Genomic DNA, 144,179 nt, shown 5'->3' with positions numbered 1-144,179 from the left:
GCTTCTTGTGCAACGTCCCTTCCTGACCTGGACAATCATGCCTGACTTACACAGGTTGCGGGTTTTCTTTTGACCCAATGAGGGATTATGTGGACCTGGGTTAGGTTTTTTGGGGCACTAGGGGCCATTCTGATGACTGGTCTGGGCTGGTCTCTGTGAGCCTTAAGCCCCTGACAAAAATTCTCCCATTAGAAATTATTTATTAAATTTTATTTATAAATTTATCTTCATTATATTATGAGATGATAAGAAAATCGATGATGAATAATATATATATTTTTTTAAGTTTACTTAACCTGAGATTTGAGCTAAAGACTAAAAGAAAAAAGGTTAACGAAAGCTTAAATAGCTAGCGATCTTGATTAATGAACTAATTACTGGGGAATTGAAGTTGAGGATCGTGAGGAGGGAGTGGTAAGTACAAAAAATAGACAAGAAGAATGGGACGAATATCTGAAACAAGAGTGGACAAGCGGAATGTCTTGGGTGAGCCGCCCTGCATGCAGCCTCACTTGTTGTAATGACTGGCTACTGAGATAGTATTATATAAATTAATTAGGAAACTAATAATAAGACGCTCCAATATCAATTGGATTGTGGAATCTCTTCTGAACTCTGCGAAGTTGTGTCAGTATGGCCCGAGTCTCTCTTTCTCTCTGCCACATTATTCCTTCTGAGACCAGCAGGGTTCCTTGGTTGTGGCCTTCTGTTTTTTAAGTGGTATGTACCTGCATGGTTTCAGGAATGGGTCACTGACCTTGATTAATCAAATTCAAAATCAAATTATTATTTTAACTATACTATATATTATTCTAACTATATTATATAAAATTAATCTCATAATATAATGTTATATAATTTATCAAATTATAAAATTATTTTTACTGTAAAATAAATTTAACGGATTACGTGAAATCTTGTCATTTAAAAAAATTATTTTTACGACTGTAATAATATTCAATATATATTTACAATTCTATTTATTTACTAATAAAAAATATCATTACCGTGCAAGATTATTACATCATATAGCATAAAAAAATTCCGATATTTAGACTATATGTTATCTTTACAAGTTTATAACCGTAAAGAGTTTCACAATAAATGATATATTTACACGCCAGTTTATAAGTAACGGGCCTCTCTACTCTTGACATACGCTTGTGCAACATGCTATGGTTGAAGTAGTACTACTAGTGGATATATATGTATATGAAGATGATCTTACAACGTTGCAGCAGCCGCACACTAGGAGATGAGCTTATTTATGTGCACAAGGGGGCCGGGAAACAGGCAGCTATATACCGTGGCTATGAGCGTGCCCCTCGCTAAAGCCATCGATCGGGTGCGCATGTTATTATAAAGGAAAATGAGTAAAGTTATATATGGTTATGAATTAAGCGTTACATTTTTTATTTTTAATAAAAAATAATAAGATTTATTATTAAAAAATTAATTTTTTTAAAAAGAGTGTGTAGTGCTTATGGATTGATCTATAAGACTATAACTGTAAATATAATTTCACACACATATTATATATATATATATATATATATATATATATATATTACATGTACTACCAAAAGCTCCCTTGAGGCTTGATCCCAGACGTTTTGCCAACTTGCGAATTGTAAAGTGAGTGCAAGTCCTCTTCTGAGACTTCCCTTTCCCTCTTTGTTCTGATCTTGTCGCATGTATCAACTTTTCTTGGAAAATGCGTAAATTATAAAGAGATTTATAAAAAAAATTTACATAATAATATGCTAAATTATAAAATTATTTTTATTATAAATTAGATCTAATATATCACATAAAATTAAATATTAATTTATAAATTTACTTTTATGAAACATCGACTATACAACTCACTTTTTCTTTATTGATTTTTCTTTCTAAGTATTGAATGGTCATGATATTTTTGAAACTCAATGAATAATATGATAGATGACATTTCCTTGCCAAATAAAATTAAAACGCCTTATAAAAATAATAAGATATGATTTATACTTAATAATATAAGTATAGCTTAATTTTAAAGTTCTTTATTTTTAAGAGGGAAGTGCTATTTGGCCCATAATAAATAAATAAAACAAAGCTACAGATCATATTCTTATTTCATTTTTGTCCGATTACACGCAAAATATAACATATTTTTTAATACCCTTGAATCATTTATTGTTTTTTTAATAAAAAATTCAGAAGTTCGTTAATAGATAATGACACGTAGAGTTAGGTAAATACGTAATTTGAAAGATTTTCCTAATAAATCCTTTCGCTGGGACATAAGTCTGGTCACCCATAAAATTACTTTCCAAATTTCCAATCAAAGAAAACGCGTGTTGACTGTTAAAGAAGCGTACAAAACGAAACACACTCGCTCTCGAATATGTTCAATCGCGCAAATTCGCTTTGAATAATTTGATCGGGAAGGAGGAGGAGGAGAAGGAGGAGGTTGAGAAATGTCGCAGGCAGATGAACCGGTCGTCGGAGTTCCGCTCTATGTCGGACATAATCCGTACCAAGACGGAACGGTCCCACCAAACGCCGTCTACGGCGATCCCAAAGGAATTCCGATTCAGCAGACCATTTTCCGCGACACTCCCGCTCCGATCAACTGCGTCTACTGCGGAGATTCCGGAATGACGACCGTCAGGTGAGAAAATGATTGGAAAAGATTTCTCATCTTGTTCTCGACCTCTAGGTTTTTCTAAGTTTTGTTGTAATTTTTTGGTTCTCTTTTGTATTATTATTTCGATGAATTCTATTTGGCCTACTATCTTGCTTGGAAGTTTCGTATATATTTGGCTAATGAGAAAGATAAGAAACCGTATAGCTGTTGTTAGATGATTAAGCATGCAATAGATAATTTGAAAATTTTTTATTGTTGAGTCCTCATTGGATCGTTCAACGGTGTCTCTCGGTCGATGCTTAGCTTGTTCAGATTAAGGGTGGGTGTGAGGGGGGAAGAAAAATAAATAAATTGAGAGCTTTGGCATTTAAAAATTTAGTTTAGTATGAGAAACATTTAGGATGGATTAGCGTAGGGCAGTTGTGCAAGAATAGTAGTTTTATTATGCAAGTTTGTGGTTTTGTTAAGGAAAGAATTCTCTTAAGAGTATATCTTGTTCCTTTAATGTTGCCTATGGTTTATTGCCAAATTTGCCTAGTCACAACTACATGATTTACGTTGCTTTGTATATATGTGTATGTACATATATACAGTCAAGAACTGGCCGTGGTCCTGAACGCCAAGGTTTGGTAACCAACACCGATATTGGGAGCAATCTTTTGTTACTGACTGCGTCCATATTGCAGTGGTTTCAGAAAAAATGATGAAAATAGTTTCAACAATGTTTGTCAGAGGAACATTATATTCATAGGCATTATCTAAATATTAAGAATGTAATAAGATTAGAGGAAGTTTTCTTATTAATACTGTATATTTAAATTCTTATGTGTATGATCAATGATATAAAGTCTAAAGATATTTACAAAAACACAAAGTTGGTTTGTCAAAATCTGCAGATGAAATTATAAGATATAATGTATATAATCTATGTTGTCAAAATTAAATAGCTTCTCAATAAGCTCGAACTTGTTCAATAAATAAATTAACCGTCCGTGAACAAAGCTATAGCTGGTTATAAGCCCACGCTGAATCGTTTCCAAATACAAATTAAACAAATAGAGCTTGACCACTTCTTACTCACTCAAACTTGACACATTTACACCTCTGTGTGAGAATTTTCTCAATGCCAAAATGAGTAGAAAGTAGTACCTAATAGAAGTGGAGGGGAATATGGTGTCTGTCAAAGTTAAGATTATTCTTAGTTGTTTCAAGAAAGATAGAAACTTTTAAGATGTTTTCCATTTGTAGAGAAGGTTGATCGATGGCCTATTAATAGACTTTAGAAATCACATAGAAACGAGTTTATTATTATATTTTGAACACTCAATTTGGCCTATTAGTACTATTTTTCCTTTGTTTGAAATCTTAATTTTTGGTGACTTAAAATCAGAAATGAAATCAATATAAAAAAACCCTCAACCTTCGCGTGTGTGTGCGCGTATATTTTTTAACTTTAGGAAAGATATGGTATCCTTTTGGTTTCTAATTAACACGAAGAAAAATGTGGAGTTTTATTATTCTTTGTGGTTAGAATGTTCTGAATGGTTATTTCTGAATAGAATCTGATATTATGTCTAGAGGTCATTTGAAACTTGAAGCAATATGATGCATGAAACTAAGATCCTAACCATAAGAACAGATTCCTCTGTTAACAAAAATGTCCAAATGAGAGGTGACAACTACTTGAATAAAAAGGAACTTATGGACAATAAACAACATCAACTCATGACAGAAACTGTCAGCCATTTTGTCAGATAGATGCTTATACAATCTGCTCTCAAAGAATCTTCCCGAATACATATAAGGGAATTGACATATGAGCTCAGCTATGGTTAATAACTATTCATGGCCATGCATCATATTGCTTCAAGTTTCAAATGACCTTTAGACATAATATCAGATTCTTTTCAGAAATAACCATTCAGAACTTTCTAACCACAAAGAATAATAAAACTCCACATTTTTCTTCTTGTTAATTAGAAACCAAAAGGATGCCATATCTTTCATAAAGTTAAAAAATACGTGCGCGTGCGCGCACGCACACGAAGGTTGAGGATTTTTTTTATATTGATTCATTTAAGTCACAAAAAATTACTTATAAAAAAGGATGACTTATGCTTTTGGATGCTCCATTTCAGATCTACGAGATCTGTAGATGACCCCTCCCTATCACTGCTCGTTAGCTCCCCCCCCCCACACTTCCATTTCAAATGGCATTGTGAATGTGGCTTTTGGGAACTTCTCTTTGCCAGTTGCGTTGATCTTTTCACCGGTGCTGCTTCACATTCGTTTGCCATGATATATGTGGACTTCAATAAATGGTCTTAATACCCATCTTTCCTTGGAGTGCAAAATTGAAGAATATTCAATGAATCAAAATTGACAATAGTGTTTTAAATTTTACTGGCTTTTTGTTATGTTACCTATAAAAAACAAATGTTACTAAACTTTAAATTTTGTTTATTTTTTTAATAATAGCAGGAAGTGGTATACTTTTTTGGTCGACCTCTCTCATTATGATATTTCATGTGGAATATAGATCTAAGCCGAGTTTGGCAGCTGTTGTCGGTTGCATGATGCCAATGATGCTTGGAGTTTGCTTTCTTTGTCCTTCAATGGATTGCCTCTGGCATAAATATCACTACTGCTCTAGCTGCAAGGAAAAGGTATCGGGTCATTCCTGTTCCCTTTCTTTCAATAATTGCATGCCCGTATGTACAAAAGTTTTTGAATGGTAATTTACATTGCCCTTGCTATGTTCAATGATTTTCAATGTAGGTTGGGGATTTTGAGAAATCAGACCCATGTGCTGTGATGGATCCTCCTCATTGGACACAGGAGAGCTTTGCATTTCCTGCATGATGTGATCTCAGATCATGACTGCTGGTTTCTTGTCTGTTTGTTTTTGACTCGTTTCTCTTTACATGAAGTGGTAAAGTAAGATTCCCGGTACATATATTTCTGAAAGTGAAATACTTTAGATAAAAATGGATTAAACAAAAGTAAACTCACAAACCGATATGGCTTGATGTGGTACGTCAAATTGTAAAGTTATTTTTATTATAAAATAGACCTAATGGATCCTATGAAACTACTTCAGTTTGTGGGTTTATTTTGTATAATCTTTGTATATGAATCAGTTCTCTTTCTGAAATGCAGCAATACAATGGTTGATCTCTATGACACTTAAATCATACAGCCAGTTACATGTTTTTTTGAATCTCTGACAGGCTTTATATAAAATGTTTTTGGCTAATGTCCACATATTCGTGTTTCCTTTACCTGCATCTCGGGTGGCTTTTTATTTTTATTTTATTTTTGTTCGTTCTTTTGACATCAGCATTATGAAGCTTGTTTACGACTAGTGATTCTCTATTGTATTTCCACACCTCATATAACACATTGGAGGGTAAAAATTGAACCAATAGATACTTTACGGCCACAAATAGAGAAATGCATAGGTAACATATAATGCTTTTTTGAAAGGAAAAAAAAAAAAAAAATCAGGAGCAAGATAAATCCAATGAGAAAAAACTACTAGTTACACGATCTTGGGGTTTGAAAATAAAGCTTGGGTTGAAAAGGTGAGGCTTTTCTAAGGTGTTTTAGAAAATATTATTAGTGCAAGTCCTTCAAGAAAAAAGTATTTTTTTACCATGAGTTTTACTCTCTTTCTATTTATTTATTTTTTATTATTATTATTTTTTATCAAAGTATTTGCAAGTCTTAAAACTTATATATAACATTACTTATTTTAGTGCAGCACGACTGAAACATTTCTAGCAGGCTTACACATAAGCGAGAAGGAAACCAAGCAACGAAGAAAGAAATGCCTTTTTTCTTCGAACGATGAATGGAGCTCCGGTTTTTACCGGCACTGGTGCTAGTCTAATTCCAGGGTCTCAAATGGGCCTATGGTTTTTAGTGGGCACTGTTTAACGGATTGGATTCAAATCTGCCTACCATACCTTGTTTTGAAAGCCCACTGATGAGTTTAGTTAGTTTTAGCATCCTGCTATGACAAAAAGCCCAAAGTGGTGTGATTTGATTATTTGATATATTAAGGGTAAAAAATAAATATTTTTTTTCATCCCAAAGTTATAACTCAAATTTTAAAAAACTGAAAACTCCATTCAAGTCTGATCGATAAGATATTTAAAAATGAAAAAAAATATCAAATTTAAGGCTTTCAATGAGAAAGATAAATATATGAAGTAAGGCGGCATCCATTATTGTCTCTGTATTTTTTGGATAGAATGAAATGTTCCATAAATATCATAGGGCCTATATCACGTGTCTATCTTTCTCCTACGCGAGACCTTCAGTTTCGAGTAAGAGTACAAGGGAATCTTGATCTACTAAAAAAAGAGTCAATGTCGGATCTTAATCAAAGATCTAATATATGGTGCAATCTGGGTTAGAAGGCTGACCCGTGTATGATTAGGTGCACATGTGAACTGGCATGAACTTCATAAATCCAGCAAAGAGAAAAACCATTGCTTGTAGCATGAATTAATATTTGAAAGAAACGTACCACTTTCATTTTGGGGAAAGTCAGGGTTAGAAGACACAGGAACAGGATTATAACCTCTAAAAATAATTATCATTTGCTGAAATTAATAGATCCCCTTTAATCTTAAAGAGAAGAAGGACAACTCCATTTTTTTTTTCTCTACTTCTTAGATTCTAACTACAAACAAACTATTGAGGTGCGGTTTGGATAATGAGGTGATATGAGATGGTTTTAGATGAAAGTTAAAAGTTGAATAAAATATTATTAAAATATTATTTTTTTAATATTATTATTATTTTAAGATTTGAAAATTTTAAATTATTTATTATATTTTATATAAAAATTTAAAAAAATTATAATTATAAGATAAAATAAAACATATTGATTCTCCAAACGGGATATACAAAGATCTGGATAGTCTGAGAATCAGGTTCTTAATTACCAATAAAGACCCAACTGAAGCGGCTTGACAGTTGACCTCATGCTCTGATCTAGCGATGGCTCCAGATGCTCCTAAATGTCCACTCAGATAACTAGGTACCACATGCAGTTGATGCAACATTGTAATTGAAGCGACTCATTTAATGCATTTTTTTTTTTTCGATGGATCATTTAATGCATTAATGCAGTGTGAACCCTTGATTTCTGTTTGCCGTTGAACAATTTGTTAGATAATATAATCCGAGTACGAAGTGCGAAATGAAGGAAGTACATGAAATCCACAGCCAAACCTTTAAAAAAAGCCTTAATTCATGAAAGGAAAACCCTGGAATCCACTATGAAGTAGTTGACAACTACCATAAGAGCCTTCGGTTAAGAAAAAATATATATAGATCAGACGTTCCTCGATCAATACAGCATTTTAGATTAGCCACTTTACACACCTCACTACTAAAAAATTAGACTTTTGTGACCAATTTATTGTAACTAAAAGATTATTTATAATTAATTTTAATTAAAAATAATTATTTCTCTGAAATTAACTGGTTGCAAATAAACAATTTTCTTGTAGTGGCTATATACGTATGTAATGTAATGCTCAGTAGGTCAATGCACAAAAGTTGCTCATTATATCCTAGTCTACAGATCGATCGACCTAGCTGAAAACTGAGAACCATGTATTCTTCTGCATGCGCAGCTTGCACAATCATATGGCCGCCTAGCTATGTAGACACTAGTAAGGGTTGTGCTCTTGTTATGAACCGAAATTGATTATAATATCGAGGGAAACAAATATTGAAAAGAGTAGTACTTCTACTAACCCTCCCTTTCTTTATTATAAAAAGGAAGGCATAGATATATTTATATGTATATATTTACCTTCCTTGCGTCTCGTTCATCAGAAGCCTATGGCTATCCATGCTTTCTAGGCACCATGAAGAAGATTAGGTCAATCATGAAAGATAAGAGCCCGTCTCGTTAGCCGAGGAGACTGCCTGTATACCACAGAAGGATCCTAACCATAGTGTGCGACGTCGGTTCCTTTGATGCACGGCTGCCGGCTGCCAAATCATGGTCCTCGTATAATTAGGCCCTTCGTGAAGCTGCAGGCAAGTCATCCTTGGCTACAAAACAAGGCTCTTTATCCTCATGGAAGACCTCTCTTCCTCTTAACTTTGTAAATAAATCGTCTTTCTCCATGGGGATGCTGGATACAATGCTACCTCTTGAATCATCTATTTATAGCTAGCTACTGAGAATTTTGCATTAGATTCAGATCCCACGTGTAAGATTAGGATGCCTTAGGCTTTCTTTTTTTTTTTCACATAAAAACATTTTGCAAAAGAAAAATTATATATATTGTACTACCATTTTACTTACATTCTACTAAGTAAGATGTGACACATTTACCACGTTTGAATAATCATTTATTACATGATTCTTTATCAAATAGTGATAAATATGTTACATCATATATAGTGTGATGCAAGTAAGATAATGGTGTGGTGTATAATATTACTTTACAAGTGAGAGGATAGTGTGGTGTATAGCATTACCATTAAATAATAATTTATTGAATACTTATTTATCATCAAATGATGATAAGTGCACCACACCGTATATAATGAAATGTAAATAAACTAATAACGTGGTATATAATATTAGTCTGAAATCACTTTTCAAGACGAAGCCTCAGCATCCCCCAGTATCAATCTTGAGCAGGATCAATCATCTAGGTTGCTGTCGTGGAATATATTCCGAGATTTGCATGGCCCAATGTTGACGCGCGCCCACATACAGTGATAGCTATTGATAAGGATGATAGAATTCCTAATTCCCAAAAATGCCTATCATCAACGAAACTAAAGCTTTTGCTCACATGTCACTCTACCGTGACCCGTTGCATGCTCAGAGGTCTAACCATTAGCCATTTCCAAAGGGCCCTGGGGAAATGGGGTTGCATGTCATTTTGTGCCCGCATCTTTTCTGCAAATTACTGCTCTTTGTTCATGGGTCATGGCTGCACTTTTTTGCGTCTCTGACCCTATCACAACAGTGGACAAGAAAAGGGTTTTGACCTTAATTACAATGGAAGGAGAATATATGGCTTCTCGATCAAGTTGGGATTAAGCTAGGGTTGACAAAAGCCCTATCGATACTGGATTAAGCCATCTCTAGCTTTTCCTTATTTGTGGTCTCATTATTCCACTCCAATATCAATCAATATTATTTATCCTAACCAAGAAAAAAAAAAGTTGCTAGTCAATGTCCTTACCACCAAGCAATGCTTCGTTGGAGTGTGTGGTGGTCCTTTTGAATCATGTTCATCTGATCATAGATACGGATTCTTGAAGTTTTAGCGGATTTCAACGCATAAAGCTGCAATATCCGGCCATGTCAAACATGATTATAACTTAAGAAGCTTCTTCTTAAAGGAAGAATAAAGTAGATACTTCCCAAAGCTTTAATGGAATAAGATGAAAGGTGCATTGCATGCAAGGGTGGCCGACGCATCAAGAATATATATCTTGCCGGGCAGTTTCCGTCCTACTTGATTGATTGCGTTTTCTATAGGTTGATATATACCATTTTTAGACTCAATGGTTGACAGTTGATTGGATGACACGTAATGCAGGTGTCGATGACGAAGATGTACATGAGCGCCCATGCATGAGTTGGAAAATAAAGAAATTGTAGAAAATAATAGAGACAAGAAGATTTTACGTACAGTTTACGCGGCTCATGGAAGATGGAAGATAAAATTCGCTATGAAAATCCTAGACAAGAAGTGGAGATAATAATAAAAAAGAAGTTGGGGAAAAAGAAAAAGACAAGCTCTCAATCTTCGTGTTTGACCTGTCCCAACAAAATTTTTGTAAGTTTTGTATAGTTGGTTTGGTGACGTAAAATTAAAATTTTATTTAATTATATAATTATTATAAATTTTAAAATTTTTATATAAAATATAATAAATAATTTAATTTTTTAAAATTTAAAAATAAAATTAATATTAAAAAAATTATATTATAATAATATTTTATTCAACTTCATTTTATTTCATTTAAATTATATAATTTAAGAATATCGAGCCCAGCCGCAAGTAGGTCAAGCTCCCGACATGATTAATACGTGATAGCTAGGCTACGATTTTAGATGCTATTTACATCTGACCTATCGATACAATTAAGAGATTCATGCAATTTCCGCAGAGATGAGCACTCACCGTTGACTCTACATAGAGGCATGGTTGCTCCTTCAAATTGTTCCACTATAATTGAAAGAATACGGTTCTGGTTATCTAGATGCCTTGATCGAGATGGGACTACTGCTTTATCCAAAGCTATGCAGTAGCAATTCAAATAGACTACTTGCTTGCTTTAGGTTGTGTTTTAATAATAAGGTAATCTCAAATATTTTATAAATAATAATAAAAATATAAAGATAAAATATTGAATAGTTGTAAAAAAAAATAAAGAAGTATATGAAAAATAAATATAAAATAATAAATAATAATGGAGTATTCTCAACTATTCAAATGGAGCCTTAATCATTTTACTACAAACTACTTCAGTCCAACCGCTTTTAATTCTTCCCCACTAGTAATGGTTAAGCCGGGAGTGCAATGCGGAAAGTGCAATGTGGTTGCTAACATTCTGGCTAAATCTGGTGTTAAAGGGAGTAATGTTACTTATTCTTTTGTGTTAGATCTTACACGGATGGCTAGATGTTTTTTAAGATAAGGATAGTTTGCCATATTTGAGAAGGGAGTAAGTGCAGGATATTTACACGGTTTGTTTTTTCTGTAGGTTTAGTCTTTTTTAGTAAGGTTTGTATTTGGATTTCTTTGGTTTATGTTTAGTTATTTTTGCATGCTTGGATTTGGATCTTTTTTCTTATTTGTAATCCCTAAGTATTAGGTTATAACTATAATATTCTTCTTTATTTGTAACTCCTAAGTATCAAGTTGTAACTATAGTATTCTTCTATAATAAGTGTGGGTTTATCAATAAAATTAAAGTACCATCTTATAAAATAAAATAAAAAAACTCGCTTGTAATATACCTCTGGAATTTTAGGTTTGTAACGACATCGTTTAACTGTTCTGTATTCATCGCGCGCTCTAGCACTCATTCCAATTTGTCGTTCCTTTTGAGATAGTTTTGTCTCGTTCGGTTGTTTTTTTGTTTTGTTTTTTTAAATTTTTTTGGGGGTCGCTTTTTTACTGTGAATTCACACACGAATTTTGCAAATAAAAAATAAAAAACTTAACCAAACAAGGTCTAGGAATCCAACTTTGACAGAGTGCAAGCCTAACTGGGCTGGGTCACGGTGGGTTGGCTTCCGCTCTCGCATGTTATGTCCGTACAATACGTTATCCAAATTGTTTGACCCCTCTAGAGGACTGATGCAATCTGCTTATGAATTAACTCGGGAAGCCCACGACAATGTTCCTCGTTCAAAAGATTCCACAAATTAATAGATGAGAAATGATATTTAAATGTTAGAATATATATATATATATATATATGATACAAGTCCTGCCGTATAAGTCTTAAAAAATATTTAAATAGTTTTAAAAACTTTTTAATAAAAAAAATTAGGTTATTTGAGTGTTATATATTTAAACATTTTTAATCTCAAATAAGTTAAAAAATAAGATTGAAAAAAATATCATTTCCTCAAATATGTTTTTCTATATAATACAAAATGTAATTCGAATTAAAAAAATATTAAAATATGAAAATATCCATATAATTTTCAAACTTTTAAATATATGATCATAATTTTTAAAAATTTAAATAATTGTCAATTCTATCTCAAAAATGTAACAAAAATGTTTTAATTTATTTATAAACAAATATAACATATTTGAGAGTGTTTTAAAAATATAATTACTAAATAATAAGTAATTTTTTAATAGTAAAATTTATTATTTAAGTTATTAGTTATAAATTCTAAAACTATAAATTTATATTTTTTTATCACAATCTTAAATATGAACTAGGTTCTGTTTGGCCCTAAGAAATTTTCATCTCAAACATAAAATTCTCATCTCATCATTACAACTTTCTCAAATCCCCATACAAAATATAATAAATAATTTAACTTTTTCTTAACTTTTTTAAATCCCAATACAATAATAATATTAAAATATAATATTTTAATATTTAATCTTAAAATTCAAAATTCTCATCTGAGAATTCTCAGTGGCCAAGCAGAACCTTTAGTCATGTGTCACATCGAATTTTTTCATTAATAAATTTATATAATGCCAAAATAATGCATCAATGACTCTAATCCAATGACTAACTTGGAACTTTTTTAAGTTGCATGTAAAAGGTTAAAACTTTAAAACCTAAACACTAAAATTTTTATGCTTGAATATTATATAGAAAAATTCTTGGTTGATAATGAGATGATATAAAGAGAAAGTTATAAATTGACATAATTTTACGTGATGTCATAAAAAAATGATTATAAAATAAATTTGATCTCTCATCACAAATTTAGTGACTTTGTAAATATAATTTCATTGAGATGCTTTTAATGTTAAATACATATTAATGAAAAATCAAGTCTATTATTAAAAGTATATTTTTTAAAAAAAATACTTTAGATTTGCATGCATTAAATTAATGAGAAATGATTTGTCCAAATTTTAAATAGAAAATTTCGCCTAATGTTTTCATAAAAAGTGAACTTCATCTTAAAAAATATAAGAAATATATTTTTTTTATAAAAAATTTAAATAAAATTTATTTTTTTAAAACTTGTATAAATAATTAATCACCCAACTATTATTGTACCCATCATTTTAATTTTTATAAGTATATCACTTCGCAGGATGGATGTCGTACGAATATGCTAAAGGGAAAATGATAATATAATTATTAAATATGTTTATTTATATATTTTTATTTATTTATTTGTTTTTAATAATTAAAGAAATGATTATTAATAAATATATATATATATTTTTTCTTAATAATAAAAGATATTTAAAAAGTTATTTAAAGAAAAAGGAAAAAAAAAACTCATTTATTCTATTGTTCACGTTTATAAATCACGTTCGATAGTTATCCTATGCTAAAAACTGGAACGTACGACGTACTCAATGACAGATATACACCAAATAAAACAGGGTAGGAGAAGACGTCATGGATGACGACTGGTGAACTTATCCTAGAGAGCCGCAAATCAAAACCCCCACCCCAAACTCCCAAGCCCATTATTGTTGTTACTCTTTCAAAAGGTTACTTTGCTCGACTCTGAATGCTCATTACCACGTGACTTTTTTGTTGTTGGGTCCCTCTCTTATTATTACTTTCCTATCTCTTACCCTCTCAATATCATAATCACACTCTCAATCGTTTGTCGCTCTTTACTTATTACTTATTCAATTAAATTTGAAATATGAAATTATGAATTACAAATTCAAATTGTAGTATATGAATTTTTCTTATAAATATAAGTCTCCATTAAATTCATTCACTATCCTCTCATTTTGACATATAATAATAATTAGATGATAAATAATTAATAATAAATAATTTAATATGAAATTGTAAACTAATTTTCAAGCCCTCAAAATCTTTGATTTATACATTTAAACTAGTCATTTTTTTTCTAAAAAGAAATGCTGTTCGGCTATATGAAATTTACGATGGTCTTATTGACGTGACACCATAATATTATAATAAGTGATTTATTAAAAAAATTTAAACACAAATACGAAATAGATTTAAAAAAAAAAGTCTGGAGTTGGAGTCTTTTGCATTTTTGAATACTTTTTTTTATTTAAATATATTTTTATATTTCTTTTAATAAATCATGCATGGTATCACGTTAAGACCTTTTAATATTGAATAATGAGATATCTACAATATTTTGTATAATTATATGCTTTGAACTGAATGTATTTTTGTAAAATATTATTAATTTTACCAATTATTTTATCAATATATATTTTTTATTTAAAATATACGAAATATAATTGTACGAGGCATTATAAATAAAAATTGTATCTATATTTTCCTTTAATATTTAATTATCTAATACTCGCCTCAAACTCAATTCTTTTTTCTTGAGCATTATTGATTCCAACTAACCAAATAAAAGCGATTTGCCCTTTTCTGGCGGATCAATCGAAGCGTACGGGTTTCTGATCTCTTACCGTCCAAAATCACAAAGATACGAACGGACGGTATAAATTTAGGCACACTGCCGAGCATGATGGAGTCTTGATGTACATTAGAAAAACTCTGCCTGGTGATGTTACATCAAGATGTGCTGAGAGAACACACCAGGTCAGCAAAAAGGTCAAAAAAGATATTTTTCCAGATGGGCTCAAACTTTCCCAATATATCCCTCTCATGCCTAATTATTTACTATTTACTATTTTGTTGTTTGAAGGGTAAAGAGTTCCTTCGGCATTTCTAGCTTAGCTTCAGGCTTCAAGATTCAAGCTTTTCAGCTTTCAGAGGAGAGGAGAGGAAAGGGTAGGCGGGCTTCGAACTTTTGAAAGGGTGTCCGAAGTTAGGGTTCTGCTGAGGAACAAAACGGAACTGAAATGGGGAGTCATGGAGAGAGCGTGCCGTGCGAATTCTGCAGTGAGCAGCTTGCGGTTCTTTACTGTAGGGCCGACTCCGCCAAGCTCTGCTTGTTCTGCGACCAGCACGTGCACTCGGCGAACCTGCTGTCCCGGAAACACATGCGCTCCCAGATCTGCGATAACTGCTGCTCGGAGCCGGTCTCTGTCCGGTGCGACACTGACAATCTGGTGCTGTGCCAGGAGTGCGATTGTGATGCCCACGGTAGCTGTTCGGTGTCGGCCTCTCACGATCGAAACCCGGTAGAAGGGTTCTCTGGTTGCCCCTCCGCACTCGAGCTCGCTTCCCTCTGGGGCATAGAACTCGACGAGAAGAAGATGAATCCGTCGGCGACGTCGATTCAGAACTGGACGATTAGTGCTTTGGACGACTCTCCGTCGTCGGTGTTTGATAAATCAAGCGCCGGAGTGGTGTGTTTTCAGGACTTAATTGTACCGAGCGAGAACGCCATTACCGGCGTGAATGGCTGTGGGATCTTGACGATGTCGAAGAAACAGGGTGGTCCGAGCTGTGGGAAGCGGAGGCAGGTAATGTATAAGCAGCTGGTGGAGATATTCAAGAGAGATTTGGCGGCGGAATCGCCGAGGGGGAATGGTGGTTGGCAGGGAATGAGTGTGGAGAGACTAGCAGATTTGGGAAATGCCAGGAATGGGGTTGATGAGGTTGATGAGTTTGTGGGTGAGAGTCGTGTTGCTCAACAGCAGCAGCAGCAGCAACAAAAACAACATCCACTACCACAAGCGCCCCTTACGGCTTTGCTTACGATGGATTTGAAGGAGAACAACCGTACTGTTGATGGGGATATGTTGTGGGACACTCGTCCCAGTGGTCATAGCACGCAGGTAATTAATGTTTTGAATCATTTAGTCTGCATCAGATGCTGTGTTTATGCTTTAGATTGTGTAAACAAGTTAAACTGAGATTTTCTTTTCGGCTGGCGAATCAATTTGTCTCTCGTACACTCGTAGTAATAACACTGCATCTTGAGGTGGGTTATTTATATAAATAATTTTTCTGTTTAAATTAAAAATTTCAGGAATGGGACCTTCAAATTCCTTTTCGAACTGACTTCTCAGAAAAATTATTTTTATGTTTACTTGTTTTGAGTTACGCATGAAAACAACGGTTGAATGTGGTTCCGAGTACTCGCAATGATTGAACTTCGTTGATGTTCCCTTGCAGATATGGGATTTTAAACTTGGACGATTGAGGGAACAGGAAGAAACGGGTACAATGGAAGTTGCATATGATGCAAATGATGCAGAATTTATGATAAAAAATTTTGGGGAACTAATGGAGGGAACATCTTGGAATAATACAAAATTGCTGGGAGATATGTACCGGATGAATTGTCCTGTTGGACGTGATGATATGGCCTTTAACGTAAGTCTTTTCTGACTGCATTAAAAAACTCGTTATATTTTTTAGTTGACTCTTCCACTGCATATGTAATTGTGTTTGAAACCTGATATTGCTATTATATATTTCGTATTGTGACCTGCATGTGCTCCTGTTTCAATCTTTCTTGACACCCTTCTACTCTGCGGTTTGGATTATGTATTTACTATCCCGGGTTGTGTATAAGAGGATGTGAATGAGTTCTCATATTGTTTAGGAATGACAAGTCTTGTCCTTCACGATGATTTCAAGGAGCTCAAATTGTAACTTTGACTAGTCTTTTGAGAGTATTAAGTCCATATTTGGCTTGGGCTTTCCTTGGGTTGTTTTAATGTTGGTTTTTGGAAAATGCCGTACCTGGTGATTTGTGGTGTGGATTGCGAAAATAAAAAAACGTAGCTCATGTCTGTCCAATCCAGAAAACTTCTTTTTGGTCTTTGGTAATTTTCTTTCATAACCTAATGATACTTTGACTAGTCTTTTGGGAGTATTAAGTCCATATTTGGCTTGGGCTTTCCTTGGGTTGTTTTAATGTTGGTTTTTGGAAAATGCCGTACCTGGTGATTTGTGGTGTGGATTGTGAAAATAAAAAATCGTAGCTCATGTCTGTCCAATCCAGAAAACTTCTTTTTGGTCTTTGCTAATTTTCTTTCATAACCTAATGATATCGATGGCCTTCTTATTGTTTGTTAATTTTCTGCAGACCTTAGGTTCGTTAATTGTATGTGAGTGATACCAAATCATTGTTTGTTTTGCCCCTTCAACTTTGGGGTAGATTGTCGGCCAGTCCCACTTTTCAGTAAAGAGAAGTGCATCGTCTATATGTAATACAGTATTCATGCAAGGACTATAATCCAGTTTCAAAGAAAAATGCAGGAGCTGGCGGACCAATTTTTGAATTGAATGGGTCAGATCATTTCCATGTTTTGATGTGAAGAAATTTTGTTTTGTGTATGAATAAAACCGGGAAACAAAAGTTATCATGTTGTTAGACTATGTAGATGATGTATTGATGGCATTATATATTTGGCACACTAAAGTTTGTGGAAAGAAAACTTTGAAGATTGATTGGAAAATCGTTGTTTACTTCTTCCACTGCAATGCTACATACCATCCTAGTAGAGTTGAGAGGATTGACAAAATCTTACTCGAATATACAGAATAACTCAAACAACCCATCAGCCAGCCAGGGGCCAGCAACATCTGATAGCAACAATAGACATATGGGAAGACCGTTGTCAGGTTCAGCATTTGGTAAAGCAGGAGGTTCTGGTGGCTTTAAAGATGTCCCGCTTCTGGAACAATCGTTTTTTATGAGAGGTGACAGCGTGGGAACAGCAGCAACAACCAAGGCCGACATGGAGCAACTGGCACAGAATAGAGGCAATGCCATGCAACGTTACAAGGAGAAGAAGAAAACTCGAAGGTGCGTTGTCATCTGGTTATTTTTCTCCTTATCTTTCACTACTATTCCGTTTAGTTTCTAAAGGTTAAAACTTTATCGTGGATAGATATGATAAGCACATAAGGTACGAGTCAAGGAAAGCAAGAGCTGACACTAGGAAGCGAGTCAAGGGTCGATTTGTGAAGGCTAGTGAAGCAACTGATGGTTAAATCCATGAAAAGATGAAGCTTCTCCTTGCGTACTGTCTGTAAATATCTCGCATTTTTCCCACAGTAAATGTATAATTCTGATCTCTCTCTCACTCTCTCTCTTAAACACAAGCACGAACCCACGGGATACACGTGCATGAATCTCTCCCCCACCCCAAACGTCAATGAACAGAGTACATGTTTTCTGTTGTTTTCATCTTCCACAGAAAATTTCATTACCAAGAACATTTTCTCAACATGTATGAAGATACATGGAAATACCATTGTTTATTAATATCCCACGACAAATCTTTTTTTTAAAGGGATTCCACGTATTAAATTTGTGTACATATTAGATTTTTTTTTTTTTTTAAGATCACTTTGGTTTCTGTTATATTTATTATTAATATTCACCGAAAACTCTTTCTCGAGAAGCGAAAACCATTTTTTAGCTCGTAATGTTTTCGTTTTCAAGAATAGTACGTAGGAAAGTAGGTTGAAGTTTAAACCTTTCACTCATGAGTCATGGCGCAAATTATTGGTGCAAAAAGGGATAAGCTTTGGAGGAAAATATTTTCCATAAGCAAGTGGTCACTGGTCGGACCATTAGCCTTTGCTCTGTCAAACAAGTGAAAAAGGCAAGAAACTGTTTCATTTTTCTTTTATTTTGTGTCTTTTCCTCTCTTTTTCCTGTCAATCAAACATAGACACCCTCTTCTTTTGGTAATCAAACTTTAAAGATAAGTCAAGGTGAAGAAGTATTAGAAAATTTAACGAGGGCCAAATTCAATAGGCAAAGAAGTAGTAACGGTAATGCTAATAATAATAATTCCTTCTTTAAGAAAGGAAGAAAGGGATCTTTTCTATTTTCATGATCATCCAAAAAGTGCCAATAAGTTTATCAGACTAGCTCCAATCGATGCACAATTTATAAGATATTATATATAAATCATTTTTATATAACCACCTCAATTTAAACAACACAATCGTATCAGTACAAAATGGGTATTTGACGATCCTGATTAGCTTAAACTCTATCATAATCAACTTTCTGGAAACATTCCAGCATCTTTTGAATACTTTATATTTTTCAAGATTTTTGTAGTACTTATCTAATTTTCTCATAAGTTCGAAGAGAAAAGACATAAAAGTTATATAAAAGATTAGAAGGTAATAATTAAGAGCAATTATGTCTCAAACCATGATTAGTGATGTCTACAGGAGATTGAACAGCAACAAGCTTAGTGGAATAATGGAACTATAGGTCCTCGACCCAACATGCTTCTTTATCTTATCATCAACATCATCATCATCATCATTAATCTCATACCTTATTGTAATGCTGCTGAATAATTACTAATCCATAGACTTCTATTTTCTTTCATTGGTTGCAGGATTTGCGGTAACTAAAATAATACAAGAACCAAGAGCACAGTAGTAAAGGAGGAAGGGTGAATAGTACCTGCTGCAGGCTGCCATCCATGTAGCTTTCAAGTTAAAAGTGCAATCTTTGAAGCCCAATGTTGATGTCATTAGAATCCTACATACATGAATTGCATTTGGAGCCCGTTCTTTATGCTCGAGTCATCTGCTTGATTCATCTACATTCTGCTTTGTAGCTCTTATATTGATGATGTCTATAACATATAGAGAAGTGTTAAGGTCTGCACAAGAATTCTGTAAAAGAAACTTACATGTTAATGTAACTTGATGTAAAACGTTATATCTACATTATAATAATAAAAAAAGGTTTTATAATATAATATTTCATATCAAATTAAGCCAGTTTAAAAGTTTATTTTTATAAGATTAACTAAGCAATTCTCAAACATACATGCTTGTGATTTCTTCTAAACTACCCTCGTGAACATGATGGCATGGGCTTATTCTATTAACTTTGACCTTGATGTGTGCAAAACCAGGCTAGGCCCAAAGATTATGGACTGGACGTTGGTTACCTGATATCTGAAAAGCCCTTCTCAGACTTTGGAGTAAACACAGATACGAGAGGGTGATTGGAGTTTGGTATTCTATGGTCAAGCTATAATTTGACCTGCCCAATAATTTATAAATAGAAATTAGAATCCAGTAAATATATAAATATAAAAAATGAGTATCTCTCCATACCATCTTGCAACTTATTGTTAAATTACTTATCATTTGAAAACTTTTTGTTTTAGTTTTTTATAAAAGAAGACAGAACTTCAATTTTATTGATAAACTTTTATTTATAACGGAGTAATATTGTGGTAACAACCAAACAGCTGGGGGTAACAATTATTCAATAAATCCATACCTAGGCATCAAAACTTGATATACTACTCAAACCACTATACAAATAAAACCATAAATCTGAAAAAAAAAAAAAAAAAAAAAAAACCTATCTTAAAAACAATATTACCTAACTTTCATAAGGTAAGGAAAACTCCCCTTATCCAGTCTAACTATTCCTTTCAATAACACAAGAATATCCGAAGAAGAAAACCACACACCATTCCGACCCTTAGCTCCCCTATGAGCCAAATCATCTGCATCTGCATTTGTTTCTCTGTAAGAATGATTAATAGAATATCTTAGCCCTTCTAGCCTTTTAAGTATCTCATCCCAATAATCTTCCAAGTACCACAATCCACACCTTTTAGCCTTCAACCATTGAATGACAAGCAATGAATCCATCTTAATTTCCACTTTTGTTAAATCCAAAGAACACACATGCCAAAGACCATAAAGCAACCTCATTACCTTCACCGCATTATTCAAGTTATAACTTGTATAATAAGCAAACCCACAAACCAAATCTCCTGTATCATTTCTAGCTACTCCACCAGCACCAGAAGTGCCCGGGTTTCCCATAGAACAACTGTCTACATTCAGTTTAAACTGCTCTGTTTTTAGTCAAGACCATGTGACTTGTTTAACCACCACATTTTTTGGTTGTTTTATTGGCATGTTTAAGCAACGAAGAATCTCCTCATCTTGTCGAGATAGTTCATTTGTTTCCTTGAATTTCAAAGCAATCCATGAAAGCTAGTGTTTGATGGAGCCCCACACTAGTCTCATAAATTCTAGCACTCTTTCCATCCGTGCTTTACATTGTCTCCACCATAACCTCTAGGTAATTACCAACAGGATAATACCAAGTAGCTGCCCATTATAAGACGAATTTAAATCATATTAATACACACACGTTATGTGTTTGTCAAACTTTCTTTAATAAGTGGATTCAACAAGTAGAATATTTAATCGATTAATAAATTTAATAAAGTTAATCAATTAAGTGGATCCAACACGTTATGCGTTTATCGATTATATTATGAAGTATCGATCATTACAAGCCTCTTTGCTTTTTTTAGGTTCTCTTTGCTTTTGTTTATGTATAATCAAGATAATGGTTGTTTGAGTTTATAGAGTTGAAAATGTCCATGGATTGAAGACATATATGTCTTTCAAAAGTTAATAAGAGGGTCTTGGACAACTAGCAAACCAAGTAAGAGAAATTATAGTTGCAGTCGTGAGTATACAAGTGCCGTACAATCACTTTGAAAAAAGTGAATAAATATAAGATTCACATAAAACAAAATTAATTTTTTAATAATAAAGCTTACTCTTTTTCAAAACGAATGCACGATATTTATGTATTCTACAACTATATATAACATTATTTGATCAAGTAAAACTACTTTGGGTGATTCTTTAAAAAATTGAAATTGTCAGAGGAGGGAAAGTCACTATGAAGTTGGCTGCCTTAATTGCAACATGGTGTCCAGTTTCATTATTTAAACTAAAAGGTCGTTTTGACCCTTGTTTTGTTCTTCTTTTTTTCAAACTTATTATTGCTATCTTGAGCCCACATTAATTAACCTTACCACTCAAATAATTCTTTTTTTTTTTTTTTTTTTTTTTTTGGGGCATGCTTTGTCCCCATTTAAATTCTCGTGTATAAAAAATTAAGCTGGCTCCCTTAATTTTTTTTTCTTTTTTAGTGGATTGTAGAATCACTAACTTTTGATAATTCATATATAATTACAAAAAAAAAATGTTATAAATAAATAATGAAAGCATGACTGTAGTTGAATTAAGTGGACAAAAAAATGTAAAAAATTTATAAATTCACGTGGATGGAATATTTAAGATATGATGGGTAGTACCTCTAGATTGATTCTCACTGTCTATTTATAATGCTTTGCATTAAGGATTATGTAAAAATAATCTCACAAACTGACATAACTTTACGTAATCTGTCAGATCTGCCTTATAATAAAACCAATTTTACAATTTGACAAACTATATTAAAACACATCAGTTTGTGAGATTAATTTTATATAATCATTTTGTAGCTATAGTATTTCTCTTAAATTAACATGACACATCAGAGTATATATATATATATGTATGTATAGTCAACCATCCACTCATTTTTTAAAGTTTTAATTTTTAGAATGGGGGTGGAATATTTGAAAAAATTCGACCTTGGTGGGGTAGTTATTTTACACTCAATGCTTCTTTTATTTATTTATTTATTTTTATTTAAATCTATTTCAACAGATAAGCAGAATAAGAAGCTGCCCTTTTAGTGCTTCTTCAACCCTCTTGTCCCTTTTTATCATCATCAATTGAAATGAATTGAAAAAAAAGCGGGAAAGTTGTACTGTTGATGCTTTGAGCTTTGTCAAATCACTCCTTTTAAGGAGATCGTGTATAGTTGATATGATCCTAATATCAATCTAATATGACAAATTAAGGTGATCTTTAGTGTCCCACTTCTCTTTCGAAAACCAAACATACACATTCACATGCACATCATATCTAAAAGAATTCAGTTTCTTATTCAAATTTAAAGACTTCTAATGAAAAAAGACAATATTATCTAAAGTCTATATTTATATAGACGATAATAAATATCGTAATATCTATTTCTTACCCTTAAATTTGAATAGAGATTCATATATAATTTAACCATGGACCCCAACAATTACGCATGCATACTGCATTAAAAGACGAGTATCTGATCACATGCAGCAATTAATTACTGCTCCTTTTGGTTTTATTCTTGGCCATGATCTAAGTTATGGTGGCTAGATTCTCCAATACTCGTTTTGTTTTCTTCTGTTTCTATCGTCTTCACTTTGACAAATTCATCGTTAATTACAGTAGAAATATTGTGTCCAGATTAACCAGCATAGATGATCTTCTTTCATTCTATTATTCGAGTAATAATATAAATAAAATATTTTTTTTTGAATAGAAAAATTTAAAATAAAATATTTTATTGCTTTTCATAAAGTAAAACTATCACAATAATTATTATTAATAATAAAATAATTGTATAAATATCATTAAATATTAGTGAAGGAATGAATATCATCATACTCATTGAAACTTATTATTATAAAGAGGTGGATAAGAGTGAATCCAAGCGATTTGATTTCATTTATAGAATTCGGTTGACTTGTAGTAGCTCCTTTAAAATGGAGCCTCTCAATGCCGAATCTGGGTATCAACAAATTTTTTAACATCAATAAGCAGTGCTGGAATATAATTTATTGAACATAATAAACAATATATGTCGGCCCGACCACCACAAATTCCCAAGTTACATTATTCCCTATTGCCTTGCACTCTTGTCTTTGTCCAACTCTTTTGATTCTCCAACCTTGAATGAAAAAAATAAAAAAGAAAAAAAGAAAGAATAAATATATATTATAAGTAATGTTACATATAATCTTAAAATGTATAATTATAGTATAATTATTTTAAAAAAAGAATAGAGTTCATTATTAAAAAATTAATTTTTTTCATATAAATTATATATTTATTTATATTTTTAATAAAATTATACAATATTTATACATTTTATAACTTTAAATATTATTTGACTTTCCGTATAGATATTATATTCTTAGTATTTTCAAAAAACATAATATATACAAACTGCAAAAGCAGGCAAGTGTGTCAGTTTACAGATGCCCGGATCTCAATTATTCTGGTCTATCTCTTTTGGCTCTTACAGTGTTCAAAAGATTTTTGGAGTTCATAGGATACATTGCTGGATTCTCCCACCCATTGCCCTTCTGATCTCATCTTTCAATGCTGACATGCATGCATGCAATCCAATATCCATCCTACTCTCTGTTTACCAAATTTAAATTTAAATTTAAATAAGCATCCATATGGGAAGGGAGATGGGGAAAAAAAAAAAAATTATATTTTTACTATTTAAATATATCAAAGTTTACTGTTTATAAATTCAGATTAAGGGCCACATGCCAAATAAGGATTATTTATTGCAAGGTTTGTAAAGGGTTATTTTATTTAGAAGTCGATGTGAATGAAACACATGAAAAATATTTGATTTGTAAAACAAGTTTAAATTAAATTTATATATATAAGAAAAAAATCTATTTATTATCGATTTTCTCATTATCCTATGACGTAACATTAGATGATAGATTTACAAGAAATAATGTTATATATATATATATATATGTATATATTAATATGTAAATTTACTTGTAAATGACAAAACTTTTATCAATACCACTGTCCTTTGAGTCCAGCAGAAATTTTGCCCCACCCAACATGACTTTACTAGTCAGCCATAACTGAAAGCTGTTCTCATTCTAAATTTAAAGTAACATCAATTAAAGGCAATTATGGCAAAGATGTATCTACGCATGTTATGAAAGGTATTCGTGACAGAGATGTTAACAAATTAATTAAATTTACCTACTACTTTACCATTTCATGAATGTACCATCATACACATCATCATGAATATCATGTGTTTTTTCATGAACTCCTGCCACTCTGATCCATCACATCAAAGAGTAGTGAAATGTTTTTTTTTTTTCCCTATAAAATAGCATGCTATTAAGACTTCTAATAGTAATATTAACAATAGTTCTGCTACATACAAATACAGTTACGCACTAATTTATGTATCAATATTGATTTATTCATACTTAAAATTTAAATTAACATTGTTTTTAATAAAATCTACTTTTTGACCAATCACATCACATTAATACACAGATTAGTACACAATTATACTTTCAACTATATTTTTCCTATTAACAATCACACCCACAAAGAAGTGTTCTACAGCATGCAATATCAACCCCCCAATTGAATTAAATGTATTCAACTTTACCCACATTTATTAGAAAACTTGAGAAAAAAGTTGGAATCATCGTTTTGGTTTGGCCAACACAACTAGCAGTTCCTTTTGATGGGCTCTATAAATTCTCCCAACAATGCTCAGATTCCTTGCTTGGTAGAAAAGAGCCAACTCTCTCTCTCTCTCTCTCTCTCTCTCTCTCTCTCTCTCAGTGTGTTCATAAGCATCTTGACTTTGAACTCCCTTTGAGGTTCTAGAGCTTTAACCACAGCTCCCAAGATTTGCTAATGAAGATCTGGGCCATGTTTCATCTTCTTCTTGCTTTTCTTCTTCTATCAACCCTTTCAGCAACTACAAATGCAAACTCAGAAGGTACAAAAAAGAATCTTAAATCTGTGTGTACTTGCATCATGATTTATATTATTATTTAACACAGTACTTCTTTTGACTATGCCTCCGGCGTAATATTCTTAAATACTGTTTTGGTGCTTTGATCAACAGGGGACGCTCTGTACGCAATGAGGAGAGCTGTGAAGGATCCGAATGGTGTTCTGGAGAGCTGGGATCCGACCTTAGTGGATCCCTGCACTTGGTTCCACGTTACTTGCGACGGTGATAATCGAGTTACTCGACTGTAAGTCACATATTCCCTTAGCTCTCTGCTGTTTTCCATGTCCTTTTTCTTTCTATCTTCTCAACGTCTAACTACTGTGGCTTGTGTTAATTTCATTCATCAGTTTCTCTGCCTATTTTGAGTTCTTTAAACTGTCAAAGCCTTCTTATTTGATTATCCTTTTTTTTATTTGCATATAAACAACATATTTTTGGTAAATATTATATTAATATATATAGAAATAGCTTAATTTATTTTTCTGGCTGTCTGACGTTGTTATTTCACCCGTGAAACTCTGAATTTTCTGTCTCCCATGGTGATTGGTTTCCAGTCCAAACTTAACTTTACTCTCTCTGAGCAAGCAGTGTAATTCTGTACTTTTCCTTTATCCTTTGCGCCACTAAAATTTTTGAACATCCTAATATCCTATAACGAAAAGACTGCAAGAGACTACTGGGTCATTGTGGCAGTACAAGGAAGAAATGGAAATAAGAAATGAAAATATTGTTTAATTTTAACTGCAGGTTGAAATGAAAAATTTAAATCATATCGTATGTTGTAATCTTTATTCTATGGAGTTTAAGAGGGCATGATGATATTTGCAGTGACCTCGGAAATGCAAAGCTGTCGGGCAGCTTGGTTCCAGAGCTGGGGAAGCTTGAGCGTCTTCAGTATCTGTAAGTACTCCTGCTACAAGAATGCTATCCAGGTTTTAATATTTGTATTTCTGGCTGAAATGTCTACCAGTCAGTTACTTAAAAAAAGATGTGGCAATACATTCTTGTCGGTAAAAACAAACCAAAAATAGATTATGCAGACAAAACTTTGATGATTTTGCAAACAAAAATCATAGAATGCAGAACAGGCTTGAAAGATCTGCCCGCCCCATGTGAAAGTTTGTAGTGGGTGATACAGTAGCTGAAAAGCATTCATCAATGTTTCCTACCCCCACAAGCTAGCTAGTCCCATCACCCATTGGATCATGGACCCTAATAGATTTGGTGTTAAATTCACTATTATATGTTGGAAGATGCATGCAGCATTTAATAAAATACGGTCTGGTTGGTAAGTGTTCACTGCTGTTTTGCAGTGAATTGTACATGAACAACTTGGTGGGATCCATACCAGAGGAGCTTGGTGGACTGAAGAGCCTAGTTAGCTTGGATCTTTATCACAATAACTTGACTGGGTCCATCCCTGCCTCCCTCTCTAAGCTCTCCAATCTCAAGTTCCTGTAAGCATTTCTCTGTACTCTGATCAGTATTTGTTACTTGCTCATCATTTCAGAAAAAGATCCTTGAAGTTTTTATTTGAAATTGAGAGATTCAAGTGGAAAAGAGATAGATTCATGAAGTATTGCTCATTTAATGTTGTCTGAAAAATTTATGTGGACATTAGAAAATGTAGTGCCCAATTTCATTTGCATCTTTCTTTCCCATTTGTGGGACCAAGTAATTAATGTGTGATCCATTTCCCTTTTATGGGCATTTAAAGATGAACATCTTTTGCTTGCTGTTCACTACATACAGGCGATTGAACAGCAATAACCTGACTGGAAGAATACCCAGGGAACTTACTAAACTTGGAAACCTCAAGATCCTGTAAGTTTTGTGTGTAAAACGTCTCTTTATTTGCAGTCGTGGTTGTACAAACGGCGTGCAGTCACTTTGAAAAAAATAAATTAATATGAGACCCACATGAAAAAAAAACTAACTTTTTAATCGTAGACTCCACTCTTTTTCAAAGCGATTGCTCGACATTTACAATTCTACGACTGTATATAGTATTGCTCTAAATATATACACTCTCTCTTCCTTCAAACTTTCTTCGGCCTAATCAAGTTGGTGGGAATTATTGTGTAGTGACGTGTCACACAACGATTTGTGTGGCACATTCTCAACCTCGGGCTCCTTTTCCAAGCTCTCGGAGGAGAGGTAATTGATTATTTACACCCATAGTCGTCTTCTATATAGAGAGTAATAAAATTTTCAAGCTTTTTGAGGTTTTAGCTTCTGTTGCTGATTGTTTGAGTGCAGTTTCAAGAATAATCCAAGACTTGAAGGACCAGAACTGATGGGATTCGTGAGATACGATGTGGGAGGAAGCTGCGAATGATGTACCCTCGAAAGGCAAATACATATCATGTTGCCAATTTCTTCCGTCTAATGTCTCTTTAGATCGAAGAGCTTTATGTCTCACTAATATATATAGCTATAACACCGAGAAACCCTCTTATAGTACCGACATGTTTATCTTCCATATTTAATATTCAAGTCTCAAACTTTCAACTACCCCCTTTTTTTTGTAATCTGTATTTGATTACGTAATAATTCTGCCTGTGTTGTTCTCTTTATGAAAAACGAAAATTCTATTTTTAAGTTGGTGTCTAGAATACACTAAATAAAATACTTCCATGGCATAGTTTGATTTGAAAAGAAATTTAAAATTTAAAATCTTGTAAATCAAATCTTATCATTTAAATCAAATAAAGCCAGTGTATTCTACACATCTACATACTGTTTTGAGAATAAAATAACTCTAAAATATGAAAGATAGTGACAGTCACCCACGATAAATTATGCATCCTGTTTTTTTATTTATATTTATTTTGCAATAAGATCATTTTATTTTTCCAACTCCCATAAGTAGAGTGAAGCAGATTGCAGTTTCATGGGACAACCAAACATGCACTGATTTATCCATCACTTGGAATTTCTGAAACATTCAACTATTCAGAAAGAAGGATCATAGTCTTAACTCATAAGAAAACTTGCTTTACCTAAAAAGCCAGGGAAAGTAGAGAGCCAACATGAATTATACGATAGAAAGAAAAAGAGCAATTGACTATTTAGGTAGTTGCAGAAAATACAAAACTCTCCAAAGAATGATGGAAAACATTACATTTATTTAATAAATCTATTGCTTATTCGGTGAACATGGCAGATACGAGAAATGAGTAGAAATTGTAGGTGAAGGAAACATTTACAGATCTTCAGCTGTACGAAAAGGTGACAAGCATTCTTGCTCCCATGTCTTTGGTAGCTAAATCGAAAACAAAATTGTCACTGAATATTTAATGGAATCAATCCGCACCTGTGTACAAATTTATCAACAGTTAAATATAGAAGATTATGTGCTTATACGCACACCAAGTGGAAAGAGTACTAGATCCACATCAATAATTTATCAACATCCGGAATACATTTCTTAGCTAACTGAAATTGGAACAATTATATTCTAAGTGTAGAATAAGTACAGGCAGCTTGTGGAAATGTATTGCACGAATAAAAAAATAAAAAATAAAAAGTAAAAACCCCATCCAATAACACATCTGAATCCATTTGTATCACACCCATAACTTCGTTTAGGGGTATTTAGGGTTGAGTGATGCTTGAGACACCCTAGAGTTACTACATGGGCTTACAAATTGATGGATCACAAATCAAATGTCATCAAGCATATTCAGATTATTAAAAAAAGAAAATTGTGTCATATAGTGTTCGTATGAGCCCCTAGAATCTGTATTTTCAGTCATGAAATCCTCTAATGCGTATATTTTAAGATAGAAGACAAAATCACAGTTCTAAAAAATTACCTCTAATTTCAACCGTGCGAGTAACAGTGTCAGAATTAGTTGATGATGACAGCCTACTGCTAGAAAGGGCTACGGGTGTCAGAGGGGGTGAAGAAACGTCTTCCGCCATCTCCATACCATGAAGAGCTTGCAGGGGTCTCGATGTATGGGAAGTACTCACGCTAGAACTACTTGAAGGTATGGAGAAACTACGTGAAATTGTTTGTGGAGGGGTTGGCAATGGAGATGCTGCATTTGACACAACTGATTTCTTTATAGCAGAAAGCAATTGATCCTTGGACCCCAAGGGGGCTGAATGACCAGCCCAACCCTCAGGTCTTGAAGACTTGGGGGTTGAACTTGCAGGGGGCCTAGGAAGTTCATGAAGCTCACTTATTCTAGGCGAGGACACAAAAGTAGGGGAAGTAATAGGAGATGCTTTTGGAGATGTTGATGGAAGATAAGATGCTGGATTTCGAAGAAGAGGTCCAGAATTCAAATGGGGGCGTTCCACTGACACTAGCTTGGTGGGCCATGGCTCACTCTTTAATGGACCAGAAAAAGCATATCTTTTGAGTTTTTTGGGATCAGAAGCTGCAAATGTATAGTGATGCGGAAATAAAATCCCATCAGCTGAAGGAGGCAAGAGAGTGGATGCGGTGTTGTTGATTCTCTCTTTGAGTACAGACTGAGCGGATATTTCTGTGGGTCTGGAGAGTTTCTCGTCTACAAAAATTTTTTCATATTTTTTTGGATCCAATGGGGATGAATGCCACAAATTCCTAGCGTGGTCGATAGGAGGAGTCTGTGTTTTGTGGAGCATCAGATTAACCGTTCCAGCAGAAATTGAACTCTTCATATCAACTGGAGTGGGTAGTACATACGTCTGCAACTTCCGTGTTGATGATGGCCGCATCTGCCCAGTTCTTTCAGCAGAACCAAATTTATTCTCAGCAAAGAGTGGGGCTGATTGACTACCTGGCCTAGCCTTGTAAGTAAAAGAATTACTGTCAGGCCAATCCAGATTTTCCTGCAAAAATAACAAAAAGAAGCCATATACTCAGAAACTACAATGTTGACGTTTTCTGCATCTTGAAGATCTAACACTTTTGAGGGAAAAGTAAATGTAATAAAATATCCAGGTTCTGGAGTTGCTGTATGAGCTATAGAATGTGTTTTGTCAGAACCAATCCTATCCAATCCAATCTAATGACCCCAATTTAGGAAGACTGATAAAATCCTAATTCAAGAGTGACCAGATGCATGATATTATTACACGCATGCATAGACAAGGTTACTTTTATCATAAGATCATGCATATATGATGGTTAGCAGAAAAGCATGTTGCAGTTTTTAAAAAAATACCAAAATTACAGTGTACCGTGCTCACTATGAACAAAAGAATCAATAACAAAACAGGCTCTTCACCTTGATGGCTTCCAGAGTTGCAACCTGGGGAAATGTAATATCCACCTGATTGAGCTGCATAAAACATTGTATAGTAACAAGTCAAGATGAGATTTGAACTTATGTAAAAAATGTAATACTTCATAAATTTTAAAATATAAGTATGATCTCTATACGTTCACTATCCATTTTATTTATTAGGATGGCGCTTTGACTGGAAAAGAACAAAATTTCTTTTATCCACTAATCAAAGTGAAAGAATGCCGTTAAACAAATAACTCTAAAAATCATAACATATGCGCATGATCTTGAAGCTCTCTGGAGTTGGGACAAGCATGTATAGAAAATAAATGTGTGCATTGTGTGGGTGCTATGTGTCCACGCAAGTGTATATACATAGTTGATTACTAATTTATTTTGTCTGACCGATAAATTTATTTCAAAAAGAGAAGAAACATATGTCTACTAGTTCTCCGCTAGAAGCAGGGAAAATAGTCACCTCCATTGATTTTTGGGATGTAGAAACATCATGCTCCAGATCATTTTGTCCATAGTCAAAACTCAATTCACTATCATCATGCATATCATAGTCATCGTCATTGTCATCATCGTTATCGCTTTCATCCCCATCGTGAAGTTCGATGAAATGGTAATCAATATGCTGCTGTTCAGTTATCAATTTCACATGCGGTTCTACTGCCTCAAGAGATTTAACCGCCTTCTTCAAGAAACACAACTGTTTTCAAGCAGGAAAAAAAAGAGCATCAAGTTAAAGAAGGAATTTCTTTTACAAAGATGAAGATGAGAAGAGAGAAAAAAAACCTGAGCAGCATGGTGACGAGCTGCTTGTGTAAGAAGACTTCGTGATTGTCCTTGCTTTAGAGATTTCAACCGGAAAACATAAAAGGCTGCTTCCTCATCAAATTCATCACGAGCGGTTTCTAACTGCTGCATGGAAAAACTCTCTCCTTTTCCACTTCTTGATCCCCCTTTTTCTCTCTGTCTTGTTATCATATAATCATATACATCCCTGCAGATCAAGTACCATAATGAGAAGAAGTTATTTACATATGTACGAACACACACAGAATATAAATTCTTGAACCTTTTCTCATCACATTGGCGCTTCATCTCCTGCATCACCATGAAAGGAAAAGCACGTTGACTGTCATTTTATATGGTCAATTAAAAACTACAATATTTGTACATATAAGTTATAACTATATGTCAAAATCCAGCCCCATTAAAAGGTAAGCATTCGATGCAGACATTCATAATCCAGAAAAGAAAGCAATCTTAAACAACAGAACTTTAATCAAAGGAAACGACAACAAACATACTTAACAATTCTATATTTTACCATCAACCCCAAACTGCACATTTAGATCTTTAAAAATGTTTTAAAAGGCAATTTCGGCAGTAAGCTTTTGCAATGTTGGAATTACCTGAGTTTTCTCAAGGTTTTTCAAGGCTTTGCAAAATCTTTTGTATGTCTTTTCAAGAAAGGATCCATAGGTTTGTTTGTGTCCTTAGGGGTGGACGAGCACTGGCAGTACAGAGCATTGACCATGCCATCTAATCTTTTCCTAACATGAATCTCAATAGCAAGTATCACAAGTTCCTCTTACTGGCTCATTTTTCACTCAGCTGGCTGAACTCTCATAAATTTTCACCACCTCTTATAAATTCCTATGTCTATTCACAAATTGAGACTAAGGGTACCCAGCTAGTTGCCTTCCCTACTAAGCCAAACCAACCATTGTGTATTCCCTCAATCTTGAGCTGGTTTCCCTAGGGTTTTATTTCCCTCTTTTAAAGGGGAGACTAATAGAGCCACTCATTGAGCTGCCACTTGTTAAGAAGGGAGCTTCGGATTCGGTTTCCTTCCCTCATTGGTTCTCTCTGAAATCCTCTAGTCAATCTTCAAGTCTCAGCATTTTTTTCTGTCTCCAGCCTTGTTCCCAGACCAAAAGAATAAAATACAATATATGACAATCAAAAAGCACAGCAGTATATTATCCGTCTTCAGAAATAGAGGCCCAACAACTAAACAGATTGTCAAGAAGGGACAGGAAAGCAAAAGAAAATTAGCTTTAAAGAAGCCACAAGAACAAACCTCAACTGTTTGAAGTTCATTGAGAAGAGACTCTGATGGGATTATGATTGTTTGGTATATATGAGACCGCTGAAATATTTAAAACAAAATGTCAGTACCAAAATAAAGGAGATTTCTGACATATTTTATACAAAAGAACAAGGACTCACATATCCATCAATAAGTTTCTGCAGTTCAAACTGTACTTTTCCTAGCATTAGTAGAACTCTGCCTGCACAAGAACAAAAGCAACTGAAGATTAATTCTCACTGATGAAACAACCACACTGTTTTTATGTGTATTCCTGAGAAGCAAATTGAAGTTCAAGTAATATAATATATAATTGGTTTGGATTGATAAGCCATTTTATGTGAAGTTGACATGGCGCATATGAAAACCAGAATTAGAAGTAGATATGAAAACCAAAATTACTTGCCAAGTTCAACAACACACGAGTGCAAGTCAACTTCATCAAAGTCTTATTTTAAACATAGCAACCCTACCAAGAGAATTAGGTTTAAGAAAGAAAATATCAAAGACAATATAAAAAACATTGTTTGCTACACACCATTTTTCAAAAATCGATGAAAAGAAAACATAATGACCTGTACTGTGGGTTCTTATGTAGGTCCTATAAGCTAGACTTTCCGAACAACAAATTATGTTTTTATCATTTTGAACAAATTTAAAGACCAAAAAAATCCAAGAGCAAGATTTAAGTCTAGCCTAAAGGGTGACATGGGGCTGGGGTAAGTCGATTTCATATCTAGCCTGGCAAATAAGAAAGAAAATTATTTGAGATTGAGATACCAGAGCTCTGTCTCATAATAAGAAACCAACATGCAAAAACTGGGACATTTTCTTTCCTTTTTTTCCAAAGCTAAAAATGCTCAAGATGACAAGACTCGATCCTCATGTGAAGCTTAATGCAGTTCAGCAGTAAGTCACTTTTTCTATATCATTTAAGAAAAATGGACAGAATAATTAAGTTTTTCTTCACTTTACCACTTTCTTCGTCATCATTCAATGCAGTTTTCTCAAGAAGACAAGCACCCATTTCCCGCAATGACTCTGAGAATTCTGAAAAATAAATGGGATTACATAAGAATATTACTCGAAAACGAGACAGCACAATTTAAGATGAGAAAATTAACATTTCATCATGTCAAAGCTCGAGTTTAAAACTTAAGATTCTGTGCCATTGAACCAGTCACATCATCATTTAATATATACAACTCACAAATGCTATAATATTTCCAGAAATCGCCTTTGGTATTTCACAACATCTGACAGTGTCCAAGGAAGAAGAAAAAATACAAGTGCCTTAGAAATACACTTCGATGTATTTGTACTATATTCTCCAATTACTAGTGCCAACCAACAAGACCACTGCATGGTCTTGCCTATGCATTTCAGCCAAATCCATGGAGGGACCAAGACCCAATTGCCTATTCATATCATGATAATAATAGATAATGTGTATCCCTAAAGACAAGCATGAATGATTATTTCCCTCTCCGCTGCTTTTCTTTAATAATAAGCAAAAAGCCATATCAGACAATCAAACAAAACAAATGAAGTACCATAAGCACTGTTGGTAGTTGCGGCTGCGGCAGAAAGTAAATTATCATAGCAGTCTCTCATATCTTGCATGTCCTGCGAGAACAGGGACCCCATAATTTATAAGCACCTCATATAAAGGGGGGAAAAACGAATAAAAGACAACAAATCATCAGCTAATAGGGACTGCTGATTGCAAGATTTTAGTGGAGAAGATTGTTGCCAGGGCAACGAGCTGGGCTAGCAGAACTTGAGTTAGAAAGATGATACATAGTATGCATTTTATGAGTTCCATAAAAGACAGCAGGCCATGGTCAAACATTATTTAAGCAAAAAAATTCTGAGAAGTGAGAACACGAAAGTCTCAAGCTTTGAAGAACTATTTTTCTTCAATCTCAACCAATTTTCTGGGAATAGAATTCGTTTCCTAATTTATAAAAACCCTAAAATTCGGGATCGTTGCGATCAAATCAAACCAGTTTCCGGTCAGGACTAAACGACAGTACCGAGACGAACACCTAAGAACACGTTTGGCCGCTGAGAAACCATAGGAAAACGAGAAGAAATCCAGGGAGTTCACGACAGATGAGTGCGAAAAACCGAAGTGGCTCTCTCCTGCGATATTAATGCTCTCATTTATTTTATTTTCCTTCTTTGCTTCTCAGTAACTAAACAAAATATAAGAAGAAGAAGAAGAAGCAGAAGTGTACCAGCGAAGCCTGAGCTAGCTCGTCCAATTGTGACAAAGGCCGGATATCTCTGCGCTCCTTGTGCTGGTGCTTGTGAAGCCCGAAACCTCGCAACTTTCTAAACGGAGTCTTCATCGCTTCTATATCCTCGTATTCCCAAAACAACAATAAAGAGTCAACGAAATCCTCTTTCTCACTATATGAGCTCTGAGAATTTTCAGGTATTGAAAAGCCTATGAAGAAGACGCAGAAAGAAGCTGGAAATGGAAGAAGAAATTCCGGTTCGACTCCGTGGTATTGTCACGTCATGAACAGAAGGAAGGAAGACCTCCAGGGCTTACGTTACTACCATACATAATAATATTTTATATTATCATTTTATTTTATTTTATTTTAGCACTAATATCACCTAATTACTCCCTCAAATACCACTTTGACTATTCTTACTTTACTTTCAGGATGCAACCCCATTATAGTTGATTGGCGAATGAAATGATGCCATGTCAGCATGCCTAGCCATGCCACTCAGTTTATGTTGGTGATCTTTAATTGGTCTCCACCCACTTAAATTGCGCGCCGAAAACATTGGCCCAATAGTCAAACAGTGCTCTCACCCATTCTTTTTCTTTTTTTTCACGAAATAAATAAATAAATAAATAAAAATTTATTCGATAAAATATTTCATCTTAAAATTTTCATCTTATTATATCTTCTTTTTAAACATAAATTAAATAAAAAAATTTAAACTAATTATTATAACTTTTTAAAATTAATCATTACAATTTTTTCAAATTTAAAAAAATAAAAACAATTTAATTTTTTTAAATCTCAAATAAAAATAATATTATAAAAATATATTTTAACTTTATAATATTTTTTATTTAACTTTTTTTCTCTTCTTTATCAAAATCTAAAAAATACTCGATTCAAATTATCTCACTAGTATTTACAAATTATCTTATTGCTATTTATAAAATTCTTATCTCTTCTTACTCCCCAAACGAGTCTCAAATCTCATCTAGGTGATCAATGTTTGGATTTGATTGGAATCAAGATTGTAATTTCGAAGGTTGCATTCCCTTTAGCTAATTTCAGATTATTTGAATTAAAATATGAATAATAATATTTTATAACTAATATATTTAAATATAAATAAGTTGAAATATATATTTAAATATATAAAATAAATTGATATAGATTTAATATTTTATAAAAAGTTAAAAAAATAATAAACTCTATTTAGTTTAAAATGAATCAAAGTAATCTTGACGTCCAAATATAGCAAGACCAAAGACAAATATCTTTTTAAGACAATATGCCATAAAAAGGTTAGGATTGATATAAGGAAAAATCTAATTATAAGTATATTTATACATTAATATGTATACCAATATAATGTAATTGATCAAAAAGTAAATTTTATTGAAAATAGTACTAATTTAAATTTTAAATGTAAAAAAATCTAGATTAATATATAAATTAATGCATAAATTTACTTGTACGTAATAAAACTTTTGATATAATTGACTCGGATACAATTCGAATTTGATTTGACATGATTCAATCCAACACGCAGCACGAAATTAATGGAATCCAGCGTGCAATTAACAGATTAGGATGACTTATCAAAAAATTAACAGATTAGGATTGACTCATTAAAGATAGCACGAACCAGACTTGACGCAATAACACTAATTATCAGTTCCATGTTCAGATTTGAACTCTATTATCGGTGGAATTAAGCTAACTTCAATTTAATGAAACCGAATTTGAAATTATTGCATGGAGGGTCACTTGTCATGTTAAAAGTTTATTGAATGGAGTTAGGCCTAACGGAAGTACGCTTATTACAAACGAATTTTTTGGGAAATCGACTTGTACTCATGAACACAAACGCTCATTAGCGCATCCATGGACCGTGACATCAAGTCTTTTTTCAAAGAAATTGTAAACCACGAAATGTAAAAATTAGTTAGGCAGGAAGCACGGACACGCTTTAACCTTTGTCACTCAGCATGGACAGGTGAGATCTTGGGTCACCATCTCTCCTCCAAAATGGCCTTCATAACACCTAGTGGATTTCTAACCTTTCTAGTTCAAGAAAGGGACACACTAAAAAATGTTGATTGAAGCTGTACTTTTCTATGTGTGCTTGAATGTTTCTCGATCAATTAGCGTGTCAAGAATTCAAAAGATCCCTTTTGTAATGGCATGACAGTTGGATGTAAAGGAGAGACTCCCAAAGACTATCACACAAAAGAAAACAGTGGGAAGGAGGGGGCAGAGACTTTTCTCTGGTCAACAAACCGTGTTTAGTGAGGCCTAAGTTTCTCTCTCCCTTCAAGTCTCCCACTATATTTTACTTCTAGATGAGACTCCGTTAATTCAACTCCAAATACCAATGGCATCGATCTAGAGGTTTCAATTAACCAGTTGTTCAATTGCTAGCTTATCACTTTCGGCCAGCCAAAAATATCGATGTCTAGGTTTCTACGTGAACCTAACCTAGCTGATTGTTTCGATTATATAAATCGATCACTCAAGTTGCACTCATAAGATATGATGGCATTCTCCATTTCTGTCATTTATGCATGCAAAACCCAAAATTGTTGACCCTGTGAGCTGACATAATATACACTCAATTCCACAGCAATATCAAGAAGGTTGGAAAGTTATTTTCTGTAGTTCGCAATTGTGCTTAGGCGTCACTTGCTCGTATGCATCTCCAGAATGTACCACATATCGAACACTCACTATGATCTGCATATTGGAAGAATTTCATAATCAAAAGCGAACAAATAAAAAATGCTTACAAGAGAAATAGTTACTTCGTTGCTGACCCCAAATATTTTATCATTCTAGTCAGTTAAGAAACTCTAGCTAGCAAGGTATTAAAGCATCCACAGGATTGGCAATCTTAGTTATCCAATCTGCATGCGACATAGATGTACATTATGTTGCCATGATAGGGCAACCGATCATTGCTTATAGGATTAAATTTATTAGCACATGTTCCAATTCTTACATCTTTTATACTTAAATTGGGTGTTTTCCTCACCAACAAGGTAGAGATTAGACACAGTACCTTTAGTAATAATTTGTCGCTGTGTGGCATCCGGTACTCAGAATGGCTTGTTGGAACTGAACTTAATGGATGAGGGGCATGTGACGCATAACAGGATAAAAGGGACACACGTCCCTCATCTAATGGCCCAGTTCACCTAAGCCAAGCCTTCGGGTACCTCAGTTATTTATACGAGCAATATGTAACACCAAACAACACCATCTAAAAGACCAGGACAATCTCTGTAAATTTTAAAGCAACAGATACAATATTCAAACAGACGAGCCCTCAGCAATTCCTCATCCAGACTGCAGAGCAATTCAGGCAAGTAGAAAGAGGCCCAAGGGGGCCCACCTGCCCGGAGTGTGGGACCCAAGCAAATCGGGTAGGTGGGACCATTAAGTCTCTGCTTCCCTGTCATAATTGCCAGTGAATCCAGGTAGGATTTGCCTACCAGTGGTGGAGGGGGAAATCCCCTCTAGCAACGCACACCGTGCAGATAATAATTCTCAGTGCCAAGGATAGAGGGGAAGATTCAGCTCACATGGAGGCAAGATCCCCTCCACCCTCCATTTTTTTCCAATTTCCCCCACTCAAAACAATTCACAAAACACCTATACCCTAAGGAACTACAGAACACCCAAACCAGTTTTATATGTTATGCTGCCAATACAAATCCCAAACAACAAAATATGAACTGAAAAATCCTTGATCTCACCACTTCAAGTGAAATAAGTTTCTTTTCCTAATCAGGATAGGCTAGGCTCTAACACTAATACAATTTTTCCCACCGGCATATTAATTAAAGGGTGTAATAAATAGAATTGTCATGCCTACACAATTAGTGCTTTTGTTTCCCTACCCCCTTCCCATTGTAATAATTTTTTTGCAGAATTAATAACATTTTCCCCCAGGAATGACCACCCCACTGCCACTTGCCAACTAAACTTCAACTCATTGTAACTCAGACCCTAACTTTAACAGAAATATACCCCATCAATAATCATCATTAACTTTAATGGAAACATATATTAAGAGACAAAAGCCATTATACTAAAAACAAACATTTCAATGGAATAAAGGATAATTTTTTCTTCTATAAAGTTATTGGAGATATTTTATGGAGAGGTAACAGACACTGACACTTCATATTATGTCCAGTTGCACCGGGTCAAAGTTTCAGAGGTTAAACCAAAATGGGGTGGTAGTTTGTAGAAGAAAATTGTAATTATTTCTGGAATACTAGGGTTCTAACATCCTTAGTGTAGGCACACAGCAAATGTAGACAGAGAGTTACCAAATCAAACAAATATATTCAAATATATTTGTAAGACTAACTCTTAAGGAATACAGTTAAAGAGCTAATCAGAAAGTGATGGCACTGAATAGAAAATCTTAATAAAATACTTTTGAAATATGGCTTTCAAAAGTAAATAGGTTCCACATAACTGCCAAATCAAATGACAATACAGACACATAAATTTTACCACCTCCAAGTCATTGTTCCCCATGTGATGAGAGAGTGAAAAGGAAAAAGCTATATATTTTAACAGGCAGCTTCTCCCTCATGTGATCAAGTAAAAAAAATGTACAAATCTCTACATCTACCAAAGAATTCTTCTAAACTGAAATAAAGTCATTCGACATTGAAACTCATCTTTGATAGGTAAGAACTTCAAAACCCAAAATTTGTACTACCCACAAGCAGTTGCCAATTAAAATATAACCTGGATTTGGAAAAGTTTCAGGATGGATCTGGTAGGAATTAGGCAACTGCAGCCAATGGCACAGATCTGTAGCATGCTCTCTTTGCTGCACGAACAATGTCTTCAACCTATCCACCACAAGAGCCCAGAATTATGTAAATATATGAATTGTAATTAGGATTTACATATGCATACCAAAAAAGTAAAATAACCCGTTATGGACCTAAAATCTAGGAATACTATCATTGAATCAACTCCCATCTCTCACAAACATATCCACAGCTGTAAACCTATAAATTTAATGGCAGATTGTGGGATCGACAGTAATAAATGACCTGTGGAACAGCCAATCTCTCAAGATTAGCTGCATAAGGCATAGGAACATCAGCCCCAGCAATTCTCTCGACTGGTGCATCAAGATAACCAAAGCTCTCCTCAACAATAGAGGTGCTGTTTGAAGGAAGAAGTACAGTATAAGTCTAACGGATCTAAAAGACCAATCGGTAAGGGTTAGATATATTAGTGGAAAGCGATCGAAAGAGATCAACCAGATTTCAGCTCCAACACCATGCTGAGGAAACCCTTCTTCAACCGTTACCAGTCTGTTGGTTTTTCTGACAGAGGCATTGATTGTGGATCTATCTAGTGGCCGAATTGAGCGTAAATTTATAACCTAAAATTAAGAGAATTAATTATTAATACGTTCATAACTAACAGCAGGAACAGGTAGTGAGTTTGTGTTCATTCTTTACCTCAGCGCTGATACCTTCCTTTGTGAGTATCTCAGCTGCCTGAACATAAAGCCACACAATTACTTCTAGACACAGAGAACAAACATGTGTATGTGTAGAGAGAGAGAGAGAGAGAGATTCAGCCTACAAAACAGACTACATAGATACGAACTAAGAAGAAACTCATACCCATGCCCAAACAAAAGAAAATGATGTTATAGGAGCATAAATTCTAAAATTCTCATAAAATGATCTCTTGGGGAAAACGGGCACACAAAACCACACATTCCAGGAAGCCTCAGAAAGATACGAGGAGCAGCAAAGAGCAATGTCACACTGATATGAGCACCAAGCCTTTGCAAGATAATACAATGCAATCGGCGCTCGTGATGATGCAACAATATGTTCAAAAGATGCCAGAGCGTGTAAAACTCAAGCATATAGCTTCCAGCTATGGCAGTTGTAATATACGAACCAATTACACTTAACAAAAAATATCTCTAATATCTCTAGTAATCCTCTAAATATATGCCATACATTTATTCATATTACAAACTACACAATTTTATTGAATTTTATTATATTACCACACATATTACAACTGCCAGGTCAGTTTACATCCTATGAAACAGAAAATCAGATTATATAATAACATCTAAAGCAGGTATTGCAGACAAACCTTGAGTGCATAGCCCACCATTTTTGAAAAAGCCGTAATAGTCACATCCTTTCCTTCTCTCTCAATCTATGAGTCATAGACAATTACAAGGTAAACAACAGTAATAATATAAAGAGAACACAGGAGGATCATAACAATCATTGTTAAGGTAATTATTGAAGTACCTTAGCTTTCCCTATTGGAAGACAAAAACTGGAATCAAGAGATTCGGCTGAAACAGGGAATGACTCACCATATCTGAATCACGATATTTACATTAACAATGTTTTAGCATGATATGAACAATCACAATATATCTTTTTTGAGTATGAGCCCTCTTAACATAGCACGATCACAATCCAGCATTTTTTCTTTTTTGGTGTTGTGATGAGTATGAACAATCTTAATCCATCAAAAATCACTAATGTACTTAAAACAATGAATTATTAAAAAAACAAAATGCACTGATGTACTTACAACAACTCATTTTCAAGGAAAACAACAGGATCGGGATCTCGTATGGCGGCCTTTAGCAGTCCACGAGCATCTTCAGATGAGTAAGGGGCCAACACTTTCAACCCAGGGCAGGAGGCAAACCATGCAGCAAAACACTGCATTAAAGAAGAAATTAAAGAGAGCATGCCAAATGTTTGTCTCCCTAGGACTGGGACTCTGGCAACGAACTCAAACAAGCTATGTCCTCAAGGACATCACCAGCACCAAATCAAAGGACATGACATAGAAATGGTCAGGTAACCAAGAAGACACCGGGTACACAAATAAAGCCCAAAGAAACATACGTGAGAGTGCTGGGCACCAACACCAGCAGCAGCACCATTAGGCCCTCTGAAAACTATAGGCACAGATATCTGCCCAGCAGACATATAGTTTGATTTTGCAGCAGAATTAATGATGTGGTCAATTGCCTGCAGCAAAGATAGAATGAGATTGTTTGAGCAAAAATTTAAAAAAAAAAAGAAATATATTTAAGTCAATTGAAAATACCAAACCAAAATAAAATGTGTGGATCATACCAATAAAATCAAAATGCCGAAATCATCAAGTTAGCTATAAACCTATCAATGTGCACTGTAATTAAATAAACACAAAACCTAAGCTTAAATTTATTGGCATATTCGAATTATTCCAGGAGGCAACACAATTGTCCTTCAGGCCAAGACTTTTATCTATGTGTCAGATAGAGAAAAAGCACAAAAACCGTGTTATCCTTATACTATCCTTTAATAATATAATATTTTATCCCTATAAAAAAACATTATTCTTTAATAATATAATAGATGCCCAAATCGATTAGGATTTTAGAGGGCAGTAGAGTGCTCAATCGATTCTATGGCACCACATAACATTAAAAGATCTCTTAGCACGGGATTCAAATCGAATACAAGATATACCTGCATAGAGAAGTTAAATGTCATAAACTCTACAACAGGTCGCAGCCCATAGTAAGCAGCACCAACTCCAATCCCTGTAAACCCAGCCTGAAAACAAATTACAGAAAAATGGTATTAGAAGACTAATACCAACGAATATATAAATAAGAATCACACATGCATATATCCTTCTCTAAGAAAGGGGAGAGGTGGCTTAGGAACAAACGAGAAGCATCAGTATATTATAATGACCCCTATGCATGAAAGGACATTGCAGTATCATTCCTCATCGACTTAACGAACCATGGATGTAACCAAATAACCAACAAAAAGAAAACAAGTCAAGCAACAGAAATAACCTCTGTGATTGGTGTATCAAGAACCCTCTCAGGACCATACTTTTCCAGGAGCCCTTTGGATATCTAACAAGATAAAGATTAAGAGCATGAATGTTAAGACACTTGTTTAAAATCGTTTCAATTTTTTGCATACAAGTAATTGATGGTTTTATCTAAAACACAAGGCATGGCTCAAGTAAATAGGTTAGTATACAAGAGGAAAACTTAAGTAGAAAAAACATTGTACACGGACAGCATTTTGTAATCTACGAATTTAATCTCTTCAGTTATATGAGTCTAACCTTGTATGCACCTTGATATTCCCCAACCTGCACTCCAATAAAAAAAAAAAGGACATGAGAGTAGAAAGAATAAGGACCAGGTTAGAAAGTACTAAATCTTTCTAGTTAACCTCACCTCTTCCCCCATCAAGAATACTTTAGGATCAGCAGACATTTCCTCATCGAGCGCAGAGTTTAGAGCATCTCTCACTGTCATCTGTGCATAATTATAATTTCAAAGGTTCAACACTCGATGCTTATGTAAAAACAATATGAATATGAAAGAGAAGGGGCAGCTTCTGATAAATATATTTTTTGTAAAATGTAAAACTAGCCCTTTGGACTCGGCTAGCACTACACCGCTGGCAAAATATTTTCCAGAGATTTTGAAAGAAGAAGATGAAGAATAATGGCTTCCAGGTTCCCTAATTAATACCAGAATCTATGGCCGCAGTCTTATAAATGTTTATGAGGCATTTTCTTGATCCACCAACACCCCCCGGGGAGCGAAGAAACCCAATTGTAATGCAACCGGCATGGAAATTGGTACAAAAATGACGATTACCTCTTTTGCCGCTGATGAGTAGCTTCTCCATGCCGACACGGCAGGGCGAGACTGAAAGGACCATCCCGAAGTCTTGCCAAAACGACATTTACGATTAAGCGAAGTATAACAATTAAAATCCCATCGCAAAACCTACTCCATGAACCAAACGTTTAAAAAAAAGGAACAGATATTATTCGGGGTATACCAGTAGAGAAGAGCCTCCGGCACCGATTTTCCGCCTTATAACCCCCAACATCTTTTTCCCTTTCGCTCAACCTCTGATCAAATAAAACATTAAAAGAAAAAACGCATTCAGATTATCAGTCATTCCAAGCAAATCCAGGAGTGTATTGAAATAAATATGAGTAAAAATAATAATAAAAAAAAAAAACCTAGAACTCGGTGAAAATGGTAAAAGAGGGAATTTAGATGAGAGCAGATTCAGATTATGGATGTATGAGGACAGGTACGAACAGAAGGACGGACCTAATTGATTAGGAGATGTCGGACCCGAAGAACACGCTGAAGAAATGAGATTCGGTTCAAGCAGCCACCAATGCTCGCAGTCTCGGTTATCTAAAGTTTGTCTTTTATTATTTATTTGAAGAACAAATTTAATTACAAGCATATTTATATATTAATATGGATATTAATTTATTGTGATTAATTAAAAAATAAATTTTATTAAAAATAATATTAATTTAAATTTTAAATATAAAAAATTAATATTAATACGTGATTTTACTTATAAATAATAAAATTTTTATTTTATATTTAAATTTTAAACTGCTTTTATGTACCCATTTAATTTAATTTATTTTTTATTTTTGCGGAAAATTAACTCAATACTGCAGGAATCCTATTTTGTGACGTCACGAGTAGGTCCACGTGGAGTTTAGGTGGAGGGCAGGGAGCAACAGCGTGCGGTTTGCGACCCAACAACCTCCAAAGCTGTGATTACCATAGCTCCATTTCACCTAACAACTTCGTCATGCAAAAATATATATCGAAAATGTAATTCCCACCAAATGTATCCATCAATATTAGAAGTGTCAAATTGGATTAATGTCTCGTATGAAGAGATATATATTATATTATATAAATAAATTTAAGTTTGATTTATTAAATTTATCGTATTAAAATATTAAATATTAAATTTTAATATGATCTATTAATATAATAAGTCGTATCATATCAAATCATTTCAACTTATTTATATAAATAAATTGAATAGACTTAAAATTAACTAGTTTGATATGATTTAATTTAGTCTAATTTTATTTAAATGTTAACATTATAATATCTATATAAATTATAAAACTAACTATAAATCTAAAATTAAAATCTAAATAATAAAAATATTAAAATTAAAATTTTAAAAATGTTACTTTTAGGTATAAGGCTATAATTGTAATTTTAACTTTCTTAATGTGACGCCCTCAAATTCCGTTTGGGATTTGACGGACATTTGAAGCGTCGAGACATGCAACACAAGGTTACCTGCCCCCGTTCATGACATATAAGATGCAATGTTCCTAACATGCATCTAACAATATGCAATATTCGCAGCGGATAAATTTTTTTTCTTTAACAATACTATGTACCAAATTGAAAATATCCCAAATGCTTAAAACATATTTCATACATAAAAACCCATTGAACAACTAAGATCACAACACTAGTCCAAAATGGTTATGATCCAAAAAGTACTAGAGATGCAACTCAATCGTACAAGTAGTAATTTACATTAATTACTATATTAACATTGATGTTGCACCGTCGCTTAGTCAACTGTGTCTAGTTGATCAGCTCCTGATTCTCCTTCAGGTCCTGTAACAAGATCTACCATTCAGGAGGAATGGTAGTTGGGACTACCACAATGAGATTTGATTACAAATCTCAGCAAGTTAACAAATAACTTCCACACAGGCTAATGATGCATGGATGACAGTAAAAGCATAAATGCATAATCAAATTCATAAGGAATTAAAGCATAACTTGGCATACAACATAACATAATTGACATAACTTAAATTGAAACATGAACTGAACTTGACTTGACATGAACTTGATCTGAAACTTGACTTATCATGAACTTGTTCTGAAACATGACTTAACATGAAAAATACATACTCCACAGTTGTTGTGGCCACATGTATTTTACGTGTAAATACATACTCCACAGTTGTTGTGGCCCATGTATTTTACACAAACTTGACTTAACATGAAAAATACATACTCCACAGTTGTTGTGGCCCCATATATTCTACGTGTAAATACATACTCCACAGTTGTTGTGGCCTCATGTATTCTACACAAACTTGACTTAACATGAAAAATACATACTCCACAATTGTTGTGGCCCCATGTATTATATGGAAACTTATTCTTTAACTGCTTAAATACATACTCCACAGTTGTTGTGGCCCCATGTATTCTACGTGTCACAATTGCTGTGTCTCACGTAGTGTATGCGTCACAATTGCTGTGACCCCATACATAAGTAATGAAGATGAAACGTGACTGGAATACGAAAGGACTGAAGCCCTGACGTAATATAACGTGACTTGAATATAACTTGAAATACATGACCAACTTGAGATAGAAACATTTCGTAACATGACATAACATATAATAAACAACATATTTAACATGACATACTTGCAACAGTGAATATTACATTACTTGACATACATGTAATAGATGGCATACTTAGCATGACGTACTTGTAATGTACAGTAATACATAACAGAATATATTATGTAACAGATAAAAATTGATGACAGAATAAATTCTGTATAATAGACAATTACGTGATAACTTGGCATGGCATGACATATATGATAACACACATACATACACTGTAGTTCCTTTACTTAGCACACATACACAATAGACTGCTAGTAAGTTAAAAGCTAACTTACCTCGATCTTCGCGTTTCTTATAAAACTTCAAGTGCGACCACGAGGAACTGTAATTTGTGATTCTAAAAGTTAGAACTAAATCACTAATAATTTGAAATTTGAAAAATACTAACTTAAAGAGTAATATTTTCATTTTACTCTCTACATGTGGGAAAATGACCGTTTTACCCATAACTTAAGGATTTTGTATACTAACTCCAAAAGTTTCCAAAATTTATATTCCTCATGTAAATTTTATCCTAAACTTAAATATCAATTCAGAAAAATTTAAAACAAAACACAACTATGAAGAACACACTATGGCCGAAACATCTATAGGCCATTTCCCTTGATTTTTATTGCAATTCATTCCAACTTCAAAACTCATGCTTAAACCAAAATTTTGCAACAAACATCTTCCAATCCTAAGTTCAAAACCATACTTAAAACATCCATTTAGAAAAAGCTAATAATTAATACCAAACTTTTTTGTAAAAAGATCCAAGCACTTGAATCACAAGTTTTGACCTTAAATCAAAACATCTCCAAGAATTTCAAAAATCAAATCTTACTTCTAACATATTCATAATATCATCCTAACATCAACCATGCTTTAAATCATCAAACTAAAGTCACCAAAATCACAAAATAACATTTGGAGTTTTTGGTTTTACACTTAGTCCAAAAACAGAAACTTTTTCCTCAACTAGTTTTGATAAATCTCTTGATCTATGACTTATAAATATATGATCTTCAAACCAAACCATTACATGGTTTAAAAAGATGTCCTAAAACATATATAAGCTTCTAATTCAAGATCACATGGTTAGAAATTAACCAAAATATAAATTTAGCCAAGAATATCCACACTTTGGCTTATTTGAATATCTATTTGCATAAAATTTCTTATCTTTGAAACTAACATCAAATATCTTCAAAATAATAATATAACATGTATATAAGATACTTAGGATCCTCCAATAAAATTATTAAAGTCATTAGAATAAGTTTAGACCACCAAAGAGTTAAACTTTCTCAAAACATAAACTATTTTTCTTCTTCCAGTTTCTAAATCTAAGAAAATATTTCATCAAAACCTTTAATCATGCAAAAATCCTCAACCAATAGTCACATATACATGTTAACAATACTCCATAAAAATTTCGGACCAATATCTATCCATTGCTTGGTCAAAAACTCTAAACTATAACATATTCTCCAGTTTATCTCCCAGAATGACCTTTCTATAGTTTACACAATATTTGACTGACCAAATGATCTTCAAATAGGGGCAAATAAGATATCCATGTAAACTAGACTAAAAAAGGAATAACTTATATGAAGGAGACTTTATGATAAAACACTTACAAAAGCTTCGAAATGGGTGTGCAAAAAACTTCCTAAAAGCTGTCTGAGAAAGAGTGTTTGATATTCTTTCAATGGAAAGTGTAAATGAAGATAATTTCGTGGGAAGAGGTGGCTGGAGATACTTATGGATGAGATATGGAAGAGATGAGACTGAAGTTGAGAGTTGAGTGTAGTTTTCTCCTACCCAAAATATCTATAAAAGATTATCTCATAATATTCTATCCAATAGTATCTACAAAAAATCAATTTAAGATATTTTTATCTAATAATATCTATAAAAATCAACTCAAAATATTTTTACCCAATAATATTCATGAAAATTACCTCAAGATATTTCTTTTTATCCAATAATATCTACAGTTTTGAACAAACATTTTGTCCGAAAATATGAAAAAATGTTATTGCGCCATAAGACTTTAAATAACCCTCTGAGTCTAATGGCACAAACCATAATACATTTTGACACTTTTGACTATCTCCAATAATCAAAAACGCACTTCTAATACCATAGTAAATAATAACACTAACTATGTAGTTAGATAAAAACCTATACGATTAATGGATTCGTGAAAACTTATGGGGTTTTCACGAGATTCTTAAAGTTAATAGAGATTTCACAATTGAATTTCTAGCGGGCTGTTACACTTAATGAGTCATAATAGATTATAACGTATTAAAACATGTTGACCTGTTATCAACCCGTTAAATAATCATATATTAACGGATCAATCCGTTTTAACTCGAATCCGTTAAGTCTAAACTCAAACTTGTTATTATCATGTCGTATTCATATTTGTTTAGCAGGTCGTGTCATATATTGTCAACCATAATCAATATATATATATTTAAAGGTATTTATGTATGTATTCTTTAATATTTTTTAAAAATAATAATACAAATGATTTAAAAATAAATAAATTACACTGAACGAGATTCCTTTAGATAGCAATTGCACGCAGCATCATCTAAAATATATATACATAATTATTTTATCCTTTTTCAATTAAAATAATAATTTCAATTTATTTTTTATTTTAATTTGATGCGTTTAAATGAAAAATAAACTAATCTTTTATTGACATGTTATGTAAAAATTATTAAGTAGTTGTGCATGTATCATTTATTTATTTATTTTAATAAAAAGCTTGCACATGCCGTGCTCGAGTAAAAATTATAAATATAATTTCTCTTAAATGGAATAATGGTTCATAAATACAATTTGGGAGTAGTCTTCTTAAAAAAATATAAGAAAAATGATATTTATAGTTATGCACAAGCATTGCACACTTCTTTTAAAAAAGTAAATAAATATAAAAAATTTATGTAAAAATTTTCATTTTTTAATAATAAATCTTACTTTTTTTTTTTAAATGAGTTTGCGGCATTTTCATAACCCAAGATTATGACTAACATTACTCAAAATATAATATTTGACTTTTGGATTTATCATTTGAATTTTTTTTAAGAAAATATAAATAATCTTATGAGGAAAATCTTGGTGAAGAGGAGATATTTCAATTCATTTAGACTTTTTATTTCTACTTTTTTTAGATATGTTTTGTATTAAATTTTATAAAATTTGATAGATAAACTCAGAAGTTATTTGGATATTTTGAAAAATTATATGGGATTTATGTGACAAGTTTTTGGGATTACAATTTTGTTGAATGTGACAAACTTAACCATTGGAGCAAAGTCAAAAATTGCTTGCTATTTTGATGTGATTACAATTTTTTTTTTTTTCGGTGACAAGGTTATTTATGACAAACTTAATTCGATTGCCCAATATGCGTACTCTTTACGTACATATTTTGGGCAGTTAAGACTTGCTACGTAGCCGGAAATAGCCATAAAGAATCTACACGTGGCCCGAGTCCCGACCATGAAATTGTTTGATCGATCGGGTTTTTATTTTTGTTTTTAACGTCTATTGCCGTTTGCCTACTCGACAAAGCATATCAACTTATAAATAACAGTAATACTGTTATATAACATTTATCAACTAATATAGTATATATTATAAACCATCTTGAATTGTATGATCATATTTAGCTAACCATTAAATATATAGTGCTAGTCGTCAAATACATAGTCTCTTTTGTAACCTTATATATATGGGTATATTGATGTTATATGATATACAGATTAATAAGAGAATCTCCTCTCTCGCTCTCTCTCAATCTCTTGAAACTCTCTCTTTTTTTATTGAGTTCATAACACGTTATCAGCATGATTACTCTCTGTCTCTGTCTGTCTTGCTCCCTCTTCTCTTTCCTCTCTCTCTGTGAAAGCCATCTCTGATTTTGGCGAACTCTCCGAGAGGATCGACGATTGAATTTTTCTCTCTCTTCTTTTATGTCTTCCGTGTATTCTGCTCTTAATACTCTCTTCAACCCAAACACCACCAGACCCCCACCGGTGACCCACCGCAGGAAGCTCTCGTCTTTGTATCCATAGCTCTGTGTACAAATTACAGGCGCAGATCTAATGCTATCCATGGTGATCGATTCAAGATCTATGAGCACTGATCCGAAATCCGTTGAGGAAAATGGGAGCTGATTCTCGAGTTGAATTAGTATCACGTAAGAATCACAGCCTTGATACCCATCAAAGAAGCGTAAGCTGGAAGAGCCTGAAATACATGAACAAATTTTCTCTCTCCCGAGCCATCAAAACCGGAAACACGTGGAAGACAGTAACAGTATTGCAAAATATTATTCAAACATAGCATGCTAACTAGTCAAAGAAATAAAACTATAGTAGATTCATAATTCATATATCGATGCTACTATTTTTGTCTTCACATGTTTAGTAGGGGTCCATTAGGTTGATAAGATGAGCCGACCAACTATCTTTACAATAAAATAAAATAAATAAAATAGGTTGGTGGGTGCTTATGGAGGATGAATTTGAGTCATGAGATTTTAGGTTTGGTAAGTGATTACGACTATTATTGTAATAATAGTTGACTGGTCTCCTTTTTATAAGAGATAGAGGTAAATTTTTTTTTATGATTAGTTTGACATGTTTGACTAATAATTTTAGTTTCTCAGACAGGAGCTATATACTGTGATCCTTTTCAATCTTATTAATTTTTACAGTGCACAACAGTTCAGATGATACTAAAGATAATAATCTTCTACTTCAAGTAAGTTTTTAATATAGTATTTACAATTGCTGAGGTGAATATTAATAATTATATTCATTATTATTACTTGATAAATTCTATGTTTATTCACATAGTTTATATACAAGTTTTATTTATTTATACTTGTTATAAATTATTGATGATATGATTTATCCGAAAATGGAAATGGAGCATCCCTGAAGGATCGCTCTAAATCAATAATAACTTTTGAGTATCTCATAGTTTAAATGATTGATACTTGTACCAAAAACTCATTATGATTTATGCACCTGAAGTTGCATAATTGAAATTGTAGAAAGAATATATATTTGAATGAACGTCTCGAATGTGCTCCTGAAGTAGCAATATCGAGTATGCTCCTGAAGTAGCAATATGAAATACAAACGTTCACAATATATTCTAAATTTATATATCATCTTTCAGTGACTGAGTAAAATAATGAGCTTTTGATAAGAATCATTAATCACTTCTTACTAGATCTACATCATTCCCTGAAGTGAATGATAATGAATTTATATCATTCTATTCCCTAAAGTGAAAAGAATGATGCGTTTCATTCAAAGAAACTAAGAGATTGGACGTAATAATGAATATGGTTTCGGGCTAGAAGCTCGTATTGGAAAAGTTATAAGCTTTCTCTTTGAGATGATATTATACAATTATTGAATCAAATATTATGATGCATCAAAAGGTGATATGATTCAAAATATTTGTATCTTTTCATGGTTATCTTAATCATCCAAAATCAATTACGATAAGTATAATGATTTTCATATGGACGTCCATAAAAGAACCAGAAGATTCTTTTACTATAAAGTCTTACCACCAGAAGTGGAAAGAAAAATTTGCTAGAAGCAAATAAGATGAAATAATTCGATATTATCTTGATTATCATATGTGAACCAGAAGTTCAGATGATAATTAAATTTTGGATGCAATAAGATAAAAATATCTCATATTCTAGCTGCTAAAATTCAAGCGAGGATTGAAGTCCCTGTAGGACAATTAAAAAATTCAGCAGTCTAAAGACATGTTTAAAGGCATGTGAGACGTATTGATACAAAAGATAGAGTATCTCAAAAGAGAAAGGCACAAATAATTTGGTACTCCTGAAGAGGCCATACCTACAAAACAAGCAATAAAGTCCATCCAAATTATCTGTATAAAATTCTTCTATATAAACTCTTGAAGAGTGCCTCCTGAAGAGGTTTTTCATGAAAATGTCTTCCCTTGAAGAGGGACAGGTACCTGAAAATAACGAAATCTCGATACATTTCATGAATATTGGAGAAATTATGGATAGAAATAAAATCGTTGTCTACAACGTATTTCCATATGAGATGGCAATTGACATTACCAGAAGTAATAATGAAAATGAATCAAGAACCGTTGAAGAATACGACGTAAAATATTGGTCAAATTTGAAAGAAGCAATTTCTGCAGAATTGATTCACTAGTGAAATATGATGCATCGGGACTTATAGTCCAAACACCTAAAGAGGTGATGCTTGTTGAATGTTAGTGGGTATTTATAGAAAGGAAATAAAAATGTGATATATAAATCACGAGTCAATTTCTCAATTCCTGAAGAATTGATATCACTAGTTAAATGTGATAAATATGGACCTGAAGTCCAAATACCTAAAGAGGTGATTTTTGTTAAATATCAGTGGATATTTATATACATGATATAAAAAGTCTGAAGCTTTTAATATGAAAATGTGATATAGAAATCACAAATTAGTTTCTTGAAGAAACAATATTGATACGCTTTTAAAGTGGTTGAAATCATATTGAGATTTTTATTAGCTTAAAAGTTACTGAGAGTTTGGATATGCATGATTAACTGCATATTTATATGGATCATTGGATCATGATATATATATATATATATATATATGAAAATCCCTGAAGGATAGAAAATGCTTGAAACTTCTAATCTGAATACATCTAGAAATATGTATTCTATCAAGTTTCAAAGATCCTTATATGATCTAAAGCAATCCAAACGCAAATGGAAACAAGCTATTATTGCAGTGATTTAAATGTCATTGAGACTCCAAAAGAGCTCATGAAAACTGCACATATTTGAAATATAAATCTGAAACCCTTGCGGCTTCAAGGGGAAGATGGATGATATTATTAAATATCATCTCTTAAATACAATTAGTATTTCAGATTCATATTATGGGTTTGATAAGAAGTGTGCATTATTAAAGAAGAAATAAAAGGGAGCACACAGAATATCTACCAGATGATAGATACACAAATATGAATATTTGTTAAATAATTATTTTATTATCTTGAAGCAAAAATTACAGAAATTTAAGGCACTTTGCCTCATTTTTCAAACGCTTTTGTTCTTCAAGAATCTGCATGGCATCCCTATCTAAAGAGGTGGGCAATCGAAAAGAAGATTTAAGCAAGGATTTTAAATTCTTATTTTCTTGATTAATGGTAGTCCAACAACTTTATACGAAGATAATGCTGCTTGTATTACTCAAATTAGATGAGGATATATCAAAGGTGATAGAACCAAATATATTTTACCTAAATTCTTTTATACTCATGAACTTTAGAAGAAATGTGAAATTAACGTCAAGCAGATACGATCAAGTGATAATCTGACAGATTTATTCACAAAAGCATTACCAACTGTAACATTTAAGAAGATTATGCAGAACATTGGAATGTGGAGATTTGAAGACCTGTTATCATACACTTTTCAGGAGAAGTAATGTCCTGAAGACTTGTGCTAATTGTACTCTTTTTCCTTCGCTAAGGTTTTATCACACTGGGTTTTCCTTTGCAAGGTTTTAATGAGGCAATCCTAAAGCACTCGACGGTACACATAAATACTGTACTCTTTTTCCTTCGCCATTGGTTTTTTCCCACAGGGTTTTTCCTTGGCAAGGTTTTAACGAGACATATTCTTTAAATATGGTCATCCAAAGGGAAAGTGTTATAAACCATATTGAATTGTATGACCACATTTAGCTAACCGTCAAATGCATAGTGCTAGTCGTCAAAAGCATAGTCTTTTTTGTAACCCTATATATATGGGTATATTGATGTTATATGATATACAGATCAATAAGAGAATCTCCTCTCTCGCTCTCTCTCAATCTTGAAACTCTCTCCTTTTTTCATTGAGTTCATAACAGTATAATATTTTTTTAAAAAACTAACAGGTGTTAAGGGGTTTCTCTCCCGGGCCCCAAGCCCAGGATTTGAGCCCAATTCCATGAGAAGCTCATGCCAATCGAACAATTCGCCGGCTGGTCAAAGCGTTTCTAATTCTTACAAAAGTTCTGTTTGGCTATTGAGATTTTTTAGATTAGAATTTTAAGTTTTAATATTAAATATTAAAATATTAATATTAGAATTTGAAAAAGTTAAGAAAAAGTTAAATTATTTATTATATTTTGTATGGGGATTTGAGAAAGTTGTTGTTGCCCAGATGACTAACACAAGAGGGGGGTGAATTGAGTTGTATTAAAAAAATAACAATTATAAATCAAATATATAATATAAAATATAAACAAAATATGAAATAACAATAAATATAAAGAGTAAAGGTAAGAGAGAAGTAAACTCAGTATGTTAACGAGGTTCGGCCCCACTGCCTACGTCCTCGCCTCAAGCTACCCACTGAGGATTCCCAAATTTACTATTCAACCTCATTCAGGTGGAGATAGAAACCTATTACACATTTGAACAACACCGCTACAAAGGATCCGTGTAGAAGAGAGAATGAAAACTTTGAATGAATGTTGTATGCTCTTGGTGTTGTGAATGTGAAGCTCTCAAATGATCTATTTATAGGCATATGAGACTTCATATTCAAATTTAAAAAGATTCACATGTCAAAGACAACATCATTCATTTTTTCAAAAAATTCAAATAAAAGGTTCTTCTTTTTCAATTGTCAAAGACAACATCATTCACTTTTTCAAAAAAATCAAACCTAATCTTTTACTTTTGGCATATGACAAAATGAGCACACTTTCCTTTTCAAAAAAATCAAACCTAATCTTTTACTTTTGGCATATGACAAAATGAGCACACATTCCTTTTCAAAAAATTCAAACCTAATAATTTACTTTTTGCATATGACAAAATGAGCACACTTTACTTTTCAAATTTTTCAAACAAAATCATCTACCTTTTGTATAAGTCTAAAAAAGCATCAATCACTTTTGAAAATATTCAAATAAAACATGCACATGTGAAAGATGACAATCAATCATCTTTAATATTTTCAAAGTTCAACCCTTTAATCAAGGCATGCACATGCAAAAGATGACAATCAATCATCTTTCAAAATTTTCAAATTTAATTTTCAAAAAAATTCATGCACATGTGGAAAATGTATTTTAATGCTTTATGATAAAATATTAATTTTGAGCATTAATCATAATTTTGAATTTTAAGAGATTTACAACATTACTATATAATTTTAATGTGAACTTGTTTCCTTCTTGCTCATGCTTGGTTCTTTGATGTGCTTGATTCTATTGTGTGAACAACGTGAGTTTGAAACTCCTTTATTCTTTGAATTTATTTGTTATCATCAAAATCTATATGTAGATTTATAATCACATGAAATTTGAAACCTTGGGTTCAACAGTTATAGTGATGAGATGAGAATTTTATGTTTTAGATGAAAATTTTTTATGGCCAAACACAATTGTTCAAGCGAGAGATGTCCACGCTAGCCCGAAAGAGTAATAAAAAAGCATCTATCTCTCTGCTACAATAATAAATAATAATTTCTCATTTTATTTTTGTTTACTCTTTGTTTCAATTTTTGTGCATATTATCCGTGCAAGTGTCCTTAAATTGTGTTTATTATCTGAATATTTTAATCAGTTGGTAGTCCAAATCAGTGAGTTGTTTTTATTTATACAATCCATTTGTGACAGTAAATGATTTCCGTCAGGTCACCTGTGTCCCTTTCCAGTGCATGATTTACCAGTTGTGTCAGTACAGCCTGTGTCCGTCAATGCATGTATATAGATAACGTGTATGGCTGATATAAATGTCAGTCATGCGCCGGTTTACATTTTAACATTATCAAACATCACTAATGAGGATAAAAATAAAATAAAAATAGAAGGCAAAAATCATAAAAACTGTAACAGCCCGCTAGAAATTCAATTGTGAAATTTCTATTAAGTTTAGGAACCTCGTGAAAACCCCATAAGTTTTCACGAATCCATTAATCGTATAGGTTTTTGTCTAACTACATAGTTAGTGCTATTATTTACTATAGTATCAGAAGTGTGTTTTTGATTATTGGAAATAGTTAGAAGTGTCAAAATGTATTATGGTTTGTGCCATTAGACTCGGAGGGTTATTTAAAGTCTTATGGCGCAATAACATTTTTTCATATTTTCGGACAAAACGTCTGTTCAAAACTGTAGATATTATTAGATAAAAAGAAATATCTTGAGGTAATTTTTATGAATATTATTGGGTAAAAATATTTTGAGTTGATTTTTATAGATATTATTAGATAAAAATATCTTAAGTTGATTTTTTGTAGATACTATTGGATAGAATATTATGAGATAATCTTTTATAGATATTTTGGGTAGGAGAAAACTACACTCAACTCTCAACTCCAGCCTCATCTCTTCCATATCTCATCCATAAGTATCTCCAGCCACCTCTCCCCACGAAATTATCTTCATTTACACTTTTCATTGAAAGAATATCAAACACTCTCTCTCAGACAGCTTTTAGGAGGTCTTTTGCACACCCATTTCGAAGCTTTTGTAAGTATTTTATCATAAAGTATCCTTCATATAAGTTGTTCCTTTTTTAGTCTAGTTTACATGGATATCTTATTTGCCCCATTTGAAGATCATTTGGTCAGTCAAATATTATGTAAACTATAGAAAGGTCATTCTGGGAGATAAACTGGAGAATATGTTATAGTTTGGAGTTTTTGACCAAGCTAATGGATAGATATTGGTCCGAAATTTTTATGGAGTATTGTTAACATGTATATGTGACTATTAGTTGAGGATTTTTGCATGATTAAAGGTTTTGATGAAAGATTTTCTTAGATTTACAAACTTAGAAACTGGAAGAAGAAAAACAGTTTCTGTTTTGAGAAAGTTTAACTCTTTGGTGGTCTAAATCTATTCCAATGACTTTAATAATTTTATTGGAGGATCCTAAGCATCTTATATACATGTTATATTATTATTTTGAATATATTTTATGTTAGTTTCAAAGATATGAAATTTTATGCAAAGAGATATTCAAATAAGCCAAAGTGTGGATATTCTTGGCTAAATTTATGTTTTGGTTAATTTCTAACCATGTGATCTTGAATTAGAAGCTTATATATGTTTTAGGACATCTTTTTAAACCATATGATGGTTTGGTTTGAAGATCATATATTTATAAATCATAGATCAAGAGATTTATCAAAACTAGTTGAGGAAAAAGTTTCTGTTTTTGGACTAAGTGTAAAACCAAAAACTCCAAATGTTATTTTGTGATTTTGGTGACTTTAGTTTGATGATTTAAAGCATGGTTGATGTTAGGATGATATTATGAATATGTTAGAAGTAAGATTTGATTTTTGAAATTCTTGGAGATGTTTTGATTTAAGGTCAAAACTTGTGATTCAAGTGCTTGGATCTTTTTACAAAAAAGTTTGGTGTTAATTATTAGCTTTTTCTAAATGGATGTTTTAAGTATGGTTTTGAACTTAGGATTGGAAGATGTTTGTTGCAAAATTTTGGTTTAAGCATGAGTTTTGAAGTTGGAATGAATTGCAACAAAAATCAAGGGAAATGACCTATGAATGTTTCGGCCATAGTGTGTTCTTCATAGTTGTATTTTTTTTAAATTTTTCTGAGTTGATATTTAAGTTTAGGACAAAATTTACATGAAGAATGTAATTTTGAAAACTTTTGGAGTTAGTATGCAAAATCCTTAAGTTATGGGTAAAACGGTCATTTTCCCACATGTAGAGAGTAAAATGAAAATTTTACTCTTTAAGTTAGTATTTTCCATATTTCAAATTATTAGTGATTCAGTTCTAACTTTTAGAATCACTAATTACAGTTCCTCGTGATCGCACTTGAAGTTTTATAAGAAACGCGGAGATCGATGTAAGTTAGCTTTTAACTGACTAGCAGTCTATTGTGTATATGTGCTAAGTAAAGGAACTGCAGTGTATGTATGTGTGTTATCATATATGTCATGCCATGCCAAGTTATCACGTAATTGTCTATTATACAGAATTTATTCTGTCATCAATTTTTATCTGTTACATAATATATTCTGTCATGTATTACTGTACCTTACAAGTACGTCATGCTAAATATGTCATCTATTACATGTATGTCAAGTCATGTAATATTCACTGTTGCAAGTATGTCATGTTAAATATGTTGTCTATTATATGTTATGCCATGTTACGAAATGTTTCTATCTTAAGTTGGTCATGTATTTCAAGTTATGTTCAAGTCACGTTATGTTACGTCAGGGCTTCAGTCATTTCGTATTCCAGTCACGTTTCATCTTGATTACTTATGTGTGGGGTCACAGCAATTGTGGCGCATACATTACGTGAGACACATAAATTGTGACACGTAGAATACATGGGGCCACAACAACTGTGGAGTATGTATTTAAACAGTTAAAGAATAAGTTTCCGTAGAATACATGGGGCCACAACAACTGTGGATTATGTATTTACACGTAGAATACATGGGGCCATAACAACTGTGGAGTATGTATTTTTCATGTTAAGTCAAGTTTGTGTAGAATACATGGGGCCACAACAACTGTAGAGTATGTATTTACACGTAGAATACATGGGGCCACAACAACTGTGGAGTATGTATTTTTCATGTTAATTGAAGTTTCAAAACAAGTTCATGCTAAGTCAAGTTTCAGATCAAGTTCATGACAAGTCAAGTTCAGTTCATATTTCAATTTAAGTTATGTCAATTATGCTATGTTGTACACCAAGTTATGCTTTAATTATTTATGAATTTGATTATGCATTTATACTTTTACTGTCATCCATGCATTATTAGCTTGTGTGGAAGTTTTTTGTTAACTTACTGAGATTTGTAATCAAATCTCACTTTGGTAGTCCCAACTATCATTACCCCCGAATGGTAGAACTTGTTACAGGACCTGAAGGAGAATCAGGAGCTGATCAACTAGACACAGTTGACTAAGCGACGGTGCGACATAAATGTTAATATAGTAATTAACGTAAATTACTACTTGTACGATTGAGTTGCATATCTAGTACTTTTTGGATCATAACCATTTTGGACTAGTGTTGTGATCCTAGTTGTTCAATGGATTTTTATGTATGAAGTATGTTTTAAGTATTTGAGATATTTTCAATTTGGTGCATAGTATTGCTAAAGAAAAAAATTATCCGCTGCGAATATTGCATATTGTTAGATGCATGTTAGGAATATTACATCTTATATGTCATGAACGGGGGCATGTAACCTTGTGTTGCATGTCTCGACACTTCAAATGTCCGTCCGATCCCAAACGGAATTTGGGGGTGTCACAAAAACCATGAATCTAACTAATAAAAAAATCAAAACCTACTAAAAAATCATAAAATACATTAAAAAATTATCCTTAATAATTAGAAAAAAAAAATGTGTTCCCTACTGAAGAAGGGGAAAAAAAAAAGACATGCATGTCACCAATAAATAAATCAAAACCTAGAAAACAAATAAAAAATTGCAAAAAACATTAAATCAACCATGAATCTAACTAATAAAAAAATCAAAACAAAAGTCATAAAATACATTAAAAAATTATCCTTGATAATTAGAAAAAAAAAATGTGTTCCCTACTAAAGAAGGAAAAAAAAAAGACATGCTTGTCTCATCTAGCCAATAAATAAATCAAAACCTAGAAAGCAAATAAAAAATCACAAAAAACATTAAATCGATCTCATTGGGTAAAAAAATATAATAAAATCCATGCATCTCTTTCTACACGTTCTATCCTATTTTTGTGTCATCCATATTGTGATTTCCTACAAAATAAAATTAAATACATATTAGAGTTTTTTAAAGAATAATGCATGTCAATGGATTAAAAAAATTGTAGTCATTATTGAAGGAAAAAAAAATATGAAAAAGAAATAAAAGGTCACTTTCATTACTGAACAAAAAAAAGAAAAAAAAAACCATGCCTCATTTTGCCAGTTCATCATAGTCATGACTCATGACATTCTTTCAACACTTCCCTACACAAGTAAGATTAAATTTATGTTAGAGATTTAAATAAAGAGATAAATGCATGTTTTTTCTTTTTCCATATCTGTTTGATTGGTTTTTCAGCAGTTTAATCGGTTTAGCAGGTGATAGACGTCCTTGGAGATTTAAATAAAGAGAGAAATGATGTTTTCCCTTTTCCTATAACTGTATAATTGGTTTTCCAGCAGTTTAATTGGTTTCAGCAGTGGTTTTACAGGGTGATAGAACATCCTGGAGGATTGAGGAGAACAGTGCACCTTAAAAGGGTCTTTATGGCTCATTTGTGGTTTACTATTAGCTTGTTTCGCAAGGCTGATTTGGTGTTTTCCTTTCAGAGGTACATATGTCCTTAGTATGTTATTTCTTTATTCTTCTTTCTTTTTTATAGAACAATGTACTTTAAAATGGTCTTTATAGCTTATTTTTGGTTTACTGCTAGCTGGTTGTGAGAGCTAATTTAATATTTTTTCAGAGATACATATTTCCTTAGTGGGCTATTTCTTATTTCTTATTTCTTCTTTATGAGTTATTTTCGATTCTTGCTAGCTTTTCTTTCTTCTCTATAGTGCTTATTGTTTTCCTATGGATTATTTTCCTTATCTTACTAGTTTTTGTTTCTTCTTTTTTTCATTATTTACTACAGTGCTTAGTGTTTTCTGTTGATTTTTTCTTGTGATTGTTTTTAGGTCTTGTTGGTTGGGGACTTTCAGTGTTCCACACATTTATGGTTTTTATCTTTGCAAGTATATAGTGTGGTTTACTGTTATTCAGATTTATGCTATTTTTTTGTTTGATTCGTGATTATTCATACTGTATATAAGAATGTGCAATATATGAAAAGATCTAAAAGGATAATGGGTTCTGTTTTCTAGCTTGGTTATGTTCTATGCTGTGCTTGATTATGTTGTTATGTTCTAAAAAGATGATAAACTCTACACTAAGATTATTAGTATTAACTCTTACAGTGTTTTATTTCTACTTATGTGTTTTGTTGTATTTGTTTTCTTAATTCTTTTAATTTTTTTGTTATGTTTTGTGCTGTCTTTTTGGCTTGGTTACGTTCAATGTTGTGTTTGGTTATGTTCTTATGTTCTAAGAAGATAACAAACTCTACACTAAGATTATTATAATTAACTCTTACAGTATCTTATTTCTACTTATGTGTTCAGTTATATTTGGTTTTTTAAAACAATGACATGCAAACCAAAAAAGTAAAATAAAACACATAATTTTTTTTAAGATGACAAGTCATGAGAAGTATTATAATATATGTTTCTTAATTCCTATGCATCTAAATGTATAAAAACTTTTTAAAAAACTACAAACAAATGGAACAACAGTTAAATCATATGCAACCAAAAAAAAAAAGAAAAATCAGATCAATCAAATCAAAAAATGAAAAAGAGAATAAAACAATTACATGCAAACCAAAATAATAAAATCTATAATTTTTTAGGATGACAAGTCATGAGAAGTATTTGTTATAATATATGTTTCTTAATTTCCATGTATCTAAATGTATATATATATATATTGATCACATCTAAATCTAAAATAAATAGCTTATGGTCTATTGATTACATCAATATTAACCAAGTTAAATTATATATCTATCCATATACAAACTGCAAACCATCATGAACTTCAAACCCAAAGTTCAAAAAAAAAAAAAAAAAAAACATAACAAGTCACCCTTTGGGACTTGTCTCTCTTACACTAAAACCAACCCTTTGAATCTGAATAGAAAACATAACAAGTCACCCTTTGGAACTCTGCAATGAAGATATTTCTATATGGTTGAAGTTTCAGTCCAAATAAATTATGCTCAAATGAAAAATGTACGAAATAGAACAATAATGGTATATTTCTCTGAACTAATGATGCTTTGAGAATGAATACATATATATATATATATATATATATATATATATATATATATATATATATATAAGTTAAACCTTAAGAGATCTAAACACAACTGAAATTGACAAAACTTTCATCCATCTAGACTCAACCCAACGTGCAGAGATGTAAATAAAGATGGGTATAAGGTCAGAAATTAACAAATTACACCTATTTCACTGTAGAACTCCTCAATAAATGATGCTCAAACAAATTTACGTACTTAAGTTTGTAAATATCAAAACAATTGTATGCATGTTTGGCTCTACTATAGCAGTACTGACCACATGGAGTTTCAGTCTAAATAAATTATTCTCAAACAAAAAATGTACTAAACAAAACAATAATGGAAAGAAATCTTCCTTTGAAAGAAAGATAGAACCAAATACAAATGAAATCATGACAAAAAAAGTCAATAAGAATTGCTTAACAGATTAAAAATCGGATAGAACCCCCAAATGATTTTAATTATAGGCAAAGTTCCATGCTTTCACAAAAATAAAAAAGCCATATGTCAAATTCGCATTCATTACCAAAAATTAACTCAAATCGTATACTAAAAGAAAAAGACAAAAATAATCAATCCTAAACAATATATGACATAGAACAAATCAAGAATGGAATACTTACAATAATAACATGTTCGAAGTAGATGAACAGATGAACAAAAAATTGAAGCCTCAAAAATTTCAAAAAAATAAAAAATATTCCCATGTTCGAAACAGAGTAAATCTTTGACTACCGATAGCATATAAACACAAATTAAAAAATAAATTAAAAATCAAGTGAAACAATGCTATCTCCAATTAGAGCTCCCTCCCTCCCTCCTTTCCCATCGAGGCTATAATGATGGCCTATCTTTATCATTCCCATCAAAACAAACCCACAATTAACAAAGGGAAGCCTAAAAAACTTCCAAACAAAAAAAAAAAAGATTCCCATGTTCAACAAAATAAAGTAGATCTAGCAAAAATAAACCCATCTTCGACTACTAATAGCATATAAAACAAATCCACAATCAACAAAGGGAAAATGATGGCCATGAAGAAAGAAACCCACAATATGTAAAAACAAAATCACAATCAACAAAGGGAAAACAATACAAATGGAGAAGAGAAAAATACACAAACTGAATAGAACCCAAAAATAAAATAGCAGATCTAGCCAAACAGATCGAAAAGTAGAAGACGATGGCCATGAAGAACAGATATTCGATCGGTAGAGGTAGAGTGACATGAGCTAGGTTTCGGTACGAGAGAGAGAGAGAGAGAGAGAGAGAGAGAGAGAGAGAGAGAGAGAGAGAGAGAGAGAGAGACAACGGGCGATGAAAGAGATGAAGACGAGCGGTGATGAAGGACATGAAGACGATTGGCGATGAAGGAGATGACAGTGGTTTGATGACGACGATAGGGTCACACTGATGGGTCACGCCGTCACGGGTTAGTGGGCACGATGAAGGAGGCTAGGGTATGAAGTGTTAAGTTCGTAGAGAGCGAGAGAGAGAGAGAGAGAGAGAGAGAGAGAGAGAGAGAGAGAGAGAGAGAGAGAGAGAGAGAGAGAGAGTGTGTGTGTGTGTGTGTGTGTGTGTGTGTGTGTGTGTGTGTGTGTGCGCGTGTGAGAGTGTGCGCGTGCGCTGGTATTAGATGAAATATATGTGGTTTTCATTTTAAAACATGCGGGTACCAGATTATAATAGATTTAAAACCCGTACCTGGACCACATTGGTTCGGGTTTTGTAATCCGGTTTTTTGCCCATGTCAAATCCGGGCCGAAAATCGTAACTGTAACCGAAAATCGATTATTCGGGTTCCAAGTCCGAGCTGAATTTTATCCGGTCCAGATGAACAGTCCTAATTATGATTTTTTTGCAAAGAATGGTTTAATAAATATTTTAAACCATAAAACTTATTCTTTAAATAAAAAATAAAGAAAAAACATGTGATATTTACAACCAGCAAATGGCGAATGCAAAATATTTTCCAACCATCTCATGACATGTTTTGATTAAAGAATTTTCCAACCATATCAAAAACATGATTTGATATTAATTTTATGCTATGTTTTTTTTTTCTCTAAAACCAAATTATAAATTAACTACAATTTGTTTTTTTTTTTATATTTTATTAATTTGTTGTTTTTATTTTACATATTTGTTAACTTCATTTTTTATATGCTACTTTTTTATTGCAATACTTACACATTTTATTTTTTTGTAACTTAAAACCTTTCAAGATCTAGCCAATTTTCACATCAATCAAAGATATTTATCCAACCATAAAAAACTAGAAAATCAAAATGATTATCATAGAAAAATCTCCTAAAAAAACTGGACAACACTCACCAGTCAAATATCAAAATTTGACATTAATCGATCAAGAGGTATAATATCTATTTTTACAATTTCTCTTTTGTTTAAAAAATTCAATCAAATGTTAAAATATTTATATTTTCTATTATTTATATTTTCCTTATATCTAATTCCATTTTATTTTGAAAATTATTTCCTTTTTTTGAAAAAACATTTCTTTCAAAATCATTTTTAAAAAAATTATTATAAAAAATTCTCACTTAAATGTTTTTATATAATGCAGGGAAATAGTGTTCAATCAACCATGTTTGGTAAAGATATCAATTCAATAAACAATTATCTGCATATCTTTCGATTGTATTACATCACAAATGCATTTGTTAAGCCGTTAGATCCTAAGTTCAGAACGGAACCATAAGAATTTCAATAGATTCTAAATTCCAAGACAATCATCGAAGAAGTACCAAACAATGAAATGCATTTAGAACTGCCAAAGTACAATTTCATCTCTATTGATCAATTGGATCCCTACAAAGACTCGATTGCAGAAATAGGTAAATTATTATTTGTTTTAAATTTTTTATTGCCAATTAATTAACAGTTTAAATCTTTTTAAGCAGATCTACTGGCAGTTGCCATTCATATCAAGTCATCCAAAGAGATAACATTAACAAATGGACTAATTGCCATTCAGGAAATTTATGTCATAGATCAAAGGTAAGAGAGTCTCTTAATTTTATGTTTCCAACATTCTTTTTCAATCTAACCTTAATAAATTTTCTGTTAAATCTTTTGTTTCATGTGTTATAGCTTAAATACACCCAGCTTAATTATGTGGGAGCGGTTTGTGAAAGATGAATGTCAAAAATTTTTTGAAATAATTGAAACAAAACCAATCATACTTGCAACAAAACTAAAAGTTTGTTTGTACAATTGTACCTTTAATGATTTTCATTGTTAAATATTTTTATAAATAATATATTTTTGAAATAATAATGATCAATATTTATAATATAGGTTTGTCTTTGTCATCACGACCAATGAGTGTTTTTACAATCAATCATTTTCTTCTTGAGGCAGAGTAATTACAAAAATGGTAATTAATATTTAAGCAATTTTTCATTAATTTATTTATTTTTATCAGTTTCTAACTTATATTTCCCTTTCATTCATAAATTAACAAACAAAAAATCAAATTGATATTTATTTATGTTAAATATTTTTTATATACACATATTCAATATTTAAATTATTTCTTTTTTTCCCTCTTACTAATTTACATTTTTGTTTTAAATTTTAAGGGCAACAATTAATGATGCAATACTTGATAAAATTATTGCAAAATCATTGGCATATCCACCGACATCATTATCATTGATTGGTCTGCGAGAAATAACAAAAAATTGTGATATTGCTGCATTGATGAAGAGTTTACAGTCAATAGAGGTAAAATACTTTTTTCTACTGCCAAAGTGCCAATTTCAAATTCATGTTCATATATATTATCTAACGTATTATTTGTTACATGCTACAGAAAGCAAAATTCTAGATTAAAGGAAAAATAAATATTATCAACTTGCGCCAAATATTTTTTTACATATCTTGCATTAATTGTAATGTGATGACCCGCTTTTAAGTGTATTTTCGCTGAAATAATTATTTTTATTTTAATTAATATATCAGTTTTTTATTTTAATTTATTTGAGGTTGTGTTTTATTTCTTTTAGTTGTTTTGTGGTTTTAATCTTTTTCGGCGGTTTGTTTCGTTTTCCCGGAGTGAGGATTGGACCTCATTTCTTTTCACATCTTTTTTTTCCTTTTTTCTCTTTTTTCTTTTTTCTTTTTCCCTTCTTTTCTTTTTCCTTTCTTTTTCTTTTTTTCTTCTTTTTCTTTTTTTCTTTTCTTCTCCCGCGTTCGGACCCCCCCGTGCTCTCTCTCTCTCTCTCCTCCCTCTCCCTCACGCCGGCGTCCCCTTCTCTCTACCATACCGCCGCCGTCCGGCCACCAATCGACCCCCCACTGGTCCCATTCTCTTCCTCTCCCTCCGGTGCACCACCCCTCCAAAGCCCACCCCCAACCGGCCGGCCATTTGGCCGGAAAAAGCCCAGCAAAGCCGCACGGTTTTGGCTCCGATCCGCCGCCGTTGCTCCACCTCCGGCCACCATTTCTTCACCACTTCATCACCGGTCCCTTGCCTTCCTAACCCACCCATTTCCGGCCTCCAACGACCACCGGAACAGCTCCTACGAGCTTAGTTTCCATTTTGGGTAATCCGGCCATTTCCGGCGATTCCGCCGCCACCCACGGCCAACCACCACTTCCAATAGCTTCACAACCATCCCTAGACCACCCTTGTCCCCGTTCAAAAGTGGGTTTTTCAAACCCACGGCCACAGTGAATTTTCACTGTGACGTTGCTGTTTTTCCGCCGTTTGCAACGCCGCTTGTTTTCTAAATTTGCCATATAGCGCTGTAAGTATTTTTCAAACCCTATTTTCAGATTTTAATATATATTGCTCATTCAATTAATTATTGTTGTTGGTTGTTGATTCCGGACTGAGTCCGAGGAGTTTCGGGGGTCGGATGGATGGAGGACGGAGTTGCCTGTTTATTTGATTTATGTTGTTTGATCATTTTATTATGCATTGTTATGGCATTGCATGGTGCATGCACGTGTGTTTGTGGGATTTGTGTGAAAAGCCTGTGTATTGGCGTGAGTGGTTTTACGGGTACGTGTGTATCACGAGCCCCAAGCCAGGATGGGGTATTATCCCGGTGGAGCTCCTCTGGTCACTCGGGAGCGGAATAAACTGAGTGATGTCCCCTGAGTTGTCGAGAGAGATGACGGGAGCGGGGCTAGGGGATGCTTGGCTACGAACGCGCCGGGCGCGGAACCGGGCATCGCCCTACTCACCGACTCTGTGGCCCTTCGCTGGCGAGGGCTAGAGGATGCTTGGCTACGCACGCGTGGGGCGCGGAACTGGGCATCGCTCGTTAGGTGTCACATGCGTGGTGGTACTCTACGGTGTGACACTGGAGCCAGGGTGTGCGGATGACCCCTAGGGGAGGTCATGGTGCATACGGTTAAAATTTGGATAATGGTTTGTGAGGCCAAATGGGACTTTTGGCGTGGGCCAGATGGACTTCTGGTGAGATATTGGGCCAGATGGACTTCTGGCGAGATATTGGGCCAAATGGACTTTTGGCGGCCAAATGTGACTTTTGGCGTGTTTTTCGGAAAGGATATGTTTTTGGGCCAAATGGGTTTTTGGCGTGTGTGGAAAACTTGTGTTTTATGGGCTTTGTGCATTGGGCATGGTTCATGCATCTTGTTTGAGTTTTATGTGTTTTTATCTGGTAGTGTTTGGGTTTTACTTACCTGCGGTACCATTTGTGGTTCCGTAGCTTTTGGTGCAGAGTTAGAGGACGAAGAGGAGGAGGCTGAGCCTGAGGATGCGGCTCCGCCGGGTTGCTGATGCTATCTTTTATATTTGTTAAAACTGTATTTGTGTTTTGTAATATTTTATCTATGTACGTTTTAAACAGCTTGTATTACGTTAAGAAAAATTCTGGTACTTAGTTATGACTTTCGTTATCCGCTGCGTTTCCTTTTGCACGTTTGTTGCCTTTGCACACACTTGGCACCTGTCGATGGGATGGTGACCCGGGCTGTCACCATCCGGACGTCTCAATTTCCCCGTGTTCGGGCGTGGGGATTTGGGGGCGTCACAGGTGGTATCAGAGCGGTTTGGCTCTGGGTAAAACCACATGTCCCGTAGGTAGTACCAGAATGTTTTTAAAGTTGTGTTTTTTAAAATTATGTTAAGTATAGTTGTTTTATTTGTTTTATTTGTTTGGGCTTGTTTGCTTGTTTTTATTTTATTTAGTTATGTTTTGGCATGCTGGTTTCTTTTGTTTCTTGCTGTGTAGTGCTGTTTTTGTTTTTGTTGGTTTTATGATGGTTTTATTTGTTTTCTTAAAGGAGGGTCAAGAGTGGTGTTGTGACAGAAATATGGGGAGACCAGGGAGACCAAGGAAAAATACTCAGGAACCACAGGACAATACCTCTAGGGATGACTCCATAGCCGAAGCAATTCGGCAGATGACGGAGTTTATGCAACAGAGTGCGAGGTCTCAACAGGCAGGGCCTTGGCCACCACAAGGGGGTCCTTGGCCACCATCAGGAGGGCCTTGTCCACCATCAGGAGGGCCTTATCCACCGGCAGGAGAGCCTTGTCCGCAACAAGGAGGGAATTGGCCACAACCAGGAGGTCCCTGGCTATATCAGGGAGGGCCTTGGATGTATCCAGGAGGGTCCAGTAGTATGGTGCAAGCCGGATGCACCTATGAGCGCTTCCTAGCGCATCGGACTCCACACTTCACTGGAAATGAGGATCCAATTCAGGCTGGAAAATGGATCAAAGATCTGGAGAAGACTTTTGAGGTGTGTGGGTGCACTGAGGCACAGCAAGTACTTTACGCCAGCTATCTCTTGCAAGGTACCGCTTCTGATTGGTGGGATACCAAGAGGGTGCTGTTGGAATCTGAACTGGGATCTTTCGCTGCGGTGACCTGGCAGCGTTTCAAGAAAGAGTTCAATGACCGCTTCTTTCCCGCATCGGTAAGGAAGCAAAAGGCAAGAGAGTTCTCCAATCTGGTCCAAGGAGGCACGACAGTGGAGCTGTACGCCCGGAGGTTCATAGAACTTGAGCGGTTTGCTCCTCACCTTGTCGCCACTGAGGAGATGCGAGCAGATCGTTTCCAGGAGGGGCTGCGTCATGACATATGCCGTATGGTGGTCAGCCATCGGATATCCACTTTTCAGGAGTTAGTGGATGTGGCCACCCTTATAGAGCGGGAAAATAATCTGAGTATGGGCTCCCCTCCAGGGCAAAAGAGGCGGAGTTTTTCTGGTGAAGGAAGCAGCTCGGGTTCGCCTCAGAAGTTTGTTCAGCGGACTGGAACTCGACCTCAAGCATCCTCAAGTGTTCGCATGGGAGGACGTATGCCTGTTTGTGGAGTTTGTAATAGAGCTCATGAGGGCGAGTGTCGGACGAGTAGCGGACCCCAGTGTTATCGGTGCGGCCAAGTGGGACATATTGCTCGGGATTGCCCCGTCAGAGTTCAAGGAAGCCGTGGAGGTAGACACAGTGGGAGAACCAACCCGAGACAAGCAGTGCAAGCCCGGGTTTATGCTGTCACACCCGGAGAGGTGGATGATGAGGCACCAGCGACCCATGATGCTGGAGTAATCACAGGTATGGATTAATTTAATTTTTAAGTTGGATTTAATTTTTGGTGCATTTGGTTTCTTCGTTGTTTTTTTTTTGGATTTCATGGGTTGTGTGTTTGGTTCAGGAAGAGTCCGTTTGTATGAGTTTTATGCTTGTACTTTGTTTGATTCCGGTGCTTCACGGTCGTTTGTATCTTCCACGTTTGCTCGGGTGTGTAACTTGATCACGGAACCGTTGCCGAAGGCTATGGTAGTGGCTCTACCCGATGGCGAGATGGTGTGGTGTTCCAAGGTTGCTTTGGGATGCCCGTTAAATTTTGAGGGAAGATTCTTGGATGCTGATTTGGTGGTGTTCAAGCTGTTGGGTTTTGATATCATCCTCGGGATGGATTGGCTATACCGATATTCTGCGAGTATTAATTGCAGAAGTCGGATAATTAGCTTTCAGCTTCCAGATGGTGATTGTCTGGAATTTGTGGGGAGTAGGTTAAAAGAGAAACCGATAATTATATCGGCGATTCAGGCAAGACGAGAGATTGCATGGGGAGCGGATGCATTCTTGGTGCAGATGGTGTCCACGCCGTCTGAGAAGAAGTCTTTGGCAGACATTCTAGTTGTGGAAGAGTTCCCCGATGTATTTGTGGATGACTTGCCCGGACTACCCCCTATTCGGGAGATGGAGTTTGTTATAGACTTGGAACCTGGAGCGGCTCCTGTGCATAAAGCTCCTTATCGCATGGCACCGGCTGAATTGAAAGAGTTGAAGACTCAGTTGCAAGAACTGGTAGAGAAGGGATTTATTCAGCCTAGTACGTCGCCGTGGGGTGCACCAGTTTTATTTGTTAAGAAGAAAGATGGAACCCTCCGTATGTGCATTGACTATCGGGAATTGAACAAGGCGACCATAAAAAATAAATACCCTCTCCCGCGGATTGATGATTTGTTTGACCAACTTCAAGGAGCAGCCGTGTTCTCTAAGATTGATCTGAGGTCGGGATATTACCAGCTGAGAATCAGAGACCAGGATGTGCCTAAAACTGCTTTCAGGTCGAGGTATGGGCATTATGAATTTAAGGTGATGCCGTTTGGGTTAGCTAATGCCCCTGCAGCGTTCATGGATTTAATGAATAGGGTGTTTCAGCCTTACCTGGATTCCTTTGTGGTAGTATTTATTGATGATATACTGATTTATTCCCGAGATGTTGAAGAGCATGTGTATCATCTTAGTCTGGTACTTGAGAGATTGAGAGAACACCAGCTATACGCCAAGCTCAACAAGTGTGAGTTCTGGTTAGAAGAAGTTAAATTTCTTGGGCATGTAATTTCCTAGGGCGGAGTGGCAGTTGATCCTAGTAAGGTAGAAGCCATTTTGTCATGGCCACGCCCAACTACAGTACGTGAGATCGGGAGTTTCTTGGGGCTCGCCGGTTACTACCGAAGATTTGTAGAGGGTTTTGCTCGCCTATCCGGATCTCTCACAGCTTTGACTCGGAAGAATACAGAATTTGTTTGGTCAGAGAAATGTGAGAGAAGCTTCCAGGAATTGAAGAACAGGTTGACAACGGCACCAGTGTTAGCACTCCCAGAACCGCATAAGCCATTCGTAGTCTTCAGTGATGCGTCTAAGTTCGGTCTGGGGTGTGTCCTTATGCAGGAAGGACGGGTTGTAGCCTATGCATTTCGTCAGCTAAAGGACTATGAAAAGAATTATCCGACGCATGATCTAGAATTGGCTGCGATTGTTTTTGCCCTTAAGATCTGGCGGCACTTCTTGTATGGGGAAGCTTGCGAGGTATTTACTGATCATAAGAGCTTGAAGCATTTGTTTTCCCAGAAAAATCTGAATATGAGGCAGAGGCGTTGGCTGGAGCTAATCAGTGACTATCAGTGTGAGATCAAGTACCACCCGGGGAAGGCTAATATAGTTGCTGATGCTTTGAGCCGGAAGTCTCATTTGGAAGATGAAGCCGAGCCGTCAGAATTGGAATCGTTGCTTTGTGGGATGAGAAGGCTTCTTATAGAGAGTTCGCAGCAAGTAGAGATTTTGTCTTCAGTTCTTGATATTCGGGTAACTGATTTTGAAGAATTGAAAACTCTCCAAAGAAAGGATCCGAAGCTGCTGAACATCAGGAAGAGAGTCAGAAAATCTCGAGGGCCGTTGCACTATAGCATGGATAGTGATGGGATACTTCCGTTCCGAGATCGCAGAGTGGTCACAAAGGACTCAAATTTCAAAGAACGGATCATGGCGGAAGCTCATGCGGCCCCGTATTCAGTTCATCCCGGCAGTACAAAGATGTATCGAGACTTGAAGAAAAATTACTGGTGGGATGGAATGAAGAAGGACGTTGCATTATATGTGGAGAAATGCCACACGTGCCGTCAGGTAAAGGCCGAGCATCAGAGACCTGCAGGTATGCTTCAACCCCTCCCTATTCCTGAGTGGAAATGGGATGACATCACAATGGACTTCGTAGTGGGTTTGCCGAGAACACCTAGTGGGAAGAATTCTGTTTGGGTGATCGTGGACCGGTTAACGAAGAGTGCTCATTTTCTGCCTGTTAACAACACCGACTCTTTGGGTAAGTTGACCCGTTTGTATGTCAAAGAGATAGTGCGACTACACGGCGTACCAAAGAGTATAGTGTCGAATCGAGACCTGAGGTTTACGTCGCAGTTCTGGAAGAGTTTGCAGGCAGCTTTGGGTACTAAGTTGAAGTTCAGTACTGCTTATCACCCGCAGACAGACGGCCAGTCAGAGCGCACCATACAGACCCTGGAAGACATGTTGCGAGCATGTGCCCTGGAATTCCAAGGAAGTTGGAAAAATCATTTGCCGCTCATTGAGTTTGCCTACAATAACAGCTACCATGCGACCATTCAGATGGCTCCCTATGAAGCTCTTTATGGGAGAAAGTGTAGGTCGCCCTTGTGTTGGGATGAAGTTGGGGAGAGTAGGGTAATTGGACCCGAAATAATTCAAGAAATGCAAAGCCAAGTCCGGATCATTAGAGATAAAATGGCGGCAGCTCAGAGTCGCCAGAAAAGCTACGCTGATACCAAGAGGAGAGAATTGTCATTTGAAGTTGGTGATTGGGTTTATCTTAAAGTCTCTCCCATGAGAGGTGTTAAGCGTTTTGGTAAGAAGAGGAAACTAGATCCGAGGTACGTCGGCCCTTTTCAGATCCTGGAGAGAGTAGGGTCCGTCGTCTATAGAGTTGCTTTGCCAGATTATTTTGGGGATGTTCATGATGTCTTCCACGTATCATCCCTGAATAAGAGCTTTGGACAGCAAGAGCCACGTTTCGTCGACCCAGCAGGTATCCAGTTGCAACCGGATCTCACTTACGAAGTTGTTCCGTCGCAGATTTTGGATTGGAAGGAGCAACAGTTGAGGTCCAAGACGATACCTTTAGTTAAAGTGGCTTGGGGAGATCCGTTAGCTCAAGACTTCTCTTGGGAGCGAGCAGCGGACATGAGGGAGCAGTACCCGTATTTGTTCGAATGATGAAGGTATGTATTTTAATCTTGATCTCAGTCGGTTTATGAGCGTTTATGTGGCTTGCTTTAAGTTGGTGGTTGATTTGCAATTTCGAGGACGAAATTGTTTTTAAGGAGGGGAGGATGTGATGACCCGCTTTTAAGTGTATTTTCGCTGAAATAATTGTTTTTATTTTAATTAATATATCAGTTGTTTATTTTAATTTATTTGAGGTTGTGTTTTATTTCTTTTAGTTGTTTTGTGGTTTTAATCTTTTTCGGCGGTTTGTTTCGTTTTCCCGGAGTGAGGATTGGACCTCATTTCTTTTCACATCTTTTTTTTTCCTTTTTTCTCTTTTTTCTTTTTTCTTTTTCCCTTCTTTTCTTTTTCCTTTCTTTTTCTTTTTTTCTTCTTTTTCTTTTTTTCTTTTCTTCTCCCGCGTTCGGACCCCCCCCCGTGCTCTCTCTCTCTCTCTCTCTCTCTCTCTCTCTCTCTCTCTCTCTCTCTCTCTCTCTCTCTCTCTCTCTCTCTCTCTCTCTCTCTCTCTCTCTCTCTCTCTCTCTCTCTCTCTCTCTCTCTCCTCCCTCTCCCTCACGCCGGCGTCCCCTTCTCTCTACCATACCACCGCCGTCCGGCCACCAATCGACCCCCCACCGCTCCCATTCTCTTCCTCTCCCTCCGGTGCACCACCCCTCCAAAGCCCACCCCCAACCGGCCGGCCATTTGGCCGGAAAAAGCCCAGCAAAGCCGCACGGTTTTGGCTCCGATCCGCCGCCGTCGCTCCACCTCCGGCCACCATTTCTTCACTACTTCATCACCGGTCCCTTGCCGTCCTAACCGACCCATTTCCGGCCTCCAACGACCACCGGAACAGCTCCTACGAGCTTAGTTTCCGTTTTGGGTAATCCGGCCATTTCCGGCGATTCCGCCGCCACCCACGGCCAACCACCACTTCCAATAGCTTCACAACCATCCCTAGACCACCCCCGATCAATCTCGTGTCCTAGTTTGTCCCCGTTCAAAAGTGGGTTTTTCAAACCCACGGCCACAGTGAATTTTCACTGTGACGTTGCTGTTTTTCCGCCGTTTGCAACGCCGCTTGTTTTCTAAATTTGCCATATAGCGCTGTAAGTATTTTCCAAACCCTATTTTCAGATTTTAATATATATTGCTCATTCAATTAATTATTGTTGTTGGTTGTTGATTCTGGACTGAGTCCGAGGAGTTTCGGGGGTCGGATGAATGGAGGACGGAGTTGCCTGTTTATTTGATTTATGTTGTTTGATCATTTTATTATGCATTGTTATGGCATTGCATGGTGCATGCACGTGTGTTTGTGGGATTTGTGTGAAAAGCCTGTGTATTGGCGTGAGTGGTTTTACGGGTGCGTGTGTATCACGAGCCCCAAGCCGGGATGGGGTATTATCCCGGTGGAGCTCCTCTAGTCACTCGGGAGCGGAATAAACTGAGTGATGTCCCCTGAGTTGTCGAGAGAGATGACGGGAGCGGGGCTAGGGGATGCTTGGCTACGAACGCGCCGGGCGCGGAACCGGGCATCGCCCTACTCACCGACTCCGTGGCCCTTCGCTGGCGAGGGCTAGAGGATGCTTGGCTACGCACGCGCGGGGCGCGGAACTGGGCATCGCTCGTTAGGTGTCATATGCGTGGTGGTACTCTACGGTGTGACACTGGAGCCAGGGTGTGCGGATGACCCCTAGGGGAGGTCATGGTGCATACGGTTAAAATTTGGATAATGGTTTGTGAGGCCAAATGGGACTTTTGGCGTGGGCCAGATGGACTTCTGGCGAGATATTGGGCCAAATGGACTTTTGGCGGTCAAATGTGACTTTTGGCGTGTTTTTCGGAAAGGATATGTTTTTGAGCCAAATGGGTTTTTGGCGTGTGTGGAAAACTTGTGTTTTATGGGCTTTGTGCATTGGGCATGGTTCATGCATCTTGTTTGAGTTTTATATGTTTTTATCTGGTAGTGTTTGGGTTTTACTTACCTGCGGTACCATTTGTGGTTCCGTAGCTTTTGGTGCAGGGTTAGAGGACGAAGAGGAGGAGGCTGAGCCCGAGGATGCGGCTCCGCCGGGTTGCTGATGCTATCTTTTATATTTGTTAAAACTGTATTTGTGTTTTGTAATATTTTATCTATGTACGTTTTAAACAGCTTGTATTACGTTAAGAAAAATTCTGGTACTTAGTTATGACTTTCGTTATCTGCTGCGTTTCCTTTTGCACGTTTGTTGCCTTTGCACACACTTGGCACCCGTCGATGGGATGGTGACCCGGGCTGTCACCATCCGGACGTCTCAATTTCCCCGTGTTCGGGCGTGAGGATTTGGGGGCGTCACATGTAATAACGGAACTGGACATGACCATAATGAAGGTTTCCTCTGTTATCACTGCAAACATCAAAATGTTGCTCAACCATGTTATATATTTTCTAATTTTATCATCTAATAATTAATTCGAAAAATTTCTCATGTACTTCTTTTTGTCAATCTTAACAAAAAATGATGCTCTAATTATTTGTAGTCGTCGAACGTACATTGAACTTCATGATGGGATAGGAAAATTAGCTATAGTGATTTTTGGCGAAATTGCTAAGAAAGTATTGGGCTATTCTGCAATCGATTTCATGAATCACAATAGAGAGGTAAATTTTTTCATTCTTACAATCTTACATTTAACATTAAAAAAAATATTTAAAAATAGTTTCAAAAATTTTCTTTATTGTGCATAAAACATTTCAACTTTAAATTATAATAAAATACTAATTATTTTTTTATTTTACTTTTTTCATAAATTAATTATTTACACATTTGTTCATTCTTTAATCCCATTAAATATTCAATATATAGGAGCATCTGCGATTTATAGAGACTGTTGCAATACAAGTTTTAGAAAAACAGTGAATGATTCAACTTACTGCAGATCCAGAAATATTCAATCAGCAACAATATAAAAATTTCAATGTTTTCTCTATTGGCCATGCAATGATCATGAAAAAAACAAAAAATAAAATTTCATTTGTATTTCTGTTTTTTTGTTCAAATTTGCTCTGAACAAATTTTTGTATAAGACAATAAAAAAACATAACTAAGCAAACGTGCATAGCACGTTTGGCCTCCACTAATATATATATATATATATATATATATATAATTTGAAATATATGTTGCAATTTAAGTCATTAATTAATATGTATAAATTATCTGAAATGATCTTAAATTTTGATCAGCAAAATTAAAAAAGTGATAATTTAGAAAGAAAATTACAAATTCAAGAGTTTAATAATTGCTGTCAAGAGTAATGGCCTGATGGCATGTGACTCAGTTCTCCAAATAAAAAACTTGGATTCAAAACCCCCACTCCCTTTATAATAATAATAATAATATAATAATAATAATAATAACTACTATCTCATAAAATGGGTCAGAATTTGAAGGATAAATAGCGGACGTAATCTCCCATTTTATTAAGTTTTTAAACCTGCACCATGGTTGTTTTTAATGAAACATGTTTAAATATAATTGAAAAAAAAAAAGTAGCTACACATTGTTCTTTTATTTTTTTTAAAAAAATAAACATACAGTTGCCTATTTTGAACGCTTTACATAAAAATTAAATGAAAGCATAAGATAGAAAATGAAAATTAACCACTTCCAACGGGGTGGTTGAAAGTTGAAACGGTCAGAAATTATCAAGGTTGTATGGAAAATGCTAGTTTGTCTTTTGGTTTTGCCTACGTTAGTATATTTTAATTTTTTTAAAATGTTTAAACAAGTTACTATTATTATATTTGTATATATGTATTTTAAATATTTAAAGATATTTAAAAAATATTTAAAAGAAAAAAATACAATTACATTAAAAAAACACACTCAACGTACAAACTGAGCATAGCAAAATCCTACTCCTATTGTAGTACTGTTCATCCTGCTCAACCTGACCTGAAAACGGTGTTAGAAAAAATCGGATATTCCAATCCGAAAAAACTGGATATTAATAACTAAATCAATAAAATTAAGAACAAGAAGAGTGGCATAAATGAAATCAGGAGTGGAGATTAATTATTTAGACCATTTAGATAATTTTGAAGAGGTAGATCAAAGATTTATCTCAACCTCGACTTCAAGCATATTAGGCCTTCTTCAGCAGTTTCATGAAAAGATTTAAACCAGCCACCTCCGAGTGGATGGCTACAAAACCATGCCAACTTGGCGGCTATAATCACTTTGGATATGATAAGTCATTTAACAACCATAAGAATAATTGGAGTGGCGGTCCATATATACCAATCACTCTTCTTTAGGGGGTTGTACCCAAATTTTTGTAAAACCCTTTTTGTTATTTAACTCTAATTTTTAATTGTTTTTATTTCTACCAAAAAATAGTGCATTGGTTTTTCAATGAAAATTAATAGAAAAAAATTACACAACTTTTTACTATTCACACAATCTTCACATATTATTTTTAAAAAAAAACAATTTATCAAATATTTAATATATAAATAATGAAAAGAAGAATTTAATTAGTTTTAGAAAGAATAAATTCAAATATTATTTAAAAAAAATATTAAAAAAGAAAGAAAGTGGTACGTGATTGTTGGGTAGTGTTATTCAAATTACCCGGCAGAGTAACAGGTGTTGAGCATGTGGAAGAAATCAACAAGATCCGTGGGAGAGAGGAAGGCAGGCTTTGGCGCACTCCATTTTCTCCAGACGAATGTTGTTCATCCACTTCCATGTATCTGACAAATGCCGAGTCCGCCATTTTAGACGCACACAGCGTGGCACTATCAAAACTCCTTCAGGAGGGGTGATGGTGCCACGCTAATGTGCGCCTAAAAAATAAAACCTTCAATCTTCCCCCCAAAAATCGCTAACCCTCCCATACTTCACTAAGATAGCCCTAAAAGCTGCATATCTTTGTGGATTGCTCTACTTATATCTCAAAAACCGGACCCAGCACCGATGCGATACAACAGGGCGACAGAGTAGCAATGAAGTGTTGAAGGGAACAGAACGAGCCGTACATTGGAATGCTGGAACGAGATGATCCTCTCAATGTTAAGTCCTTATAACATTACAATCATGGATGGATATCTATTGGGAACATCAAAAGGGACACGCGGCAGTGAATGTCCGTATGCGGCGAAGTTTCTTGGGTAATTAGGCTATGCATTCTGTCACGCTATCAGTGAGCGGTGAATCTGTTGTGGCTCATATTCGTCTAGGGTCTTCTTAGCCACCAATCTCATATTTTCGTTTGTTTGCATTGGAAATCTTAGCCGCGTGGCCATTAAATAATTGCTATAAGATTTTACTGTCGCGAAACTGAATGACATCTTTGCGCGTGGAAATATGACTAGCTTTAGCCCCGACTTTTTTTGCATTGAAAACGTGTGAACATCGAATAATTGCCGAATGACTTCTTTGCACGTGGGAAGAAAAGTCCTCTTTTTTGGGTTTGTTTCCCTGGGACTACGGCCGAAACTGCCAGCTTGAGTGAACTACAGTAAAGACTTTGATGAGCCTTTTTAGAGGTTAAATAATATTTATAATTATGGTTGTATAAGTGTAATAGAGTTTTTTTAAAAAAATAAATTAATATAAAATTTATATAAAAATAATTAATTTTTTAATCATAAATCTTATTTATTTTTAAAATAATTATATGATATTTATATATTTTACGACTCTATATAATATTTCAAATTTGATTTTCAATAGATTGGATTGGAAGATAATTTGGGACAGCCGTTCTGTACCTTTAATTTACTCTTAGTCTATTTTTACAAATAAATAATTTCTAATAATTTAATATCATATTATTAAATAATAAAAAAAATATCTTTATAATTTTTAAATCATTATAATTTTAAATATTTTAATGATATAATAATAATATTTAAAAAAATTAAAGGATCATCATTTTTATATCTAAAATTATTTTTTTAATCTGTTTTCAGAAAAATATTACATATTTAAAAATACTTTAAATATAAAGTTATCAAATAATAAATAATTTTTTAATAATATAACTTATTACTTAAATTATAAATTATAAATCTTAAAATTATAAATTATATTTCCTACGACAATTTTAAATATGTACATAATCACGAGACTTTTCATTGGATTCGCACCAGCCGTCTCCCATGAACACTACGTGTGACTGTAAGAAAGCCCCATGTCTCTCTCATTTATGTTTCAAAATACAATAGTCAATATAACATTATCAATGAGATATTATCAAAAAATTATAATCGCATTCGAAGATTTAATTTATAAAATAATTTAATTTAAAAATTTTCTTACAAATTAAAATTGTCAGAGTAGTACATGTTTTCGCGTCAACTTGCAGATAAAAACACCTAAGATATCATGCTTATCACATTAATCATTCAAAGGTATTGAATGGACTGTTTACTTTAGAAAGTGTACGTTGCACCGATGTTACGGGTGAGCATTCCGATATTACGGGTGAGCATTAAGACTTTTCCCATATTGTATTATCAGTTTCACTGGTTAATAGTACTATATCTTCGTGTCATCGATTGGACTTTGGAGACCATGTTATCCTTAAGAGAAAAACATATACCGTGGCATATTTGTTACTCTTTTGTCGCAACAAATTAAGCTGAGAATTGGTGGCCTAGTCATCCTATGTTGCCACCAGAGGTATAACCGGTCTAATTTTATACAATTTTTTAAATCTAACCGGTTACATTTTTAAGAATTGATTTCGTACTAATTATTTTTCTAAATCGGTATTTTTAATTTTATCAATTCAGATTCGGTTTGGTCCGATTTTTTAATTTTAGTGTAACTATATTATTATAAGTTATAGTGATTTAATATAATACTAGTATTAATATTACTATATAAAAGTGATTTAATATTAATAATTTATAGTGATTTAATATAGTATTAGTATTAATATACATTAGTATACTAATGTATGTTAATTAATTAAAGTAAAATGTAATTAATATACTAATATATATTAGTATTACTAATATATTATGTATTTATCAAACAGATTCAAAGAAATATGTTGCGAATATATTAAGCCAAAAATGTAATTAATATATATATTTTATATTAATAACATATGATCAAACAAATATTTATGTTTAATATTATAATTTTATGTTATAAATTATAATATAAAATTATTTTATATATAATTATATATTATATATAAATAATATATATATAATATTAAAAATTAAGTATATATAAACACGAATCGGTCCAATCCAATCCCAAAAATCTTAGATACAAAATTGGACAGATTCTATTCAGTTTATGGAATCATGAAACAGGTCAAATTCAGACTAATTTTTCAGTTTAACCTTTCACCCCTAGTTGTCACTATTCGAATTCATGCCCGACAATGTAAGCCATCATAAAGCATATGTGCTCAGGTGAAAAAAGAAAAAAAAAACTTTACATGCAGTCACTTTTATGTATTTTTTATGCATTTTACTGATTTGATTGGTTTCATTACTTTTTTTAATATAAAATAACTGATTTGACCAATTATATTATTAGATCATATTTACTTACTTCTTATACATTTTACTAATTTGGTTACATCACTGTCTCTCTCTCTCTATATATATATGTTTCAATTAAAAAAACTCATTCCTACGTGGCGATTGTCTTTTTTATTAAAAAAAAAAGTGTCATTTGATCCTAAAAAATATTAGGTGCCAATATAAATGGACTATATTATTTTTCAATTTTGGTTGAAATTATGTAGATATCTGTCTGAATCTGTGCATTTGTTCATGAAGATGGTGGTCGTGGCCCGTGGGCGTTGCTTTTCCCTTGTCAATTATAGAGCCTATTGGCTATCACTCCAAAGATGCTGAACTTTTTTTTTTGGATGAATTATGCCGAATTACATTATTACGCTAAGATGGTAATGACCCGAGTGCTTGCTAGCTAAGACGAGACGTTTACTCTCATGTCGTGTATTTATATGGTCACGTCAAATTAAGTTTGATTTCAGGGAGTTCTTAGAGGCAAGGACCATTAACTACTTGTCACTTTCCTTGTTGGTTGATTCGGATTCCTATCATTTTGCTTTTCACATAACTGTATTTGAAGCATTCCCTTGACAATTCCATCTCATATCTTCATCCACCATCTCTCTTTTAAATCACCGAGTCTATAATCTTGCTTCTTTTCCTTACTGTCTTGCAAAATTACCAAGAAAAAAAAAAAGAACAAAGTAATCAAGAGATATTGCGTTTATCCGTATCGAATATCTGAGATAGAAAAAGGGTTTGTTTCGAGATGGTGCACTTAAACCTTGATCAAGCCTAGAACGAGCTGGACGAGTCGAGGTGCGGCGTGCTTGTAGGGTTATGTCTGAAGCTAGGGTTTGTTTAGGATATATTTATATATACTAGGTAGGAGTAACGTGCAAAGCACTTTTGTCTAATTTTATGAAATAATTATTTGTAAAAAATAATATATATTTTATAAAAATTATTGATGTCACTTAATAATTTAAGGCATATTGGAGAAAATAAAAAAATTAGTTCAAAATATCATATAATCCAATACATGTTTATAACATCTATAATTTTAGCAAAGATGTATACAAAAAATTTAATAAAAGTCTAACACAAACGGTAGTTCAAAATATGTGCCGTTTGATGTTTGTATTATAATTCATCAATTTATGTCATCCTGTAGACAATCAATATAGACAACATTAAAATTTTATTTTGCTGTTGGTTGAGTCGATCAGGGACAACATAAAGTTAAAACATAATTTTTTTATAAAATTTGTGGTATAATATTTTCTATATATTATATATATAAATCATAAAATATATTTTGAAATTGTTGGCCGAATTTACTCTTTCTTGATTAGTTCAAGGATCACGACCTTTATCACGTGCCTATCATAGCAAGCCCATGTATGGAATATGACTTAGCGGAAGCTACGTCCTACTACCATGGAAAAAAAAACACTTTGATTAAACACACTTATATTATATATTATATGAGATTTTTAAATTTGGAATACTCAATAATCTGAATTAATGAAACGTATAATATACATATATTATACTTAGGGATTCACGTCTTATGCACTTAATACACGTGCATATGTTAAGGAGAAAGAGAAAAATATAATAACTAATCTTTAATTACTTATTATTATATAAACTATTAAGTATTATAATTATTGAGATTAATAAATCATATAACAACATTGAATGCTATCTCTCTCAACATTTATGTCTTCATTTTATGTGCCAAACCGTTAAAACAAACGGTGTTAACTTTAACGGAAAAACAAGAAAAACTGTTAAAATAAGATTTTCCGTTTCATACACACTTTTTATATATAGAAGATATATATTGTGTATTTTTTTAAAGTTGTTCAGGGTTATTTCTGTCTTTAACTCTTAAGTAGTGGGCTGGATTACGGTTAGTATTAGATTGAGTCAAGTTGGATGTTATCTGTATCATGTGGGCCACGACGAGGTCGTGTTAGTAGAGTTAATTTGAGTTACCTTCTACTTGTATTTATTTCGTGCAGTATTCTTTAATGAATCCAATTGAAGTTCGTACAATTTGAGTGTGTGGAGGGACTTGGCTCCTCGGATTGCTGGGATATTGCTAATTACAAATTTAAACTACTTCAAAACTCATAACATAATTCTTTAAAAAAAGAAAAAACTCATAACATAATTCACAACATAACGTCGTTGGCAAAAGTCTAAATCATTATTTTAAATACGGTACCAGTCCAGTTGTTACAGTCGGTATATTCTATACTGGCCACTGGTTTGATATAGATATTATACATATTTTGTATCATTTCAAATATCGACTGATACCTGCCGTACCGGCCAATATTTCAACTTGTACAAACCTATATTTTCGGTCCGTACCAGTTGGTATTTCGGTCATTATTTTTTTCATTTTTTCAAACTGCAAATTCATTTTTTAATCCTTAAAATCATCTTTATTGGCTTGGCCAAATAAAGTGCTTGGCTAAATTTAGAGTAATTTGGTCCAAAAACTCATCACATTAAATTGGACAAATTCAAAATATTATGAAGTTGTGCTACATTCCATGGCCAAATATGAAAGACCATTTCCATTTATCAAATAATAAAAAATTATTTTCTCACTCCAACCGACCAAGTGGAAGTCTCAATTTATGTAAGTGTAGGTTTTTTTTTTTTTTTTTAACATGAATTCTCATATGTTGCTAGATATTTGGTTAAGATATTTAGTAAAGAAATTTTGATAGAATTTTGTTAGGATTAAATGACCTTTGAAAATATGTTTTTACAATATTAATTTAATTATAATATAATATTTCTAAATATTAAATTGGTAGAATTATAAAATGTGATAAAAATTATTTCTTTTAAAAATATTAATTTAATAATATTTTATTATTATATAGAGAATGAATGGCTAATCTAACATGTGTATTGAATTTAGACGGAATAGGTAAATATAAAAAAGTATTGACATTGACTAAATTTGAAGATGCATTTGATTAAGTCAATGCTAATGCTCTAAAAATCTTAATTCAGATAAGACTTTTTATAATTTTTATATATATATATTTATTTATATATAATTTATTTATATATAAATTATTATTTTAAAATATAATTTATATATATATAATTTATTCATATATCAATTATTTTAAAATAATATATAAAATTATACCGACTTCAAAATATTTTGTTACAGTTCCTTGCCCGGTACAGCCTCTAATGTGGTATTCAAAACTTTGGTCCGAATTCTCCAGTTCCGAGTCAGTTTTTATGTATACGTTTGTATGAATAGAAACGGTGCCAGTTTTATTCCTCAGCCAGACCGGAGACAGAGAGAAAGATGGGGGGTGCGTTCTGGGGGACAAGAGTGATGGAGATAGTGAAGAAACACGATTCGGGAGGTCTAGTCTGGAAGCGAATCAAGCTCACTACCACTCGCAGAGCCAACGCTAAGAAGCGCCTCCTCCGCGTTTGGCAGGTCGTCCTCTCCCTCTCTTCAATTGTATTAAGGTTTTGTATCTTTTATGGTCTGATTAAATCACGTTTAATGGTGTGATATTTGAGCATTATTTTGTTGCTTATTTAACTTGTTCATATGCTTGCTGCATTTCATTTGATATGCTATCCGTTGTCGTTATTAGAAATATGGCGTGCGTCTGTAATATTTAGAACGTGGCGCTCTATGAATACGTTACCTTGGATGATTTAACCTTCTTTGGATGCTCTCTGTGGAAAACAGTCTGATTTAAACATACATGAATTTGATTTGATTTGATTTTTATGGCACTCGATCATACCAATGGGGATATAAAATGGTGGGCAGAGATGGCCTATTTCCTGTTGCTCATCTGCTTTAACTAAATGCATATGAGAAAGCCGTTTCTACCATCGGGAAGATGAAATCACCAATACTAGTTGCATAGCATCAATGTGGCATTTTAAGTTTGTGAATTAGGATCCACCAATTGAAACTCCATGTATATAAATTCAACCATGCCAGAGTCCTGCACAAATTTCTCTGTCTTGGCTATTTGATTTCTAGGAAATGAGAACTTCTCATCTAATGATCTTCATTTGAGAGTAGGGGCATGTAACCTTTGTTTTTTAGCCATCACTTCAATACTTATGTCTAACAATATCAGGTACGACTACTTATCAAAAAAAAAAAAAAATCTCAGGTACGACTTTACTGAAAACTTGTTTTTTGGCTTCCATAATTTTCAATCAATAGATAATGATTGAAATAATCTAATACTTGTGTTATTTTGTATCATGCCATTCATGCGCATTTATTTTCTTCATAACTCTTTATTATGGTGTTGATTTGTAGATTATTTGGATGCTGCATGTCATCTTTCTCACTAATCTAGGCAGCCAACGCAATGGGAAATGCACTTTTTTGTGTCATAATCATTTCAATAGCTCTACATTTGCTTGTTTAAGTTGGATTGTTTTCCATTTACATGCTTGAATTGTTGGCAGCTCATATGAACATATTTCTTTTAGGCAGTCCCACGTTGGGAATACTAGTAACCCACACAGTTCTTATTCTCAATAAAATTTTGTTTAGCAATAAAAAAAAAACCCACATAATGTGAGTAGGTTATAAAGTTAGTCAGTTACTTATTATGTGAAAATGGGCATCATAAGTGATTTTAGGGAAGTTTCAAATTGAAGTCTCGGGGTAAGAGAAAATTGAAAGAACCTTCTAACCCTAGAAAACTTTTAGTAAACCATAGTTTTTCCCAAATTTCTTATTAAGAAAATGATAGGTCCCAAACGTAGCGTGTATAAATGCTAGAGATAGCTTGTGTTCTCTTTGGGTGAGAATGTACCACACTTAGATATCTAGTTTCTCTTTGGGTGAGAAAGTACTGCAATTTGGATAACAAATGATTACTTCACTTTTCATTGACAACCATTGGCTGCTTAAATAAGCAAAGCCACGTACAAACTCACCATAATAAAAGGGAAGTTAACAACTAACAATTGAAATTCAACACACATAAACCAGAGCATAAAACAGAGCAATAACAAATGGAAACAAAATGACGTAAAACTCGCAACTACAGATGCGTTGTGTTAAACTTGCAACTACGGAAGACCATTTACTTTTGCATGTAAATTGCCACGACCCAGTCCATTCCTGCATTGTTTTCACATGCTTTAATGGACCAATCCACCTCCTACGTTGCATGCATGGTACAAGCTCATCCCAAATATTTGGGATTCGGCTTATGGCTCCTCTCAGATCATCATGGCCTATCAATACTCCCCCCATTAAGTGGATCCTTGTCCTCAAGGTCCATATTCAGAAACATTTACCGTAGTCTTTTTTTTTTTGGATCCCATGTTGCCTCCTCGGCTAGAAAATGCTTCCATTATACTAAAATTTATTCCACTTCCCCTCCACCTCGATCAGCCTCCAATATCCGTTGATTAGTGATGTCCTCACGTACCACATTACCCGCATGTCCCTCCAAGAGTAACAACTGGGGTCTTTGGCATCTATGCCCGGCTATAAAACGATCATTGTAATGGAAACAGAGGCCTTGTGCTCTCCTCCTTTGCATTTCCTCCCATGATAATCGCTTGATCGGATCAGCAGGTGTTGCGGGAGCTACACGAGCTGCTGGTGGAAGAGCTAGAGGAGCTCGTGCAAGGGGGGGTGGTTGTAAGAACTCCCGCTGCCTTGTGTGATCGTCTCTCATCCTCGCAAAGCGGATAACATCTTTTAATGTTTGCGGTTTAAACATGCGGATCCCGTCCGAGATCTCCGCCCTTAAACCACCCATGAATGTTCCCACAAGAGCCTTTTGCGTCCAGCCTCTGACCCAATTGCCTAATTGTTCAAATTCCCGCTGGTATTCACTCAAGGAGTCAGTCTGCCTGATTCGTGAAAGAGCTTCATCTAAACCTTCACAATCCGAAGGCCCAAAATACGCCCATAATTCCTTTTCAAAATCTATCCATGAGAGAACTCGTCCTTCTTCTTGGAAAGTCCTACAGATCCACTACCACCACTGGTTGGCCTCTCCTTCTAAGTGCTAGGAGGCCAAAGCAGGCTTCGAGAGTATTTTGAAATTCAAAAAATTGGTTCGCACGATTGAACCACTTTGTCGGGTCATCTCCAGAGAATTGAAGAAATTCCGATTTTCGTTTTGGAAGAGACAATGTGCTGTCCCCCATTGTCGCCTTCACGGTAGTGGTTACCGTGCTGTGGAGGCTCCTGATTTGCGAGCAATACATCATAGAGATTATTAAGAGTTTCTTCTAAATGCTGTAGTCTGTCAGCCATGCCAAGCTCCATCCGGTGTAGCCCATCTTGAACTTCACCAAGCCAGCCTCCAGATGCTCAATACGTTCTTTATGGTTCCCATAGTAACCTGGCTCTGAGGCCAATGATAGGTCCCAAACGCAGCGTGTATAAGTGCTAGAGCTAGCTTGTGTTCTCTTCGGGTGAGAACGTACCACACTTACATATCTAGTTTCTCTTTGGGTGAAAAAGTACCGCAAGTTGGATAACAAATGATTACTTCACTTTTCATTGACAACCATTGGCTGCTTAAATAAGCAAAGCCACGTACAAACTGACCGTAATGCAAGGGAAGTTAACAACTGACAATTGAAATTCAACACACGTTAAACAGAGCAATAACAATGGAAATAAAATGACGTAAAACCCGCAACTACGGATGCGTTGCGTTAAACTTGCAACCTCGGATGCGTTGCTTTAAACTTGCAACTACGGAAGACCATTTACTTCTGCATGTAAACTGCCACGACCCAGTCCATTCCTGCATTGTTTTCACATGCTTTAATGGACCAATACACCTCCTACGTTGCATGCATGGTACAAGCTCATCCCAAATATTTGGGATTCGGCTTATGCCCCCTCTCAGATCATTGTGGCCTATCAGAAAATACATGCATTCAAGTTTTTGCTGAAACTCAAAATGAGCCTTAAATCTTTCTTAAAACTTAAAACTTTGGACCCCAAAAATTTTAAAATCCATAATACACCCCCCCACCCCAACACACACACAAAAGAAAAAAGATTTCTGGCTCCTACTTTAGCTCACTTTCACCCCTAATACCAACAGTGTCAAGGGTTCAAGATCTTCAAGATCCATTGGATGAGTGTATGACTGAAAAAAGAAAAGTGTAGTTCTTGTAAATCAGGCTCAGAGGCATGCTTAATTTCATGGAGCATACATGTTCATATACTTTACAAACCTACTTGTATTTGGGATTTTGTATCATGGATTTGTAGATGTCAATGGCTGACGTCTCAGAAATGCATTTTTCCTTGCAGAATGAGGCTGTCCTGAGGGCTTGTTCTGAATCACCTCCTTCGAAAACCTCAGGGGCTGGTACTCATGTAGCTAGTGAGAAAGACAGCAGGAGCAGTTTAGTAAATGAAATGAGAAAGAACACCTGGCAAGCCTGAAAGGGAGTTAATTTACCCATTCTTATAGTTCAATGTTTCTTTTTAATTAAAATTTAACTGGATATTGTAGCTGACCACCATTTTGATTGTTCTATAATATAAGATTATGATTTTATTATTTATCTTGAGAATGGAAGTGTTTGGCAGCTTGTTATTCTTTAAACAAAGTGTAATCATAGTCTTGTATGATCTTGTGCCTGTTAACCTTTTAACAAATTTTGGGTCATCAATCAAAATCTCCAAAACTCCCTTGTTAACGATGTGCGTCAAAGGTTGAACCTGTTGTGATTGTGTAGCTGGCCAACTGTTCTCTGTCTGATGCGCTTTCTTAATGCGTAAATCCCAAGTGTCGCATTTCTTAGTGCGGGAGTCTAGTTTTGAGGTTGGTGGGAAGACCATATATATCATGGAGTTTGTACTTATTCAAGTCGAATGACTGCTGGTTTTTGGCAGTGAAAGCATTTCCTTTGGTTTGAATGTAAATATAACTTTGCTTCTACGCAATTGTTTGAACAAGGGGTTTCGTGCCCCGTGCAAAACATTTATGCCTCATAAATATTTCTCTGGATGGCACTAACTTTGAGGGGGTTCGGGGGTAGTCTCTCCCAAGTTGAGGTGCCAGATAAGAGATCTTTTCTGTGGTTTCTCACGGAGAATCTCAGTCGGCCGTCATATGAAGGATAATACTTTGTTGTTGTTGAAGGAAATTGTGATTGAAAATAAAAGGACCCTCCTATTCTGTCGTTAGCCGTTCCTCTAGTGCAAGTGTAATTTTTTTTTTCAAACATTTCTTTTAATATTTTTTAAAAAATATACAAATATACAAGTAATAACTTGTTTAAACATTTAAAAAAAATTAAAATACACTAATGGTTAAATTCAAGAATAAACTAGCATTTTCTAAAAAAAATGTGGTTAGATAGATATGTCGTGTGGACTCGAAAACCGAAAGAAAGGTTGAAAACCCAATGGCTGACTTTGACATCCAAAATAGCTGAATTAATAATTTTTTAACTCTCAATAATTGTATACGCCATTAACATCTACGGTATTCCAAGGAAATCCTTTTGCCACTCGAGGCTGGTTGAGCTTTTACACGCAACTCTAACTTGATGTTCTCACCTGTGGGCCTTTCTAGAAAACTTGTTCATATGTTCATCCAATGTGTACTTTTTGTCTTTTAACATAGCATGTGACTTCTGCAGCTTGAATTTTTAACATGGATGTGATGTTGCAGCTCCTTTGCTGCATATGTTGCACTTGCTCAGAAAGTAGCCATATTTAGAGTAAGAAACTACACTCCCCACAATAATTCAGGTTGTTGCCGTCCATGCATGCACCGCACCCAACTGCTCCTGAGCTCAGCATTCTGATGCTTCAGATGAGTGGGGCACCCACCTCTTTGGGTGGCAACTGCCCCAATTTCATTAACATATCCATCCACGCATTCATTTCATCTGTTCGGACAGTTCATTGGTAATTAGATTTTTTTGGGGAGTTGATTTCTGGCTATAACTTTTGAGTTTTAATTTCTTGGAAGTTTCTCAGTTTCTGAGATCAGAATCCTCATTTGAGAGAGATTCTTTAAGCCTTTGGATACCTTACAGCGTGTGAATGGATAATTAAGATTGACAGGCACACCAATCTGGTTGGTGTAGAAGGGTCGGGGGGACTCTTAAAAATCTTCAAGTACAAACATGGCCCACAACATTTTATACTCATATTTGATCAGATCATATAGTTTGGAACATGGTTTTGAGGAAATACAAAATGGTGATGTTATTGTTGCAGAGATACAAAGCAACAATTGTTTTTAACTTAATTTTGGTGCAAACAAAACTGCATATAAAAGTAGGTTGGTTTTGGCCCTCTGGGAACAGGTCAACATTAATTGATAATCCATTCCCTTTCCCTGTCTGTAAGGCAATGTGTTTAGAATAGGAGTTGTCAAAAACTCTGCCCATCCATGATACTGACCCACATGGTATGTCCTCACCAATTTCCTGCACAGATATATATATATATATATATATATATATATATATATATATATATATGTATATAGGATTTCTTTTTTGTGATTGACCTTAAATCAGGTGAGCCTGTTGAGCTGCGAGTGTGTGGTGTCCCATGACGAGCTGCCCATGTGATTGACAAACACTGTAGCCCCAGTCAGCAATCCACAAACCCTATGAAATTGAGATTCATATACAAAAACGAAACGTGAAGAACTCCAACAGCCTCTAGGAGGATTCCATTTCCCTAAACCACTGTCACAAGAAACTCCGGTCGGCAAAATACGATTTCCTTACCTTTTTATTTGAAAATTTCTATTTGCAACTCACTATGTACGCACAAATGCATAATACAAAGCAAATTTTCAAATTATATTAAGTCAAGCAGAGTAGAGAATGAGAATGTACTGACATGCAAGTAGGAGGGCTCATTCTTTCTTATAAATAATTTTAATTTCCCTCTCATATAATGACAACTTAATAGAAGTTCGATACAGAAAATTAATCAAGCTGAGAAGGCATCCTGCATGCCGTCCTTCATCTACCCAGTGTCCACCTGGCGCGATTGTGAGGATTGTGGCCTGCCCTTTTAACCTATTTTGCATACGATATCATCATCCTTGTCTGAGTGCGGGGACAACCTAACTTGCAGGTTTTGCTCTAGCATATTTTAGCAATTTCCTGAATTAACAGATCCCTTAATTATTCATTTTTTTTTATAATACGGAACTCCATTAATGGATTAATAATTAAGTACCTGATCATTATCATCGCTTTGATAGATAAGTTGTAATTTCAGCTTAATTTATAGATTGATCATTGGATAAGTCAACTATAGCCGGCCGGTGACTCCATGCATGCATGACACGTCCAAGACAATATGTACTTAAAAGTTTAGTTTTTTCTATGAAGAAGATTAAAGTACAATATTACTTCACCAAAACAGAAATATGGGATTTTTTGTGGGCAAAGCTAATAAGGTTATCACTTTATCCTTTGAAATAATCTTGTTGAATAGATCTCAAAGGAAATCTGGTAATTTAGCAGTCATGATACAAAATGAGGAATAATTCTAGTGGGGTAAAGGGTAATTAAAGAAAGGTTTAAAACTTATTCTTGTGATCTCTACCTCATTCTCCACTCTTTGATTCTCAGATTTGTATGAAACAAATATATGGAAGGTGGTATATATTGATAAAATAGTTAGTATTTCACATTTAAAGTTGCAGTGTAGCTGTAAGGTTGATGGAGAATGTCTATGAAGATATTTGCTGTAATGTATATCGTGTCCCGTTAATGTACTGTATATGGAGAATCTTGAAAAAATCATCACTCTGTATATAATCCTATTTATACTTCTCTGCCAGTATGGACCAATGCTTTCTGTCGTGGATTGTTTAAGCTAACTTGTAGAAAGGTGCAAGGAATCATGCACCTTCTGACAACCTAACTCCATTGTATTAGTTTTCAATGCTAGATACCCCCCCCAAAAACAAAGACCATTTTTCTAGTCTCTCTACTTTCACCTACTGGTCTTGGAGATTCAAATTTAAGAGAGCAATATACCTGTTCCTTGTACTGGTATTATAAGAGAGCAAGACAATTGCAACAAATGTTGTGGAAAATAGCTTTCAGGTTGCCTGTTTCTTTGAACAAGAATGAACCATTTTTCAATGAGCAGATTAGAGGATCTATGAATGTGTGAATATGTTCAGGATGTCTGTACAAGATTAGGCTAATTTTCCAATGATATGGATTTGAGTATTTATGAAGATTATGATGTTATTGGACGAATCGTATTTTCTCATTTTGTTTATTTGGAGATTCGATCCATTTGGACACAAGACCAAGGTTCTTTCAAGTGGGTTTGCCTTTCCACAAAGGGGGAATGAAGCCACGTGCGAAGCTGATCTTGCGAAGATCATGTTCTTATTCTTGTGCTTCCAAGAATTGGTTCAGTTCCCTTTTCACAAAGTTAATATTACAGAGTCACAGACACATGCATGCCTTCACCTTTCCCTCTCTTTCCTTCCCTCTTTCCGCTTTTCTTTACCCTCTTTCAATTTATACTAAAAATCGTTTACCTTTCGATAAAGAAGTACCCTTGCATGGCGTGCTTTAACAACGTCAACTTATAACGTGTTATGAGAAACTTGTTCAAATGCAAGCAAATGGAGTTTAATACCAACTATATTTGATGTTGAAACTGATCTGGGATTTTTCTACAGAGGACCATATGCCATTGACAAAGTTGATGCCGGGTTTCATTGTTTCTTAGATTCTTCTATTTTTTTGAAAGGATAATCACATATAGGACACAGACACGAAGCTTAAGTTATTCTGATTAGGGGAATCAGGCACCCAAACCACCGGTACAGATTAAGAACTGCTACGAGGATTGTAAATACTTGTTATGGTTTTCTTCTAAAATACTGGAAACTGTTGCAACTACTACTTTCTTCGTGATCATCTGACCCATTAGAAGAGACCTCTGTGACTCCGCTTGATCCTGAAGAGGAGCAAGCAGGTGCAAGATTCAAATCAGTCCTGGTCTTTGTCATGAAGTCATAGAAAACTGGCCGAGTAACCCCAAGTTTCTGGGCGACGGCGGCTGCGTTATCGTGGCCGGATTGTACGTTTTCCTCCTCGTTTTTAGAACTTCTTTTCTTAGAAAATATGCGGCAAAGAACCCAATTGTCCATTGGAACCCCAGGGCTCTGCAGAAGATGCAAACAAGATCGTTACTTTGCTAACAGATTTAAGCATAATTAACAAGACCAATGCTGCTAGGTAGTTCATAGAGCAGAGTTTCATGGATGCTTTTGAAGTTTTTTGCTGTTGAAATTTCGGATAGATTTGGTGTTCTTAGTAACAGTGCAGCAGAAGTGAAACAAAGAAACAGAAAAAGATAGAACTAAGAACTCACTACAATTGGGATTTTCTTTTGTGGGGTATTGGCGGCTGTGGTTTCAGTATTTACAAAGCGATATTCATGCATGATCCAGTTAGTCCTGGACCCATGTGGGGGCTTTCCTCTGTAAAAAACCAGAGTTTTCTTCATCCCCACAACTTGTTTCCCCCTAGAAGTTACAATTTGCTTGTCAATTCCAGTGGCCTTCCAGTAACCGGAACCGGTAGCTCTGTTGGATCGGTTCCCATTCGGATACTTGGCTTCCCTAGTACTGAAGAAGTACTTCTCTTGTTCCAAATCGCCTGAACCCCAAAAAGACTTCATGCATCAGAAAATTCGAAAAAAAAAAAACTGCTAAATGTTACAAGAAACTGATTTTACAGCCATATGCCATTGTAATTTGGTTATATACGAGTACCAAGCTCAATATCTGGAATTTTTTTTTAAAAATATATTTCATAAAATAAAACAAAAAAGGAAGGGACTTTTGAGCTCCTAAAGCTTTGATTAATTGTATGTAAATTAGCCAAATTACCTGGCAAATCCCAAGGATCATATTTGCAGACATCGACTTCCGGGATGATGGAGGCAGGCAAAGGGCAAGAGAAGACCTTGCGCTTCAAGTACTGAACAACAAGCTCTTCATCAGTGGGATGAAAACGAAATCCAGGAGGCAATCTCAACACACCATTCTTAATAAAGTTTAGCCTCTCCATCAATTAACCCAAAACAAAGCTTAGCCCTTCTGTTTTGTCCCAAAAACTCAAACTGGACCAAACTTAGCTACAACTCAAGCAAGCAAGCAACGAAGCAACTCATGCAGACCACTTATATAGCCGCTTTAAAGCGCAAGGAATATGAAGAAAAAGAAGAAACAGGAACGAGAAAGAGAAAAGGGGGAGATGCTATGGCATTCAAGGAAGGGGAAAAGGTAGGAAGAGAAAGGAAGAGAGGGAGAGTGGGGTTGGGGGTTGGGGGTTGTTTGAGAGAAGTGGGGTGCTTCTTTTATAGTAATGGGTGTTTAAAAAGAGAAAAGTAGAGAGGAGGAATGGGATACGAGTACGACGACCCATTTGGCGTAAACAAGACTCAACTCCTTTCTTAATTATTCCTTTTATTCTGTTTATTTTAATTTAATTTAATCTTAATACAACAAACAAACGTCTAAAGAGTTTCATTTGAGGGTCTCCTATAAAATTAAATAAATAAATAAATAATAAACACTAATTTGTCACCTTTGTGTGTGTGTATGAATAATCTAAGCTCTCCCTTGTACCTATTTTGAAAGAAAAATGATTCTCAAGTCTTAAATTTTCATTTATTTTTATAATTCATTTCAATTCATTTTATCTTATTTAATTATTATAATTTTTTTAAATTTATACATAAAATAAAATAAATAATTCAACTTTTTTTAAATTTTAAAATAAAAAAAAAAATTAAAAAAAATATTTTAATAATATTTTATTAAACTTTTAATTTTTTTTCTCAACTCATCTAATTTTAGGCTTTCAACATCCTTTTGGAGAACCATACTTCACAATTCTCAATAAATAAATAAAACTTCTTTTTTTGAGATTTTTGTTTAACAAAATTCAAAATTATTTAAAAAAAAAAAGAATTTTTATTAATAACTTATTAAGAGTTATCAACTTATCACCTCAAGACCCATTTTTTTAAATATTATTATTTTTAACATGAATATCATGGTTCAATTATATTTATGTGTCGTATTTTAAACTTTTTTAGTTAATTTATAAATTGAATTAAGTTTCCGCAACTCTTCAAAGCAATTTATGGAGGGTGATGGATTCAGTTGTGGTGGCAATTTAATTGGGTCTTGTCATGTGCCATGGAAAAGATAATGGGCAATATGGTTATTTTGCTATTAATCACGAGGGGGTACAGTGAAGTCAGCTCGTGTCATGCTTACAGCTGGAGTTCAGCAGTGCCCTTGCGAAAGTACAAAGTTACCCTTGTTGGTGCCCATGTGACCGGAGAACCCATTATGAAAAGAGAAATAATATTTGCATGATGATGGAATATCGTGAATTCTTTTTTAAAAGATAATAAATATTAAATTTTAATTTGTTAATAAAAAATCTTACTTTTAATAATAATAATAATAATAATAATAATAATAATAATAATAAACAATACTAAAGGACTACCAACCTATATAAAGGATGATTTTAAGTTGAGTTAAATTCTTTATGGATAATAATAAGTTGAGAAGATTGAGTAAATTTTATGAAATCTATTTAAAATAAATTTAGATGTATTTAGATATTAAAATGAGTTTAGATGTATTTTATAAAAAATAAAAAAAAATTATAAGTCTTACGTATAAAGAGATCTTAAGATAAAAAAATTTGTAATTTCTTTATATAAATAGGTTTTAAATTGAATAATATTTAGTGATTTAAAAATTATGTATTTGAATATTCTACCAAACTTAAATTTGAACTCAATTCAAATGAGTTTAACTACTTTTATATTCCAATCATAGCTTAAAAGTGCGTAATTTTAACAAGTAATATTGATAAAGTGAAATATTATTTTCCTCGTAAAAAAAATACGTGACATTTGAAAAATTATAATCATATGAGTAATGCTAGCTACAAATTTGAAATGAACAAATTTTTTATAAAAATGTTAACCACATTAAAAATAAAGGTAAGATTTTTTATATTTTTCAATACAAAAATTTTATGTGCAGTTATTTTTGTGCACTTTAATAATATAATTAATTGTGTGTTAAAAAAATTAATCTAATTAATTATATTAATAAAATATATAAAGAGCATATAAAAATGACTTATTACTCTTTTCAATAATATAATTTCTCTCAACACATGTAACAGATGGTGCGGACGCTCTCACGGTCCCAACCAACGCTTTAGATTTTAATTTTCTTTAAAAAAAATACCGAAGAAGGTACGGAATAAATAAATGCATGCGGTTCTATTGGGACCTAGTTGTACTAAAGCCTAAAAAAATATGTACTTCAATATTTTTCTCCCCCTAGAAAAAGCAATTTCATCAATTAAAATTGAGGAGAATCTCAACGATCACCCTACTACTCTAAACACAATAAATGAATAAATCATAATTAAAAATAATAATATGCCATTAATTTCGATCGTGGAGAAACATGTACATGTGGTCAATCGAAGTTAGGAATCTTATGCTTGAAACTTATAAATTTTCAAATTGAATTAAATAATTTAAGATATTTGATATAAAAAATTAAAAAAGCAATTTAAAAATTAGATTTTTTATTTTAATTTTAAATTATAAATCTCTCGAATGAAATTGTTTTAAGCAATGTAGGTGTATATTCAAGACAATCTCTTTCATTTAAAAAAAAGTAGTATCGAGAAAGATAATTGCCTCGAAACTTATATTTAACATTACTTTTTGAAAATGTGTCATAATAAGGCATATACTCACATCCTAATCAAGTAGAGAATAACATTGAAATGAATTTGTATTTTCCATAGAAAATCTCAAATGAAAAGGTCAAGCAACCTTGATTTGAATTTCATTTTTTTTTATTTTTTATTTTTGTGATTTATATGGGTATTATCTCACGAAGATAAATAAAAATAAAAATATGATAGTAGGGTGCACGCAAGTGCAAAGTGAATTTAATAACCTTAATTGTTTGGTAAAAACATTAAAATGAATTAAGAAGAAGAAGGTGTTATCGTTGGGGGGGTAGGGGTGGGGAGGGGTCCATTCCATGACATTGACAATGCATTAAAATAAGATCCTTTCACAAGGAGGAGGACTCGTGTTGCTCTTTTTTTCTATCTTTTATCTTCCTTCGTGGGGGAATTTAGGGTACTTTGGTCAATTGAGTAATCAATTGTGTGCCTCCTGGGTTGGTTTGCTGGAGGGAATAGACGTCAGGGGGTCCTACTTGCACCTCAAAACGACGGCCTCTCACGTCGGATTTAGGATAACTGACAAAAATGCCACCTTCAAACGATGCCCCCCTCCATGATTGTAAGATTAGTCTATTAAATTAATACATTTAATGTCATTTTTATATAATAAAATATTCATCTCATATAAAAATAAGATTTTTGCTTAAATATTTTATTTATGGGGAACTCATGAAAATAGACCAATTAGAAGTTTATATCAAAATCATGATAATTAGTTCGTTCTACTTATAATTTACGAATATACGTAAAATAAACATGACTTAAAACGCATCCACTTTCGGATTTTTGCTACTCATTCTTGGTTCTGATGGACTTTTTTTTAACTCTTTTTAAGGATAAATCGTTCAAAGTATCTATTCTTTGTCTCCCAATCTATTAAATTGTCAGAGTTTTATTATTATTATTATTATTATTATGCGTGGAGCATAGTTGTATTTGTAGCAGTCTGATTTGATGTCTCATCTTAAGAAAAATTTATTATGAATTTTTTAATAGATTTCTTATGTTTATTTTTTGTCTTTTTTTAATACCTATTTGGCTCTTTATCCAACCCGACCAGTCAATTAGGGTTTACTATATATTATATTAAACTCATATACGACCGCTACGTTGTATTGTAATTATCATTTGAAATAAAATTTTTTGCAACTTCATAGTCGTAGGAACGTAACCAAATCATGTAAGTTTTGTTTGTGTGATTAATTTTAATTTTACTTTACCCTTTTTCTCTTATTATTCATAACAAGACATTTTCTTAATAAGATTAACAATTCTAGATTACTGAAGAAAGAAAATTTTTTAGGTTTTAAAGGATAATGAGTTGACTGTGAACTCAAACTCAAACCATTACTTTGTAATTTTTCCAATAAAAAATATCGCTATATTTAAATGTAAAGTGATCTCAAATGATATGTGAATAGTAATAAAAAAGTAATGAATAATAGCGAGATAGTTTGAGGTGATCTCACTAATCAAATATAGCGTAAGTTCATATAAAGTGTAACCTAGTTTTGGAGAAACTTTTATCCATGAAATGTTATTGAACTCAGTTTTACGTGATAAATAAGATTAATAGAAAACCAAAATAACTTTAGAACACAGTCTGTTTTTATAGGCACCTACGTATCCGATATTAAATTTTAGATCAAGGCATTACTCAAAATTTGTAAATTTCAACAAAGTAAACTCAATTGGGATAAAGACAGATCGTTGGTGCCAGTAATTGAGTCATCATTTGCATAGATAATTGTCAACATCGTCTCTTCTTTTTTTCTTTTTTTTTCCCCCCACTCTCTCCCTCTTTTGTGTAGTAAGTTCACTCTCATGTAGGCCAACATTTTTTGCGGCATTGATAGACAAATTAGGACAGAAGATGCTAAGAGAGTTTGTGCATAATTTTTCTTGTCCGATAAGAATTGGTACTTTTATTGATCTTTCTTTACGAAACCAACGAGTTTATTCAAATTTAATTACGTTTTATTTTGGTATAGAGTGGATAAGTTTTTTTTCTCTTTTTTCTTTACAAAGGCGGGGGTTTCAAATTCATAATTTTTATTTGAAAAATTGGATCATATGCCATCAGGCTATTAAAATTTTGACAAATGAAAAAGATTTTAAATGCTAGAAATCACATATATATTTAAGGGTAGTTATATAATAAACATTGGATTATTTATATATCCATCAAATATTGGACAATTGACATCGTTTATGGAATCGAATTGTCACACTGATCTCTAAATAAACGATTATTTAGTCCGCAATTAATCTATTTCACCGTGAACACTACAAAAATTCTACAGAATTCACCAAAAACGAATCATCAAGGGACAATGATCTCTCTCTCTCTCTCTCTCTCTCTCTCTCTCTCTCTCTCTCTCCATGTAAATTTTCATTTTACCTTCAATCGCCATTATAGACAATGGTTGGCGGAACCAGTTTTTTAGTCTATGTACATGGGTTATCTTCTAACTAAAAGAAACTCATGATGGCACCATATGGCAATAATTCGTAATGATAATGTTTTGATGTTCATTCGGTTGAAACTAGTTCAATGTTTAGTTTAAACAGTGGTGCTGTGTAACAGAAATTTCTACACATTTTTCTACCGAATTTATAGTGTAAACTTTTTAAAAAAAATCTAGTTACAAACATAATTGTACACTAATATGTACATTAATTTAATGTGATTGGTCAAAAAATAAATTTTATTAAAAATAATACTAATTTAAATTTTGAATATGAAAGAATCAATATTAATACGTAAATTAATATACGACTTTATTTGTACGTAACAAAACTTAAAAGCAATTCCTTAATTATTAATAAATAAAAATTTTAAAAAAAATGGGTACAAAACAAGTGTATATTTTCTGGGTGGCTCTATCATTTTTTTTGGGTGGCTCTATCATTTTTGTAGTACTTTAAAACCAATGCAAAATTTTAGGATTTATATTTTAAATTAAGATCAAACTCTATGGTTTATATTTACCCTAGAGTTTTTAGGCCATATTTGGTAAGTGAGAATACTTCAGTCTATCTCATTACTACTTATAAATTATTAAGCACTTTTTTGTTATTATTAATTATCTTTTTATTATTATTTACAAATTATCTGAGATCATTTTAACATCTAAATGTAACTTACTATCGCATATATTTAAAAAAGAAAGGTTGGCTTGCATTCATTAGATTAGGTAAAAAATGACAAACCCTGACTTATTATATATGGTTATGGGTTTCTTTAAGCAATTGAAGATTGGAGATCAAACAAAACCAATAATCACGAATGAGTGTTATTTGGACAATAGATCACGACTTTCAAATTTCAATCGAAATTCCTGGCCACATTTTTGCTCTGTTTTTATCATTTACAATAATTGCACATGTCTCGTGTTAAAATACACATGTACAATAAATATATATATATATATATATATATATATATATATATATATATATATATATATATATATATATATATATATTTATATATGTATGTATGAGAAATGATTTAGCTAGCCACCAGGAAATCTTAAAAAATAGTAAACTCATAAGTTCACATAACTTATTTAAAAAAAAAATAAAAAGTTCACATAACTTGATATGATACGTTTAATTGTAAAATTATTTTTAATTATTATAAAATAAATCTAATATATCAAATGAAATTATATCAATTTATAAGTATATTTTTAAATTTTTTTAATATCTACAACAGTTATTTATATATATATATACCCATGTTGGCTATCGAATTTCGGAATTTTTTTAATATTGTTTTCCAAATATCAATCATTTTTAGGACTACAAAAGAGTAATAGGGTACAATCAAAACTGAGAAGTCATAATGATATTAACTTCTTGGATGCTGAGTAATTATAGTTCCCCATCATTCGATTTTCTTATGCTCGTGGTTGCAAAAGTAATTGTTCCTTTTAAAATAATTATTCACCCCATTTGGAAAGACAATTTTGTAAAAGCTTCTATTTGATTTTTTATATATTGCTGGTTCATTTTTAGTATTATTATTATTATTTTTCATTCCAAAACTAGTAATTTTTATCATATTTATTGATATAAAACATTTTAAATAGTTTCATTAATCTACTATTTAAATAAATAATAATTTAAAATATAATGTCTTATCAGCAAATTACTCCACTAGAATGATAAAATTCAAAGATCAGGAATAATATTTGTATTTTAATTTAAATTAGCAGGATTTTCTTATTGTAAAAGTTGGAACTCTTCCCAAAGTAATAAGAAATTTTATGAACAACTCAAACCCCACAAACCCCAAATGGTAGGTGAGAGAACTATCTCAATAATTTAACTAATTATACAAAAATTGATTTAAAACCTTTTGAATTATATATATACACCCTAAAAATGATCATGGATGTCATCTCTAAAATTCTTTAATAATTAATAAAGCTCGAAGAACCCATTAATGTCTAGAAAGCTGAGTAGTAGTGATCATCTCGAAGAGTTATCTATATATTTTCGTCGTTTATAAAACTCAAAGTCCCAAAAGGTGACTATATTTTATAATTTTTAAATGTATAGACGTGACAAACTCAAACGTCGAGTGTACGTATTATAGTCATTGAACATGAGTTTTTGATAATTCTAAAATAAAAGTTTTACATATAATTATTTTTATGTATTTTTTATATATTCTACTAATGTAATTGATTACGTTATTTTTTTAATATAAAATAATTATTTTGACCAATTATATCATTGAAGTGTATAAAAAATATGTAAAAATGACTGTAGGTAACAGAATTTATTACAAAATTACATAAAATGCTTCGAGAATTCAATTTTTATAATAAATATATATTAAATCCCAAGTTATTGGTTCCAATGTCAGCGATGCACTCGATCCCAATATTCAGCATGCACATGCATGCACCCGAATTTAATAAATACATGATCAGGTATTTATTGAGATTTTTTAATATATAATATTTAAAGAAGTCAATATTGTGATCATTATGTTTTTTCTCTTATTTGAATGTTAATAATTAATATTTTCCACCAAATTCTACCAAAAAAAAAAAAAAACAGAATAAAGTCTCTTCCCAAGCTTCTATTATATATGGCCAGCTCGATATATCCTCGATCTGATCTGATCCCTCGATCTTCTCCCACCACAATGCCGATCATCATGCATGTGTCATTTTCTTTAAATTTTTTTCTAGTTTTTTTATTGGTTAATAATTGATTATCTATCGGATTCGAGCCTCCACAATATCAAAGTTGCGCAACTTTGATATTTTTCATTTTTCATGGGTCATTGATTGCCTTGCCAATTATACGTCCCACTACGTATATATCACACGCTCCATTTCTAGTAGTTCTGATGCATGCCACCCCGTTTGAAGTACTACTCCAAGATCCACAGGCACCACACTTGGCCTGCATTGTTCCCTAGTTATCAATCTCTTGATGATTCTGATCTTTAATTACTCAGACTTACTTGGCCCGCCCCCACGTACATGCCAATATAGGCATGGAATTACTCTTGGGATCGATTCAGCTTTCCCATAATTTCCACACTGCAAAATCTGATCACTATGTTACTACTACTTTCTTTATAACAATGCGCCATTTTCTACAGCGGTTTTCTAAGCATGCATGCATGCGCAGTACTGGAACATCAAACATAACGACAACCATCTTAACAAAGATCCTTTCTTGTTCTCATTAATCCACCAAGGAAACCTGGGATCGGTTTTTTATGGTATGCATTTGAATTTTTGAATATCCAATGTTGTGGAACTGTAATGGATTAATAATATTGTTGGGCAGCTCCACTAATTCTGTTTTCTTAATTATTGCAAACTTGGCTAAAAAAATATGTCATTACTGGAGATATGCTGAAATATCAGGGATGGTTGTGGAATTGAATGGATAAAAATAGTGAGAGTAACGTGGCACGGTCGATATTTAGTTAAACGGGAGCCTCAAACATTGACAATTGAAGTATTGGCCCGATTCGATTCCTTAGAGAGATGGGAAACTACTTATTTTCCACAAGTAATTCTAGACCAAATTCATGAGATGACCAAATAGGAAAAGATACAGAGCAAGAATAAAAAATAAATAAAATAAAAATAAAGTATGAGATTCCCACAAGCAATTGATCTCTCTACCCACTTGTATAATATAATTCTATGGAAAGAAAAAGTTGTGGGCTTTCGTAAGCCGAATTGCGGCTCTGATTTTTATTTCCCTTTCCTTGTGATCTTTCTTGCTTTTTTATTTTATAATTTGAATCTCTCGTTTTCTTTTGTTTGGGGTCAAAGGAGTTTGCGTGTGGGTGTTGAAGAGGGTTTCATTTTTTATGGAGCAAGAGGGGAAACGTCAAAGGCTGCAATTATTGTGTTTGGAGTAAAATATGTTGTTCAGTGGAAAATATCTATGTGCTTAATTCTTACGATCTAGAAGGGCCCTTTAATTTGTTCTCACTAAATATGAGAAAAATATTTATAAATATGAATTGTATAACTTACATGTAATCGTTTTGAAAAAAATAAATAAAATATAAAATTTATATAAAAAAATTAATAATAAACTTTATTTTTTTAAACGATTACACAATATTTACGTAATGTCCACTAATAGATCATGTCTTTTTGGCTTGGTTTGGATTGGTTTCCTCCCCCTTTTTCTCTTGCTCTTTTTTTTTTTTATCTTCTTTTTATGGGACTTTTCATGTGTTCTCTATCTTCTGAATTCACTTTTGATCTGGGGTTGCCCTCATTTGAAGCATGCATCTAAATACCACATGTACCACCTAACATGTTCACACTAGGGGAGAGAAGAGAGAGACAGAGAGAGAAGCCCTATAGGAGTGAGAATTTACTGATCTCTTGCTTTTGTTCTATCTGCAGAATACAACACACATGAAAACTTTATGCTTAAGAAGAAAAAGAAAGCCCTACGGATGATTATTGACTTTTGTTCTTGCTCTGCAGAGATGTTATTTTGTTTTCTTTGGCAAAAGGGAAAGATACGTACGTGATCTCGTATGAGAATATTGACTTTTTATTTTATTTTCCATAGATTTTTTGATCGAATGACGTACAGCATCTGTTTGTTCTACAAGAAAAAAAAAAAAAAAAAAACAAATCTGATTTTCTCGAATGGTAATTAACCCTTTTTTCTTTTTTTCTTTCTCCAGTTAATTATAAGCAGAAAAGAGGTGCAAAAAGTAAAATGGAGGATGATGTCCAAGAAGAAATATATACTGCCGTGCGAGTCCTTTATGTCAATCATAAATGTATCATGCCCTTTATCCTAATCATCATATTGATCAATGATAAAAGTGGTGTCCTCATAATTACAGGCACTTAAATTTTTGTTTTTATTACGGATAAATACAATGATTTTTAAGAAGTTTTTTTTTTTTTTAATTATTGGTTGTTATAAAAGTTGAAGGGATAGGAAGATATAGATTTTATTATTTATTTTATATATTAATATTCATCTCATATGTGTTTCAGACTCTTCATCAATGGATGTCCCGATATATGAAATGCTTAATCAAATATGATAGAGTGAAGAGTCAGATTCAAACTTATAACCTAATCTATTATAATATTATGTAAAATTATTATTTGACTCAAAAGTTTAAAATGATAGGAGATAGTTTTATTTATTTATTTTATATCTTAATAAAATTAAAGATCACTTGATTTCTCAGGCCTGTTTAATTTGCTGAAAAAAATTAAGATTAATACATATGATGTTATCATGCTATGGAAATCATGGAACTGTATATAATATAATGTACTGCCATATACAGTAACATTAAATATATTTGAATTTTCTTGACTATAATATCCAATAAAAAGACTTTTCTAGAACAAGAGTGGAGCAATTCAAAAGACGCCATAGATTTCAAAGTTGACCAAGTTATCCTTAATGATGCAGATGACTTCCATTGGTCATTTACCCCTTTTTCCATAGAGTTTTTGAGATCATTTCTTCATTTTCAAGCTACAGCTTTGTCAACTCGTCTGGGACATGCCATAATATTTCCAATAGGATATATGCAGTAAGCGTCAATCAAATGGAGAGAGAGAGAGAGAGAGAGAGAGAGAGAGAGAGAGAGAGAGAGAGAGAGAGAGAGAGAGAGAGAGAGCTGCCTTTCTTCAGTTAGAGGCAACCAAAAGTTGGATGGCTTTACAAACATTATAGACGATCGGAGTAGGACCATACATTTGCAAGAATAGTCATCCATCCATCTTCTATATATCTCTATTGCCCAATTCTACTTGACTACGTAAGATTGAATCAGACCCCTGATGGCAAAGTTGCAACATTTGGGTTCCACCCAATTGGCTACCTGTCGGGTCCGCCCCAGCAACTTGCATGGCTAAACCATCCAAAAACTAAACTTCTCATGTAAAGGAAAACAAAACACAAATTGCGTGTACATATATTTCTTGAAGAATACAGTTCAGTCATGTGCTCGATAAAACTGCAAGTTGATTCTATATATGAATGATCGTTATCATCATTATCTCTATGGAATTAGCTGGAGAAAATTTTCATTTAGGGCCCATGCAGTACAACAACGTCACTGTCCGATGAGAAAAAGATGAGCTAGGGAATAAATGCTGCGCGCAGTGACATGAATTATCGAGTGCAGTTCCAAAGTGGGTGATTACATGATCAATGAATAATACTAAAAGTTGATATGGGTCCTAAATCCCAACATGTACAAGTAGTTGATATGATCGATATGATCATATATATAAATATATATAATACTCGAACGTACGTATAATATATAGTACATGAAACGTACGTACGTACGTACTTTTTCCGATCCGTATTTGCTAGCTATTTTTAAACAGCCAATTAAGACCTAGAGAAGTTGCTTTCATTGCTTGGAATCTGATCTTTTCTCTCCAATCCTGAGCTTGCACTGCATATTTCAAAGAAAATTCGTCGGAAAGACCATCAAAATAACAACAAAAGGTCGTGGGTTGTCTACGGGCGCGTGAACCATGCAAGTGGCCCACTAGCTCGATATCATCATCAACTCACACATGAAAAGATATGTAGTACGCCGTTTAAACTCTCTCTCTCTCTCTCTCTCTCTCTCTCTCTCTCTCTCTCTCTCTCTCGTTCTACGAAACTTACAAGGTATAGATTCCACATTTTACAAGCAAATTTCATCGTCTTTCTAACTTTATTCCTGTTTTTAGGAGGTTTCTTGCACAAGCAATTTCCTAAGGGTGATGGTACGTGGAAGGATGCACCGAATTAAGAATATCGCATCTATATATAGGCTTTCGGTTGTTAAGTACGTACTTGGTGCATGAGCTTGTTTCTACGTACATTATTATATTATTTATCATGATAAATCATGATTATAGAGCGGCGCGTACGTACATGATATCAACAACGTACAAATTATCTCAGGTTATTGATTCGAAGGAGGAAACAGTAGTTGTAATTAGAGAAATCTTGTAGCTAGGTTCCTAGGACTAATTCGATTGCTGCGCGCCAGCCCAGGATGAAAATCTCGTACATGATATAATGGTTGGGAAAATCTCAATTTATTGTTTTTCACGATGATTTTCACTGTATTGATAAGTTTAATTTTGCATGCCACGCGGGAAGAATAGTAAAACCAGATCATCATGAACTTTGTTAGCAAATTTGTTTGTATGCATTTACAAATGTAATGTGGTGTATATATATATATATATATATATCTGTGTGTGTGTGTCGGCAGGCCTGAGAGAGAGAGAGAGAGAGAGAGAGAGAGAGAGAGAGAGAGAGAGAGAGAGAGAGAGAGAGAGAGAGAGAGAGAGAGAGAGAGAAATATTTGCGTCAGCTCTGCTTATTAGAAGTTCAGAGCTGAATACTAAGAACTTCTTGAGAATGAGGGGGATGTATATATATAGTTCATTAAGATTAAATATTAAGTATTTTTGTATATAAATATAAAATATGTTCATTATATCACGTTATATATGCATTTATCTGATAATTATGTAAATAATTTTAACGATATGATAAAATATGACAGACAACGTGAGAATTATACATATCATTTTTATCCGTATTTCATATATAACAACCTGATCATATATAAATAAATAGCTGTTTAAAGGGTATATGACGGAACATATTAATTTGAATAACTTGAGGAGTTTAAAAGATGATGGGAAATAGAATGTTATATAAATTGTTGTTGCTTAAGGTTTTAATTGTGTAATAAAAAAAATTCAAAATATGTATAAATTAGGAACATAAAAACATATATGAAATTTCAATCCGGCCCACGAAATCGGGCCACAACAGCAAATACTTCCAAAGTCCATAGACAATACACACAACATGGGTTATATCTAACCCCAACCATCCAACAAATAATGGGGACTTCAACTATTACAACTTTTGGACATTCCTAATAGCCTTAGATCACTTGACCATTTGGGGACAATTAAGCTGTTCCTATTGAGTAAAAAGCACAGAGAAAGTAATAATCACTGCAAAATGATGCATGCATGCATGAGAAAGGACAACTCTTACCTATACAGAATATGACTTGAGGGAACCAAAGCTGGGGAAAGTTTCAACTTGGGAACATCATTATGCATGGTATGTTTATTGCTTTCAAGAATGTATCAACTCTGGTACATGTTTCAGAAGCAAAGAGAATTCTTGCTGCAAGAACGTCCCAGGCTCTGTTTTCACTTGCATCTGCTTTTCCTCTCCAAACAAGCCATCTTCTTCACTGTCCTTGGCTGGCTTAAAGCACTCTGAGATTGCCTCTGTAATTTCTTGAACCGAGTCAACGATTACTCCGTCAACAGCCATACGATGCTGCATGTATACCACCTTTGGAACATTACTGCAAATTCACAAGTATTTCCCCAATAACTTGGCAAAACTTGATCTCCAATTCTGAAAGAAAGACGCATCATGGGAAAAGAACCGCTTACTTTAATTGGCCATAAGTTACAAGAGAAAGCTTGGACTCTTTGATTCTAGTTACTGCTCCCGGATTTCTAAAGATAGCTCTGACTTCGGATACAATTCCTTGCAAACCTCCAGTCAAGCACACATTGATGGCATCTTCCAAGGAATTCCTTCTTATGTCCACATAAATTTGGGAACCTCCATTAGTGAGGAAGAACACCTGGATGATATCAGTAGCAAAAACATTTAAAAAAAAGTCAAATCGCTCAAAAAATTCTCACGCCCACAAACACATGAGAAGAAGGAAAAATCTTGTTGACATTTTCTATTAAAAAATTTCTATCTGGTGTTGTAGCTTCTCATGATATGATCGGTTTCACTTTTATTTTACAGATCTCAAATCAAATCAGTTTGCTGGGATGATGCACTTGATAGTGGTACTGTGGAAAATGAGTCCAATGTAATTATTCGAACTGTGGAACTGAGAAAACTGCACACCCAAATGCACACAAATCATTGTATTAATTGAACTTGTGCACCTCATAGTATAGGTTGCTGCTAAGCCTCATTCATGCCTAAAATCAAGTATGTCTCCCACAAAGACAAAGGCAAGAGGATATTCATACAACAGAGAGTAGAAAGCTATCTTACAGGATAGAGGGTCTGTAATTTTCTGATCAGTTGGGCGGCGTCAGGATGAAAGCTTGAAAAAATGATAGGTCTGTCCTGAGCATACTTGTTTACCACCTGTCTCAAAGAGTTTGACCAAATATGAATCATTCCACAGCATAAAGCTATTCAACGAAACAGCAGTAGGCATACCTGCAAGATTGCTTGAAGAACACGAGTGAATTCATTCTCCGTATATACCATCTGATCGTCGAATTTCAATTCAATATTGAAACCCACAGGATGTTCAACTTTCTCCATGACCTCTTGCAATGTGCATAGAGGGTCATCTTTTTCAACCTTCCACTCAAAGATTCTCCCATCTTTTGTTTTTCGAAACAGAGGCTTACCCACCTGAATTTTCAATAACAGCAGACTAATTAACATAATGCTGATACAAATCTAATCATTTTGAAAACAATAATGCGGTACAGGGAGAAAGTGAACAATGAAAATTACATTTCCAGGTTCTTTCTGAGGTCCATAAGAAAGAAATTCAGCAATAGTGAGATCTGTAACTCTCTTCTCGAAAATGGCACCCTAAACCAAGACCCAGTTTGAATGAGATGAGGACTCGGTATAGAATTTAAGAAGCTGTTGTAAATAAGCTAAAGAAGATAATAAAACCAAAAGTTTGTAACTGTAGAGAGTGCTAGATAAAACCAACCTTGTATTCAGCGAGAATGAAAACGTCATGGAAAATAACAGGATAGCCATCTCTAGTCACCTACAAAGATAGGTTTTTTTTAATAGTATCGTCTAAGGTTTCTTCCATCACTCAGTGGTAAAAGCAGCCAAAAGAACAAAGCAAAGGCAGGGAAGTAAACATATCAGTTTTCTTATACTAAGAATATAATTTAACAGTGCACAAATAAGAAAAATTTTATTCATAAGTCTCGTACACCATACATCACTATTTTTATTATTATTTTAATTTGTTCCTCTTACCAAATGTATAGTATAAGGATGATAAGTAGAAGAATTCAATTATTTTAAAAAGAATAAAACTGAAAAAAATTTAAAAATTAAAAATTAAAAATTAAAAATTAAAAAAATTAAAAATTATGTGGTGTATGGTGTAAGGGCTTATGAATAGCAAAGTTTAATGTGTGGTGTTTAGCTTTCAAGAGTTCCTCATCTTGAAAGCCAAACCAGTGAAACGAACGAAGAAGCATCACATAATTCTAATTAGTGATAATTTAATAGAAAAAAAGCCTTTTATTTTTCATTCTGATTCTTATTATATTAATTCATGGGTTGATGAATTATATTTTAAGCGTCTTTTTATATATATATATATATATATATTATATTGAAGTACCTCATAATTAAGAAATGATAAAATTGAAGATGAGGAACAGTATTACTCTTACTCTTAAGCCGAATTTCCTATTAGACCGTTAGTTAGCACTTTTTTTAAAAAAATAATAATTTCACAATTATATATTAAAAAAATTATCATTTTATCGCAATATAGACATTAGTAATACCTTAAAAAAAAATATACATTAGTAATATAATAAAACGAGAATAACTCAATTCATATGGTAATTAAAATAAATTAACATTATGAAATTAATTAAAGAATCCAGAGAGGACATAACACGTCAAATAATGTCCAATTAAACGTTGCCACAGAAAACCTGAGAAGTTACGGTTCTCAGGTTGGCGCGGCGAATGGAGACTAGACACCATCTGCAGCTTTTAGAGCTCAGCCAAACGCCACGAAACGTAAACGGACAAAGCGCAGGAAAACATAAAGAGAAGTATGGGAATTTGGCAGAACACGAACCAAACTCACAACGAAGATCTCCCAATAAGTTCAATATTTTTTTAATAATTACCATTTTAAAAATATTTCCATAACATTCTTGGAATTCTACGATACAGGAAAAAGAATGGCCGTAGAAACGAAAAACGGTGGACGGCGCCGAGTTTGTTCTTTGTTTACCTGCACGTCGAACTCGATGAAATCGATGGGGAACTTGACGGCGGCATTAAAAGAGAGAATCGAATTCTCTCTGATGGATTTCTTTACATGGTCCGAGGATTGCAGCATATTGTTCATCCCGCTACCTCTGTGTCCCATCACGACGAAGTTCGGTAATTTACACCCACATTTCATTTTATCACAGTCGTCTTCGTTAACACCTAAATGAAGACCCAGAAAGATAAATTAATCCGAAACGTACGTAGGAGAATAACAAGGAGAAAACAAAAGACGAGAGAGAGAGAGAGAGAGAGAGAGAGAAGGTTTATAATTCAAACACTGACCTTTGAATAACCGAACGGCGTCGGAGAGGGCTAATGCGGCATTGTCTGGGACTTGAACAAGATTGGGAAGGTCGGAGACATGGACCGCTTTGAGTGCCATAGCTTTTTATCCTTTCCAAGATTGTTCAAGAAGGATAGGTTGCAACGAGATTTTCGTGCCGTGTTGGAAGAGTCGCAATCTCTGGAAGGTAGGGACATCAGGGTAAGGTGGGGTATTGCAGGCGCTTAAAAAGGGATGGGGTGAACAGTTAAGCCCACCGACGATAGGCCTAAACTTAAACCCCGATTTGCGCATTTCTTATATTTTTGCTAGTTGACATTTTAGGAAGAAGAATGATATTTTTAGTCTGAAATGTGGAAGATACGTGCATTCTTTATTTATTTATTTATTTTTTGATATGTGCATTCTTGATATGTGTAAAAAAATAAAAAAAATAAAAAAAAATAAACCTGATATCATTCTTGATATGATATCATGCACCAGCACCCGCGAAGACTGCTTGTGAAATCCCCCCATCTTCACCCCCCAGCAGTTCATATAATTACCCCAACTACCTTCGTCCCCTCTCGTCATGCAAAGACCTCAAGTCACTGCTTCAAGTCCATGGCCGTTTGATAGTGTCAGGCCTTAGAGAAGACCATTTCACACTCTCCCATCTCATTAATTCCTACTCTTCGTTTCACAACTTGATTTGGCTCGCTCTGTTTTCGACTTCTCGGCTAGCCCATGTGTCATTCTATGGAATTCAATGATAAGAGCTTATACTCGGTCAAAACAATGCAAAGAAGCTCTCATTATGTACCATTGCATGTTGGAGAAAGGACTGGAACCTGACAAGTACACCTTCACTTTTGTTTTGAAAGCTTGTACAGGTGCTTTAGACTTGCAGGAGGGTATTTTAGTTCACCATGAAATAGCCCGTAGACGATTAGATTGTGATGTCTTTATAGTGACCGGTCTTGTTGATATGTATTGCAAAATTGGTGATTTGAGAAGTGCAAGAGAGCTGTTTGATAGTTTGCCAAAGAAAGATGTCGTAGCGTGGAATACAATGATTGCAGGGTTGTCACAAAGCGAGGATCCTCGTGAGGCGTTGAGATTATTTTGGGGTATGCAGTTGGGGGGTGTTGAGCCTGACTCAGTGAGTTTGTTGAACTTGGTTCCAGCGGTTTCAAGTTTAATAGATGAGTTTTGCTATATACAAGCATAGTCGCGCAGATATTGATTACTGTAGATCTATCCATGGATACGCGGTTAGGAGGGATTTTCATTCTGCTGTTTCGAATGGATTGATTGATATGTACTGTAAGTGTAAAGATGTAAGTTCCGCTCGCCAGAACTCAGAAGAATGCAACTTGCGTATATGGTACAAAAAATAAAATTCATATTTTTAATTTGCACCCAGTAATCATCCAATACTAGCATAGCCTTGGCCCTGTAATAATACAACAATAAATGGGATGGTAATCAGCTTAGCAATTTCCAATTACAAACGCAACACAACACATCACGTTTAGTTTAAAACACAATCAGAGCTTGGCGAAAACAGGCTCTCTCTTCTGGGTATGTGCCGAGACTGCCTCCGTCAAATCGTCTCCGACTAGCATAGCAGAGTTCCATGTAGCAACATAATCCAACCCTTGTTCCAAACTCAGGTCCCTGCTTCTTTGTAGCACCGCTTTTGTCCCTGTGACTGCTAGTGGAGACTTGGCTGCAATTCCTGCCACCCATTTGAATAATAAATTTTTAACCATTATCCGCATTTTATCTGTTGTTCATTGAGAGATGCCCACAATTGTTATTCCCGTTTCCTAAAGCTAAATGCTTTAGTCTATCGCATAAAGACTAGACTGGATTAACAATATTAGCAATGCTACATTCAATTATAGAATTACAAATACCGCACAAACGCTTTAAAAAAGAGTAGGTCTACGATTAAAATTTTTTTTTTTTTTTCACATGAATCTCATATTAATTTATTTTTCTCAAAACGACTACCCTTCCCTTGAACAACCAGCAAATATCATTTATCTAACAATATAGGTTCTCATTACGCATTTCAATAACTTTGATTCTCTTTCCCATTGAAGATTATTGGTGGTCAATGCTTATGCAGTTCAAATCATATAATTTCAATGAATCAGACGCATAAATCTTTCTGAAAATTTACTATTGGTGAGTGCCAATTTTTCTCTCTCGTTCATAAGCACTTCAATTGACAGAAGACGCAAACGCATCATCCATCATAATCAAAGTTTACCTTCGGCAATAAGTCCGACTTTTTTGTCCATTTCGCCTTTGGAACTGAAAGTTTTGGATACCAGACCCAACTCCTTGGCTTCCGAACCCGAGAACCTCCGACCCGTAAGAGCCAACTCCATCGCGTTACCGTACCCGACTATAGCGGGCAACCTCTGAAGCGTCCCGAGGTCAGCGGTTATAGCCAAGTCCACCTCCTTGACCGAGAAGAACGCGTCTTCTGTGCAAAACCTTATGTCACAGGCAGTCACGATGTCAACGCCACCGCCGATACACCCCCCGTGTACAGAAGCGATTACGGGCTTCCGGCACCGCTCGACTGCGGTGACCGAGTCCTGGAGGAACTTGATATCTCGACGGAGCTTCTCTCCGGAGCGACCTCGGTCTCCGGAGTGGGAGTTGACAGATCCCAGGGATGACAGGTCGATTCCGGAACAAAAGTGCTTCCCGGCGCCGGAAAGGACGATTACGTTGACGTCTGGGTTTTGATCGAGGGTAGCGAGGGCTCTAGGGAATTCGGAGAAGAAGTCGGGAGAGAGAGCATTTCCATGGGATGGGCGGTTGAGGTAGAGGTGGGAGACGCGGGAGTTTGGAGTCTTCTGGACGATTTCTAGGGCTTTGAAATGCTCCATTGTTGTGCGTGTAATGGCTTATTTTCTGTTTGGATGGAGAAAAAAGAGAGTTGAAAATTGGGAGTAAAGATTAGGGAACCATTACGGATTTTGAAGGCTGCTAGAGAGACAGATCCCACGAACGTTCTGCGTACTGACGTGACACACTGTTTTTTTTTTTTTTTTTTTAATCGTTGGTGTTGTCTGCCCTCTCACGACGGTTCTCCACCACCACAAACGACCGCTTAAGAGTATTAATAATCAAATCAATAAATTTTAATTAAAATTTAATTAAAAAATTAATTTTTACAAATTTTAATTAATTATTTTTAACAATATTAAATAATAGACTCAATAAACTTCTCACTATTTCATTAAAATATTAGTTTTAAACTTTTTATTATTTTAATTATATTGAACATCATCAATCAAAATTATTTATTCTTATTTATTATTTTTTATTTAGTTTCTGAAATACTGCTAAGAAATTAATTTAACGAAAGAAAAAGTTGTACATAATTTACGTTTGGGTGGGTAAGTTTGGCTTGATTTTTCAGTTGTTATATTTTCTTTATAATGTATACAATAATTGGTATAAAAGAAGTTAAATGAAATAAGTTGGCTCTACATGAGTCTCAGTTATGATATCTCATTTTTAGCATTTTTATTGAAGGAGTATTTTAATTTAATTAAAATATTGGTTCTTTTATTTTAAATTATCATATTTTAATTAGATTTATTAGCTGTGAAAATTAATTTATAGAGTTTTTTTAATATTAATTATTGTTTTGAGATTAAATTACTGTTCCATTTATTTTAGTTGGTTTTTGGATTTAAAATTTTGTTGTTAGTATTTACTAGTTATTTATTATATTTTAGCTAGATGTGGGATTTAAATTATTTTATTCAATTTATAGTTTTTAAAATTATTTTCGTTGGATCAATTTTTAGATTCCAGATATGAGGTTTGAATCTCATTTCTTTTCCTCTATTTTTCTTTTTTTTTTTCTTTTTCCTTTATCTTTATTCTTTCTTTTTATTCTTTCTTTTTCCTTCTTTCTGCCTTATTTCCCACAGCCCGTGCGACGTCTCCCCTCTCCCTCACCGTTAGTTTTTTCGTCCACACAGAACTGCAGCCGGCCGCCGCACCACTTCCCAGATTTCTTCCTCTCTAGCCGGTGATCATCCCCACTAAATTTCACTTTCATCCGAGCCACCATTAACCACTACAAGCTCCTCTAAGCCACAACGTCTTTTCCCTCCAGCATCGCCATCGTTCCACCACCGGCCACATCTCTTCACAGATTCATCATCAACATTTTGCCATCCTAAACCCTCATTTCCGGCTTTGATCCGTCGCTGGAGTAACCCCCACAACCTCACTTTCCATTTTTGGCTTTTTGGCTTTCCACCGCCGTTTTCGCCGCCACCCACGGCCAACCCTCACTTCTACTAGCTTCATAAACACTTCTAAGTTATTTCCTATCAATCTCAAGCCTTGGATCGTCACCATTCAAAAGTGGGTATTTTACAACCTACGGCCACGGTGCTTTTGCACTGTTACGTTACTTTTCTTTCACCTTTTACAGTTTGTTGATCCTCTGAAAATTATTATATAGCACTATAAGTATTTTCTAAACTTTCTTTTAGATTAAATATATTTTTACTTTAACAATAAATTGTAATTGGTTGGTTATTTCGAACTGAGTCTAAGAAGTCGGGAGTTGGATGGATTTGAATATGGAGTTAATTATATTTGGTTGATGATGAGATTTATTAGATATTTTGTATTTTAATGTTTGCATTGCATAGTGCATGCATGTTCATGTTTAAAAATGAAAATTAGGTTTTCGCGTAATTACATGCATGTACATGTGTTGGAACTTAAAAACTGAGTTTTCAAGCGAGAAATGATTTTTGGTATATGAGAACGATTGGATTGACTAATTTGAGTCAGAGGCACGTGTAGGCATGGTGGTGAGCATGAATGGTGGTAGAGTCTCGCTTACGATTCCCGCCTACGGTGCACGAGGCGTAGTAATGGTGGTAAGTAGGGATGGTGGTAGAGTTCCACGTGCGATTCTCGCCTACAGACGAACTTGTAGAGATGGTGGTAAGCAGGCACAGTGGTAGAGTCCCGCCTGTGATTCCCTCCTACGGTGCATGCATAGGGATGGTAGTGAGCAATGATGATGGTAGAGTCCCGCTTGCTATTCTCGCCTATAGTGCTCTGATGGTTTTGTTAATGGGTCATTTTTTGAAAAAATGACGAGATTGGTTTTTGGGCCATTATATGGGATAATGGTGAGAATATGTTTAAAGAAAATGTTTTGGGCCAAAATAAGATTTTTGGCGTGTGTGGAAAATGTGGATTTTTGAGACATATACATATGGTATCATGTTCATGCATATTGTTGTGGCATGGATATATTTTTCTCTTGAGATTTGTTTAGTTTATTACTTACTTACGGCACCATTTTGGTACCGTAGATTTTGATGTAGAGTTTGAGGAGGAGGAGGCTGAGTTCGAGAATGTGGCTTTGCTAGAATATTGACTTGGAGTTATTTTACGTTTGGAAAATTATTCTACTTGCTTTTATGTTATATAAATTTAAATTTGAAACGATGTTAAACTTGTAATATTTTGGTACGCTTGTGTTTTAAGCGAATTTGTATTTAAACAAAATTCTAGTACTTAGTTAAAAGACTTTATTACCCGCTGCGTTAATTTTATTATATACGTGTTGTTTATACACACACTTGACACTTGGCGATGGGATGTATAACCCGTGTTGTCATCATCCCCATGATTCGATTTCCACATATCCGTACATGGAAGTTTGGGGAGTCACATCAGTAGCCTCAATGAAATATTTATTTCTTTTGCACTCTTTAAGCACGTCCTGAAAACCCAAATCCATAAATTTATTTCTTTTTTTTTCTTGAGCTGGAGAGCAAAGGTAGTGAGAGATGAATTATTTTAGTCTAAAAATAATATTTAGCTAGCTCAAAAGGCTAGCCAAATTTGGCCAGCCAAATAATATTAGGCTATAATTATTGTTCATTTGTTGAGCCAGTTACACTAATTTATTGTGCACATTAGCTAAACTTTACTCAATTTTAATTTTGTTGATTTCACTATTAGTGTTCTAAGCCATCAGCTCAAATCCCGATCATCCCAGCCACATAAGCCATCATTGTCTACCCTCCCAACCACCATAGAAGACCATGCAAGCCGTCAGCTCACCGACGTCTTCTGCCCACCTTGAGGTGGTTTCCGACCACATGGCCTGCACGGAGAGATAGCATAGGGAGAGGGTAGGAGATGGCGTGCATGGGGAGGGGGGAAAGAAAGAGAAAAATAGGGAGAAGATGTGGCAGGTGTGCCACGACTGTAAGTGGAATTCTTTTGTAAGATTCCTTTATGTGTATAGTATTTTTTGTGGATTTTACAACATAGTAAAAAGCTATTGAAATAACATTCAATCTACTAGATTTTATTGTTCTCCATCATCCTAATTAATAATTTGGAATCTTTAAAATATAATTATAATTCTTAACAACATTATATTATTCTTTAAAAAAACAACATTATATTAGGCCGTAGTATGATGAACTATAAAAAGTCTGAAGTCTGAACTAATATGAATGCTCATGTGAATGCTAATAAACGTTCCCGAGAACACCCAGTAATGATAAAATGGGTTCTTAGCCCAATTGACTTGACATTGACGAAAAATTCGAAATCTTTCCTCCGAAGATGAACAGTAATAAGGGTCAAGAAACAGACAGCCCAAAAAACAAAATGCCTTAGGTTCACCGATCATGGCCTCAACAGTTTGTCTCTATGTCCAGTAATACGAGGCCTGATTTAGATAGTGAATTAAAATGAGATAAAATAAAAATTAAATATTAAATAAAATTTTATTATAATATAATTTTTTAATATTATTATTTTTATTTTAAGATATAAAAAAATTAAATTATTTATTATATTTTATTTGAAAGTTTAAAAAAAATTTTAATAATCAGATAAGATGAGTTAAAATGATTTCACTAAACAATCAGGACAGTGGTAATTCTAGTTATAAATTTCAAATAAATAAATCTTGCATAATTACTTTGTAAAAAAATAGGTTTCAAGGTAGTAATGCTAGTTTATTGTTTACTAGCTTGAAATTGTGTTTTAAGGTATTCTCGGAATGAGTTATAGTATATATATATATATATATAATCATTTTTATATATTCTTTATGTAATTCAGTAATATGATTATCTAAAATAATTATTCTATATTAAAAAATAATTAACTAATTATATTAATAGAGTGTACAAAAAATACATAAAAATGATTGTACATAAAAATTTTGTATTAATAATTCAATGGCAAGCTTGACAGACCAATTGGATGTAAAAGACTCAAGGAATCGTATATTCTAAAAAGATTAATCAAGATTTAAATTATTTTACATCCAACCCATTTTCTTATAGTAACTAAAGAACTAACACCTTGACCGTCCTACTAAAGTATACATAATTTATTAGTGTTGAATATATATATATAAATCCTTTCTATTATAAAAGCGACTATTGGCACGTGGATAGAGTTCGTGTTTGATGAAAAAATTACATTTTTGTCTGAGATTTGTGCTTGATGAGCAATTACGGTTTGTGTTTGATTGTAAAAGTTACATTTTCGTCCTTTAGGTTTTTGTTTGATGAGCAAAGTTACTTCTTTATCCTTGAGATTCCGATGTGTTTAATGGACAAAATTACATCTTTATCCTTGAGGTTTGTGTTTAATGATGAGCGACCTTTTTGTCCATGAGGTTCTAGAATATTTTTTGTTTGGCAGCTAAACTTCGAAGGTTTTCATTTGGTTGATTAGTGTCTCTTGTTTTTTTTTTTTCTTTTTTTTTTTTCTTTTCATCTTTTTCTTATTGTCTATTTTGCATTTATTAAATTTTATTGTCTCTTAAATGAAATTATATTTTTACCCTTGATATTTCTTTTGGGCAAACTTTAGGTCATTTTGGTTTGGCCTTGTGCTATGATACCCTTAGGATTAGGTTCACGTGTGATTAATTTTAGGTACCATATAATGTGAGTTATTTAGACCTAAATATGAGCGTCGTAGTAAAAGAAAACTATACATGAGTTGAGAAGATCAATTTTATGAACAAAAACAAATTCCATCTCTGTATAAGAAGTTAAATATCTTCTTGATAGCCTGATCATGATCATGTGCAAAACAAATACATGCCTGCAGCTAACACACACTAAACTTTAAATAACTTTCGTATTGTTTAGTTCATTAGCATATTAATCATTATTATTTTTTCTCAATGATTGTTAGTCTTAATGATTAGTTATAACTGATATATATTTTAAAGATTGTATTTTTCCATATAAAAAATACAACAATACTTTCACCTAGACATGTGTGCCTTGTATAGTCAGATCAACACATTGTGCTAAAATTTAGCATTTGCTCTAGATCACCAAGTAAGGCTAGTCCAACTTGCACATTCTTCAAACATTTTGAGCATGGAAAGAAAAATAAACATTGTTTGGGATAATCGAGTATGGCCATTCCGACTGACATTGCTCGGTAATTCCAAACATCATAAGAAAATAAACTTTGCTCACATAATTGACTAAGGCTATTTTGATTGACACATTGCTCGGTAGTTTCGAGCATTGCAAGATAATAAACATTGTTTCGTATAATAGACCAAGGCCATTTCAATTAACACATTGTTCGCTAATTCTGAGCATAGCTAGAAAATAACACTTGCTTAGAATCACCGAACAAGTCTAGTTCAATGGATACACTAGTCAATAATACCTAGCAATGCAAGAATTTAACCCTTGCTCCGGATTACCGATCAAGACAAGTCTAATTAACACATTGCTTGAAAATTTGGAGCTCTATAAGAAAATAATCATTGCCCAAAATCATCGACCAAATCCATTCTGACGGACACACTACTTGAAAATCTTGGGCATTACAAAAAAATCTCTTGCTTGGAAAACACGGGATCATTGAGCAAGACAAGTCTGACCGGCATATTATTGATCAATTCCACCATTTTCAACCAGGCATAAGTGCCTTGCAAGTGAAATCTTTACTAGTATGTGGGGTGTGTGTGTGTACACATATATATATAAACATGCATGCAAACTAAATGAAAGATCAGAGCACTAAAAGGGCATGAAGAGCTAACTTTTGTCTATCTTTGTTTGCCCTATCATTTCATCTTTATCTATATGATTGAGCAATTAATGAAATTATTGATGCAACAGGAAAAGGGGATGGCCAACTCATTGTACGTACAACCAATTGATGATGATGATGAACTGATGAGCAAAACTATATCTGAAAGGTTGCGTATTCATCTAAATTACGAGCTTCTTGAGGAAATCATACACGACTTAATTAAATTAAAGTACCCAAATAGTGGGATAACCCTTAAAAATATGCATATCCTTAAAAGCGAAGATGAGACTGTCAAGAGCTTCGGCTCTAAATTGCCTAATTCCAATCAACGTTACCAAACGAATCCCAACAAACCAGGTAATACAAACAAGAACACGTAGTACGAATTATAACAACAACATCATCATTTCAAAAAAAAAAATACAACAACATCATCATTATTTACTATCGCTCGTCATTTTTCGTCGTCTATATTACTTTGTCATATAACCGCAAAATAGAAGGCCATAGCTTTGAAAAGATTAAAACAACGCGCGCATTGACACATGTCACGTACTGTATTTGAATTATGAATTGAATTGAATTGAATTTGAGATAAAATTTAATAGTTAAATAAAATATTATTATTATTTTGATATTTAAAAAAGTTGAATTATTTATTATATTTTATGTTAAAATTTAAAAAAATTATAATAATTAAATTATATAAATTACCAGAGAATGAGAAATATTATTAAAAAAAAATTATATAAAAATAAAATTATAAATTAATATAATTTAATATAATATATTAAATTATAAAATTATTTTTATTATAATATAAATTTAGTAAGAATATCAACGCAACCACCAAGACAACAGCTCGGGGACAAAAGTGATTAAAAGTTTAAGATCTTGGCGTAAGACTAAGATATGGGGGAAGAGGGAAGAATGACACCTGGGTGCTGACACAGCAAGAGGCTTTTGTACGTTCCATTTTGGGGGCTGAGAAAGAGATCAAATCGCGATAGCTTTGCGTTATGCCTGTAACGTAAAAATCTTAGTCCTATATGTTTTCTCGAGAGTGAATGATTAGTATCACTCAGTTAAAATTACCTAACAAGAATGGAATCCAATGTTTCCACAAAATTTGCATGTACAGTATTTTTATTTATTTATTTATTTAAATAATATAATTAATTATATATTAAAAAAATTAATATAATTAATTATATTAATAGAGTGTATAGAAAGTATACAAAAATAATTATATAAAAAAATTATATAAATTTAGAAAAAATTGAGACCTACTTAAAAAGTTTATTTTTCTATAGTGGATTCCCATCTTTTTTAAGAGAAGTCTTGTATATCCTAAATTTGTATTTAGTATTAATTTTTTGTAAAAAAGTTATTCAACTATTTATCTAAGATTTTGTCATCTTTAATCATATATATTAGTACAACATATTTTAAGTGGCTATATAGTAATAGATAATCATATAAAATGAGTCATGTTAATAAATATAATTAGAAGTTATATAATTTAAGATAAAGAACATACTTTTGTGCCATTTGACAGTATGGGATGGTTCTTTTTATATTATTAATGATGTCAAGTGTTCGGCATAAAGTCCCGGATTAATTTTAGAGGTATATAAGTCATCTGTAATGAATTTTCCACAAATATATTTCGGGTAATTCAAGAATCTCAGGTGTAATAACCCCAACAGTGTGAATGCAAAGTATCAAATCTAACACGTACATATATATTTATGTCCAGTTTTTAATGTCTGGCTCCAAGATCAGTGTAGAGCGCCGGCCCAGCTTGGAGGTGACATGGGATGATGGTCTTACACGCAATTGTGGCACACTGTTGAAGGTGGGAATTGCGATTGTGTGAATGATTTTATGGTACGCTACCTACCAATTCCCCACCTGTCATATCAGTTCAACACGCGCACACTTATGTTTCTCTATTTTCCTTGCCCTTTGTGTGCGCCTGTATAAATGGGGGTGTGTATGTGTATTATATATATATATATATATATATGAGCTCCTTGAGCTTTTACATGTCATTACCCATCCTCACCAGCCTCCACTGTCTGCATGAGATTGAGGGGTTGGCTTTGAGAGAGAGAGAGAGAGAGCTCGGGTTCTTAAAGCCTTGCCTTTGTTTTGAGAGAGGGCGAACGTTCTTTTCGTTTATTTGAAGATATCATCATGGCAATAATAAACAGTCAACACCCATTGGCATTTACCTTTGGCATCATAGGTAAATGCTATAATACATGCTGATTTTCATCATCTCTTCCTAAACCATATAGATAGAATAATTTTGATAGGTTTATTCAGACAGCTAAAGTCACCAGTTTTGCTTAGTTCCGGCCATGACCAATTCTTCTTCTTCTTCTTCTTTGGTACTTAATCTCTGAGTTAGTTTTTACTCAAAAGTTGCAAGATTTTTGTTCACTTTCCTCGACAGTATTGGCCTAGTTTTGAAATGATTCAATCTGACATATTATACTTTTATGGCCTAAGTGAGTAGTTGATTGGGTCCTTATAATTCTATTTTTTGCAAACTTTTAGGTGTCCGGACATTAATTTTTATAGTTTCAACGTCAGTTTATCTACAGCATTTTTTCTATACAATGGTGTGATGCACCTTAATTCCTCATTCTAAGACCAAAAATATCCGTATTTTATTTCCATAAATGAATGAGTATCATTAACTATTAGAATCAATCAGTCATCATGTATGCATTTTATAGAATTTTGTTGATCTGTATTAATGTTGCTGGTAATGAGTTGTTCATCGAGTGTGTCTTGACTCTTTATGTGACCTATTTTATTATACAAGGATATATACTCAGAGAAATTTCCTAAAAACTAATTTTATTACTCTCTTCAATGCTAGGCAACATTATCTCAGTCTTGGTATACTTGGCTCCAGCGTAAGTACTATTTTTTTTTTTGGTGTCATTTCTTCAAAAAGGATTTAAGAAATATGATTACAATATGAATCTATGATACCACTCATGTGATTATTAAATTATGTTGCAGGCCAACATTTTATCGAATTGTGAGGAAAAAATCAACCGAAGGTTTCCAATCGCTTCCTTATGTGGTGGCATTGTTCAGTGCCATGCTTTGGTTGTATTATGCATTACTCAAAGAAGATGCTGTCCTTCTCATCACCATCAACCTGTTTGGATGTGTCATAGAGATTATCTACATCAGCATGTTCATTGCTTACGCGCCAAAGGCTCCCAGGGTAAGCATCATCATCATCATCATCATATATAATTGTTTTTTATCGATAACTATATATGGTTTTATTTTTCCATTTGTGTGTTCTAATTTGATGTTGAACTTTCATTGACTGCAGAAGTTGACTCTCAAAATGTTTGCTTCTATGAACCTGGGATTGTTCTCCTTTATCGTTCTTACTTCACACTTTCTAGTGAAAAACTCATACCGTGTCCAAGTTCTGGGATGGATATGTGTTGCAGTTGCTGTGGCTGTATTTGCAGCACCCTTGAGCATTGTGGTGAGTAAAAGCATTTATAACTATGACACTTTTTCACCTCATACTTTTCTTCAGTTTCTTCTTTTACTTCTTTTTTTGGTTTTTGCAGGCACAGGTAATTCGAACTAGGAGTGTTGAGTTTATGCCGTTTAGTTTGTCGTTTTTCCTCACATTGAGTGCCATGATGTGGTTTGCTTATGGTCTGTTTCTGAAGGACATCTGCGTTGCGGTAAGACTCGATCTTCGTCGTCAAGATTCATTCGCTTTTTCATTTTACCTTCAGACTTGAATTAATTTTCATATTTCTTTGTTATGTGTACGCATGCAGCTCCCAAACATCCTGGGTTTCGTGTTGGGGCTGCTGCAGATGCTGCTGTACGCAATATACAGGAACGCCAAGAAAGTTATAGATCAGGAGAAAGAAGTACCGGAGCAGATAAAAGATATTGTACTGATATTTAGCACGCTAGGGAGTTCTGAAGTTTATGAGGCGGATGCTCAGCCAGATGCCGGTGGCGGTGGGGATGATGCGAACAAAGATGCCAAGAAGCATGAACAAACAGAGGACCATGAGAAAAGCAAGGAAACCGGCCCCGGCCATGACCTTAAAGTAATTGAAAACGCAGTGTAATTCGCATCTAGTCCTGTCATGAACTTGTTTAGAGCACAGCACTGCTCTTCTCAAAAGTGCCTTTCTATATCTGCCTCACGCTGCAGATTTTGTCCCCCCCTTCTCTCTCTCTCTCTCTCTCTCTCTCTCTCTCTCTCTCTCTCTCTCTCTCGTGTACTAGCGTATGGCATGTGATTTCTTTCTTATGTATGAATAAAACGAACAATGTTCATAGTTGATCTTATTCCACATAACCTTGTGATATAGGTTGGAAAAAAAACAAAGTTTGTTTTGCATTTCTTTTAATTAAAGGAATAATATTTATAATCATGGTTATGCAAGCGCCACACGATTTAAAAAAAAAAAGTAAATTAATACGAAACTTACATGAAAAAAAGTTAACTTTTTAAATCGTCGACTTCACTATTTTTCAAAACGATTACACAATATTTATACACTTCACAACTATAGATAGCATTACTTTTTAATTAAATCCACAAGTAACAAGTTGTTAACATGTCCACACAAAAGCCCGATTGAGCTGCGGATGAACGGCCTTTCAACAGATCAAAGGTCATGGCATTCTTTTCCCCTTTTTATTTTCTTGTTGATGATGTTTTGTTGTTTTGTCTCACTTCTTAAACCGGAAGTCCATTCAATCAGATTTCTCGAATCCCTTTAGATTTGATCACAAGCCTCTTGACCTTCTTAAGTTCATGCCATGGCATTTTGAAAATCTTATTTCCTTTCAAACATCAATCAAATATAAATATTTTTAAACTAATCATTACAACTTTTTTAAATTTTTAAACAAAAAATTAAAAATAATTCAACCTTTTCAAATTCTCAAAAACAATTAAAAACTTATATTCAACCAAAATTTCAACTTTATATTACTTTTTTAATAAATTTTTTCTCACATTTTTCAAAACTAAAAAAAATACTTAACTCAAACCATCTGACTACTATTTATAAATCATTTTATTACTATTTAAAAAATTCTCGTCTTTATCTCATTTCCCCCAGTATCCTTGCCAATTCGAGCTAATTGGCAAACCCAGAAAAGGTCATGACTGAATGTTGACGTTGGACAGCTCGAACACTGACGATAATAATAGAGGCAAACGAGAGCAATGGAAAAATATGGACGCGAGCAGATATAAGTAACATGTGCAAGTTTGTAATAGTGCAGCCAGTCAATTAGTTTGATAAGTTGCTCAAGAAGACTGATTACATGGAAAAGAGTAACAAACATGTTTTCTTTGTTCAAAGAAAGCCTACAAGAGCTAGAAGAAAGCACATCAAATGACTAGACGTGTTTACTCTCAAAATTTCTAAATACGTCCCATTCTCCTAGCAGATAATTTACATTTTTTTCTTCTTTTTTCTTCCCCTTCTTCAAGTTCCATTAAAAAAAGGGGGAAATGTTTGGGCACCAAGTCCTCTTGCAATTACCCCCATCTACTCTCTCTCATTGGTAAGAAATGGCTAATAAGCTTGAATGGCACCAGGTAAGAGATACGTCAGATTCCGACATTTCTTCACCTGGTCTGTTGAGACGGCTGGAATAGAGCCAAAGTGGAACATGGTAACCCAGAGTGCACACCAACACTATGCATTCTTGCCATCAAAATTGTCTTGTGCACTTTGTCGTCTCTTCTCTCGCCAATTCTCTCCCCACATCTTGGCCTCAGCAACAGCACGTTCTCTATCTAAATTCCTGTTTAACATTCTTGCAGTTTCTCTAGGGGAGTCCTCTTTCTCAGACCCTTCGAAGTCCCACCTACGACCAGATCCCAACACCCTTCCACCTCTCTCATCTCTGTCTCTTCTTTCATCCTTATCACCAGAACCTCTATGGCCATGAGCATATGTTGTATTAGGGTCATATGCCTGGTTTGCCAGATACGAGAGGGCAGTGACTACATCACCAATGAGAGGACGGGACGCAGCCTGTTCTTGGATGCACATGGATGCCACAGCTAGAGCCTGGTAGAGGCCCCGCATTGGATACCTTCCTTGTAGCAGTGGATCAGCCAATTTTGAAAACTTTCTACGGTCATTGAACAATGGACGTGCCTGCATAAACATGGAAACACCATCACTACACCCTTTCCACATAAGTGGGGAGAGTCTAGAGTCTAGACGTGTAATGCCCACAATAAGACTAGTTTAGGTGACTACACAAGAAGAAATTAAGAGGATTACCCATGCAATAAGATTCTGTTCTCCATGGGGTCTGGTGCTATCGATGGCCTTACGTCCAGTAATCAGCTCTAAAAAGACTACTCCAAAACTGTAGACGTCAGACTTCACTGTCAATTGTCCAGTCATGGCATACTCAGGAGCACAATAACCGTAAGTGCCCATTACCCTGGTGGAAACATGTGACTTGTCTCCAGTGGGACCGAGCTTTGCAAGTCCAAAATCAGAAAGCTTTGGTTGATATCCTTCATCAAGTAAGATGTTGGATGACTTGAAGTCCCTATAAATAATTTGAGGATTTGCTTTGTCATGCAGGTATTCCAAGCCTTTGGCTGCACCAGCAGCTATTCTCATCCTTGTGTTCCAATCTAGTGGTTCCTTATCGGGTGGAAGATCTGCAGAAAGATCAATATACTATTGATGATGAGTCACAAAAATTGAATATGTTGAATTTGTAATAATTAGCATAATCTTATCAATCATAGGTAAGCAAAAAGTAATTCATTAACTTACACCACCCAGCTGAACGATTTTCCTCTTCTTTTTCTAATTTGAAAGCATAAAATAGAAAAGTAAATGAGAGTACACACTTGAAATTGTGCATTTGCATGCCTCGACTTCATCCAATTCATCAAACAGAATTAGTGCTCAGGGATTCATAATTAAGTTCCAAAATTATCCAAGCATGTGAGTGCAGTAGCAATAAACATGTTTTCCTATTTGGCAAATCAAGCATTAATAAGACAAATTTTGAGACACCATAAAGCATGAGATAGTAAATCCTTTTCTTATATAATATTTTTTTATAAGGTAAGTCCTTTTTGTTATAGAATATTTTCTTATAGAATACATTTTCTTAAGACTTCAACGAAAAGGAAACAGGATTGGATAATTGAGTGATGAGAATATCAATTGCCGAGACATCTAAGCCCCATCAGCAGTCCTCAATTAGTTATCCTATTGAAATCTCAAGCCCTTGGGCCGTAATATGCAGTCTATCAAAGCTTCAAATATCCAAAAACAAAAACCAGAATTTCTAACAGAGGAGACCAATGTGGTGACTTCCTTGACTTTTGAGCAGGCAGGAAAAGAACTACCTAGCACACAAAAAGCGCAAAGTAAAATATTTCCACTCCATTTAAAACCTCTATTAGCCAGTAGCAATCCCTTGGAAGATGGTCCAAATCTCAGGTAAACAGTCATTAATCGAAGATCCCAATTGCAACTAAACCCATCCCAATAACCCAGCATATATCTTTTGGCCTATCTAACAAGATATTAATTGAGCCTAATATATGGAATTTGCAAATCAAGCAAATATTGTATTAATTAAGTCCAGAAAATGATCGAGAATAAGAAACATGCCAGACAGGTAGTTAGAAAACAGAAGAGTCATCGATAGCACAAGGAGTTTAGAAAAGAGAAGAAAATAAGGGGGACGCTAAAGCAGAAAATGAGCACACTTGAACTCCCATTTGTCTCCCAAGGTGAACAAGTTATACTTAGACAGACACCACACAAGTTGTAAACTCGGAAAAAAATCCTTAAAGGTAACTAGGTTCATACCATATTCTACTTCAGTGCAAGAGAGCACACAACAGGAGAAAAAGAAAATAACTACATCAGATCATTGGGCCAACATTGGTTTTTGATTGAACATCTCAGGTAGGGCTATTCATAGAATTTCAAGGAATCCAATTCCTTCTTATCTTATATTTTATCATTCCTCTCATTATCATCTGTTAAGAAAGATATTTCCAAGTCAATCTATGCCATTGTTCATAATTTGTACTTTTCTTCGTTTTGAAAGCTCTCCTGATTTAAACCATGATTTCTCAAGATCATTGTCCACAGATGCAATTACCATGGCCAAGGCACAAATGCTCAAATTTTCAAATGAAAAATACTTGTATAACTCAATAATCAAAAGTTGCACTAAACAAACCAAACCAAGTGAGGCCAGCCTTCTGATCATAGAAACAGAATAATAAGCAACCAGAAGTTACCATGAAGGTGATCTTCTAGAGAACCCATGGACATGAATTCATAGACAAGAAGCCGCTGATCCCCATCAGCACAATAGCCAATCAAATTCACTAGGTTAGGGTGATGTAGAAGGCTAAGCATGAGAACCTCCACCAGAAACTCCCTGTTACCCTGAAGACCATTTCTATCCAATTGTTTAACAGCAACAATCTGCAGAAGACAAGAAACAGAGTAAAGGAACTATATTATAAACCTGGTTTTCATTCACTAATCTCCAAGCCATGCAAAATTAAGGGTGAGCTTCCTTATATTTAACAGCAATAGGTAGCTTCCAAAAGAATTCAGGAGCTGCTAGAATTGGGGTACGTCAACTTCAGTATTTCAATCACTGTTTCTTATAAAAAAAAAAAAAAAACAGGAGTGGCTCTACAGCCACACACGGGGCTCCTGATAGTGCAATTTTTTTTTTTTTTGGCTTTTTTTTCGTGTCTTTTTTTAACACTTTTAAATATTTTTAAAAAATCACAACATCATTAAAAAACACTTCCTTAATCATTAAGTGTGTGGATTTAGCATTTCTCAAAAAACAAAGGCACAAAAGGTCCTATCAGGAGTCAAACCCAGGTCGCTGGATTCAAAGTCTGGGGTACTGACCATTACACCATGGAACCTCCTCAACCTCAGTATTTCAATCACAACATAAGCATAAATTAATCATTTAACTTATATCATCTATGACATCTATCTTTATATTTCCTCCTTAAAAGTAAATAGAAAAGTAATATGGGAAGTAGATATGCTAGGCACTCATAAACTGTGAAGTAAACTCAAAAGGCCACTTAATTTTCAAAGCCATTATGAAATTCTGTTCAATTTTTTAAGGGGAAAAAAAAGCAACTGTAAGAATAACCCAAGTTGATCACTACTTACATTTCCTCATTAGAGGGGACTCAATCAATTGATATTTCTAGAGATGATTATGACCAGTTCAATTTGAATTTTCGATTTGGGAGCATACTAAAGTATCCTAGTTAACATAATTTATATATGACAAACACATTATTTGGAGCAAGCAACAATAAAAGGGTTTACCTGACCAGTGGTCTCAAGTCGGCCCTTGTATACACGTCCAAATCCCCCTTCCCCTAAGAAAGACTCTGACCTGAAATTCTTCGTTGCAGCTGCAAGCTCACGAAAAGTGAATGTTTGAGCAGCAATATTTACACCAGGATGGACGCCAGGCCCATCCTTGGGACTAAGTGATTCCCTTTTGTACCCTACATTGCTTCGTGATTTAAATCTGTCAGCTCCTACAAATTCCATATAACAAAGAAATGCAGGTCCATAAGAATCACAAAATTCCCAACTAGACACTCAGGGAGCATTAAACTGTAATTATAATTAAATTGGTTCAGATTAAAAAGACCAATAAATCCCATTCTCAAGTGCAAGAGGAAGAGAAGTCCATTAAGCTATACCAACTAATATTCAATCACTACGATCAACTTGATCAATTCAAATGATAGGCATCTCCTGTATTGGTCATACACTTATTTGAAGCCAAAATTCAACAGAGCTAATAACCGTTCAGATCGACTGAAACAATCAAATTATCATAGGATCTCAATTTTCAAAAATAAGGATATTAACTGGATCGAAATCTGGTGGGGTCTACTTAAATAACCCCCCAAATGAATTTTCGTAATCCTCATCGAAATCATTAATCGTGTAATGATAGACTAAACCAAATTTATGAGAACAGGCATCGCGAACACATTATTCGTAAACATATATAAATCAGAAATACCCAGATCAGATCACGCAGCCGCATGCCAGATACACACGCATAAATACGAAGTGAAGAACGTATTAACAAGCGTTAAAAATAAAAATTAGAAAGGAGAAGAAGAACAAGAACTAACCAGAAGGCAATCCGGAAATAGCAGAAGGGACCATGGGCCGGACTTGATTTCGATCATCACTTACCTTCTCGGGATTCAGCTTTTCCTCCTCCTTCGAGTCGAAACACGGAAAGCAGCCCATTCCCCCAAATCAAATAAAAAATCCGGCTTTTAAAAATCCTTTCTATCCAACCGAAAAAAAAAACATCAGATGTACCCAAGCTCAATCTTCTGGTTCATATTCAAATCCGATTATAACCAACATCCCATCACATCGACATCCAGATTTATGGATATCTTCCTCTCTGTCTCTCGCTCTCGCTCTCTCCCCCGACCTCTTCTGCCTCCGGATTCCGATCAGTTTGGAGACGAATATGTCAACGGAAAAAAGACAAAGCGAGTGAATCCAAGTCCCATTAAACACCAACAACAACGATCACAAAGAAAATCTAAAAAAATAAAAAGAATGCTTCAAATGAAACAGAGCAGGGAAGGAGCCGGCCTTGACTTCGGTTTTGTTTACACTTCTCTCTACGTCTCAATGCACACACCAATACACACGCACACACCCCTCTTATACCAATCTCTCCCCCTCGCTTTCTGGCCTCAGCTCTCAGTACCCCTTCACAGTTTGACCCAATTAAAATATGGAATTTCTGTGCGCGTCTCTCTCTTATTTTTTTTCCCTTTTTTCATACACAATAGTGACAATACCTTATCTTTTAACTGCTAAAAACTATTTTTTCAGTATATAAATGGTTTACAATTTTACTATTTTACCCGGTAATATTTTCTTCTTCTTCTTTTTTGCCCTCCGATAAAGCAGATATTTTAGACTTTTCTCCCGTTTGAATATTAAAATCAGCTCAATAATTTTCTTAAATTATCAAATAAAATATAACAAATAATTTAATTTTTTTTAAATTTTAAAATAAATATAATATTTTATTTAAATTTTAATTTTCATCTCAACTCACTCAATTTAATTATACGTTGATCCATACGAGAAGAATGAATATAATTTTCTTTATTTTAATGTGATGATATATCTACTAAGGTTTTATAACTCATATCTAAACAATAAATGCAATGGTGTCAATTTTTTTTTCATATGCAACAAGTGACGGAGGTTTTGAATTCCGATTTTTTATTTAGAGAATTTGGTCAACCAGATTTTCCATCTTCGATCCAAAAGTATTCAAAGTTTTGTTTTTGAAAAAGAGAAACCCAGAGAATTAGAAATAGGGAATATTTAAGAGACTAAAAATATATGAAGCTCTTGCTTAAAAACTATTAAAAATATATATTAGCTTTTGGAATTTTGTCTGAAAGTTCTGAGCTTTAAAATGAATGGTATATCTCTCTTTATAGAGTTGGGAAAAAAATGTTTAGGATATATATATATATATATAGAATTTTTTTGGAGAAATATATGGGTTTCTTTAATTACTGTGCATTGTGAGGGTTATTACTTCCTTTTTCTTTTTTTCTTTTTTCTTTTTGTAAAAGTTTTAATAAAAATTTTATATATAATTATTTTTGTATATTTCTTACACATTTTGTTAATGTGATTAGTTGCATTATTTTTTTTAATATAAGATAAATTTTGAGTCCCACTAAATTAATAAAATGTACAATAAATATGTAAAAATAATTGTATGTGGCAGAATTGAAGTTTTAATATTGTTAATATTGGGAGGCGTAATAAGGGAATTTTTAAAAAATCCTATTAAAAGGAAGGATGGGTTATTTTTGTATAGATTTTAACGAATCATGGAATTGGTTCTATGCATTAGAAAGTTTGTCAAAAAAACAAAAATGAAACTGATTATAAAAAATTATGTTATTCATTGTTGACTTAATTAAGTGATTCATTAATTAATATCCCCTTAAATTGCTTGTTTTATACTCAATTTAAGTATAATCATAATTAGGATGTATAATTAATAAGTATCATCTGGTTAATTAATTAATAAATATCCCCTTAATTAATAAGTATCAACATAAGTACAAGATTCAATTTAGTGAATTAATTAATGAAAAGAAAAAACAATTCTTAGCCCTCCAGACAAGGGAAAAAAAAAAAAAACTCCCCATGAACCAGCCTTTCACAAAGAAAAAATATATTCATTATCTATTTTCTTATTATCTTCTCATCATTTCATAATATAATATTAGATGATAAGTTTCCAAGTAAAATATAATAAATAGTCTCCAATCATATAATATCACATTATGGATTGATGAGAATTATGGTGATGAGTATCATTATTTTTTCGCAAATACACAGGTTTAAACTTGAATCTAGAAAAACTACTTTGTTTTATCAATTGGTTGTTATTTTATTGTAGTTTTTATATCTTAACAATTGACATGCATCATGAGGTGAGAATAAATAAACAAGAAAAAAGAAATAAATAGATATATAGTTTCTATTTTCTTGAGTATTAATTTTCAACTTAAATTAATATAATTAATAAAAACATGAAATTGCTGATCAAATAAGTGTGCCCCTTGCTAGTTAATTGCCATCTTCTAGATATTTACGTGGAAGACCTGTTTCATGAACAAGGGTTGGTGGTAATTAAGTTGGTCGTCGGTCCATATATAATCATAGAATATGCGTGGTATATGCATGCATTTTCTCCAAATTTATCTATCAAACTAATTAGAGCGATAATTTCTATTGCATTAAAGAGTCATGTTTCAAATCAAGCATACGCAAAAAAATTAATAAAAATCTTTATATATATACATATAGAGTTAATATGTCTAGATTTATAATATATATATATATATATATATATATATATATATATATATATCTATGTGTGTGTGTGTGTGAGAGAGATTAACTAATTAATTAATTATGTAATGTTGAATATAAATCCCGCATTATAAGAAAAATGGACAATTATGATCAATTTATAATAACAAAAAAATTATTAATAACTAATTTTAATTGTTAATAATATTTTCGTTACTATAAATTAATCACAATTGCCTTATTTTTTTTGTAGTGCCGTTTCTCAAAGCTTTTTAATTCATAATTTCCTTTTAATTGGTTTTTCTTTCTCCATCTTTATATATGCTGATTTTGTCCCATTTAAATGTTATTAAAAGTGATCTTTATAATTATGTGGGACCTATTAATTAATGCAGGGTTTTTCCAACTGCAAATTCTTTTCATAATTAATTTTATTTATTTATTTATTTTATATTGAAAATTTTGGAAAGAGATCGAACCAAGACTTATTTCATAGAAATTGGGTCTCATGTTTTCTAAATCACAGTTCTTAACTATTTATTTTCGTTTTGGGCAAAAACCTGTTGAGTTTGGCTATTGAGGTATGTTGAAATATGTTGTGAATAGTAATAAAAAAATAAATAATAAATAATAATAAAAATAATAAATAATAATAAAATATATTAAGAAATATCGATTTATTCTCAATACCCAAATGAACCTAATTCTCTGACTTGCATGTAAAAAACACAAATCACGTGTTGAGACAAATACGTGTGAACTGCAACATCGATCATACACGTTTTCCCTTCAACTCTTGAACTACTTTCTTTGAGATTATTTAAATGTGGCATGTGCAGGATTATTAGGAGCAACGAGCCACCGAAAAGGCAAACAAACACACGGTACGTAGCTATATATGAAAACACAGTACATGATGATTTATCAATATCCCACGAGCGGAGAAGGTTCCAGTGTCATTGTCAATAAAAATGATATTGAATTTGAACGAGTAAACCCAACTTTTTCAACCATCTTGTGTATAATATTATTACACCACAGCTAGTGGGATGAAGAGTCTGGAGACGAGCGATATCTGTGTATATAAGATGGGTCAACTTAGTACTACTATTTTAGCGTTCCAAATAGAAGATTAGGACCCGTTTAGTATACAGTATTACAGTTAGATAAAATGAAATGATTTAAAATATATATATAAAATTAAATATTTTAAATAGTAGTGAAATTTTTAAGTTAAAATGAGATAAAATAATTTATAAAAAAAAATATGTGTGTTTAGATAGTAATATGGGATGAGATAGTTTTTAATTTTTGAGATTTGAAAAAGATACGAGTCTCACTATTTTATAAAGAGTCGAATTATATACTGTTTATGTACTGTTTATATAAGTTTTATATTACTTACTATCAATTTTAATGTTTATTATTTATTTAAGTAAATTTTTTAAAATTTAAAGATAAAATATAATATATTTAGATAAAATAAAATAAAAAACTGTTGTCCAATAAAACATCTCTGCATTGACTAACCAAACCAGGTGTAAACTTCAATTTTTAGAAAACACAGTACATGATAATTTATCAATATCCCACGAGCGGTGAAGGTTCCAGTGTCGTTGCCAATAAAAATGATATTGAATTTGAACGAGTAAACCCAACTGGTAAAGAGTCTCGACACGAGCGATATGTGTATAAAAGATGGTCAACTTAGTACTACTATTTTAGCTTTCATATACGAATAGAATAAGATAGCTAATTTGTAAGATTAAATCTGTTTGGTTATATGATTAAGATTAGATGAAATAAAATAAGATATTTTAAATAATAGTAAAATTTTTTAATCAAGATTATATAAAATAGTTTGTAAAAAATAAGTATGTTTGAATAATAAGATGAGATAAAATATGTTTTAATTTTTGAGATTTAAAAAAGATATGGGTCCCACTATTTATAAAGAGTCGAATTATGCATTGTTTATACACTGTTTATGTCAATTTTATACTGTTTATTATCAATTTTTATTGTATATTATTATTTATTTAAGTGAATGTTTTTAAAATTTAGAGATAAAATATAGTATATTTAGATAGAAAAAACTATTATATAATAAAACATCTCATTTGTATTGACTAACCAAACTAGGTATAAACTTTATTTTTTAGAAAGTTACATTATTGTATAGAGTTGTAAAAAATAAAATATAATAGAAAATGAGATTAAGAAGATAAGAGGGATAGAGAATTTTTGGGCTAATTGATACGAGATTAATGGTGAAAATGAGAGCAATGATCCGTTAAGCATATAGAAAGCCTCCAAAAAACGTGTGATGAACGGACAAGAACAACAAATAATAGGTTAAATATGAGACTTATTACAAACAGCAATCCATTAAGTGTATAGGAAGTTTTTGAAAAACTTATGATGATTGGAAAAAAAAAACACACACACACACACAAAATAAGATGTTGAATGTGAGACTCATCACTAATGTCGATCCGTTAACGGCATAACATGCCTTTAAATGATGTGTGGTAAACGGAAAAGAATACCAAATAATACGTTGAATATGAGATTTATTATGAACGAAAAAAAAAAAAAAAAAAAAAAACGCGATGAGATACATTAGGAAATCAGTGGCTCTTATGCTAAAATACTAACGACAACTTGTATAATCGATTGCTAGCTTGATATAAGAAAATTATTTTAAAAAATAGACATAATTGGATTATAAAGTACCATACCAAGATCGGACGAGTATATCTCGATTTATTGAAAGTACACTGTTATACCATAATAGAAAATGAGATGAAGAAGATAATTTTGTGAGAGATAAAACTCACGAAAGAACTTTAAAAAATTATTGTACAGAATCGACCCTAGCACGAGCCAATGGCTAGAAAAGAAAATTAAGAAGTTAGAATGAGGACTATATCTTTGTCATTCTCAGTTGTTCTTTGAATGAGCTTAAATAAAGGATAAAATACAATAAATTAATAATACTGTATTGCTGATTAATTTACACAGTAAATTAAATACATTTGAGAATAAGTTATATTATCATATATATTAGAATATTATGAATATTTAATAAATATGGTAATATTCTGACAAGATGGATTGTTAAATTTGTGAGTTTTTTTAAATATGCGAAAAAAATAAAGCATAATACTAACAATTACACAAACACAAAAGCTTAAAAAATCGATGGGTACAGATGATAGGGTGTACCTATCATTTTCCTTTTAAATATATCATTATCCTTTATAAAATAGTTTGGACTGCTATTTAATTTCATCATCTTTTCGTCTTTAATAGTTTTCTGTAAAGTGTCGGTTTGGTAACACAAATATTTTCAAATATTCTTAAATTTTTTAGATATTTTTTTTCAAACATCATTTAAATATAAAAATATGACTTTTAATTTCAAATTTTCCATCTAATTATTATTTAATCATTTCAAGTTTTCTAAACTTATTAACAAAACACAAAAAAAAAAAAAAACTATATTAATTTTTTCAAATTTTAAGATAAAATAATATTAAAAAATATTTTTTTAACTTTATGATATTTTTATTTAACTTTTACATCTTTAATTTTTCAAAACCTAATAAATTATTTTAACTCAAATTATTTTATTACTATTTACATAATTAATCAAATATTCCAAGAAGAAAAATTATATTCATAAGCCTCATACACTAAACATTACTCTTTTTATTATTTTTTTAATTTTTTTCTTTTACCAAATGTGTGGTATATGGATAATGAGTAGAAAAATTCAATTATTTAAAGAAAAATAAAAGTAAAAAAATTAATTTAAAAAAATAAAAAAATAAAAAATTATATGGTGTGTGGTGTATGAGACTTATAAATAGCAAAACTCATTTGGTATGACCGTCATGTCTTCAAAACTTTTGTTTTCAATATTTTGAGAGGATTGTATTTTTTGGTATAGGAACTATTTTCTATAAATAAAAAAGCCTATACAGTATCTACAATGATTTTCTCCAAATTTTATTTTTCCATTTTGTCCCTCTTTATTCTTATTTTTCCCTTTTTGTCCTTATTATTTCTTTTCTTCTATTTGAAAATTTACAATTTTATCCTTTTATTTTATTTATAAATTTACATATTTACCATGTTTAGTTGCCTCTAACTCTGACTGTTGTATATCCGTAAATGTCATAGGTGAAAGACAGAAATGGAAAAGTTAAAGTAGGCAATAACTTTTTTTTTTTTAATCTCAGGAATGAGCAAGTTGGTGTTATTTTCTCATATTTGGGGGCCTGCTTGCTTCCTTTATGTTTTAGATTTACCAATAACTCTCTCATTTGTCAACATGCTCGTATGGGGTGTGTACTCACTTGGGTAATATTCCTGTGAAAGCATTTATTTAAAAAATATTTGGTAGGTTCTCTAAGTGAAAAAGCTTTTAAATCATCTAAATAGTTAGGAAGAGAAGTGAGTCACAGTTATAATCGATGTCTTGTTACAATCATGCATTAAGAGGATCCAAGGAGACTGATGCCATTTACATTGATCTGCATCTTCTAAAAAATTTATATTTTGCAATATAGGTGGCGCCCAAGTTTTTCCATAAAGTGAAGTAATCGCTTAATGATTTTGTTTCAGTTTAAAAATGTAGTACGCATTTTGTTTAGCCACCTTTCACAGCACTACGCATATCAATTGGCCACACGTGCCACGTAACATCTTACTAGTATATATATATATATATTGAGAACTACTATACAACAGGCTTTTACACCGCACACAAGTTAGTGATTTCTAATATGTCCTTTTTTACAGCAAAATGTAAACCTACCCGCTGAAAATGTCACCTTTAACACAAACCCACCATTTTTCTTTTCCCTAAACTCAAACAATTTCTCTAGAACACTAGCATTGGATTCTCTATATGCATCTTCAAAATCACATATTTTAAACTAATTTGGAGAGATATTATGCAAATATGAAAATGCATAAGCCATTGTCAATACTCTCAATAGATTAATGGCCATCAAATCCTTCATTTTATTTGTGGGAGAGAGTAGAACCATGAATGGGAAGCATTACTTCTTGAAAACAAACCGGAGATAGTTGGGGCTTGGTCTCCAAAATTGTGAAAGTTCAACTCCTAATCAAGGAGAAGAATCGCATCTTAGCATTGTACTTGAAGATTTTTTATTTATTTTTAATGGAAAGGGAGCTCCTTTTTTTTTTTTTTGGGAGAAGAACCCATTAATTTGGTGAGGCTAGTTCAACTTCTCCTCTCTTCATATTGATCTTGATATATACATGTGAGGCGGAAAGATTAAACTAGTGTGAGGTGTAAAAATTAAAACCAGCTACTATTTAGAAAAATTCTTATATTTATATATAGATAATTCTCATTATAAAGGTCCTCTTTAGCATAAATTGTTTCATGTTTTCTCAAATTTTTATACGAAATATAATAAATAATTCAATTTTTTTTAAATATCAAAAGAATAGTAATATTAAAAAATAATATTTTAACAATATTTTATTCAACTTTAATCATTCATCTAAAATCATTTCATCTAATCTTATTATCCAATCCTGAATATCTCTCTCTACCCATAAATGCACAAAGAACTTAATAGTGATTTTAGAATTATGACTTACGCACAACAACACAATTGGTCTTTTGTGAAAAACGTCACAAAAAATGACCAAAATGTCACTAAAGGCATTTGGTGACGGTTTGAAAATATCACGACTGCCATCACCTAATGTGCATCGCAAAAAATGATTGGCGACAGTTTACTATTCAACTGTCACAAAAAATATTTTTAGTGACGGTTGAAGGTATTCCGTTTGATGTCACGTTCAAACGTGAGATTTTTGTGACGGTTAAAATCTGTCACAAAATGTAACATTCGAACGTTAACCCGACCGATTGACATATGAATGAGAAAAGTTGACGTTCGTTGGTTATAGTTTGAACGTATCATAGTTACATTGAAACATCAAACAAAACGTTCGAATGTAAATCGTTTAAACATTCGAACGTTGTGTTCATTTTGAGAGTGAATACGTTCGAACGTTGGGTCATACATTCGAACGTTATTTCATAATTTTGTGTAATTACATTCGAACGTTAATTTTAATGTGAACCAACATTCGAACGTATAGCTTAAAAATACTATTTTCATAAAATTAAAAAATATATAAATTGTATTATCATATTACACCATCGAATTGATAACTAACAATGTTTTATATAGTTACAAAATTAGATATTAAAAGTTCTACACAATGAGAAAATTGAATTGATTTCATTTCTTCTTCTTTTCTCGCGTACCACGATTCTATTGTAGTGACATAATATGCCCTATCTGGACTTCCATCTCCCTCTGCACTTGTTCTTAGACTTCACTGCACATTCTTTCCTCCTGGTCTCTCTATCGCTCCTGCAAATGCATCTCTAAATTAGACTGTTACTCCAAGAGAGACTCAAACTCTTGCTGTTTTGACCTCATATACTCATTTGATAAAAAAAAATGCTGCAAAATAAATAATGTTTTAGAATAAATACAAATAAAAATTAAATTAATGACATGTTGCATAATTTAATAAATTATTCCCAACATATTCAATAAAAGTTCATAAATTTATTCAAAATGATATCATATATTTCCACAATATATAAACATATTCACAACTAAATTCATAATATTTCACATATTTTCAATAATTTTAATAAATACTGTAATACACAAATTCACAATATATAAACATATTCCCTATAGACTAAACTAATTCACAAATCACATATACATATACACAATAATAACTAATTCACAAATACCAAAACACAGTCACAAAAAAATAACCCCAACATTTGCTTCAAATTCACATACACAATTGTAAAACATATTCATTTTAATTCACATACACAATACACCAATATTTATATTTTCATTTTAAAAATAAGCATACACACAACATAATTTTTTATTTTAATTCATCATATTACATAATCCATATCACAAAGATTTGCTTCTAATTCATCAATTTAAACAATTCAATTCCTTCTAATTCATCAATAATATCCAATTCACAATATATTCACAATATATACAATCAAAATTCACTACTCAACTCACAATATTATACTTATATCTAATCCTTCAAAATCTACAATTAACTTACATTATACACATCAAAATATTCATCATTATCCACAACAAAATATATAAACATATTAATAAAGTTTAGAAATATACCTATCACTAACAATATCCTTTTACAAATCACAAGTTTTGAACAAGTCACAACAACCAATCTTTCAAAAAAATCACAACACTAGCTAGTTAAAAACATATATATAAAAAACACAAAATAAATATCATAAAATTATAAAATATTTAAAGGATTTTTCCTTACCAAAATTAATGAAGAGAGCAAAAATATTAACTCTCTCTCACTCTACTCTCTCTCTCTAGCCCTCTCTCACTCTAACGCACACATTCTCTCTCTAACCCACAACCCTCTCTCACCCTCACTCTCTCTTTCATGCACGGGAGAAGTAGAAGAAATGATTCTGCTTCCTCTCGTGCGTTTATTTATTAAAAACACTCCGATTTGATATGACGTTTGAACGTTTAAAAAGTAACGTTTGAATGTTAAATTTTAACGTTCGAACGTTATTTAAAAATAAGTGAAAAAATTTTCGCATTTTTTCACGTTCAAACCTATCTGCATATATGTTCGAACGTTTAAAAGTAACTTTCAAACGTATATGCAGATACGTTAGAACATGAAATAAATGTACTCTATTATTATAAATAGTATATAATATACTATATATAATGTTAACTATATACTATAATGTATACTTTATATATTAACTATATAATATTAACGTATTAACTATATAATAAATTATATATTATATGTAATGACTATATATATAATATATAATGATTATATATATAGTATATATATTATATATTATATACTTAATATTATATATATAGTATATAATATACTATAGTTAGTTTATCCAATTTTAATATTAAATCATTGCGCTTCAAATTTCAATATCTTTAAATTTGTAATAATTATTCACAAAAGATGCATTATTTTATTTAAAAACTACATAAAATTTAAATTATAGTAATATTTACCAAATACTCTATCCAACGTTCGAACATAAATTTGCCTACATTCGAACGTCAGACGAATTCTCATCTAGATTTAGAGACAGTTTGTATAAATCGTCACAAAAATTAATTTTTTGTGACAGTTTGGGGACTGTTACCAATTCTAAAACGTCACTAAATCTCAATTTTGTTGTAGCGACGTTAGATGACTGGCAACATGACATGCATGCATCTTCCTCATCATCTTTGTATGATATGAAGTGGTTGAATTTAATGGCTTTGTATTCTAGACCTTGTCAAACCATTATCGCACTACAAGAAAAAGGTATTTTTCCAACAATTTTATGTTTAATGAAAATAAAATTGCTGCAAAAAATATTTATTTGCAGTAATTTTTATGTTGTCACAAAGTTTTGTACATCTAAGTTCAAAATTGTTCTTTTGCAGCAATTGTTTACTTTTTACGACGATTATAATTTGTTGTAATATTCAAATTAATTTTTTTCGACGATTTTTTACTTGTTGCGACAAAACAATCGCTGCAATAATAAAAAACAAAAATAAAAATCCTTCTATAGGGATGTAATATTCTCAATTTTAATCACTGCGCCAAACTTATACTCATTTTTTTCCCTCCCCTCTCTATTTTCCCCCCAGTGCCTTTCTGGTCCTCTCCCTCAATCTCTACTCTTCACGCCTCCAAGCAGCTGCCATTGAACGTCATCGTCGACCCACCTTCACCGTCCACCTCCACTATCGCTGGCCAACCCAACCAAGCCCCTCTCTCGCGACCTCTCTCTCTCCCACATATCTCCCTCTCTCTTCACCCTCGAAGTCCTTTCTCTCTCAGGTTCCCAGTGCTGCCGCCTCCTCAACCGCTGCACCGCCTCTAGCTACAGGCATAGCTACCTCCCAAAGGTCCACAGTCCCTCCACAAGCTCTCCCTCTCTCTCATCGTCGATCTGCTCTCCCCCACATAGATCTCACTCAAGCTTCTCATACAAGCCATGCGCTACCTTCCTCCACGACGCAGCACCACCGCAAGTCAGCCCTCTACACGGCCGCAACGCCACCCCCATGCTCCACCTCCTCTCCTTCAATGCCGTAAACCAACCCAGAACAAAGTAACCCTCTGATATTTGAGTAACCCTATGCTGTTGTTTACCCCCATGCTCCACCGCCTCCCCTTCAAAATGGAAGCCATTTGTATTTCCTTTTGAATTTTTGATCAATTTTTATTTTGCTTTAGTTTAATGTCTAAATCATGATATTTGTTTTTAAAGTTACAGAAGCAAGCAATTGGAGCAGATTTGTTGTTTCAAAAATCACAAAGTTTTGCGGGAAAGCTCAAAAACCACCAAAAAGTCCAAAGCATCGAATGATGCACTCAATGATAAGGATCTTTCTCACTTACTTTGGTACGTGGAGGGAGGTTTGCTAATTGATACTTATTTATTAAGTTGCTGGATACGCCCTGCCCCTTTGATATGTGTGGAATATGAAATTTTTGAGAACTTCAAGTAAGAACTTGCGTGATCTGGTTTCCTTGTTGTAGAGGTTGGAGATGTGCAGGAAGCCTTCAACCGTCCAGCTAGTAAAAAGGCTCACCTACTCCAATTTGCTAGGCTTGGATGTTAATTTGAAAAATGGGAGGTATGCTCTCATGTTGTTGAAATTGCTTATTGACGTGTTGCATACGTGCTAGTGATTTAAGAAAGCTAAAAGTAAATAATAAAGAAAGAATAATATAGAGAGAACTAATATATATACACGCAGAGAGAGTGATAGGGAGAGAGGGAGAGATATAGGTTCTTTCTTTTTGCTGCATTGCTAGTTGGCATGATAATTCTTAAGCATCCTAAATTTTATTGTCTAGTGCATTCTTATATCGCATAAATAGACTAGATTAGATGTAGAAATGAGGTAGCCTAATTGGGAACGTTGGTCCCTTACAATTTTGATGATTGGAATGATCAGTGACAACATTATATTTGGATAGTGGGTAGGTCAGTCATGTGCCATTTAAGGCTCTTGTTTGTGAAATTGAATTTTAAAAAGAGGTTGGTTTGTGGTTTTTGATTAAAAACTGGGTTGATTAATGAGTTTGACTTACTTGATCTGCAGTTCGATTATTAATTTCTCTTGCCATTCTAAGCCAAGTGGATTAATAGAATGCTAAACCTTAAACATATCAGTAATTTGTTTTGCACTAGGGATCATGATCATTGGTTACGAGAATCTGGGTCCATCTTCTTGCAACCTTTGCATTACCATCAAAGCTTTATCTTGTAATGCTGGAATTGAGCCTTTATACCATTGGTTTCATCAGTTGTCTCTGTTGCCCAGATGACTAACACAAGAGGGGGGGTGAATTGAGTTGTATTAAAAAAAATAACAATTATAAATCAAATATATAATATAAAATATAAACAAAATATGAAATAATAATAAATATAAAGAGTAAGGGTAAGAGAGAAGCAAACTCAGTATGTTAACGAGGTTCGGCCTCATTGCCTACGTCCTCGCCTCAAGCTATCCCTTGAGGATTCCCAAATTCACTATTCAACCTCCTTCAGGTGGAGATAGAAACCTATTACACCTTTGAACAACACCGCTACAAAGAATCCGTGTAAAACACCCTCTACACTTGCAATCACCTTACACGTGGTGATTCAACTATTCCCCGTGTAGAATACTTTCTACACGCACAAGGGTTATACACACCCTTTTTCTGATACAAAAGCTGATAGTGGGTAGGTTATCAGAAAACACTCCTCAATGAGTGAAATAAGAACAATACAGCGCAAACTATATCTCTCAAAATGAATAAGGATTAAGGCTCAATGCTTAGAGAAGAGAGAATGAAAGCTTTGAATGAATGTTGTATGCTCTTGGTGTTGTAAATGTGAAGCTCTCAAATGATCTATTTATAGGCATATGAGACTTCATATTCAAATTTAAAAAGATTCACATGTCAAAGATAACATCATTCACTTTTTCAAAAAATTCAAATAAAAGGTTCTTCTTTTTCAATTGTCAAAGACAACATCATTCACTTTTTCAAAAAAATCAAACCTAATCTTTTACTTTTGGCATATGACAAAATGAGCACACTTTCCTTTTCAAAAAATTCA

At 33.6% G+C, this 144,179-nt stretch overlaps 10 protein-coding genes and 1 long non-coding RNA gene across 14 annotated transcripts; 4 read left to right on the top strand and 7 right to left on the bottom strand.

Annotated features, from left to right (window-relative positions):
* The first annotated feature begins 2,301 nt into the window (after positions 1 to 2,301).
* LOC122312483 (GSH-induced LITAF domain protein-like) lies at positions 2,302 to 5,849 on the top strand. The gene is made up of 3 exons (XM_043127104.1): positions 2,302 to 2,653; positions 5,169 to 5,295; positions 5,408 to 5,849. The coding sequence occupies exons 1-3, from the start codon at positions 2,460 to 2,462 to the stop codon at positions 5,489 to 5,491; spliced, it is 405 nt and encodes a 134-aa protein (XP_042983038.1). The 5' UTR covers positions 2,302 to 2,459; the 3' UTR covers positions 5,492 to 5,849.
* A 9,136-nt stretch (positions 5,850 to 14,985) lies between these two features.
* Positions 14,986 to 18,397, top strand: LOC122314214 (zinc finger protein CONSTANS-LIKE 15-like). Its single transcript, XM_043129638.1, has 4 exons — positions 14,986 to 16,035; positions 16,376 to 16,576; positions 17,752 to 18,017; positions 18,103 to 18,397. The coding sequence occupies exons 1-4, from the start codon at positions 15,154 to 15,156 to the stop codon at positions 18,203 to 18,205; spliced, it is 1,452 nt and encodes a 483-aa protein (XP_042985572.1). The 5' UTR covers positions 14,986 to 15,153; the 3' UTR covers positions 18,206 to 18,397.
* A 6,970-nt stretch (positions 18,398 to 25,367) lies between these two features.
* Positions 25,368 to 28,205, top strand: LOC122312957 (leucine-rich repeat protein 1-like). Its single transcript, XM_043127637.1, has 7 exons — positions 25,368 to 25,673; positions 25,803 to 25,935; positions 26,520 to 26,591; positions 27,005 to 27,148; positions 27,444 to 27,515; positions 27,777 to 27,848; positions 27,951 to 28,205. The coding sequence occupies exons 1-7, from the start codon at positions 25,589 to 25,591 to the stop codon at positions 28,027 to 28,029; spliced, it is 657 nt and encodes a 218-aa protein (XP_042983571.1). The 5' UTR covers positions 25,368 to 25,588; the 3' UTR covers positions 28,030 to 28,205.
* Positions 28,206 to 28,728: 523 nt separating this feature from the next.
* Positions 28,729 to 35,589, bottom strand: LOC122312956 (uncharacterized protein At2g33490-like). 2 transcript variants are annotated; one of them, XM_043127636.1, is made up of 12 exons: positions 35,261 to 35,589; positions 35,057 to 35,165; positions 34,574 to 34,646; positions 33,996 to 34,070; positions 33,161 to 33,222; positions 33,012 to 33,080; positions 32,001 to 32,029; positions 31,718 to 31,925; positions 31,395 to 31,631; positions 30,917 to 30,970; positions 29,510 to 30,518; positions 28,729 to 29,007 (listed from the first exon to the last, which is right to left on the bottom strand). In XM_043127636.1, the coding sequence occupies exons 3-12, from the start codon at positions 34,641 to 34,643 to the stop codon at positions 28,997 to 28,999; spliced, it is 1,824 nt and encodes a 607-aa protein (XP_042983570.1). In that variant the 5' UTR covers positions 34,644 to 34,646; positions 35,057 to 35,165; positions 35,261 to 35,589; the 3' UTR covers positions 28,729 to 28,996. The 2 variants fall into 2 exon arrangements, with proteins under 2 accessions (XP_042983570.1, XP_042983569.1); XM_043127635.1 differs by lacking the exon at positions 35,057 to 35,165 and having other exon boundaries at positions 35,261 to 35,588.
* Positions 35,590 to 37,799: 2,210 nt separating this feature from the next.
* LOC122312955 (pyruvate dehydrogenase E1 component subunit beta, mitochondrial) lies at positions 37,800 to 44,558 on the bottom strand. 2 transcript variants are annotated; one of them, XM_043127633.1, is made up of 16 exons: positions 44,442 to 44,558; positions 44,161 to 44,233; positions 43,974 to 44,045; positions 43,545 to 43,625; positions 43,430 to 43,456; positions 43,149 to 43,211; positions 42,811 to 42,897; positions 42,199 to 42,324; positions 41,876 to 42,009; positions 41,584 to 41,656; positions 41,420 to 41,485; positions 40,762 to 40,800; positions 40,558 to 40,682; positions 40,345 to 40,459; positions 40,031 to 40,137; positions 37,800 to 37,999 (listed from the first exon to the last, which is right to left on the bottom strand). In XM_043127633.1, exons 2-15 carry the CDS (start codon positions 44,209 to 44,211, stop codon positions 40,069 to 40,071), a joined length of 1,128 nt encoding a protein of 375 aa, XP_042983567.1. In that variant the 5' UTR covers positions 44,212 to 44,233; positions 44,442 to 44,558; the 3' UTR covers positions 37,800 to 37,999; positions 40,031 to 40,068. The 2 variants fall into 2 exon arrangements, with proteins under 2 accessions (XP_042983567.1, XP_042983568.1); XM_043127634.1 differs by having other exon boundaries at positions 44,348 to 44,466.
* Positions 44,559 to 77,391: 32,833 nt separating this feature from the next.
* LOC122314091 lies at positions 77,392 to 78,868 on the bottom strand. Its single transcript, XR_006243600.1, has 2 exons — positions 78,201 to 78,868; positions 77,392 to 77,522 (listed from the first exon to the last, which is right to left on the bottom strand). It is a non-coding gene; the product is annotated as an uncharacterized LOC122314091 (long non-coding RNA).
* A 13,893-nt stretch (positions 78,869 to 92,761) lies between these two features.
* Positions 92,762 to 94,490, bottom strand: LOC122314090 (NAC domain-containing protein 83-like). Its single transcript, XM_043129497.1, has 3 exons — positions 94,036 to 94,490; positions 93,516 to 93,802; positions 92,762 to 93,306 (listed from the first exon to the last, which is right to left on the bottom strand). The coding sequence occupies exons 1-3, from the start codon at positions 94,214 to 94,216 to the stop codon at positions 93,001 to 93,003; spliced, it is 774 nt and encodes a 257-aa protein (XP_042985431.1). The 5' UTR covers positions 94,217 to 94,490; the 3' UTR covers positions 92,762 to 93,000.
* Positions 94,491 to 107,217: 12,727 nt separating this feature from the next.
* On the bottom strand, positions 107,218 to 111,120 carry LOC122313984 (glycerophosphodiester phosphodiesterase GDPD1, chloroplastic-like). 2 transcript variants are annotated; one of them, XR_006243570.1, is made up of 9 exons: positions 110,852 to 111,120; positions 110,529 to 110,728; positions 109,245 to 109,304; positions 109,037 to 109,117; positions 108,731 to 108,931; positions 108,560 to 108,655; positions 107,932 to 108,128; positions 107,519 to 107,840; positions 107,218 to 107,440 (listed from the first exon to the last, which is right to left on the bottom strand). XR_006243570.1 is itself a non-coding variant. In XM_043129344.1 (8 exons), the coding sequence occupies exons 1-8, from the start codon at positions 110,949 to 110,951 to the stop codon at positions 107,603 to 107,605; spliced, it is 1,173 nt and encodes a 390-aa protein (XP_042985278.1). In that variant the 5' UTR covers positions 110,952 to 111,119; the 3' UTR covers positions 107,218 to 107,602. The 2 variants fall into 2 exon arrangements, 1 of the variants encoding a protein (XP_042985278.1); XM_043129344.1 differs by having other exon boundaries at positions 107,218 to 107,840; positions 110,852 to 111,119.
* Positions 111,121 to 112,214: 1,094 nt separating this feature from the next.
* LOC122313985 (delta(3,5)-Delta(2,4)-dienoyl-CoA isomerase, peroxisomal-like) lies at positions 112,215 to 113,919 on the bottom strand. Its single transcript, XM_043129346.1, has 2 exons — positions 113,113 to 113,919; positions 112,215 to 112,572 (listed from the first exon to the last, which is right to left on the bottom strand). The coding sequence occupies exons 1-2, from the start codon at positions 113,741 to 113,743 to the stop codon at positions 112,382 to 112,384; spliced, it is 822 nt and encodes a 273-aa protein (XP_042985280.1). The 5' UTR covers positions 113,744 to 113,919; the 3' UTR covers positions 112,215 to 112,381.
* An 8,059-nt stretch (positions 113,920 to 121,978) lies between these two features.
* LOC122312995 (bidirectional sugar transporter N3-like) lies at positions 121,979 to 124,306 on the top strand. Its single transcript, XM_043127683.1, has 6 exons — positions 121,979 to 122,193; positions 122,836 to 122,872; positions 122,982 to 123,192; positions 123,307 to 123,468; positions 123,557 to 123,676; positions 123,776 to 124,306. The coding sequence occupies exons 1-6, from the start codon at positions 122,142 to 122,144 to the stop codon at positions 124,076 to 124,078; spliced, it is 885 nt and encodes a 294-aa protein (XP_042983617.1). The 5' UTR covers positions 121,979 to 122,141; the 3' UTR covers positions 124,079 to 124,306.
* Positions 124,307 to 125,215: 909 nt separating this feature from the next.
* Positions 125,216 to 130,807, bottom strand: LOC122313577 (serine/threonine-protein kinase PBS1-like). Its single transcript, XM_043128690.1, has 5 exons — positions 130,171 to 130,807; positions 129,341 to 129,558; positions 128,269 to 128,458; positions 126,266 to 126,657; positions 125,216 to 126,136 (listed from the first exon to the last, which is right to left on the bottom strand). Exons 1-5 carry the CDS (start codon positions 130,289 to 130,291, stop codon positions 125,669 to 125,671), a joined length of 1,389 nt encoding a protein of 462 aa, XP_042984624.1. The 5' UTR covers positions 130,292 to 130,807; the 3' UTR covers positions 125,216 to 125,668.
* Between the last annotated feature and the right edge of the window lie 13,372 nt (positions 130,808 to 144,179).

The sequence above is a fragment of the Carya illinoinensis genome, chromosome 6, assembly GCF_018687715.1.
Source record: "Carya illinoinensis cultivar Pawnee chromosome 6, C.illinoinensisPawnee_v1, whole genome shotgun sequence".
Taxonomy (NCBI): domain Eukaryota; kingdom Viridiplantae; phylum Streptophyta; class Magnoliopsida; order Fagales; family Juglandaceae; genus Carya; species Carya illinoinensis.
Note: the sequence above shows the minus strand (reverse complement) of the source record. Positions and strands in the feature narration are given on the sequence as shown.

Coding starts and splice junctions, on each gene's coding strand:
- LOC122313984 (XM_043129344.1), bottom strand. CDS start 110,951: ATGGCACTCAAAGCGGTCCATGTCTCCGACCTTCCCAATCTTGTTCAA. Junction 110,729..110,851: donor CGCCGTTCGGTTATTCAAAG/GTCAGTGTTTGA, acceptor GTCTTCATTTAG/GTGTTAACGAAGACGACTGT. Junction 109,305..110,528: donor TCATCGAGTTCGACGTGCAG/GTAAACAAAGAA, acceptor CTATCTTTGTAG/GTGACTAGAGATGGCTATCC.
- LOC122312483 (XM_043127104.1), top strand. CDS start 2,460: ATGTCGCAGGCAGATGAACCGGTCGTCGGAGTTCCGCTCTATGTCGGA. Junction 2,654..5,168: donor TCCGGAATGACGACCGTCAG/GTGAGAAAATGA, acceptor TGTGGAATATAG/ATCTAAGCCGAGTTTGGCAG. Junction 5,296..5,407: donor GCTCTAGCTGCAAGGAAAAG/GTATCGGGTCAT, acceptor TTTTCAATGTAG/GTTGGGGATTTTGAGAAATC.
- LOC122312956 (XM_043127635.1), bottom strand. CDS start 35,374: ATGAAGACTCCGTTTAGAAAGTTGCGAGGTTTCGGGCTTCACAAGCAC. Junction 34,071..34,573: donor AACTACCAACAGTGCTTATG/GTACTTCATTTG, acceptor TTTATTTTTCAG/AATTCTCAGAGTCATTGCGG. Junction 30,519..30,916: donor CAACTCTGGAAGCCATCAAG/GTGAAGAGCCTG, acceptor TTATTTTTGCAG/GAAAATCTGGATTGGCCTGA.
- LOC122314214 (XM_043129638.1), top strand. CDS start 15,154: ATGGGGAGTCATGGAGAGAGCGTGCCGTGCGAATTCTGCAGTGAGCAG. Junction 16,577..17,751: donor GTGATGATATGGCCTTTAAC/GTAAGTCTTTTC, acceptor TCGAATATACAG/AATAACTCAAACAACCCATC. Junction 18,018..18,102: donor GAGAAGAAGAAAACTCGAAG/GTGCGTTGTCAT, acceptor TATCGTGGATAG/ATATGATAAGCACATAAGGT.
- LOC122313577 (XM_043128690.1), bottom strand. CDS start 130,291: ATGGGCTGCTTTCCGTGTTTCGACTCGAAGGAGGAGGAAAAGCTGAAT. Junction 128,459..129,340: donor GACTTGAGACCACTGGTCAG/GTAAACCCTTTT, acceptor TGTCTTCTGCAG/ATTGTTGCTGTTAAACAATT. Junction 126,137..126,265: donor AACAGAATCTTATTGCATGG/GTAATCCTCTTA, acceptor ATGTTTATGCAG/GCACGTCCATTGTTCAATGA.
- LOC122312957 (XM_043127637.1), top strand. CDS start 25,589: ATGAAGATCTGGGCCATGTTTCATCTTCTTCTTGCTTTTCTTCTTCTA. Junction 26,592..27,004: donor CTTGAGCGTCTTCAGTATCT/GTAAGTACTCCT, acceptor GCTGTTTTGCAG/TGAATTGTACATGAACAACT. Junction 27,849..27,950: donor TCCAAGCTCTCGGAGGAGAG/GTAATTGATTAT, acceptor GTTTGAGTGCAG/TTTCAAGAATAATCCAAGAC.
- LOC122312995 (XM_043127683.1), top strand. CDS start 122,142: ATGGCAATAATAAACAGTCAACACCCATTGGCATTTACCTTTGGCATC. Junction 122,873..122,981: donor TTGGTATACTTGGCTCCAGC/GTAAGTACTATT, acceptor ATTATGTTGCAG/GCCAACATTTTATCGAATTG. Junction 123,193..123,306: donor ACGCGCCAAAGGCTCCCAGG/GTAAGCATCATC, acceptor CATTGACTGCAG/AAGTTGACTCTCAAAATGTT.
- LOC122312955 (XM_043127633.1), bottom strand. CDS start 44,211: ATGTTGGGGGTTATAAGGCGGAAAATCGGTGCCGGAGGCTCTTCTCTA. Junction 43,212..43,429: donor AATATCAAGGTGCATACAAG/GTTAGACTCATA, acceptor TTATCTTGTTAG/ATATCCAAAGGGCTCCTGGA. Junction 42,325..42,810: donor CATTTAACTTCTCTATGCAG/GTATATCTTGTA, acceptor TCTTTGCTGCAG/GCAATTGACCACATCATTAA.
- LOC122313985 (XM_043129346.1), bottom strand. CDS start 113,743: ATGGAGCATTTCAAAGCCCTAGAAATCGTCCAGAAGACTCCAAACTCC. Junction 112,573..113,112: donor AGTCGGACTTATTGCCGAAG/GTAAACTTTGAT, acceptor AATGGGTGGCAG/GAATTGCAGCCAAGTCTCCA.
- LOC122314090 (XM_043129497.1), bottom strand. CDS start 94,216: ATGGAGAGGCTAAACTTTATTAAGAATGGTGTGTTGAGATTGCCTCCT. Junction 93,803..94,035: donor TGATCCTTGGGATTTGCCAG/GTAATTTGGCTA, acceptor TTTGGGGTTCAG/GCGATTTGGAACAAGAGAAG. Junction 93,307..93,515: donor AAAAGAAAATCCCAATTGTA/GTGAGTTCTTAG, acceptor CATCTTCTGCAG/AGCCCTGGGGTTCCAATGGA.